At 48.5% G+C, this 137,816-nt stretch overlaps 34 protein-coding genes across 34 annotated transcripts; 16 read left to right on the top strand and 18 right to left on the bottom strand.

Moving 5' to 3' along the window:
* Positions 1–9,030: 9,030 nt before the first annotated feature.
* FSST1_009227 (uncharacterized protein) lies at positions 9,031–9,273 on the bottom strand (the record flags this gene model as incomplete). Its single annotated transcript, XM_083226183.1, has 1 exon — positions 9,031–9,273. The coding sequence occupies one exon, from the start codon at positions 9,271–9,273 to the stop codon at positions 9,031–9,033; it is 243 nt and encodes an 80-aa protein (XP_083085188.1).
* Positions 9,274–13,704: 4,431 nt separating this feature from the next.
* On the bottom strand, positions 13,705–15,497 carry FSST1_009226 (malate synthase; the record flags this gene model as incomplete). The annotated part of the gene is made up of 3 exons (XM_083226182.1): positions 13,705–13,762; positions 13,823–15,032; positions 15,137–15,497. The coding sequence occupies 3 exons, from the start codon at positions 15,495–15,497 to the stop codon at positions 13,705–13,707; spliced, it is 1,629 nt and encodes a 542-aa protein (XP_083085187.1).
* Positions 15,498–17,954: 2,457 nt separating this feature from the next.
* FSST1_009225 (serine/threonine-protein kinase) lies at positions 17,955–21,830 on the bottom strand (the record flags this gene model as incomplete). Its single annotated transcript, XM_083226181.1, has 5 exons — positions 17,955–18,175; positions 18,227–18,547; positions 18,602–20,370; positions 20,422–21,144; positions 21,193–21,830. The coding sequence occupies 5 exons, from the start codon at positions 21,828–21,830 to the stop codon at positions 17,955–17,957; spliced, it is 3,672 nt and encodes a 1,223-aa protein (XP_083085186.1).
* Positions 21,831–23,992: 2,162 nt separating this feature from the next.
* On the top strand, positions 23,993–27,556 carry FSST1_009224 (DNA repair ATPase SMC5; the record flags this gene model as incomplete). Its single annotated transcript, XM_083226180.1, has 5 exons — positions 23,993–25,258; positions 25,308–26,198; positions 26,261–26,333; positions 26,387–27,122; positions 27,184–27,556. 5 exons carry the CDS (start codon positions 23,993–23,995, stop codon positions 27,554–27,556), a joined length of 3,339 nt encoding a protein of 1,112 aa, XP_083085185.1.
* An 848-nt stretch (positions 27,557–28,404) lies between these two features.
* Positions 28,405–32,969, bottom strand: FSST1_009223 (uncharacterized protein; the record flags this gene model as incomplete). Its single annotated transcript, XM_083226179.1, has 4 exons — positions 28,405–31,894; positions 31,944–32,211; positions 32,258–32,633; positions 32,688–32,969. The coding sequence occupies 4 exons, from the start codon at positions 32,967–32,969 to the stop codon at positions 28,405–28,407; spliced, it is 4,416 nt and encodes a 1,471-aa protein (XP_083085184.1).
* A 3,557-nt stretch (positions 32,970–36,526) lies between these two features.
* FSST1_009222 (ubiquitin-binding TORC1 subunit KOG1) lies at positions 36,527–41,097 on the top strand (the record flags this gene model as incomplete). The annotated part of the gene is made up of 3 exons (XM_083226178.1): positions 36,527–36,901; positions 37,222–40,820; positions 40,881–41,097. The coding sequence occupies 3 exons, from the start codon at positions 36,527–36,529 to the stop codon at positions 41,095–41,097; spliced, it is 4,191 nt and encodes a 1,396-aa protein (XP_083085183.1).
* Positions 41,098–44,877: 3,780 nt separating this feature from the next.
* FSST1_009221 (bZIP transcription factor) lies at positions 44,878–46,146 on the top strand (the record flags this gene model as incomplete). Its single annotated transcript, XM_083226177.1, has 3 exons — positions 44,878–45,003; positions 45,210–45,499; positions 45,642–46,146. The coding sequence occupies 3 exons, from the start codon at positions 44,878–44,880 to the stop codon at positions 46,144–46,146; spliced, it is 921 nt and encodes a 306-aa protein (XP_083085182.1).
* Positions 46,147–46,942: 796 nt separating this feature from the next.
* FSST1_009220 (CDP-alcohol phosphatidyltransferase-domain-containing protein) lies at positions 46,943–48,291 on the bottom strand (the record flags this gene model as incomplete). Its single annotated transcript, XM_083226176.1, has 3 exons — positions 46,943–47,733; positions 47,783–47,925; positions 47,984–48,291. 3 exons carry the CDS (start codon positions 48,289–48,291, stop codon positions 46,943–46,945), a joined length of 1,242 nt encoding a protein of 413 aa, XP_083085181.1.
* Positions 48,292–49,473: 1,182 nt separating this feature from the next.
* Positions 49,474–51,087, bottom strand: FSST1_009219 (uncharacterized protein; the record flags this gene model as incomplete). Its single annotated transcript, XM_083226175.1, has 1 exon — positions 49,474–51,087. One exon carries the CDS (start codon positions 51,085–51,087, stop codon positions 49,474–49,476), a length of 1,614 nt encoding a protein of 537 aa, XP_083085180.1.
* A 2,232-nt stretch (positions 51,088–53,319) lies between these two features.
* On the bottom strand, positions 53,320–55,486 carry FSST1_009218 (SUR7/PalI family-domain-containing protein; the record flags this gene model as incomplete). The annotated part of the gene is made up of 3 exons (XM_083226173.1): positions 53,320–53,836; positions 53,883–55,233; positions 55,297–55,486. 3 exons carry the CDS (start codon positions 55,484–55,486, stop codon positions 53,320–53,322), a joined length of 2,058 nt encoding a protein of 685 aa, XP_083085179.1.
* A 2,894-nt stretch (positions 55,487–58,380) lies between these two features.
* FSST1_009217 (ABC1 family-domain-containing protein) lies at positions 58,381–60,401 on the top strand (the record flags this gene model as incomplete). The annotated part of the gene is made up of 2 exons (XM_083226172.1): positions 58,381–59,135; positions 59,189–60,401. The coding sequence occupies 2 exons, from the start codon at positions 58,381–58,383 to the stop codon at positions 60,399–60,401; spliced, it is 1,968 nt and encodes a 655-aa protein (XP_083085178.1).
* A 3,224-nt stretch (positions 60,402–63,625) lies between these two features.
* On the top strand, positions 63,626–65,251 carry FSST1_009216 (uncharacterized protein; the record flags this gene model as incomplete). The annotated part of the gene is made up of 2 exons (XM_083226171.1): positions 63,626–64,092; positions 64,153–65,251. 2 exons carry the CDS (start codon positions 63,626–63,628, stop codon positions 65,249–65,251), a joined length of 1,566 nt encoding a protein of 521 aa, XP_083085177.1.
* A 947-nt stretch (positions 65,252–66,198) lies between these two features.
* On the bottom strand, positions 66,199–69,253 carry FSST1_009215 (uncharacterized protein; the record flags this gene model as incomplete). The annotated part of the gene is made up of 4 exons (XM_083226170.1): positions 66,199–67,099; positions 67,150–68,872; positions 69,051–69,165; positions 69,230–69,253. 4 exons carry the CDS (start codon positions 69,251–69,253, stop codon positions 66,199–66,201), a joined length of 2,763 nt encoding a protein of 920 aa, XP_083085176.1.
* Positions 69,254–69,279: 26 nt separating this feature from the next.
* Positions 69,280–69,884, bottom strand: FSST1_009214 (uncharacterized protein; the record flags this gene model as incomplete). The annotated part of the gene is made up of 3 exons (XM_083226169.1): positions 69,280–69,369; positions 69,442–69,760; positions 69,823–69,884. 3 exons carry the CDS (start codon positions 69,882–69,884, stop codon positions 69,280–69,282), a joined length of 471 nt encoding a protein of 156 aa, XP_083085175.1.
* A 456-nt stretch (positions 69,885–70,340) lies between these two features.
* FSST1_009213 (fumarase FUM1) lies at positions 70,341–72,148 on the top strand (the record flags this gene model as incomplete). Its single annotated transcript, XM_083226168.1, has 3 exons — positions 70,341–70,716; positions 70,884–71,907; positions 71,959–72,148. The coding sequence occupies 3 exons, from the start codon at positions 70,341–70,343 to the stop codon at positions 72,146–72,148; spliced, it is 1,590 nt and encodes a 529-aa protein (XP_083085174.1).
* A 684-nt stretch (positions 72,149–72,832) lies between these two features.
* On the top strand, positions 72,833–74,527 carry FSST1_009212 (telomere repeat binding factor family protein; the record flags this gene model as incomplete). The annotated part of the gene is made up of 1 exon (XM_083226167.1): positions 72,833–74,527. One exon carries the CDS (start codon positions 72,833–72,835, stop codon positions 74,525–74,527), a length of 1,695 nt encoding a protein of 564 aa, XP_083085173.1.
* A 616-nt stretch (positions 74,528–75,143) lies between these two features.
* FSST1_009211 (40S ribosomal protein eS4) lies at positions 75,144–76,178 on the top strand (the record flags this gene model as incomplete). Its single annotated transcript, XM_083226166.1, has 3 exons — positions 75,144–75,157; positions 75,275–75,697; positions 75,830–76,178. 3 exons carry the CDS (start codon positions 75,144–75,146, stop codon positions 76,176–76,178), a joined length of 786 nt encoding a protein of 261 aa, XP_083085172.1.
* A 1,721-nt stretch (positions 76,179–77,899) lies between these two features.
* On the top strand, positions 77,900–79,891 carry FSST1_009210 (FAD-linked oxidase-like protein; the record flags this gene model as incomplete). The annotated part of the gene is made up of 5 exons (XM_083226165.1): positions 77,900–78,187; positions 78,240–78,639; positions 78,697–78,915; positions 78,977–79,375; positions 79,449–79,891. 5 exons carry the CDS (start codon positions 77,900–77,902, stop codon positions 79,889–79,891), a joined length of 1,749 nt encoding a protein of 582 aa, XP_083085171.1.
* A 722-nt stretch (positions 79,892–80,613) lies between these two features.
* On the top strand, positions 80,614–84,671 carry FSST1_009209 (RNA dependent RNA polymerase-domain-containing protein; the record flags this gene model as incomplete). The annotated part of the gene is made up of 2 exons (XM_083226164.1): positions 80,614–83,626; positions 83,677–84,671. 2 exons carry the CDS (start codon positions 80,614–80,616, stop codon positions 84,669–84,671), a joined length of 4,008 nt encoding a protein of 1,335 aa, XP_083085170.1.
* Positions 84,672–84,782: 111 nt separating this feature from the next.
* Positions 84,783–85,791, bottom strand: FSST1_009208 (uncharacterized protein; the record flags this gene model as incomplete). Its single annotated transcript, XM_083226162.1, has 4 exons — positions 84,783–84,866; positions 84,918–85,135; positions 85,269–85,345; positions 85,427–85,791. The coding sequence occupies 4 exons, from the start codon at positions 85,789–85,791 to the stop codon at positions 84,783–84,785; spliced, it is 744 nt and encodes a 247-aa protein (XP_083085169.1).
* Positions 85,792–86,116: 325 nt separating this feature from the next.
* FSST1_009207 (uncharacterized protein) lies at positions 86,117–86,752 on the top strand (the record flags this gene model as incomplete). The annotated part of the gene is made up of 1 exon (XM_083226161.1): positions 86,117–86,752. The coding sequence occupies one exon, from the start codon at positions 86,117–86,119 to the stop codon at positions 86,750–86,752; it is 636 nt and encodes a 211-aa protein (XP_083085168.1).
* Positions 86,753–87,209: 457 nt separating this feature from the next.
* FSST1_009206 (uncharacterized protein) lies at positions 87,210–94,511 on the bottom strand (the record flags this gene model as incomplete). Its single annotated transcript, XM_083226160.1, has 3 exons — positions 87,210–87,671; positions 87,726–94,004; positions 94,056–94,511. The coding sequence occupies 3 exons, from the start codon at positions 94,509–94,511 to the stop codon at positions 87,210–87,212; spliced, it is 7,197 nt and encodes a 2,398-aa protein (XP_083085167.1).
* A 703-nt stretch (positions 94,512–95,214) lies between these two features.
* Positions 95,215–98,802, top strand: FSST1_009205 (zinc finger CCCH domain-containing protein; the record flags this gene model as incomplete). The annotated part of the gene is made up of 5 exons (XM_083226159.1): positions 95,215–95,866; positions 95,918–97,546; positions 97,612–98,186; positions 98,237–98,495; positions 98,591–98,802. The coding sequence occupies 5 exons, from the start codon at positions 95,215–95,217 to the stop codon at positions 98,800–98,802; spliced, it is 3,327 nt and encodes a 1,108-aa protein (XP_083085166.1).
* Positions 98,803–100,070: 1,268 nt separating this feature from the next.
* Positions 100,071–101,105, top strand: FSST1_009204 (superoxide dismutase SOD1; the record flags this gene model as incomplete). The annotated part of the gene is made up of 5 exons (XM_083226158.1): positions 100,071–100,083; positions 100,434–100,613; positions 100,724–100,875; positions 100,934–101,030; positions 101,083–101,105. The coding sequence occupies 5 exons, from the start codon at positions 100,071–100,073 to the stop codon at positions 101,103–101,105; spliced, it is 465 nt and encodes a 154-aa protein (XP_083085165.1).
* A 997-nt stretch (positions 101,106–102,102) lies between these two features.
* On the top strand, positions 102,103–104,760 carry FSST1_009203 (uncharacterized protein; the record flags this gene model as incomplete). The annotated part of the gene is made up of 1 exon (XM_083226157.1): positions 102,103–104,760. One exon carries the CDS (start codon positions 102,103–102,105, stop codon positions 104,758–104,760), a length of 2,658 nt encoding a protein of 885 aa, XP_083085164.1.
* A 1,742-nt stretch (positions 104,761–106,502) lies between these two features.
* FSST1_009202 (sedoheptulose-7-phosphate:D-glyceraldehyde-3-phosphate transaldolase TAL1) lies at positions 106,503–108,019 on the top strand (the record flags this gene model as incomplete). The annotated part of the gene is made up of 5 exons (XM_083226156.1): positions 106,503–106,541; positions 106,767–106,785; positions 107,013–107,296; positions 107,352–107,735; positions 107,786–108,019. 5 exons carry the CDS (start codon positions 106,503–106,505, stop codon positions 108,017–108,019), a joined length of 960 nt encoding a protein of 319 aa, XP_083085163.1.
* Positions 108,020–108,523: 504 nt separating this feature from the next.
* Positions 108,524–109,780, bottom strand: FSST1_009201 (Metallo-dependent phosphatase-like protein; the record flags this gene model as incomplete). Its single annotated transcript, XM_083226155.1, has 1 exon — positions 108,524–109,780. The coding sequence occupies one exon, from the start codon at positions 109,778–109,780 to the stop codon at positions 108,524–108,526; it is 1,257 nt and encodes a 418-aa protein (XP_083085162.1).
* A 1,133-nt stretch (positions 109,781–110,913) lies between these two features.
* FSST1_009200 (cytochrome c oxidase assembly protein PET191-domain-containing protein) lies at positions 110,914–111,388 on the bottom strand (the record flags this gene model as incomplete). Its single annotated transcript, XM_083226154.1, has 2 exons — positions 110,914–111,287; positions 111,364–111,388. 2 exons carry the CDS (start codon positions 111,386–111,388, stop codon positions 110,914–110,916), a joined length of 399 nt encoding a protein of 132 aa, XP_083085161.1.
* A 440-nt stretch (positions 111,389–111,828) lies between these two features.
* FSST1_009199 (uncharacterized protein) lies at positions 111,829–113,364 on the bottom strand (the record flags this gene model as incomplete). The annotated part of the gene is made up of 3 exons (XM_083226153.1): positions 111,829–111,930; positions 112,045–113,067; positions 113,137–113,364. The coding sequence occupies 3 exons, from the start codon at positions 113,362–113,364 to the stop codon at positions 111,829–111,831; spliced, it is 1,353 nt and encodes a 450-aa protein (XP_083085160.1).
* Positions 113,365–114,260: 896 nt separating this feature from the next.
* FSST1_009198 (Pal1 cell morphology protein-domain-containing protein) lies at positions 114,261–116,355 on the bottom strand (the record flags this gene model as incomplete). The annotated part of the gene is made up of 4 exons (XM_083226151.1): positions 114,261–115,045; positions 115,100–115,595; positions 115,717–115,976; positions 116,328–116,355. The coding sequence occupies 4 exons, from the start codon at positions 116,353–116,355 to the stop codon at positions 114,261–114,263; spliced, it is 1,569 nt and encodes a 522-aa protein (XP_083085159.1).
* A 4,486-nt stretch (positions 116,356–120,841) lies between these two features.
* On the bottom strand, positions 120,842–124,258 carry FSST1_009197 (rab-GTPase-TBC domain-containing protein; the record flags this gene model as incomplete). The annotated part of the gene is made up of 2 exons (XM_083226150.1): positions 120,842–123,778; positions 123,833–124,258. The coding sequence occupies 2 exons, from the start codon at positions 124,256–124,258 to the stop codon at positions 120,842–120,844; spliced, it is 3,363 nt and encodes a 1,120-aa protein (XP_083085158.1).
* Positions 124,259–127,929: 3,671 nt separating this feature from the next.
* Positions 127,930–129,202, top strand: FSST1_009196 (kinase-like domain-containing protein; the record flags this gene model as incomplete). Its single annotated transcript, XM_083226149.1, has 3 exons — positions 127,930–128,113; positions 128,170–128,821; positions 128,875–129,202. 3 exons carry the CDS (start codon positions 127,930–127,932, stop codon positions 129,200–129,202), a joined length of 1,164 nt encoding a protein of 387 aa, XP_083085157.1.
* Positions 129,203–129,956: 754 nt separating this feature from the next.
* On the bottom strand, positions 129,957–131,938 carry FSST1_009195 (Endonuclease/exonuclease/phosphatase; the record flags this gene model as incomplete). Its single annotated transcript, XM_083226148.1, has 2 exons — positions 129,957–131,262; positions 131,406–131,938. 2 exons carry the CDS (start codon positions 131,936–131,938, stop codon positions 129,957–129,959), a joined length of 1,839 nt encoding a protein of 612 aa, XP_083085156.1.
* A 2,182-nt stretch (positions 131,939–134,120) lies between these two features.
* Positions 134,121–135,419, bottom strand: FSST1_009194 (kinase-like domain-containing protein; the record flags this gene model as incomplete). Its single annotated transcript, XM_083226147.1, has 2 exons — positions 134,121–135,224; positions 135,408–135,419. 2 exons carry the CDS (start codon positions 135,417–135,419, stop codon positions 134,121–134,123), a joined length of 1,116 nt encoding a protein of 371 aa, XP_083085155.1.
* Between the last annotated feature and the right edge of the window lie 2,397 nt (positions 135,420–137,816).

The following is a 137,816-nucleotide window of genomic DNA, read 5'->3' as shown; positions in this document are numbered from 1 at the left end:
AGCTCAAGCCCGGCTATGTTGTCGTGTGAGGGGGCGCTTCTCTGGAACTTTCAAAAAGATATCGTGGTCATGTACTATACAACTGCTAGGGGAGGGTTGTAACTCCTCGTTGATATCCAATAGTGTGTAGATGATACAGCAGTTTTGTGCAAGTGGAAGGGTAATCTAATGGATGGCGCCGACAAACGGTAAGACGGAAACAGGAGTATAACAGCGACGTCGATATGTGATAGAATGACTTGAAGCTGGGTTGGGTAGTTGAAAGGAAGAGAAGGGGAAAAGGGAAGAGCTGAAAAACGGAGGAGGATCGAGGTAGATGAATGAAGAGCTTCAGAGTAAGGCAGTCACGATATGTACATATGTAGGTAGAGTTTGGATCGGGATAATGGGGTCGACTGGGGTGGTCTTTCTTGGGGTGTCGTCAATGGGAAAGAGGTACTTACATACAGACCAGACTATCAATAAGGTTTCTTTGCACAGAGTGGCGTGTGCCTCCAACCCCGATACACGAAGCATTTTCTCGGCTCTACTACTTGCACCCCCAGTACGGGCAGGACCAGACGAAGAGAACGAGATGAAAATGAATGAGCGCAGAGACCAGTAACTACTGGTCGAGGTAAGGCCAACTCTGGGAAGCAAACCCAGCTAAAACGGAGTGAGACTAAAGCACTATCAGAGCTTTAGAGTACGTACTCTCCCCAACAGAGCTAGAGTAGGCCCCTCCCAACTGCTCTGAACAGCTTCTCGCCTTGGCATCCTTCTGCGTTAGCATCCTTGCTAGTTCCTCTCTTTAGACGGGATCTCTCAGGACAGGACACCAAGCACTAAAAACGACTAGCGTGGGAGGGCTGAAAGAGAATCATGGGCCCAGTTGGTTCCAAGACAGACTCCAAAGTCTCTGACGAAGCGGGAGGACTTGCCTACCTAGTGTAAAAAGTACGTCCATGGTACTCTGTACAAGGAGCCATACCGAACAAGAGTGCCATTTTTTACCGTACTAAAGTCTAAAATCCAAAAAGAAGGAGGCGGGATTGCTGAGATAACCAATGACAAGAACAGCAGTTAGATAACATCACGATTCTCGTACATTAATAGTTTCTATTAGCACAACATTAGTCCTAACCACAATCATCTCTAGACGAGAATGCCCACCACTTTACGTATTGGCAGCTGGAAGACTCACTGACAATGCAGGAGAGGAGACCTACCAACACTTGATCTAGGCAAGTCTAGTGCAGTATGAAAGGCCTAGGCATGTACAGGTGCAGGCCCTGGCACTGTACCACCACCACCAGTAGGCCGGAGCTGGAGCCGGAAAGAAGAACAGGGGTGGCACCTAGATTGACATGGGGAGAGGGGTGTGATGTGTCTGCATTCTGCAGGTGTGGATCAGGATGAGTTGGAGTGCGAGACATTCAATTGAAGACACAAACCACGTCTTTCAGAAGCAATTGTGCTTGGTAGTAAGGTTATACTCTGCTCAGCTGTGGAGAAAAGAGGCAACGGAGCTGCTGTACAAAATACTTGCCGAAGTACTTGCAAGTACTGTATCCGCTGAGGTAAGAGAAGAGGTAAGCTGAAAAGACAGATGTTCTCACCTGCTGCAATCGAAAACTGGGCGAGTACTGCCGAAAACTCTGCAAATATAGTTTATTCAGCTGCCCGGCAACAACCTCGATAGAAGCGCCATTCGCTGAAATTTCAGGTATGTGAGTTGGAGTTTTGCGATTACCTGACGGTCGCCTCGCTCATCAGCATCACAGATAACCATGGATCAGCTCCCAGCCTTCTCTTCGGTTGGATCTAGCTGGCTGGCTGTCTGGCCTTGTTGATCTTCGTCTACTGTGCTCTGGCACACGGGATCTCCATCCCCGTCCCTACTTTTCACTGCGTGGCTTGGGCCAGATCGGGAACCAGGGGTGGGAAAGCGGCTGACGCCCGCCCTGGGCGAATGGCACGCAAATCGCTCTCACAGAATACCTTTGTACACTCAGAACGATCAATTCTAGTTAGGTATTCAATCACTACTTCTTTCTTGATTCCCTTCTCACTACTTACATTGGTAGCTCTGGTTCTAGCTGGCGTTTACCCTCGGGTTATTCCGTTAGATGACGGGCCTACCTCATCATGCTGAAAACAGGTGTCGTCTCCCAAGTCCGGGGATGGCTAGACTGACGAACCGCTGGGCTTGCATGGCAGTCCGTGCCTCCACAAGTCAAACAATTTATTATGGTTTTTTTTTTTTTTGGGGTGCAAAGAAATGCAGTCCTGACTGCGGGCTGGCGGCTACTTTTGTTGGCTGTTCGGGAGAGGTTGTCTTTGACCCTAGTACCCCGGCTGTGGCAGTGGCGGAAACCGACCAGCTGGACTCTGTTTCTTTTGTAACCCCTGAAGGCGTCGAGCACAAGGGGGACGGCGTCCGGAAGGCGTCCCTGATGGTACTAAGATGGAGTGCAGATGATGCTTGTCAGAAATGGTGGTGGTGGTGTTGATGGGTGATGTACAATACCACCTATGGACAGTAGAAGTACATGGTAGAGGGTTGTGGCCAATGTCTTTGACTGTCACCTTTAATAATCGTGGTAGAGAAGAAAGAAAAAAGCGGTTAATAAAACAGTAAATTAAAAGAAAGTGTGCCTAATATTAATTGTGTGAGTGGGTGCATATATATAACGTGGCAGGTGAACACCTTCTTCCTTCTTACGCTTGCTCGCTCGCTTATTCACTGACTTCCATCAGAAGAGACAGTCAGACAGTTCAGGCGCCTTTTGTAGATGGGCCCCGCCAGCGACCAGGTATACACGGGCCCTAGGCTACCTTAGAGCTAATAAAATAAAGGTTGTCAAGGACTTAGTTAAGACTTTCGAAAATGCATGGAGGGAAAAAAAAGAAGGGGGAGAAAAAAGGCTTTAGTCTAAAGTTGGACCCTGAATTTGAAATCCTCGGTCACGACGAAGTTGAAAAAAGCCCGTCGTTGACAAAACGGGACTATTGCTAACAAACCCAATATGCCGGGTCTATGTTGGACTTGCCCAATCCGCCGAACAAGAAAAGCCTACCTACAACTTCACGGGGGGAACACCCAGCATGGGAATGGTCAGTCCCGATAGAGGTTCGGCTGCCATGGTCTAGAACACCGTTCCTCATATGATGGCTCGATGTTTTCAAGTCTATGGTAGGTAGTTCTTTGACCGACACACTCTTATTTCGCCTGCATCTTGTCTGAAATAATACGGTGATGTAAAAAAGAGAAATAAGAAATATGCGAGAAGAGCAAACAAGGCAAAAAAAGAGAAGCACGACGGGTGTCTAGCGGAAGCCTCGGTGCCGAACTTAGCACTGCGTCGAAGACAAAGGGGATGGATATGCAGTCTGTCTCTTTCCAGACATTGTCCGCTTAGTGCTCTGCGAATCCAATATAAATGCAATCTTGCCAGCGATATGTTCTTACTTTCAACTATCAGCAGGGGGCAGGCACCAACGAAGGAGCCTCAAAAGCCACATCCAGCTTCTCCCCTGCCAAGATTTGTGGTGTTCTGCTATCCCGACGTGTCAAGACCCGGCTTAACGGCATGGCTGATCTGAAATACATTCGTCGTCATGAGATTTGTTTCAGGAACAGAAGAGAACTTGAGGAAAGGAACCAATGGTCTCACCTGCAATTCCTCCGCAAGTGCATGCGCGCTGCCGGTATTAAACTGTACTGCGCTCGTGTCGTATGGTAAATTGTTTTCTCGTCAGCTTTAATTGAACATGACCGTCCTGCAGGGTACAAACACATACATGTTTGTCTATCGATTGAATATTAATGTCAACAACAGCTATAATGTGAAGCATCATCGCCAAGCGTGTTGATTCCGTGTCGGCGTGTCCACTTGGGATGTCAGGGTCCCCTGTTACACTCCCGTGTCCATGGTTCGAGTTGCAGTGCAGTGCAGATCAAAAAAACAAAAAGCAAAAAAAAAAACATTGGGAATGCTTTGTCTTACCTGAGATCAGCGATTCCTTGCTCGTTGCAGAGCGTTATGGAGTTTGGATATTAGGCCTGCGAAGTGCAATGCAAGGCACAATTGCCATTGCTCCATTATTTGCAACAATCTTGACGATTACCTACTAATGTTTACCTGTCGTAAGTACCTAAGTTGAGAGAGACAGGAACTGGGTTACCCAATAACAATTATTACACAACATGCCGCAGAGGTATTTGATTGCTCCGATACCCCTGTCAGTTACGTTACTGCACTGTGACCCATTGATTTACAGACAACGCCCTCTACCTACCTGTCTGTGCCTTCTTATAGTAACCACCCACCGTCATGGGCCCCTTGAGCATTCCCCAGGTTTAATTGTTTAATCCTGTCCTGTATTAGGAAAATAGAACTTTGTGATTGATTCTCAGTAAGCGGGTTGTCATGACCAAAAGGCTCTACTCATCTGCGTTTCCGCAGCGTCATTTCCCTGTTCTACACTTCTTCCGTCCAGAGACGGCCTAGTTGACAACATTCAGCTGGGAAGAAGCCGTATTCATTTCCATTTCCCTAGAGCCAAAAGTCGTTGAACAGATTATACTAATGAACAAGGCTATCGAAAGAGATTGGGCGTCTCTCCACCGGATCGCTGTTCCATGTTCCCCCCCCTTGTCTACAGTCACATCGCAACCCCTGTTCTGGTCTCAGATGCACGCCCCTTCTCTTCTGGCACTCGTACCTACAAGAGGGGCTAATGCTAGTTGAGCGACCGGGGAGAATGCTTAGTTTTTGAGACCATCGTGGATCCCGGGCGCGACGCCAACGCCAACGCAAACGCAAACACCTCGTCCTGTCCCACCCTTGTCACTTGTCCCTCGCTCCTTTCGCGCTTCCGCCGCCATCAACGGATAGGTTCAGCCATGCCAACCAAGCTCCTGGGAACGCATTGAGAAAAAGAGGCGCTCAACTCCCGCCGGCAAACGACGCAAGTCATCACTGGTAAACTTTACCAGCAGCAGCCCTTTCCCCGACTTTGTTCCCTTTTGGGCATTGGGCTTTGCGGCGCTGCCGCTGTTTTGTTATTGATCTGTTCGCTCCATCAGGCCTATCGGGTAAGGCGGCCAAGCCATATTCACGGTCCTGGGTAAGTAAGTATCAAGTGAACCAACTGGTTGGAATGAATGTGAGTTGGAATGCCAAGCCTGTCCTCGACATGAATGCTTTAGGCTCACAATGCTCGCAAACGCCCCATCAAGTCTTGCTAGATTAGACGCAGTGCACTGTAGTACGTATTCTAGTCTATATGCAGCATGTGGGAATAGACTATTATGATTGACAATGATACCAAGGGGTAAAAAATATACGAATGCCATTTTCACACGCTTTGTACTGTGTCTCAACCTTGATTAGCTGAGTGTCATCCCCGGCTGGGTTAAAAAGAGGAAGAAAGGAACGGAGAGTATAACTCACGTTCAGAGTTGCCAATGCACTTACCATACACAGATGGGTCCGTCCAGTCAATTGCCAGTCCGTGGGTAAATATCGTTTTATATCTATCATCTTGAGAGTCGAGCTACGTCGAGACCCTTACAAATCGACGATCATATCCTGATACGTACAAGACCTTGTGTAACAATACTAGGTACATCAATTTTCCATCCTCACAATAAGTGGAAAGGTCGCCCGCCCTTCGCCAACTAGATGTCTTTCAATCAATATATTGCCAAGCAAAAAACAACAAAAGAATGAAAAGTGGTTGGCATTGACGCAACTCTACTGCTTCAAACGGTTCTCCATGTCTTGGATCAACGTTCTGCTTAGCGCTAGAGCCGTCATGGTAGTTGGCAGGAAATAAGGATGTCTATCAAATAGCAAGCTAGATTCTACAAGGACTAGCTACAGCATCCCCTCGCATAGTCCACCCATCTGGATACATGGTGATGCAACGGTACAGAATTCTTATGTCGAATTGTGGTCTCAGATGTAAGTCTCAATATTGGACCCAGTAGGCCGCCTGAGACAAGGATATTAGGTCTACAACTGTGCACAAGCAAAACGCTGCCCTAAAACTACTTTGCATGTAACTAGACAACACGTACCTTACGGATACCTTACGCGAATACAGTATGTCTCACATTACCATGCATATTGTTGGTGGAGGCAGCTCTAGCTTGCTGCTGTTTAGCTTATCACAACGGTTTTGTAGAAGACGTGATTTTGATCAGTTTGTCTATACTCCGTAAAGAAGTTACATAATAAGCCCTAGAGGTTTCTCGTTAATAAAAAACTTCGAGAGGAACGATGTACTATTCGTAGCAACCACCTCTCTGCTGCGAGGAAATGACTGTGTCTCATGTTTCCAATGCAATTAAACCCCCTAACTCTGCCGTGAGCTAACCCATGTTAATCCCTGATTTGATGATGCGGCCAGTCATCTTGAGCAATTGAGTTTAGCGATACACCACAATCATCCCTTTGAACATACGTATGTAGTTCAGTATGTATTGATACACCGCTTTGTTGTTACTGGTACGTATGCTTGCTCTATTGCTTGCCATTCTTTGTTCGGTTTTCTCCCGTTGCATTCATTGACTTCACAATCATGCATGGCCTTGCTTTGGGCTGCCAAGCAAAATATAAAACCATGACCAAATGCGTACGTCGACAACAGCAAACCACCGGTGCCGAAGTACTTGCATGCAGAGAGTACTTTGGTCGTAGAACACGGCCCAGACTCAGTTCAGATCCATACTTTGGGCCGCCCGCAAGCCTAGGTAACTTTGGTAAGTTGATTGTGGACGCTGAGACCAGGATGGCGAACAAACCTATCATGTGCCATGAGTTCCGACAGGATTATGAATCTACTTGCCAGGAAGGCTGTTTCAATATCTGGGAGATATTATAACTCCCGCAATCCGCCATGCACATGCTTGTCTTTTTTTTTTTTTTTTTTTTTTTTTTTTTTTTTTTTGGCAACCACCGAGTATTAGCTGAATACCTATCCGTACTTCCCAATCTTAATATGCTATACAACTCCATCAGGCTGCCTTCTCATCATTGATGCCCAGGCAATAAATAATACTGGCCATCATTTTCTTGGCTCGAAGATTTTACGGTCGCTTGATGATAGAACAGGAAAATAAGACCAACTCGGCAAGACGAAAGGAGCTCGGCTACGTAACAACTCCATCACATGGTTGTACTCGTCTAACATCCCCAAATTTAGGCAAAGCGGAGATGTCGATGTCTTGACGTTAATCTATTTCCTAACTAGTTGGTGTGAGATGAGGCTCTAGAGGCCTCGGTTTTTGTGTTACTCACGAATAGTAGACAGGCATAAGCTGGGTCGCCCCATCGCGGAATAAGATGCGCCAACCCGATTGAAGGGGGGCAAGTTTCGGGGATGAAATAGCGTTTTGATGCTAGAGTCGTAATGACCAAAATAACGATATGAGCTTCAATTAAGCAATGTTAATCAGCATGTCACTCACTATCTTACGACTTTCAGAGAGCCTCTCTCTAGACTCTATCCATCGGTTGGGTTGCCTGCCACTGATACCTGATACACTCTGCTAGTCCACGTCACAGCACTCACTACAATTAGAGCGTAGCATAGACTCATGTTGAAGGCCGTGTGTTCCTGCTGAGCTGACAACTGAGTACATTTTAGAATACCAAGGCCCTCTAAAACCTAGGTACCTAAGTAGACTACTGAAGTTGTAATTGTCCGTGTCTTCTTACAAGAAAGCTTCTTTACAATGGCGCGACAGTCTATCACTATCACTATTGACTAGTGGGACATCACGCGCACTTGAGAGTCATCTGCGAATTTACACTTCGGGGTGTGCGGGGTAAAAGTGATGAGATCTGGTACGAAAATGAACTGATCTTCGAGAGACCGTTACTCACTTGCGGTGGATCAAGATGATGGACAACTCAAATCGACGGGAACTACAAGCAAGTGGCACTATAGTTATTGGGGATGATGCTAGGCAGTTTGTGCAGATACATTCCATCTATATAGGTTAACGAGTTAAGCGATAGCACCGTTCGTTTCAGTTGAGGGAGAGAAAAACCAGGTCGTTGTCATGGAAGTCGTAGCTTGTATAGGGTGCACCTTGGTAAATTGTTGTCTGTGAATTGAAAGCCTTTAGGCTCTTGACACGAAAGGAGGGGATTCTCGATACACTCTTACTACACCTTGCCTCTGTAGATGCCAAGGCAATGAGGAAGGACCCAGCAAAAGACTAATCTGTTTACCTCCATGCAATACCCCGGTACTGACAAGGACACACAGATCTTCCTTTCACAGGTGCTTGTCCCTGTCGAGAGGCTGCGGAATCCTGCCGCCACAGTCAAAGCAAAGAGCTTTTCACAAGAGCCCCTTTCTGGGGTGTGCGGGGATGGCACCATCTACACTTGACCCATGGGCTGTGACATAGTTAGCTCGTCTGGACCATCGCAGAATCGAAAAAAAGAGAATCGGGTTTGTCGATTCAAACTCTACCTGACCACGGACCTGTCGTCGAGTGTGTCGATTATCCAAACATGGGCCTAAGTCTATCAACTTGCTAATACATTCACATATGAAGCCGGAGAGGACAACCGTCCAGCAAACGGTTGCGGACGCAGTATTCGAACACGAAGGGGGAGAGCGGAAGATGCCATGCACCAAAAATCTACAGTACTTTCCAGTCTCCAAACAAGCATTCGAGTAGTCGGTATGACAAGGTTGGTCAAATCAATGTTTCTGGTGACCGACCAACTACACATGCAGCCAATAACATAACAGTCAGCACAACCCCACCCTCAACAGAACAGCATCACACCATTGTCGAATTAACATTCTACATCTATTCAGATAAAACCATGAATCTACACAAATGATAGCCATCACGACTATTGATTTGGTCATACAGAACGAGCGAGTGAGCCCACGATCTTCTACTGTGGCAATATGTCCCCTCAATGCGAAACCTCGTGCCATGTGCTGGAAAACAAGATCCTCAAAAGCCAGGGGCACAGGCAGACTAGCCTAGCCGCAAGCCATCCGTGTGCCAAATTAATCGGTGGGCCGCAGGTCGATGGCGTCTACCGCTGGTGGAGCCCTACCCTTGCGCCTCTCGCCAGGCGTGCCAGGCGTGCCAGGCAACTTGATGATAAGGCTAGCATAAACGTCACGCCAATGCAAGCTGTCTAGCCTGAGCACTGACGCAACGGGAATCGTGCCATAAGGCGGAGCAACCAGAGATCGAGACCATCCATCCCCATCGCACTGGTCTATCAGACTGAATTCCTCGCCCATCCCGGTAGTACGGAACGTGATGGATCCCATTCCTCAATGTGCAAAGGGTTTCTTTACATACACCACACCCAAGGCTACTAGAATTTTAATTGTAGAAAGAGATTGAAAATCGCCGACTTGATACATATCACAATTATGGCGTCTTATGCTTGCTCGGTCAAAAGCTCAGCAACTCGGCCCACACTTCTTCTAGGGAACATACAAAGATACTTACCGTGCCGAGACAACCCATACTGGCCATGGTCATCACGGCAAGCGAACTTTGCACGACAGGAGTGGATACGAAGATGATTCTGAAGACAATCTGATATGTGACGGTATCAGCATTCACGGTTGTGCAAGGCGAAATCGTTTGGAAATTGTTAGGCTGTGTCGGGACAGCTGAACCATCTATACTCTATATACAGAGTACACGTAGTGTGACCGTTGCACGGCCAGGGGTTTGGGCATGCCACAGCGATAACCTGTTGAGATATTGATCCGATCCACGTCCTTGGAACCTCTCGGATGGCATGCGTTGGTCTCTGCCACATTATATTGTCAACACAATGGTGTAAGTAGTTGTTCTTACAGAATGGGTCATTTGTCAATAACAAGTATTCTTGCAGCAGAAAGTATTAACGTAGAGCTTAAGAATATAACACTAGTTACTAGAAGTCGCTTCCCTCGGGGCAATCTCCGTCCACGAACGGGGGATAAGCTGTCACAAGTTATGCTCGTTTCCAGGGACTCAGTTTTTTTCTGACGATCATACATAATATTACGTCGAATTCTAAACCGCTCCAGGATCTGTATCTTAAATCCTGGCTATCATTGCAAGTGCCAGCGTCTCTTCCAACACCAAAGCGCCGCAAACGGTACAGATCTGCAAAAAGAATCCCTGCGTCGATCGTTCCTGGTGGCGTTCCATCATCAAGCTTCTCTTAGGCTAGGTAACCTAACTGCCTTTGGTCGTTTTGTGAAGACGTTAGACTAGCTTTCATGATACTAAGAACTTGATAGACTTCTCGCTATGCACCAAGTTTACAGGCAAACAGAGTAGTCCAAATAGTGCACCCAAATGTTTTGCAAGACATCCAGTGTGATAAGGAGACCCAAGCTGAACACCCATGGATACTCTACGTACACCCCGCCTCCAGGGGCGGCCGCTCATGATTGGTCATCCTGGTTGGACTCCATGCAAAGACATTGGATATTTGCGTACTTGCTTTTTTCAAGGCCATGTCAACGGAGTATGACCGGTGAGGACAGAAAAGATTGACCGTGGACTAGAGCCGCGCCTTGCGACAACGTATACGAGAATCAGGTAATGTAATGGTGTGCGCGCTCAGCGACATTTTCCTACTCAACAATTCGACATTGCGGCTCAATCACCAATACTTATGATGAATGGCTCTGGTTTCTCTTGACGTATCAGCAACAGACTGGTTTAACTTGCACCGCCCACTACAATAAGAAATCAGATCTGAGACGATCGACTACTTAGTTTCGAGAGCATCTACATCAAGCTCCAATGGGTGCTGAGTTGGTAAGTATCTGTGATATAAAGGCACAAGTGCATGCTGTTGTGCGACATGCAGCAGAGAAACGAATGTCAAGCTACCTTTTGGCCACATCTCAACTCACCACAGCCTGAAAGTTCACAACCTCAACCCACATGGTTGGGCAATTAGCCATGAATCAACACCGGGAGAGATATACAATACATGGAGAATGAAAAGACGACATCGCCCGTAGGGCAGACTTGGCGATTTGAAACCCAACTTCAATAATGTCCCGACTCTATGTCAGACTTGACATGTGCTGGAGCACATAGCGTGGACTCTTCAGCCGTTCTCGGGCATAGTTGCTCAGAGAATATTCACTACTTCCGACCCCAGCCTCGTTATGGTGCAACCAGCGAGGTGGAAGTTTATCTAGCACATGTGTTTGGACCCCATATCTGAGACGACAGCGGAATTAATCTCACTGGAATCGTGGGACGAAATCACTGTTTCCCAGGCCGCTGGTAGAAGGCCGCGAGAGACACTAGACTACGCTGTGCCCTGTGGAACGAAAATCAGCTTTAGTTTTCGGCCCACAACGAAAAGAAAGAAAAAGAAAAGGGTTTGATCACTTTATGGAACCATGGGGCAACTCAACTCGCTTGGCCCTGCAGGCGAAATGTAGATCTTGATGTGTCGGCACCTATAGGGCATGATCATCAATAAGCATATGCCCCCTGGGATATTAATATTGCTCATGGATATATCCTTGTTATGATCCGCACTAGGTTGATCATTTGGGGGTTGAGCAATTTGAATGAAAGATTTGTTGACAATTTGAAGGACAACCCGTGTTCAACCCCAATTCTATTATTGGCATGCTAGTTCACTCAAATGGCGGGACAATACTTTGGTAAGCAATATTTAATTCTGTAACCGAAGTTATATTCCGGCTGCCTCCTTAGGCACCATTGACTGACATGGCCGGTTACACTTTATACTGCTTCTAAGCGTAATCGCTCCTTGTTTTGTTTGCAATATGTTCGCGGTACATTATAAGCCATGGTGAGGATATCTACACGCTGCCCGTGTTAAGAACCTTGTACTACAGAGTCACTCTTCCACCATTGTACGATACAACAGTCCACTGTAACTCGACGATTCTGACAGGCCACGATTCACAGTTTTATCGGTCTCGTCTCGGCGTCTCAGCCCGAATGGATTGGTGTCGTTCTTATTTGACCGTCTGGCTCATGTAGATAGTTGTTTTGGGAGAACCCTGCAATCTCGGTGGCAGTGGCCTCTCTCTCACCATAATGGGTCTGATCGCTATCATCTGAGGCTCGCTTTCTCTGTGGCTCCCTCTCATGGGCAACAATTTCCATATCTTATTAACTACGTAGGCATCTGGTCTGATAATATTACACTTGATAGAGATTGGTGTGCATCTGATCTCAGCTAGTCACTTCGTTGCTGAGTTTCCTGGTTAAAACATTGAGAATTTCCCTGTTTCCAGCTTCCAATCAAGTACAACTCACTCCCGCTGATTTCTAAGAAATATGGAATTAGAAAACTTTACCTTGACTTTCTCTCATGTGCTTCTGTTACGTCCTCATGTCCTTGACTTACTTTTCGATCTTCTCTCCCTGTTCATTCATTGGCAGACATTTAATCCATACAAAGGGTTTGGAAACCGAGCCGCACGCCTACTGGAGACTGTCCACTCCAAAATTATCCGATTTATCCTAGCTCTTATGCCTATTTGGAGTTATAATCGATTTTCTCAACTCGGAACATGTTCCATGTGCATTTTTACTCCGATGTAGGGTAGCTTCTCAAGCACCATATCAGCCAGGCTTACCTCGTATCGTCTACGTCAGTCGGAAGAAAATGTAGATGCATTGAGAGTTGCTTACTTACAACATGATTTTGGTTTCGAATTAGATTGTTCGTCTACACAACGTAGCCGAAGAAGCGGACGTGCCGAGTGTCAACCTGTCTCGGAGTCTCTCACGGCCAAGTTGCAACACAAGCCTCAGGCGAAAACTAACCTCTCATTTCACATGGAAACAGACACCTGGCGTAGAATTATGCGTTCAAGGTAACTGAATGTACATCTCTTTGCCGCCACCATTAAGTTCCTGGCTGAGAGCCTGACTTTGGCTTACCGTTCTGTTCTGATATAGGCTCATGCTGCGCCTCTATGATACCGGATATTACGATTACTGAGACGGAATTTGAATAGACCAAATTAGATGGAACCGAGAAGAAATGGTTGTTGAGTTTCCTGAGGATCGATGCACTGCTCATGAGACGGAGTCACCGAGAGGTCATAAACGAGCACATGACCAAACAAATAAACGTATACTGACCAACTTCCGCCGATGGGCCAATCAGATCAGTAGAATATGGCATGAGAGTAAAAGGGTTCAGAATAGGCTCAGCAAAAAGCTTCTCTCCAGTCTTGATATTGTCTCATGTCTCAAGATAGGACTGACTAGGTATGACTAGAAATTACCGGAAGGTAAATGAACTCTATTAAAGAGTTCCCACTCCTTGATGTCCCCTTCCTCAAGTTGACCCATACTTGTAATTTATGACGAATATTACAAATTATTAATAGAATCGTTACGGACCATTGGATCGTGTTGTTTGGTCAGCCTCCCTGTCCTATTACACGATGACGTCCATTGCCTTCCTTATCAGACTTTATCTGAGATCAGTTACGACGGTCAAAAGGACCGGTTGCAATGTGCAGTGATGAGATAGTTATGTTCAATGGGTGGACTCCAATTTGTGGATACTAAATACAATGATAAAACAACATATGATATCATTAAAATCATGGCCGGGAAAGAAACCCTTCGTTATACAATGCACAAAATTATGAAACGCTTGACTTGACTCCTCATATCCTTTTTGTTATCTTTGCCAGTTCTGGTTCCGCTCATAGCTTCGAAGCAGGGCTAGGAGGTCCAGCTTGAGTAATCTCGTTGTATAGAAGCCTGATTTCAACAGTTAGCGATATGATCTCACGAAATACCATGGGTATGGTTTGCACTTACGATGTAAGGAAGTCAGCATAGTCCTCGCCAGTAACCTGACCGGAGAAGTATTGAGCAGCGAGGTGGTACTTGTTTCCCTTGGGGGCAGAGGCAGCAAGCTGATCGGCAGTCTCTTTGAGGAGCTTCAAAGCATAGGACTTGTCAACACGCTTGCCGTCAGCGGTGCTGACGCCATGCTTAACCCACTGCCACAGCTGACTGCGAGAGACTTCGGCTGTGGCAGCATCCTCCATAAGGTAGTTGATGGGAACACATCCCACTCCTCGGATCCAGGCCTCCATGTAGCCGAGACCAATGTTGAGGTTCTTCTTGATACCCTCTTCTGTGATGGTGCCAGGGACGTTCATGTTGAGCAAGTCGTTCTGGCCGATGGTGACATCGTCTCTGCGCACGAAAAGCTGGTTAGGAGTAGGCATGTGCTTGTCGAAGATCTCGGTAGCGATACTGGCCAGAGCGGGGTGGGCAACCCAGGTGCCGTCATGACCCGCTCGGACTTCGCGAAGCTTGTCGGCGCGGACGCCCTCCATGGCCTTGTCATTTGCTGCGTCGTCGTTCTTGATAGGAATCTGAGCAGCCATGCCGCCCATAGCGTGAACACCTCGCTTGTGGCAGGTTTGGATAAGGAGCTTCACGTATGACTCCATGAAGGGCACAGTCATGGTGACAGCGGAACGATCAGGAAGGACGAAGTTAGGGTTATTGCGGAACTTCTTGATAACGCTGAAGATGTAGTCCCATCGACCACAGTTAAGGCCGGAGCTGTGGTCACGGAGCTCGTAGATAATCTCATCCATCTCAAAAGCAGCAAGGATGGTTTCAATAAGGACAGTGCCGCGGATTGTACCTCGGGGCATGCCGATATAGTCCTGGGCAAGGTTGAAGGCATCGTTCCAGAGACGTGCCTCAAGGTGGCTCTCCATCTTAGGGAGGTAGAAATAAGGACCGAAGCCCTGGCGTTGTGTCTCGAAAGCATTGTGGAAGAAATATAGACCGAAGTCGAAGAGAGAACCAGAAATAGGCTCGCCATCAACTGTAACATGCTTCTCTTCAAGGTGCCAGCCACGAGGACGGACAATCAGAGTGGGCAGCTTACGATCCGTACGAAGCTTGTACTCTTTGGGTCCTTGACTGAAGTCGACTTGGCGACGGTTGGCGTCGTAGAGGTTGACTTGTCCATTGATCATATTGTCCCAAGTAGGGGCGCTTGAATCTGATGGTAAAGTTAGTGAACTGATAACCAATCTATATGACATTTTTCTCTTGAATATTGAATCCATGAGAAAACACCAGTCGCGTCTTGGATTGAAAACTAACCCTCAAAATCAGCCATGTAAGTGTAGACGTTGGCATTCAATGCGTTGACGACCATCTTCCGGTCAGTGGGGCCGGTGATCTCAACACGGCGGTCCACCAAGCCGGGGGCCGGAGCGGCACCCTTCCATGTGGGGTTCTCGCGAATGTGCTTGGTCTCAGGAAGGAAATCGGGTAGAACGCCTCGATCAAGCTCAGCCTGGCGAGCCTTGCGACGCTCAAGTAGGTTCTTGCGTCGCTCATTGAAGGAGCGGTGCAGAAGAGCGAGGAAACCCAAAGCCTCGGGGGTAAGAATCTTGCGGTGGATCTCGTCGACCTTGCCAGAAACGGAAACGCCCTGGAGGACGGCATCGAGAGAAGCCATTGTGATTATGTTTGGTAGGCGGTTGCTGGTGAGATGGATTGATGTATAGTAGGTTTCCGGGGAGTGATGAGGGGTGGAGGTTGATGTATTTTATGTACTGTCGAAGACTTTTTCACGTGTCGTGAGATGAGTGACGATGGTTCTGACAATGAGATGGCTAATGCAGGCACGTGTAAGAAGTGTGGTAGTTGCCGTGGAGTTGCAGCTAATGTTGCTGGATTTTGGACTCACTGTAGAAATGAGCAGCGAGAGATGAGAAATCAAGTACAAAGTATAGAACGAACTTGGGAATCGCAACACGGATGTTATATAGGTAGTCTCGAGGCGTTTAAACTGAAGCAACTGTGCTCCGCATATCGAATTCCTAAACACGGAACGTGCCTCGGACTACAGCCGAGAGGTGTCTCCACGTCACTAGCACCACCGGACCTGGGGAAGATAAAGTCATCCCCATGAAATCATTCTACATAACGCCGAGATCATTTCACCTCGTACTGTATATTGAAATCAAAGACATCAAGTGCCTGTCCGTTTAAATTATTCATTAAATGAAACCGTGCATCGTAATCCCTTCGTCGCATAGTCACGAAATAGTTGCTAATAGCAAGTGATTGACCTCTGCAGCGCTTCTTACAACAACGACCTGCCATTCTAGCAGACGGACATACAATTCCCATACCGAGTGAGGTCTCAACTCGGTGACTAAACCGAACGGCCATCGTCCGCCCCGCTCGGTAGCCATCGGCCTGGCTCGGGTGGAAGGAGTGAAGCTCATGGGCTCGATGCAGTCACCTAAGTACTAGGTAGAGAAGATCTGACACTAAAAGAGATTCAAGGTGAACGAACAGCATGTGGGGAAGGAGAGAAGGTGGCCAACTACCGTGATGACCCCGATGGGGGGGTACTTTGATAGCTGGAAAAGGTACTTATAGATAGACAAGTTCCCGCCAAATTTGGCGTTAGCTGTGGGTGACTCAATGTATTCCTTTAGCTGAGCTCAAGTACCCACGATTGGGGTAGTTTCCCTCTAAACAATGACTGCATCCCCTGGCAATTCATGGCTTAGGCTCTTGACTCGGTTTTCGACCGAGTACATAGTCGCAATTCGCTTTCTATCATTCTGGAAACCTCACAAGCATGAACGCTACGCTCTTTGGACCTCGGTTGCATTCCGAAATAGCTTGACAGAAACTCTCGGCCTTGTCCCCCGAACCGCTGCGACTATCGAGCCGAGGATAAAACGCTGCCTCCTTCTGCATATTACGCATTCTGGCCAAGTAGAATTTACCATCAATAAGTTATACGCTAGACGCAAAATCCTGGTAGAAGACCATCAAGCTACCTGTGCTTTCTCACCTACCTACTCTCGACCGTGGACCCGGATATACCGATCGAGTAACCGAAGCAGATTGTACCTGCCTACAGAACACTGAGCACCGCTATAAGCCAACTTCGGAGCCATCATCCGAACACCCCAGCTTTTTTACTACCATTTCGGACTGACATCCGACCGCCGAGGAATAAGGCACATGTAAAGAAAGGTATCAATTCTCGCAAGCAATGATTACTCGATGATATTAGGTAACGATGAAATATTTCCCCATGCGATTGTGTATTGATTACTCGAATGGACACCGTAGGGAACCAATTGCCATGTCTCTTCATGGAAGCATATTGCCAAACATCACATTACGTGATGTCAAGTCATAAGGGCAATGTTGTAATCCGTAGAAGATTATTTCAGGATAGGAGATAACAAAGCGTATAAATAGATAATAACATAGGGACCAGCATGACTTTCAAGCGATCGTCCATAATGCGCCTGCCCGGTGATAGATCTCATGCTATGAGTTTCAAGATGACTTCGAATCTTATGAATGAACAGCACAACAGCGTGAGGGATAGATGCATTGGCTAATTTGGATAGAGAGCTTTTCAAATCTGAATAGTTGTTAATCTATCAGTTTACTCACACCCGCATGGTTGCGGGTATACCGACAGACATTCAACATTCCTGAATTACACTAACACTGAGATTGTACGACAAGAGCAAAAAATCAAAATGAAAGCTTGTTCATCTTGTATGATTGTCAAGTAAGAATAACTACTCGATTGTAAAACGGGTGTGAGCGAGTCAATGGGGAAGAAGCCATCAACAAAGACAACAGCTAGCCCCCAATCGTCCAAATCCTTCGCAGACACCAGTATTCGCCAGTCCATGTGGATATTAGGGATGACTCTCTAAGCCGTTCCCTCAACGCAGGATAGAATAAGAAAGCAGTAATTCACACATCCAACTCCTAACAACAAACAAATTGTACATGGCTCTGTAATGGATATGACGATCCAACCAACATAACGATAGCCAGACATCAATGTTCGACTCCCGAACTAACTTGTTCTTCCCTAGCACAGCTTGAGAAAAAGAAACAGGAAAGAAATTGCAGAGCTTCTGCGTCAAGAATTGAGCGTCTTGGTCATCATCTTCTGCTTGTTCTTGTCAGAAATGACCAAAGCCCGCGTCTCGAACATCATTCTCATGGTGTCAACTACCCGATAGAAGCTGCTAGCAGCCCCTCGCTCCTGTGTGAATCGGATAATGCTGAGCGGCTGCTTCTTGCCATGTTCAATCACCGTGATAATTTCAGCTGCGAAGGATACTTCTTTCAGGTTCAAAACTAAAAGACCAGGTTAGTACGTAGTGATATGTGCTAAAAAGAATGACGTACAGTTCTTATCTGCGACCCGTGCAAAGATGATGTTCCTTTGCTTGTCTACTTGGATGTCCCGAATGCCATACTTACGCCATTCCCGTAGAAGGATAGTAACCTCTTGTCGTGCGCGTCGTCTCGAAATAGTCATGCAGATGTGGTCTATCGCTGGCTTGACTCTGAACAAACGCGCGAGCCAGTTCTGCTTGACCTCGATGTTTCGTACTGGCCCGGAGTTTGACTCATGCCACCTGGATTGTGGTACCTTTGTTGAAGTGTTTGTCTTACTAACGACACTCAACTCGACAGAAGGACGCTCCTCCTTTTCATCAGGCTCTTCTGTTGAAGTTAGATTTAGTTGCATTTTGGCCTTTAATACGGAAAGTCACTCACTTGCGATTGACATAATGGAGTCCCTTTGTTTGTTGCTCTTCCAGAAATTAAAGTTGAATGCCTTCTTCTTAGTGGGAGCATCTGTTGCAGTAGAGTCGCTTCGCTTGCCGTCGCTAGAGGTTAAGTATGAGTTGCAATCTTGCCAGTCGACAGATTCTCGACCGTGGTTAGATTCGACCTTGGAAGCACGTTTGAACCAGGACGTCTTCTTTTTCTTCACTGCCGTAGAATTACCATGTGAAGAATGATCCAGCAATGTTGTGTTTGCAGACGTGCCCCCATCCCGGCTGCGTTGAGACGCCGAATCCGGCCCGGGACGTTGAGTTAGGGGAGCGGCATTCCCTTGTTGAGGTTCAGTCACCTTCTTTCGCACGTTGAGAGGTTTAGGCATCTTGACAGGACTCTCGTCTCCTGGTGAATGTACCACCCGAATGCTGTTCTCGACTTGGCTAAGGTATTCAATGCCAAGAATTCTATCCACCCCTCTCTTTGTTGGCGTGTGAGGAGGGGCTGACACGATACGGGCCTTGTCGTTAGATGTGACTCCTGTTTCGTTGATAGATGGAAGAGCTAGATTCATCTTCGATTTCTGATGATAAGCCGGGGCTGAGACGACTCGGCGCTCTGCGTGTCTCATGAAAACGACTGGCTGAGCAACTTTGACTTGTTCGGCGCGCAGCTCCTCCAAGTGTGAGTCGCCAGTTGTTGGTCGTGAACCGATAGGCGTCGGTGCTAGCGGATGTTCATCGTGGCCTTGTGGAGAGGTGGGAAGAGGTGGAAGAGGCCGATTGCTGAAAGATTTGGCTGATAAGTCAAGAATGTCTGGAGCCGATTCTTCCGGAGCGTCGATAGTAAAAGATATGGGCGTTGACTCGTACTGGGTTCTATCCGGTTCGGTAAGTGAGCCAGCAATAGAATCTTCCTCTATCAAGGAGCTTTTAAAAGCTTCATCGCAATCCTTAGCAATGTTGCTGCTGAAATGCCGCAGTTCTTCCTTGAAGATCTCCGATGCATATCGTGATCCCAATGCTATTCTCATTGCTTGACTGGAAGCGCGTTTTGTGTTGACTTGAGGCTCATGCCTGTCTTTGCATTTTGGAAGGACAGTGCTCGGGAGTTCTGGAATATCTGGGGTAAATGATCGAGCCATCTCGAGCTGGTAGGTAGATCCTTGTTCTGTGACATAAGGTGGCACAGAGCCACTCCTATTGCCGTTGGTTGAAGTGGACCTCTTCCGAACGTGCGTGAAGTCGACTCCTCGTTTGTGGCGCGTGCTGCGTGCATGTGGTGTACCTTGTCGGCTACTATGCATGGACGATAGTGAACCTCTCGAGGATAGGAGGCGCCCTGTGGTAGAGGTACGAGTTGATGTTCCACGTCCACGGCGCGCACTTGATCCGCTTCGAAGCCGTTTTGGTTGTCCGGTGTAAGAGCCATTGTCTGTATAGGCGTGACGATCAATATCCAATCTTGAGTGACTGGTCTTGGAATTGCGAGATCGCAACATACCGTCTTCTTGGAGAGGCTCGCGGCTTGCGGCTCTGTCTGGCTCAGTAGCATTCGAGATCACAGTGAACCGTGAAATAGAACGTCCATGGCCATTACTACTCGGCTGCGTAAATTCACAAGTTGACACACGTTTCTTCCATGTGCCTGGTTTCATGTGGTGATAGTCACTCGTTGAGTGAGCAATTTCGGGCTTGAAGTCTTCTAATTGTTGCTCGCGGTAGCGATACAACAGCCAATAGAAAGCCTTTTGATCGTTGGGCCTGGTCGAATTTAGCGCTAGAGTGGGCAGAAAGAAGGCATGGTGGACTTACTCATCGCATGTGAGCTTCAGCTTCAAATCGTTCTCGCTGAACATATGCCACATAGACCGCAGCTGGCGAACCAGCTGAGAATCCACGTCTTTAGCGAGCACAGGGGTGTATTGAAACCCCTTGCGTATATCAGGAGGTTGACTATTGAGATCGTCGAGATTGTCGAGATAAGCGTACTTTTTGACCAGAGGATGGCGCCATATCTCTTTGAGGGTAATGCGCCGGTCAGGGTTAACCTGCAGCATTCGCCTGATCAAATCCTCGGCCTCTGGGCTAAGGAAACTTGGTATTTCGTATTGACCTTTCTTCGTCCTAGCCATCATAACGCGTAGGTCCGGATCATCAAATGGAAGAGTGGCAGTGAGCATGGCAAAAAGGATGACACCCATACTCCAAATGTCGGCTTTGTCGCCCCGATATTGCCGATTCTTGAGAAGTTCAGGTGCTGCGTAATGAGGACTACCACAAGCTGTAGCAAGCTGGTGAGTGTCGGTTTGGTGGAGAGCAGCCATGCCGAAATCCGCAATTTTGATTTTGAGGTCTGCACTGATCAATATGTTCTCAGGCTTTAGGTCCCGATGGCAGATGTTGAATGAATGGCAGTAGGAGATGGCGCTGATGATTTGTCGAAAAAAGTAGACGGAGACTTCCTCACTAAGGCGACCCTTCAAATTGATAAAGGTGAACAGATCGCCTTGATCAATATATTCGAGTATCAAGTAACTAGATTGTCAGTACCAGCAGGGAAGAAAAAGGATCGGCAGTGCCTACACTTCTGAGCGATTCTCCCAAATATCATATATCTTCATGATGTTCGGGTGCTCAATGAGCTTGAGAATAGCCACCTCTCGTTCGATGGCCATAGGGACACGTATCTCGCCGTCAATCTGATCCGGGAGATTATTATCCCATTTGCTGAGAGCGGCTAAACTGCTATCCTTTACAAGATATGCCATTCGTCTGTTGACAATCTTGACGGCGGCTAGCTGGTTAGTTAGATTGTGGCGACATAGTCGTACACGTGCAGATGAGCCTTTGCCGAGCGTCTTGCCTAACTGCCAGGGGCCGATGTGCGTCTTATAGTTCTTCTTGCTGTGACTGCTGCCCGAAGAATCATAAGATGCAGCCGAGTGTCGACGATCGTCATCCATCTCAGTAGGTGGTTTCAGGGTAGGTTGTCCCTGTGATTTTGGGCCAGTCGACTGTGGTTGCACAGGAGGAGGTCGGCCAGAAAAGTATGCAGCGGGATGCCCATAGCTCGCGCGTGGGGGGTTGTTGACAGTTGATGTGGGAGGGCAGTCGTAGCGTGGTTTGTACCGATGGGTTTCCTGAGTGGGATATTTCGAGTTGATTCGGTTCGAAGCTTCAGATAACGGTGAGCGGACATTCGAAATCATAATATCCGCCATTGTGATCGCTGCGGCTGTGGTAAATCAGCACATAGTATTCGCAGCCCGCAGTCGTAAGCCTTTTCCAAATGATGAGGATGTCAAAACGATGTTTGCGCGTAGAGGTATCGATTATTATGATAACTGCTATTAAAGTCACAAACACGGGTGAGATAGGTGAACAGATAGGTAGGTAGGTAAAGTATTGGTGTCTAGCAAACAAACCACACAATGTCTGCGACAGTCAGAAAGATGGCAGAGCAGCGAAAGAAGGAATGATGAGAAACGAAGGCGCTGAGTGAAAGAAAGTGGAACAAGAATTCGGAATCCAGGCCACCGCACCGCAGATGAAGAAGAAACAAAACAAGAGGCAAAGTCAGCTTGGGGCGATGGGAGAGAAGTTGCCCAACGTGGAATGCAATGTTGGCAGCGAGGAGAGATGCTTAGCAAGGCTGGTAGTGCCGGTGATGCTAAGGGAGAAAGGCTGGAATACAATACTTGTATTTGGTTGGCATTCGGCTGGCATCTGCCACCTGCATACACCTGCCACTATCAAACAGCACACGCTCAGGTATGATATGGTGGGCCATCTTGGTAAAATAAAGCTGGCCAAAGCTGAAATGGAGGGGTTTCTCTTCCACCAAGGCATCTTGATGCATTCCAGTTCTTTATGCTGTTCGAGACTATGGTCCAATAATAAGACTGTGCGAATGCTGCCGCGAAGCAGGGAGAAGGCAAAAAGCTTAACGAATAGCTCTTCAAAACGCTATATGAATAGCTATTCTATTATGACGCGAGCGCTTTGGAAACTGATGCGCGACACCCGACGATGCAAAGATGTTGATAACTATACCACATCATGAAGGAGGTTTTTCGATGTCGGGAAACGTGCGCTAACACCAATACCCCTCGAGAAAGAAACCAAGCAGGGGTCAAAGGAGGCCGGAATTCCTTCTTAGCAAACCCCTTTTTTACTCCAGACTTCTGGAAGCCGTCCCAACTCACAAGAGTAGAGTCACCCATGGGTAGATAGGTTGAGAAGCACGCTCAACGGATATTTGCGCCTAGATCCTCGTCGATTGTTTCCTTATCTAGTCAAGAGAACAGAAAAAAGGCCTCCATCTTTCTCCAGCAATCATCAGATATGCGGCCATGGAGAGCAATTCGAGATGGAGTGATGAAGTCACCTGGCAGGAACTGGAATTCTAAGGGGTGATGTTGTCTGACTCCCTTTCAAAGGGGGTGCTCGGCGTCCAGAATGACTAAGCTAGATGGGGCTGGTGTAACAAAGATGGAGGTATGTATTTCATTGTTAAGACTTTCGATCATTTCATGAAGAAACGAGATGCTCTAAAACAGTGAACTTTCGGTAATAAAACAATATCATAGGGCCACAAGGCCATGCTTTCAGACAAGATTTTAATACAACTCTATATCAGAATAAAAGCTCTGCAGAACTCACGACAATGGCGGACACTTTCTTCTTCCTTACCCGACAAACCCACCAATGTATAACTTAATGAATTGGAACTACTTTGACGCTAGTATACAGTTGATCGAGTAAAGACTATTTGAAGAATTAATGTTATGTATTAACATAAGTAATGATAACAACCCTCGGCATAATCTACTTATGTACTGTATGATAAAGGTTGATACTGTACAAAGACGCTTCTTCCCTTGCCGTAGCGGAGTATACAACTGCTTTGGGTAGGTAGACGGGTATGGTTCTAAATGGCAGCATGTGTCTGTTGACTGCCTGGGTACCTTATTTGCCTACTAAGTCTACTAAGGTAAGTAGGGTACTACATCTTATATATGGATGGGAGCATGTGGGAAGACAAAGAGTTGCTACATGTTTGATGCCGCAGTATTGAGGCCCCATTCTACAGGTACTATCTAGGTTAGTACCTACCTAGGTAGGTACCTATGGGGGAGTGCTAGTACCTACCTACCTACCCCACCACTTTAGATCTAAACCAGTGCCACAATTGCCAGGCGCGCATGGACGCGGTTTGAGCGCGTTCAATTTCCATCAAACAATCATTTATGTATCCTTGCTACGGCGTCCTTAGATAGCCTTTCAGGTGCGTCGGTGTCTTGTTTGACTTGAAGCGACATAAAATTACACACAATCCCCTGAATCTGCCCTATTTGCAAGGTGCTATTTACCTGTTACTGCCATGGCACCAGAATCGTCTCGTCGTCGCAGGCGATCAGATACCGAGAATTCCGACAACGACAACGAATACCGACACGAAACCGGCTCCCCTAAGCGACAAAGACTGAACGATGATGCGAATCGCGGTTCAGCCGACACAGAGCCCCGACAGGCAAATGGCATATCGAGTGAACACAACATGAACAATGCCTTCCAGCCAGGCGCTATCGTTAGAGTCACCGTGGAAAACTTCGTCACCTACGAAAAGGCAGAATTCCTTCCGGGACCACATCTGAACATGGTTGTCGGCCCAAATGGTACTGGAAAAAGCTCTTTGGTTTGCGCCATCTGCCTCGGATTGGGTTACAGCCCGAAGCACCTCGGACGTGCTGGCTCTGTCAAAGAATTTGTCAAGCACGGCAAAGACATTGCCACAATAGAAATCGAACTACAGAAGCGAGCAAAAGACTCCCAAAACTGGGTTGTCAAGGTACAGATTCGACGAGAGCAGAACACTCAAAAGTGGTGGTTGAATGGCAAAGAGACCAGCCACAAGCGGATTCATGCGCTGATGCAGAAGCTCAAGATACAAGTGGACAATTTGTGCCAGTTCCTTCCTCAAGACAGAGTTGTTGAGTTCGCTGCATGCACACCTGTGGATCTCCTGCGCGAGACCCTGCGCGCAGCCGCCCCCGAAGAAATGCTGTCCTGGCAAAGGCAACTCCAAGAACTTGACAAAGACAAGAAAGAGCTGGAACAATCCACTCACGGCGACGTAGAGACTTTGAGGAATTTGGAAAACCGACAGCAAGGCCTCCAAACAGACGTAGACAGATTGCGAGAGCGCGAGGAGATTGTGGAACAGATTAAAAACCTCAAGTCAGCTCTGGTCTTTGCCAAATACACAGAAGCCCGCACGAAGTTTAAAGACGCCAAAGAAAGGAAAAAGTTAGCGGAAAGGTCTTTAAGACGTCTTGAACACGATGCTGGTCCATCGCTGGAAGCAGTAAATACGAAACAACTCTATGCTCAACGCATTGATGAAGCAATCTCAGGAAGGAAGGCTGCTTTGAAAAATGCAGAGGATGCTACCAAGAGACTAGTGCGTGATGCGAACACCGCCTCTGAGAATCTCAAAGAGTTTGAAAACAGCATCGAAGCGGAGCGCAAGGGATTTGATGCTAAAAGAAAGGAGCTGTCCCAGTCAAAGTCGAGGATTACGTCCCTACAAGCTGATCTGAGGAACCGTCCTGAGAAGTTTAATCCTTCGGATTTCAACCAAAGAATCGTGAGGGCTCCTACTCCATGGCAGATGTGACATACTAACGCTTGTGTAGCGAGGAGAAGAACACAGACAGAGGGAATTAGAGGCAGAGCAACGTGAACTGTCCGGACAACGTGAGGACATCAAAAACAAAGGCAGATCGTTCAACAACGAGATTCGACAAGTCGAAGAGAACATCAAGTCGTTAGAAACTCAGCAAGGCCAACAGCTTAACTTCATGCGAAAACATTTTCCAGATCTGGCAACGGCCTGGGATTGGATACAGGAAAACAAGCAGGTGTTCGAAAAGGAGGTTTTCGGCCCGCCTATGATCAGTTGCTCCATCAAGGACGAACGATATTCAGATCAAGTACAGTCTCTCTTGCAAGCAGATGATTTCACATGCTTCACGGCACAAACCAAGAACGATTACAAAAAACTGTCGGATGAGTTATATCGCGTCAAAAGCCTGTCTGTCGTTATTCGCTCATGTGCACAACCACTCAGCGCTTTCCAGCGGCCAGTCAGCATGGAGGAGGCAACCGATTTGGGACTTGATGGGTTCGCTGTCGACTTTGTCGAGGGTCCAGAGCCTGTTTTAGCGATGCTGTGTGCTGAGAAGAGGCTCCATCAGTCAGGTGTTTCCCTACGGGATCATAACGATGCTCAATATGACCGCCTAGTTAAAGGCGGTAAAGTCAGTTCCTGGGCAGCTGGAAACCAATCTTTTATTGTCAGAAGACGTAAGGAGTACGGACCTCAGGCGATGACGGCTGTTACCAAGAGTATCCCTCCGGGAAGATTCTGGACCTCACAGCCTGTCGACGGACAAGAAAAGCAAGAAATGAACAAGCGGCTACTAGAATTGAACGGTGAGAGAGATATCTTTAAGGAGCAGTACCGCGAGTTGCAAGCCAGGATCCAGGCCATTGAGGACCAAAAGAATAACATTCACGACGCCATTGTGAGTCGCATATTTTTCTTTTCTGTTTATCAGTGGGAGTGCGAAATGCTGACCAAATTTAGACACAACTGAAGGCCGAAAAGAACACTTTGCAAAAGGAATATCAAAAGTGGCAATCCCTGCCCGAGAAGATTGGTAAGTAACACGATGGAAACCACCGACCTCTAGGTGTGCTGATATGGGTTTAGAATCCGAGGAACGTTCCAGAGCGGCTCACGAACAATCCTTGCGGGATGCACGCAAACGAATGGTCGAGATTCGATACGAGTGGGACGAAGCCGTTCTTCGCAGAGCTCAATTAGTCCTCCGCCATAAGGAGGCAATCGATAATATTCGAAAAGCGCACCAGGCTCTTCTTGAAGCCGAAATTCGTGGGATTGAAGCCCATTCCGACGTTGTTGGTCTCAAGGCTCGAAACTCTCATATCATGGAACGCCTCGATACTGAGAAAGAGACGTTGAAACAAGCCACTGAAGATGCCAGTCGAGCCCGAGACGAAGGCAACCGTCTTTCTGAGACAGTGCAACGAATGATTGACAGCGAACCCGAAAAGCGTGATCTGTTCTCGGAGCTCTGCGAAGGAAGGACTCCTGAGGCTATCCAAGATGATATTGGAGCCGAGGAGGCTAAGCTAGAGTGCATGCACATGCCGAATCCCAACGTGTTACGCGAATTTGAGAAACGTGCTGAAGAAATTGCTCGGTTGACACGTCAAATGGCTGGGTCAACCGAGAAACTCAATGGCATTACCCAAGAAATCGAAGAACTGAGATCAAAATGGGAGCCTCGACTTGACGAACTGGTAGCCCAGGTTAACGACGCCTTTGCATACAACTTTGAGCAAATCAGTTGTGCTGGCGAGGTTCGTGTCCACAAACCAGATGACTTTGACGCCTGGGCTTTAGACATCATGGTTCGTTTCCGGTATGTATTTCTTCTATTCCTGCCCATTATCACTCGTGATCGCTTTAGCTAACAATCCCAGTGAAAACGAGACGCTACAGCAATTGACTGCACATCGCCAGTCTGGTGGCGAGCGAGCTGTTTCTACCATCTTCTTCCTCATGGCCCTCCAATCTCTGGCACAATCACCATTCCGTGTTGTGGACGAAATCAATCAGGGCATGGACCCTCGCAACGAACGAATGGTGCACGAGCGAATGGTTGAGATTGCATGTCGCGAACATTCAAGCCAGTACTTCCTTATCACCCCAAAGCTCTTGACTGGCCTCAGATACGATCCAAAGATGCGTGTGCTTTGTATTGCGAGTGGGGAGCACATGCCCCGAGAAGGCCGTAAACTTGATTTCAAGCGATGCTTGAGGGTCCAAAAGGGACTCATGACCGCCTCCGCGTAGTTCGGAACCACCCCTTTTTCTTTTCTTTTGAAGTATTTCACGTGTAGTTTTAGCAGCAAGAGAAGTCATCTTGCAGGATGTGATAAGAGGCCAGGCGAAAAGGAATTGATACCATGATATTATGCGAGGAAACATCTTGTCAATATTAATTAATGCATTCGCATGATCGGAGTACTTGATTCGCCGCAGTAAAGCAGTCTTGGAATCTTGGCGATAGGCATGTACACTTTCAAGCAGCCTCATTCCATAGTTGAGGGATGAACGGAATACTTACTCTATGCATGTACTCGCACGACTAATCGTTCACAACAAGGTGAGAAGCATTAAAAATCAACAGCTTTTCAATTTTGAACCAGACAGTACATCATTTATTCATTTATCTTTCTCCCATACATGACCACACTCTCAAGTCAAGACTACATATATGTTGTAGTTACAAAACCTATGCCCCCTATGTCTTCCAAGACCCCTTTGTGACAATATAATTGAAAAATAGAAAGGTTCCTTGTTTTACACAACCTTTTTTGAGAACCAGGCAAAAAGAACAAGTATAACGAGTATAACGACCTCTCCCTCCAAAGCGAAAAGCGAGCGGAAGGGAATTAAAAGAGATAGCCCTTCTTCAAAAGAATTAGTTTTCAGAAAATTCGAACACGTCGAAAAGTGGGAAGAAAGAAAAAAGACCACACGCGAAAATGACAGAGCTGTCACTGAAGACAACTGAAACTCCATTCCACCTTTGCGAAGATCGGGATGTACAGACATTGACCATCGACCATAAATCAAAACGAAGAGGGTGGGTATATTTGTGTCATGAAAGCGTATCGGTATCCAGGAATTACTTGCGATTAGGTGTGTCGAGGCTTGTCCCCGTCATTGTGGTTTTCCTCCGTGTCAAGTCTCTTGCGCCAATCCGCCAGACTCTCGCTGAGGCCGACGCCAACAGCGGTATCGCTTTCCTTCTTGGCGCCTGAGGATCCATCGAAGTCAAAGTTGGTGCTCAATCGATAGTTCTTGTTGGTTGCCTCCCACTGGCTCCGAAGGGTTTCAAGCTCGTTGGCAAGGCTGTCCAGGGCTGCGCTGTTTCTAGCTTCCAGACCCCCGTTTCCGTTGCCGTTTCCATTTCCATTTCCATTTCCATTCCCGTTTCCGTTTCCGTTTGTGCTTCCATACACACTCTCGCCTTCGGAGCTCTCCTGTCTCGAATGCCCTAAGCCTAGGCCATTGGCACCGACAGCCACTTCAGAGTTCACACTGGGCACTTGCCGGCTACGCCGACGGTAATTATCAACAGAATGCTCAACCTGGTCCAGCAGGAGGGCCACCTTTTGCTCAGCGTCGTTTGCACGCTGCTCAAGGAGAGCATTCTCAGATTGCAGCTGCTCTAGATCCTTTCGATGGCTGTTCAGCCTTTGTGTGGCCGCTTCGTGATGCTGATTGGTCTCCTGTAGCTCTGTTTGAAGGCCATCAAGTCTTTGCTCCATTTGGGCTGCGGACTCTTCAAGCTCTATCTCGAGGCTTTGGATTCGCGCTTGGAGTTCTGCTTTCTCGCCCTCCCAGTTGGCGGAAGTCGAGGATGTTCCGGCTTGAGCGTTGTCCTCGAGATCTTCTATCTCTGTCTTCAAGCGGGCATTTTCCGTCTTGTACCGAGACAATTGGTCTTTGAGTTGCTTAAGCATCTTCTCGGTGCCCTTGACATAATGCACGGCGGACTGATAGTCACTCTCCAGCTGCGACAGTTTCTCGCGCCAAGCCGCCTCAGACTCTTGGACTTGAATGGCAAACGCTTGCTTTGTTTCTTCATGGGCGGCAGATGAACTGGCGAGCTGAGATTCAAGGTCACGAACTCGATTCAAGTCAGGCGAGTTGGCCGGTGAGTTGATCCGCGGGTTTGTAATACCACGAGTGCGAATAGAAGCGGTAGGGCTTATGCCTCGTTCGCTCAAAATGTCCTTGAGCGCATTGTGCTGCACGGTCATGGCATTAGTCTCGAGTTGCTGAGCAGCTAGTTGGTTCTTGAGATCGGTATTGGCTGCCTGTAAGCTTTGCGTATCACGCAAAGCAGATTGTAATTGTCTTCTGATTGTGACACCTTCGCGACTTGACTGTTCCTGGTATTGTTCGAGCCCGGCAATACGCTCTTCTGCGCCACGTAGCTTGTCGGCTGCCGCCTCAACTTCCTGCTGGTATTTCTTGACCAGTTCGTTTGAGGTAGCGAGCTGGGTCTGCAGAGCCGCAACTCGTTCGCTATCCGCTTTGCTCGGGCCAGAAACATCTCGAGCCGAGATCTTATCAAGACCTGCGAGAACTGCCTGCCGGGTTGTTCGAACTTCTGCTGCGTGCTTCTCCGAAAGTTGCTCAGCATCGCGAAGACGTTGGGTGGTAGCTACAAGCTCGGCAGTGCGAGCTTCGTGCTCAAACTTAAGCTTGTTGAGCTGCGTCTCGATCTTCTCGCGCTGATTCCGTTCTTCTGCGAGCTTGTTCTCTAGAAGGGCTGTAGAATCCTCAGAGGCTACGATAGCAGCCCGGAGAGAGTCGAAAGTGTCGCTATGGTCTTTCGAGTTCCCAATAGCTTCATGGTATTTCTGCTCCATGTCGTTCTTCTCGATACGGAGCAGTTCGACAGTAGCGGCAATCTCAGCGCGAGCTACTGAATGTTCTCGCGCTTCATGTTGGGCAAGATGCAGTTCGGCCTTGAGTCTCTCAACCTCTGTCGACGTTTGCTGTTTGTAGCTTTCAAGTTCTGCCATGCGTTTCTGGGCTGCATTCGAGGTGTCATCTGCCAATAGGCGAGCCTTCCTCTCCGAGTCGAGTTCGCTCCTAGCGGAGTCGAGTCGTGATTGAAGGTCTTTTTGAACATGCAGCGCAGAAGCAAGCTTCCTACTCAGCTCACTCGACCTAAGCTCAGAGTCATCCTTGGGACCATCGAGCTGCGGCGTACTTGCCGAGCTCCCACCCAGGTGCGCCGCGAGTTTGGCCTTGGAATAGATGGCTTCTTGGATGGCGGCATCGCGTTGCTTCTCTGCCTCGGCAATCTGCTTGGCAGCGATAACGGCTTGCTTGTCAACTGCGGTCTGGACATTGGCAAGCTCGGATCTCATTGCTAACAAAGCCTCTATGAGTGGTCGATCCTCATCGTCGAAAGTCTCAGTGGCCTTGTTGTCAAGCAAAGGACTATACGAAGTGTTGGGGACGTAGCCAGCCTTCCGTGCCAGCTCCAATTCAGAAGCATACCAAGCATTTCGGTTTCGGGCAGAGTCCAGCTCCTTCAGAAGAACGACTGTTTGCGAGTTCCTTCCCGATGACCGTCTATTGATGTTATTGCTGGGTTGCCTTGTAGGGACTGGTGGTGAAGCTGGCCGAGGCGCGATTGTTGGTTTGATCGAAGCATCTGACGTACCATCGGTCGGGCCTTGAGGTCGACCTTGCGGGACTTGTTTAACCTTGGACGCATCTCCACTCACTTGATCCTGCCGTGAAGCAACACGTGGTGGTTGTTGGACGGGTGTTCGTTGGCCGTTGGATGCAGGGCTATCAACCTCGCTGATTACTTCTCGTGTGATCGGTGAGCCAGAGTGCATCGTTCTTGGCGAACCGGAAGCGCCACCACGTTCTGCCGATTGCCCCCGAACTCGCGCCACTGCAGAAACGTCCACGGTAGGCCTAGCAGGCATCGGGCCTTGGGGAGGGGGGCCCGACGGAGGCATCGCTGAGGCTCTCGGAAGCTTTGCGTTTGCGACAGCGGGCTGCGAACCTTCAACCTCCACGCTGTTAGGTGGCGATCGATGACCGTTGGGTGGAGCAGATGGCGCTCCCACAATCATCTTTCTCGAATCCGATGGGCCGTTTGATCCGTCTCGTGCAGGGTACGGGCGATTACCCTCACTAGCACTCGGTCTACGTGAGCCTTGCACTCGCGCAGGCTGCGAAGTCTGTGGCGCATCGTTCGGGTATCGAATCTTTGAGGTGTCCAGAACATAGAGGAGTCCTAGGTCGCTGACGGAAGCGGTTGCTGAACTTGGCTCTCCACCAAGAACTACGATCGATTTACCAACCGTCGTCATACTGTGGCCGGAGCGCGAGGAAGGAGAAGGCCCCATGTTTTGAAACGTGTACCATCGTCTCGATGAAATCTTGAAAGCCGCAAGGTCGCCAAGATCTGTCCCTTCCTCAGTCCTTCCTCCAAAGACGTACATGACATCGTCTACGAGAGCGGCGGCATGTCCTTCTCGCGGGGCTGGGATATAGCCAATGCAGTCGAATTGAGACCATTTGTTGATCGCCGGATCGTAGCACCAAACGTCGTTGAACCACTTGAAACCATTCGTACCACCGAAGCTAAGATTCTGTCAGTAGCCGTTCAGCACTACTTGCAGTCAATACTCACAGATACATCTTGTCATTAAAGGTTATCATTGTATGATTAGTACGAGCTGCCGGCATCTTAGGGCTTGTCTCGCCATGGACTAGGATTTCCCAACGATTGTTTGGCATCTGGAGTTGGTTGAGATCAAATGCCGAAAGGTCGTTCATAAACAGCCCCTCAACCTGACCTCCAAAAACATAGATTTTAGAACCGAGTATATTGAGGGAATGTCCATAACGGCCCGAAGGTCGTGGTCCGGACGGCAGGGCACGCGACCATTGTCTCGTTGCTGATCTGATTAGCGATTAAAAATGTATAGGTGCAATGAAGCTTACAAGTATTAAGAAGATAGAGCGTCTCGTCAAGAACATCAGACTCGTCGATCTTGGTATCTCCACCATACACAATGAAAGCATTGCCAACAAGCAAACTCGAGTGGCCGACTCTTGGGCCGGGGCCTTCAGCAGTTGTCGCCAAGGGATAGCAGGCCATGTTACCTCCTGCCTCAATCATCCATAGGTCACCTTTGACAGTAGAGCCGTTAATTAAACCGCCCATCAAGTACACATCTCCCTCCTTCGATGACACGGAATTAACAGCGGCCCCGTATCGTGGGAATGGTGGAGGATGGGTGGAAGTATATGTTAATCGACGTTGTGACCAGGGGTATAACGATGCATTAGGCCCATTCATGGGAGGCCCATTTCGTAACTGGGTAGTGTGTTAGCATTCAAAACTGTAGAGGAAATTGCATAGAAAACTTACAGATGGGTCGCTGGGTTGTTGAGTTGACTGATCAGCACTTCCACCACGGCGCCCATGGCCATGGTTTTGTACAGGCCCAGGTCCCTGATCAGGGCTTCCGGCCGTGGCTTCATTTTCTATTGAGTTCACGCTTCCAGTAGGGGTTGCACGATGCTGTAAAGAGCCTTTTTCAGCAGCGCGGGCGGTGATGCTTTGAATCGACCCTTGGGAGCCAGAACCTGCGTCGCGGCTGGCAGATTGCGACTTGTCTGGGTGTTTCTTCGATTTGAACAGGAAAGCCATTATTTATCGCGAAGAGGCCGCGGTGCGGCAAGAAGTTGGTTCGAGAGCAGTATTTGTCGTCTTGCAACTAGGCAGGATGCAATGGAAGTCGCGGAAAATCGGACGTTATCGTGGTGTAGCGGTCGCGTGTTAAAGATCACCAGGAGACAAAGCGGATATTCCGACTGCGGAGGCGATCCAGCTATAAACGTAGAAGCAGGTACGGATATCGATATTCGAATTTCGAAATGGCTGGGCCAGCATTGGTGAACGTGCTGACAGAACACGAATTGTACTCTAGAGATTTAGAGATGTGGTCAACCTCCCGAATTACGGGGAGTCCAAGGTAGGGGAGGGGGGTTGGCCTCGGAGTGGACGATGCGCTGTCGCACGCTGTTAAGCAACAAGAATTTCTTTTGTATCGTTCTGCGTCCACGCAGTTGCTGGTTGTTTCAAATGGTCGTAAACATCAGGCGGCTTGAAAGGAGGATGAAAGAGTGACAATGCGGCGGATAGAAAGCCCCCGTTGGGTTGGCGCAGCAAAATATGTGAGATGGAAAAGCAGGTGGTGATGGTCAGGTACGAAATAAGCGACCAAAGCCTGCGACAGCTGCAACGGAACGGAAACGGGCAGCGCAGCAATAGATGGGGCTTAGTCCTTGCCTCTTCTGATGTGGATGTGGATATAGATTGGAGGACAGCTACATTGCTAGGTTGCTTATTACAGTAGCCTCAGTGGCCTTTCTACACATCGGTAGGTGTTAGGTTGGTTGGTACTCACCGGGCTGTTGTCTTGTGCTGTAAGGGCAGACAGACAGGTACTAGGTAGGTAAAGACCTAACATTCTTTTCTAATCCCTGGAACCGACAGCCAATCAGATCTTGAGCTTCGATGTGCCCCTGGGCGGCCCTCGCCCGGCCCATCATCCTGGACCATATTAGGGGTTCCATTCTGACCAACTTAGAGTGCCAATGCAACAGACTAGCCAACACTTTGCATGGACTTGTGTCTAAAAGTCGAGAGAAGCAGAAGCAGATGTTGATATTTGCCTAGATCTTTTGAGAACAAACTATATGTGGCACATGCAGTTGACAACAGGCATCGAGGCAAGATTATTACGTGATGTTCAGCTTTCACATACTTACCTAGTCTAGGTATTTATACATGCGTGGATATGAGGTGGTAGTGTCTTTAAAGTATGAATTATGGCTAACATCTCTCACAATTCAACACATATCGCAAAAACAAGAAGCACGGCAGTTATCAATCGCTGTCACAATCAGGATGCATTTTATTAGGCTGCTTGGTACGCCTTTCCGCGATTTGATGTCACATTCCGACTATTGTACTCGTTTCCGCAGGGCGTCTTTGTTCTAATGCATACAGAGAGGTAGTCTACTGTTTGTACTATTTTCTACAGAGTACGTATGGATCTTCCCTACCTCGAGAAGTGGAGATATCCCGATACCCAGCGGCTGGGGACAACATAATAATGACAAGGTCCATCCAATTGCCCACCGACTGGTGTGCCCCTTTTGTGCATGTGTTCTGTACCTGACAGGAAGCCACTTTACGAATTGGTCATAGTTTCAAATCCGCAGAAGAGCGCTTAAACTGTCACTCGTTCTATTGCCAATTAATGCTCAAGAAAGAGATGATCAAGCATTTGAAGGCACCCTGTACAGAGCCTTGGAACTTGTACGCAATCATTTGGTTTCATACTTATAAGTAATAATCTAACACATATATGTTAGTATGTATACCTTGGTAGGTACCTACCTACCTATATATCAATCATATATGTACGTACTCGCCAGACTACGCATGAGCGTGGGTTTAACTGCATATGATAAACAATACTAGATAATTGCAAGTCGATCTGCACCGACCTGATTTTATTGTCATGGGTGAGCGTTACTCCTATCATTTGAGGCCACTGCGTCACTATCACTTACATTATACTTACCTCCTAGGCACTTGCTGCTCCATGTTACTACTCTAAGACTACAGACACGAATAGCATTATTAAAATTTAAGAAGCTATCTACCCAGATAGTGAATGCTATGTAATCAACTGATAGTTGATTTGATATGGCCTCGAGAACAAATTATCGTTTACTAGATAGTACAGTATGTACATTAAGAAATGGAAAGCAGATCGAACCAGCATCCATATTTGTGTCGTTTCATGTTTCTCGGACGCTAACGTGGTCAAACTCAACGGTCTTAGTACCCATGCCAAGCTTCCCGGTGATTACTGCTCTTTTCAACCCCACTCAATTGCTTTTGTTTATTAACAAGGTGATGGAAGAAAGGGGCGAAACACTATCATCAGTACCACAGCGAATTGTGAGGGTGAAATCGATGCTGTGATCCAACTTTGAGGTCATCAGGTATATAAATAGGATTTTATATCGATTTCACATATTAAAGAGCGTATTATCCTGCTGTGTCATCACTCACCTGAACCGGTAGTCGGCTGTTGGGTCATTGGTACTGCCTTATAGTGGAAAACTCAAGCCCAAAAGAGACATATCGCTGCGGAATTGCAAAGAATCAAATTAATAGGCAATGGTGATGATGACAATGCACCCGAAAGAAATGTGCAGGTAGTATCTATTGGGCACCTAGTAAGTTATCTATAGGCAGGCATCTATTATCATTGAGTACGGAGTACCTATTTAGGGATAACGTGTAAAGAACTCCGATTTCAAACAAAACCTCCCGAGGTAGCCACGTGTATTGTCTCACGCATTGCACTCCTAATGGCCTTCTTAGTATCTAACACCTAGATTACCTTGGTACATTGTAGTTTGCCCAAGGGTACTAAGTAATTTGTACTTTTGATTGGCAACTCAGCGCTTCGTTGCTGGCATCAATGCTTCAGAGCCCATCTGATGGTGGTTGGCCAAATAACCCGGAGTTTTCCATCTACTCGAGTTTGAACTGGGACAACGGACTGGACAACTGTAGAGAACGGTACCTAACATGGAAACTGGTCAATACGGGACTTGGATTTACTACCAATGCAGTATCAATCGTTGCAATCAGATGGCAATTGAAAGTAACCAGTTGCTATGAGTGAAAAGTTCTAACGTCTTTTCTAAGATGCAAATTCTTATTCAGCATGTAAGCATGTAAGCAAAACATGCAGCCGGTCGCTGTTAGGAATTCCTAACTTTGGCGTTATCCTGGTCAGCCACATGGACTGTAGACCGAAACTCTAAGCCTCATATTTTACTACTTTCGTTCACCTTCAAAAAAATACCTACCTTCTGCACCCGACTAAATTTATCGACGAATTCAAGGAAGTATTCAGTCGCGGTCTCAATAAACCGAGCACTGATTCGCAATGCCGGCTTGAGCTACACATCAGAGCATGACAGCTGTATCGCTACAATAGACGTCACTTCCTCCACATCTCTTTAGCCAGCTACCCGCACCCGCCTTACTGCAAGCTCATCCGCCAACGCTAGACCCAAACTCCCGCCAACTCGTGCTCGTCACGACAACACGCGCTTCTTGGCCACAACAACACTGCTTCGTAGGCAACGATAATCCGCAATTATTAGGTCGCCATGGCGCTGCGATCCGATATCAACGGCACCTCTGCGCCCACAGCTGAGCCAAATGGAGTCGCCTCGGCCACGAGACCCAGGCCGAACGGCCGCTCAACCTCGAACGACGCTACTAGGAGCGACGAAGACGGCCAACGACCCTTGAGCGCACCAGGCCGCCGCAATGGAAGCATAGCCCTGGAGACGAGAGATGATATCGAGCACCATCAGCAGACGCGGCCTGCGAAGCCGTTGCTACTCAGATCGAAGAGTGACTACGCGCCACGGCCGATGGATGAGCCTGAGCCTATAGAAGAAAACATACCTGATTGGGGTGCTAGACACGGTTTTGAGGACCATTATCAATCCGAGGATATTATATCTCAACTGGCTAATGTGAGTTGAACTTCTCATTAATTCTTCCCTGTACGCTAGTCGGTCAGTTCCGGCGCACCCCAAGTTCTGTATCATGCTCGATTGACGCAGGACAAAACATCCCGGTTACAATGTATGCTGTGGCACGTGGGGAAAAAACACCATACCCATCTGCGGACTTCTTTACCCGGTCCATTTGGCCGCTTGGTTGTTCCTCCTGGGCTGTTGTGAATATCCTCACAAACACACACATACATACATGTACAGAACTCATGACAAGAACACTCCGTCTTCGCGATGTCTTCCAGTTTTCAACCCATTAATCTAACGATACTTTGCAGAATTGGTACATGTACTATACCGATAAACGACATGAAACGACAGGCAAACCGAAACCACCCCAGTACGAGCTGCAAGATTGGCGGCAAAGGGACAGGTTAAAAACAGTATCCGCAGCTCTTGCGGTGTGCTTGAACATAGGGGTTGAACCTCCCGACCAACTTAAGACCAATCCAGGAGCGAAACTTGAGGCATGGACGGACCCGACCGTCCCCCCAATTCAGAAAGCCCTCGAAAACATCGGCAAGGCCCTACAGGCACAATATGAAACTCTCGCGATAAGAGCGCGATATAAACAGTACCTGGATCCTTCTGTTGAAGAGACGAAAAAGTTCTGCATCTCGCTACGTCGAAATGCCAAAGAGGAGCGTGTTCTTCTTCATTATAACGGACATGGTGTTCCAAAACCTACCGCATCGGGCGAGATATGGGTTTTTAATAAAAATTACACCCAGTATATCCCCGTATCTTTATACGATCTGCAACATTGGCTGCAAGCTCCCACTATCTTTGTTTGGGATTGTTCCGAAGCTGGCAATATCCTGAACAATTACCACAGATTTGTCGAGAAGCACGAAGAGGAAGAGGAAGAAGCTGCAGAGCGTGATCCCAACTACACAAAGACAAACTTCCGGCCATATATTCACTTGGCTGCATGTGCTGTGAAGGAGAATCTGCCAACAAACCCTCTGCTGCCTGCCGATCTCTTTACTGCTTGTCTCACTACTCCTATTGAGATGGCTCTTTGGTTCTTTGTTCTACAAAATCCTCTCAAAACAAAGGTCAGTCCAGAGCGAGCGAAAAAGTTACCTGGCCGGCTTCAAGAACGGCGAACACCACTTGGTGAGCTTAATTGGATCTTCACCGCCATCACAGATAGCATCGCGTGGACAACGTTGCCGCGTGATCTATTTCGCAAGTTCTTCCGACAAGATCTCATGGTGGCGGCTCTATTCCGCAATTTCCTGCTAGCCCAGCGGGTCATGACTGTCTATGGATGTCACCCTCAGTCTTATCCTAAGCTGCCAGACACTCATCAGCATCCATTGTGGGAGACTTGGGACCTGGCTGTAGACATGGCGCTATCTCAGCTCCCTGCATTGGAGAAGAAGGAAAGTGAAGGCTATGATTATGAGTACCAGAATTCGAGCTTCTTCACAGAACAACTTACCGCTTTCGATGTTTACCTTACGAGAGGCGATGCAATGGCTCAAAAGTCGCCCGACCAGTTGCCTGTCGTGCTACAGGTCCTGCTCAGCCAACAGCATCGCGTCAGGGCTCTTATCTTGCTTGGACGCTTTCTTGACTTGGGTCCATGGTCTGTCCAGCTCGCTCTAAGTATAGGCATATTCCCATATGTTCTTAAACTTTTGCAGTCTGCTGCAGCTGAGCTGAAACCCGTCATGGTCTTTATATGGGCACGTCTCATTGCAGTGGACCTTTCTTGCCAGCAGGATCTCATCAAAGACAGCGGCTACAGTTATTTTGCACAAATCCTCAAACCTTCTGAGGGGCTGCCCGTTGTAGACAGCGATGAACACAAAGCTATGTGCGCTTTCATTCTGGCAATGCTCTGCAAAGACTACAAGAATGGCCAGATGGTTTGTAATCAGACAGACATCATGACTTACTGTTTGACACATCTTCAAAATGAAGAGAACCCTCTCCTCCGACAATGGGCTTGTCTTTGCATAAGCCAGCTGTGGCAAGACCTCCCAGAGGCGAAATGGCGAGGTATCAGGGAGAACGCGTACGTCAAGCTGGCTTATCTCGTGAGAGATCCTTGTTGTGAGGTGCGAGCCGCCATGGTTCATGCCATGACCACATTCCTTGGCATTCCCGATCTAACAGAGGAAGTGGCTCGAATTGAGGAGTCGATCGCATGGACCATACTTGATATGGGAAATGACGGAAGTCCGATGGTTCGTAAAGAGTTTGTCGTTTTCCTGTCACATTTCGCTGTTCGCTTTGAAAGTAAGTTTCTAGTTGCAGCTTACGAACAGCTAGTTGAGGAGAAGGAGTATCTCATCTTCCCTCCCCAAGATGACGGCCAGGAGCACAAAATGGGCTTGCATTACGCAAGGCCGGAAAACCGCAACAAGGATGGAACCATCAAACCAATGGCCCACGGTCTTTCTCACAACACCGTATACATGGCCTTATGGAAGTTGGCTCTGGTTCTTAGTGTGGATCCTCACCCTGAGGTACAGCGAGAAGCTACTATTGTGGTAGACTATGTTCACCACGCGCTTCTCAGCTCAAAGGTCGGTGCTCAGACGCAACTCGTCATGGCCGAAATTCAAAAGCGCGCGACAAGACTGGCAAATAGGCACATGACCAATACAAGCCAGCGGAACAATGCCATTGGTTCTTCCAACTCACAGCCATTGCCTTCACCTGGGATCTTGCGCCGAACTGCCAGTTTGCTCTTCCCGTCATTAGTCACCAATGAAGACAAATCGAGACCAACAACACCAACCCTGCCTCGATCACCCTCAATGAAACTGGTTTCGAACCAAGTGCCTGTGCCTCCCGAACAAAATGATCGCACCTCAGCGCAGGCATTATACAATGTTGCGCATGAGCCATATTCAGGCGCATTCAAAGAGCGAGATTTAACAAAACTCCCCACACTCCCACTCAAGAGCAGATTCCTAGAATGGTCCATTGAATACTTCCGTGAACCACAGATGAAACCAAGCGAAGCAGACGAGCCGGGAAGCACCGAGTACAACGAGCGGCTCTGGCGAAGAGCTCGAAACGAAACAATCTTCCGAGAAACTCAGCCATTAAAGCAACAAGCGGGAAGCCACAAGTGGAACAACCAGCTTGGAATTGTCAATAACGGGGCTCAGCCTGCAAAGATGACATTTCACCAATTTGAGGATCATCTTGCTGTCGCAGATGAGGGCAACACGGTTTACGTGTGGGATTGGAAGAAACAAGGTCGATTGAGCCGATTCAGCAATGGAAATCCAGAAGGTTCTAAGATCAGCGACATGAAATTTATTAACGAGGATGACCAAGCGATGTTGCTTACAGGATCTTCCGATGGTGTGATTAGAGTATATCGCAACTACGAATCGGACAGAGCCATTGAGCTTGCCTCTTCTTGGCGTGCCTTGACACACATGGTACCCAGCAACGTCAACTCAGGAATGGTGTTCGATTGGCAGCAGGTCACAGGCCGGGTCCTTGTTGCCGGTGATGTCCGAGTTATTCGAGTATGGTATGCGGCTTACGAGACCTGTGTCATGGACATCCCAGCGCGTTCGGGATCCTGCGTGACTTCTCTAACTTCGGATCAAATGACAGGCAACATGTTTGTGGCCGGCTTTGGAGACGGCGCTGTTCGCGTTTTCGATACAAGGAACAGACCTCAGGAGTCAATGGTACGCAAGTGGAAGGACGAATCAGATCGGCAATGGATTAAGAGTGTCCATATGCAGCGCGGTGGTCAGCGAGAACTTGTGAGCGCAAGCAGAAATGGCAAAGTCAAAATCTGGGATATCCGAATGGACAAGCCCCTGCATTCGTTCCAAACAACACGGGACACGCTCCGGACCGCCAGCACACATGAACACCTGCCGGTCTTTGCAGTGTAAGTATCAACTTCGGTGGAACCTGCGACTGGAAAGACAATGGGCTAACTTCTTATCAGGGGCACATCAGCTCATACCGTGAAGGTATTCAATCTCGACGGCCATGAGCTCTCAAGTGTTGAGCCTTACTCGAGCTTCTTGCAACAGAATCGTAGCTCGGCTATCTCAGCAACCGCATTCCACCCTCATCGTCCAATCCTGGGATGCGCTGCTCGAGGAGATCACCACATCAATTTTTTCACCTGCGAGAAATCCGAATCTATGTCCTCAAGTTAGCGTCCTTGGGGTAGCAGGTTTCACGTATAGTTAATAAGTCATGCGTCCAAGAATTTGAGACGGGATGAACTCCGATACCAGCATCAGGATGAGGGAAGGGCAATGAATGTTCTCTGTACAGTTGCATGTTGCATCATCAGGATTTCTTTTGATACCTATCGGCGTTATGGGGGAAGACAAGCGAGGCGATTCAAAGTTGCGAGTGAGATTGCGTTCTTCGACTGACGTGTTTCTCAGGGCAACATTTTATGCGACTCTTTAAGTTAGTTTCGTTAGACAAGTGAATGTGGCATTGATGGGATGTATAGTACACTAATACAAATTGCTATTAAGCATTCGTGAGCATGCATCTTGTGACATGACTGCGCTCCTCGAGAATTATCAGTGGCAGTCTGTGTTCCCTTTTACAATATCCTCTGCTAGGCATTTGTCGATATACAATTAATGCTTGTTCCATGCTCGTTGGAGTAACACAATTCCTACAATAGTGAGAACACTAAGCTTTCAGCATAATGGTCAGTATTGCTGCACTCAAGAATGCAAATATCAACATGAAGGGCCGATGCGTGAAAGAAAACGTGGATATCTTTTCTGGGTCCAGCAACTCGAAGGCGGTGGTGGTATTATTGGTTGGGTCGTGTGGTTGCAATGGTTGCGCGATGCTCTCTGAACCTTTGGGCATGCATCTAGCCTATGAGCCTATATTCCACGCATCCACGACGTTGTTGTCTCAAAAAGTTGATAGGACGAATAAACTGAAAGGCTTCTTGTGGATGCTGCAGCCACAGTTGGTAGGCCGAGACGGGGCTCTGGAATGGGTGAGTGTTGAAGAACTGGGGAGGGGGGTTGAGTTCGAACTCAGCAGTTATCTGCCTGTCTTACTTACATTCGTAGTTACGCGCTCTTGTTTACAGGCAAGGCAGGTCGGGTTCACGGCCAAAACATCCTATCATTTCCTCAATTCTGTTTAACGAATGGCTATAGTACCCAGGTGCAAATAGATGTGTACCTACGCCCCGAACAGGTAGTAGTATGTGTGTTTCTCTGCTAAAGCGGGTGCGTGAGATCTAATCGCTTCCCCACGTTCTACCATACCTTGTACATCCATGGTACATCGTCACCGAACCAAGCCACACCACGATGCGCCCGTTTAACGGTTATCTCAGGCATTGTGAGCCCATGTATCGTGGGAAGTGTGAACCCGAACTCCGGAACGAAAACACCGTTATCCTTACCTGGTTTGGTGGGCCTGGGAGCTTGCTGCATATACTATGCACCAAGGGTCTTGGGATACTACTTGTGAGGCGGGTTCAGCGGGGGAATGCGCGAAGCTAGGTTTGGCTATTATTGGTTACACAGAACGCCAATGTGTTGACGATGATACGTGCGGGGACCTAATGGAAGTAGGACTCCAGGCTTTTTCATGGTCTCCGATTACTTACTTACGTACTTGACATATCATCTGCGTGTACTTCACCCAGTCAAGTCTGGGACAAAGTTGCCCAAGGTCTTACTTACATGCCTAGGCAGACACTCAACTCGTGCTCATGCTCATCGAGGTTGAGGCGGGTGTCAGCAACCAACCATTCGGCAGTCTTACCTTATCGCCGGGTAGCCTCCAGTTTCTTTAGTATATAGCCATGCAGTAATCAAAATTTACACGCGTTATTTCCCATGTAGACCCGAGGGGTATGATGGGGACGCAAAAGCCGAGAGAACTCAGAACGTCGGCCGAGCCATGTCATGTCTGAGCTAGCGATTACCGCACAAGTAGAAACCAAAGATACGGGCGAGGGCTTCCTGTTGCAGGACTAATCATTGAGGATCCTTCTGAGGGTCTGGTGGTGAAGGAGCGGGCAAAGCGGGCGGGCGGCCGACTAAGCAGAAGTCGGATGCAGATGGAGCTACGGCTGAAGTTGTTGTCTGCTATGCGACATGTGCTAGGTATGCGATGCTCGGTGAGCAAGCAAGACCTGGCTAAACTTAGATAACTAGTAGTTGGACATCAAAGTGGGTTACGTGTTCTAAAAAGGGCCGAAAATTATACATTAACTACTGATCGGCCCTGTAAGGCTGTGAATGAGGGTCGTTCCATATGTCGCGAGGTGTGTTTTTGGTGTTGTTCAGTAGGTAGGTAAACTCAAGTTAACAAGAACAGAACACAATTGGATATACTGCCTGATTAGGCATAGTAAAATGATTTGCCGCTCAGTCTGGCCACCTAGCTGAATGACTACCTAATTACATGGTGGAATACAGCACACAGACGAGATATTCCAATTTGGGTGATCCCGACAAAGGCATAAAGTGCAGATCCACAGTGACCCCCATTCTATCCCATGCGATGGAAGACCCTACTATGCTTACCTACACGAGAACGCCCCACAAGCGACCCAAGACAGAAGGAGGAAAATTAAGAGCAAGCATTGAGTTGTCGTTTTGGTCGGGGGCTAGGAAATGGATACTCTCAGTGTCAAGTATCCATTACCAGGCGGCACCTTTGAATCCGCTAAAAGCCATTTAGTCTATGGAGTCAGCAGATGCTTAGTTAAAAGGTCGTTAGAATACCTACTATGTAGTATATCTCCAGATCTTAACGTTGTGTATCTGGAACATGACGTACGTTGGAACTGACTGACTGACATGAGGGCCAACGCCACTATACAGAATCGCTCAATGCTATGCCCCAAATAGCATTGATCAAGAGCAGTTTTCCTGGGTTTCCGCAACCCTCCATACCCATCTGCATCGACGTTACCGTTCGAGGTAACTAAGGCAGGCCTGCATGCAGAAAAGACAGCCGCAATTTCCGAGTTATCTTCGAACGTCTGCACAGCCATCAGGATCCTTGTGAGATGACTGAATCAACTACGTTGACTTGGTGGGTAAAGCAAAGACGCAGCGAGAAGAAGACATATGAGAAAAACTAAAGAACGAATTAAATGCACAGTAACGTCGGCCGCCTGCTGCAGCTTCCCCGTCAAAACTCCTCCTGGATGACTCTTTAGCTTCGAACGCGACATGGAACCCTTTCCGTCAGTCTGAACAAGCTCTCTGAGGCCTTTTTTTATCGTCATCCAAAATGTCTCTTGACAACATGTTCGTTCCCAAGAGCGGGACTGGCTACCTAGGTATGTTGATATCCTCACTTATACCCTGGCCCTGCTCCAACTTGGCAACGACTAATAGAATATGCACGTCAAAAGGCAAGTGCCGTGCCCAGCAATAATTTGCACCTCCATCTTACTGTATCGCGTCTAGCTTGACCAAGATCGAGAACCCACATCTATCTCTTAAAAGGACCCAGACCCAACCTTTCCCGTGCCCCCGTTCGTGAAACGGATTCTACGTTATACTTTATCGAGACCCTTCCTTCCTTAGCCCGGCTGTTGCGTCGCTCCTGTTGCTGCTCCGTGCTCACCTTAGCTTGACTTCCTACACCTACCACTTGCTCTCATTTCCCTCCTGACCCTGTCTCTTCCTCCTCATTCAACACCCTATCTACTCTATACCTGCCTTCCTGCCTGGACAAAAGCCTTTCCTAGGAATACAACATTACCTAGGTAGTTGTTGTTGTTCTCCTCCTCTACTCTATCTATCTACTGCTTAAAAAATAAGCCCGACCAACTCTTTCATTCCCTGAGCGGCATTGGGTTGCCAATTGCCCACCATCACTCATCGCATTCATCTCAGGCTTTTTTGTCCGCCTATCTAGTCCACCTATTTTGTTCCGCCACAGTCACTATTTCTTTCCCAACCGCCGTCTCTGAAACGATCACAATGGATTTTACCGGGCAATACAACTTCGCCAACCCTCAGCCCTACCACCAGTTCATGCCGATTCCTCCTCTGACGCCGTCACACTCTCATTCCGCCGGCTCCGATGATTTCAATGCATCCCCGCCTGTCAGTAAATGTTCTTCTTCGCGATCTCTCCCCCCCCCACTCCCCCAGTGCAGCCCTGCCTTAGCGTTCTCTTACCTGAGCATTACTCTATCAACCTTCAGCCTTAGATGTCCAACGTCTTCGGCTTCTTCTCCCTCGTACCTGCAGCTCATTTATTCCATGCCACTAGCGCATCTAAGCTGACGTCTTGTTTGACTTGTGCACAGGAAAACTACGACGGCCTTCCCACCACCCAAAATGATCAGTTCCAATCTTTCGATTATACAACAGCCCAAGGCTTTAACGCCAATCCTCACCAGCCTGCGTCCGGTTTCCCTGGACCTCCCACACCTCCAGGCCAGAACGTCTTCGCTTCCCAAATGCAAGCCCACCGACAGCAAGGAGGCTCGATGAGAAACGGCTCTCCTGATGAACAATCAATCGCTCGAGGGGGCAGCGAAGAGGATGAGAATCTGACTCCTGCTCAATCGCGAAGAAAGGCACAAAACCGCGCTGCGTAAGTTTGCCCGGCGTTCTTACTTTCATGCAATTATACCACTTCGGATTTTTGTCAACCGCTTTCCAGGGTTTCGATACATAATAACTGCCGCGGACGAGTTGTTTCCATTTTCTCATCCAGCTAACGCATGGTTTTACAGACAACGCGCCTTTCGCGAGAGAAAGGAGAGACATGTCAAAGATTTAGAGGCGAAGCTTGCTGGCCTCGAGGCTGCACAACAACAATCGTCTATCGAAAACGAGCGCTTAAAGCGCGATCTTCAAAAAATATCCACCGAGAATGAGATATTGCGTGCCACATCGCACACGGGCCATGGTTCCATCTCTCCCGAGCCTGCAACTGGACCACTGCGCTTCAAGCCTACAGATTTTTACTCCAATGTCTTGCAAAACCACACAAACAAATCACCCTCTCACCGCATCGTCACCTCAGATGATGGTGAACGGCTTCTCGCTGCCGGCGCCACGTGGGATTTTATCATTTCTCATGAACTGTTCAAGAAAGGTCTGGTCGATATAGCTGATGTGAGCGAGCGTCTCAAGAACTGTGCCAGATGCGATGGCCAAGGCCCTGTTTTCTCAGAACGCTCAATCACTAGTGCCATTGAGCAAAGTGTTGCCAGCGGCACTGATGACCTCCTCTGAACGACGAATGAGGCGCAAAAGGGGCCATTCGGCAGAAATGGTATATACGTGGCTTCATCATGATTAACGTATATCACATAAAGGAAATCAGTGGATAATCTATGATACCCCCGCCCGTCGGGGCTTTATGGCGTGGCGTTTTGTATTCGGGATTAAGGATTCACCGAGGGGAATTCTGGGGTTTCGCGTCAAAAGTATGCAACTTGCATGTATGTAAACGCGACCTGGCTACGAGGAGTTATTAAGGGGGTTACCAAAGACGCGTTTCCCATTGTCAAGTCCCTCTTGGCAGGTCCTTTTGAAGGGATCAATCAGACATTCAAACGTTCGTGCTTGGTCACGATTATGACAGCAAATATTGGATTACAAATAATGACAAAGTTTACAACAGAAGAGCCTCCGTGATACAAAACTATACTACAACCTCGAAGACACTGGCACATCTCGAGTGCAAATAATACAAACCAAGATACGCTGCAGAACTCCAGAAGAAAACCAAAACCCTTCGTCGTAAAATCATACATGTCTCCTCGTTAAACCTACCCGAAACCATGTCTCTCAAACGTCGGTCTATGTACCCATCCCTATTACTTTCTTTCTCCCCCTTTAAATACGTAGCCCTTTCTGTTCTCTCCTCTCTGCTTTGGTGGATAGCGTTTCCATTATTTCCTTTCAAGAAGTCATTCGTGCCTCAGTGCTCAGACGAGATGCACGACTGAAAGGTCGACGAGGCAATACAAGGACTTGATTTTCAGAATCCCGCTGTCACGCCAGGTCTCGGTATGTAAAGAATTATCTAGTCCTTCTTAGTACCGTTGGCCTGAGGTCCTTCGTTCTCGACATAAGGGTACTTGATGGTCAGGCACCAGATATCAAGATAATCGCAGATGGTGACAATGACATCAACAACGAAGCTGCCATACACACCAGCAGCCGTTCCGAGCATCATGAACATGAAGGCAACCTGGTAAACACTGTCACCAAGAGCACTAGGCCAGCCGACCCCAAGATGTTGTTGGAAGATGGGCCCCAAAGAGTCGATGACACCGAAAGCGAGGGGTAAACCCAGCACGTTCCAGTAGGGAAATCGCAAATGGACAAGGTGTGCTGTGATCATTTGTCCAACACTGTAAGCATTGACGAGGCCAGCAAAGAGAGCAAATGGGACGAGATGGCACTGGCGAATCGTGGGCTGGAGGTACAGATAGGCAACGATCATAGACCAAATGCTGAAGAATGGCACGAGGCCGAGGAGAGCACCGCGGGAACGGTCTCCACGAGCACGACGAGCACGGATGACGTTGAGGGAAGACTCAACGGTGTTGAAAACCAGCATAATGCTGCCCTGAACAAGGTACCACTCAGTGAAGGTGAGGTTGTAGATGAAAGAAGGGACGCCGACGGTGGAAGGCACACCAATGGTTTGGAACATGCTCTGTTGCCAGAAATGCGCACCGCCGACATATCCTGTAAAGATGAAAACCAATACGATTGCGAGAACGCCCTCGACAGGACCGTTGACAATGCCGAGAGTCAGAGTCTTGGTGTGGTAGGTCTCCCAGGTCTGAACGTAGAAGGTCAAGAGAGCTGAGAAGTCAATATCATGATCTTGATAGAATTGTGAGTGTAAACTTACATGCGAATAGCACAGCCACGGTCTGCCAGCTTTGTCCCATGTTCTGAGAAGCGGCAAAGAGGAGGACCTCCAGTGATGTGTTACAAGCGTCCACGCCATGGTCAAAGAGCTCGCCAAGAGGTCCGGATTGCCGGGTTCGTCGCCTGCATCACTTGAATCAGCACAATTGTCTCACAACAAGTGTCCTCCGATTTTACTCACGCTTGTGTTCCGTCTACAGCGTCAAACGTTTGATATAGGAATAATCCCAGGGCCCAGGAGTAGTATACCCATGGAGGACAATCCTGGTCCAGTGAGGGCGTGTACCACAACATGGCCAGAAAGTTTGCAACGACAAAGGAAAACCCTGTTAAGGTAATGGCGTTAGGGGCCATGCTCATGGGGAAGCACTTTATAACGAAATTGGTGTAGAAAGGCTTGAGAACATATTTGGAGAGCAGCGAATGGTCAACTCCAGAGTACTTGTACTGCTTGAGCGCCGGGAGCTCCTTTTGCCGTACGTAGACCATCGTTGAAGCTTTAGTTGTTCAGCTGCGGCTTCTTTTCCCTGGTGTTTGTGTATTTTTACTTGTGTATTTCGGTTGATTGCAGAGATCGTCTGGTATCGTGGCCTTTTTTTCTCCTTCAAGTGGGTAAAGTCTGGGGGTTATGTCCGCTTCCGCTCTGCGCTTTCGCTTGGCCGATGATGCAAATCGGCTTCTTCCCGGAGCAGGCAAGGTTTCGCGGTTTTCTCAGGTTGGCTAAATGTGTACAGCAGACAGATGTGGTTGTTTAAAGCTCTCTTTCAAGAAGTCAGAAGCTGAGATGGAGAAATTCGAAAGTTGGCAAAAGCAAGCCAAAATGGTGAGAAAAAGATGCCAGCAGGTTCGAAAAGTGGACCGATCAGAGACCAACGACTCTGGAGGCAGGAGGGGAAGAGGGACCAGATATCGAAGAAGTAAAAGAAGATTTTCCAGGTATCCAATCTTTTCCGTTACTCACTGATATGTGTGACGTACCTGGTATTTTCATAAGTAGGTATGTACTGTTTCTGCGGTTAACCACCTGGACAAAAACACGTACGCGTGAATTCAAACTTTTGAGGATCTTCCTGTTTCACTGTTTGATGGGAAATTGGTCAAGATAAGATCCCCAAGCGAAGACTGGGGCCCCTGATCCAACGTCATGGGGTCCACCCACACTTCCATGTCTTTTCGTCATCTACACTACCCCGTAGGCGTGGCTGATCAATTTGACATGTGCTATCACATTTAACCCTCGTGACGGCTTCTTTAACATCTCCAACAACCATTTACATACCTACCTATACTATAGAGAGTAAGTGATCCAAATAAACGCGCAAGTTCTGGTACTACACATATCCTGCTATTAGTAGCCGTGCAAGGGGAATCAGCATGTGATAATTTCTCTTCATTCAAATGTCTACCTAAGGTAGTAGAACGAGTTCTTATACTGCTATTGTGCGAGCCGGCGGATGTACATGTATGTGGCACTTCGTGTCCTTAGGGCATAGAACATATCGCAAATGTCGAACCCAAAAGACATCCAACCTTCCTGTCTTGCATTGACCAACACAAGGTTATCGTCTGCCTACGTCTTCCCAGAAACCATACCATGTTGACATGTATAATGCATCATATAAGGGGTAGGTCATACTCCCGCCTTCCATATCATTCTTAACCAACAATTCACTACTTGGTAGCCTGAACTGATGAGGCATGGCCGGTTTTGTTCTTCTGCCACTCCTCTCCGACGAACTGCTGTACGTTCGCATGTGCCATGTTGAACAATGGATGAGCATGTTCCGCAACTGTCATGCGGTTGGCATGATTGATACTCATCGGATAGTGATAATCACCTTTTTTGGAAGGGCGTCCATCTCCGATTGCACCAAAAGCCCCCTTGCTTGTGGGTGGTTGGACTTGTATGGCAATCTCATCAGATGAAGCCAAGAGGAAGTCAGCTCCTGCGTACCAAGCACGGTTGACCTCTTCGCTGCGTGTCTCGATGTCCCTTGCTGTCCGGATTCGAGGTCCTTGAGCATAAGATTGCTGTGTGTGCTTTCGTGATGACGCCCAGCAGTCAGAGGCCACAGTCGACCCCCAGGCCCATGAGGGTGTCACGTTTGAGGGCTGTGGTGGTTCCTGTACCAGATAGCTAAGAAATTCGCTCGTGCGAGCGCTTTCGTTACCGATGTCTGAGTCCTCAGTATAGTCTGGGGCAGTTGTGGATGTAGGTAGAGGACTATTGGATACCAATGGAAGCATCGTCTTGAGAGAAGGTGAGTTCTGCTCCAGGCTCATAGCACCAATACCTGCTTGTCGTAGAGTTTGTCGATTGATGGTGAGAACATCACCATCTTCCTCTTGGATAGAGTCTTGAGTCGGTGTACTCGTGTGCAATGCCTTGAAGGTAGATTCAAAGGTAGATGGGCGGTACTGTCGTTGGCCGGGCGGTCCAGCAGTCAGAGGTAGTGGCGCTCCCGACGAAAGAACACGAGTAGCTGAACCAAGATTGTCGGCAACGAGGGTAGAATTGCTACCAACTGCGCGATCAAACCCATCCAATGTAACAGGATGGATGCTAGACGACCTATCGCCGCAGCGAGCCTCTCTTCGAGGTCGATGTAATATGCCAGGCGAATCAACGTTATACTTGAGTGTCTTTGGAAGACTAGGGGAGCCGCTAAGTGGGTAGCATGGCTCTTCACTGCGAGTCGCCGACTTCAAGCCCAGAGCTGGCTTGATTCCTCGCAGAAGAGCCCTTTGAGCTTTCTTCTGGTTCGGATTTGGGTACGAAGCCAGATTATGAAGAGACTTCACGGTCATGTTCAGTAGCAGGTCCATGCCAAGTTCGCGGTCATCATCGCTCTCGTCGCTTGCGTCAGCATCAGTGAACGTGTCTTGTTCAGTCTCTGAGAAGAGGGAGGCAAGTGGCGACGGTGTTGCCGATGATCCGAGACGAGGAACTTGGGCAGACATATTAACACATCCGTGGTCGGTATCGGTCAAGGGGGTGGAAGGTCCGTCGTATTGTGTTTGAGGGTTGTACTGCTGAAGAGATGAAGAGCGAGTAGTCTTGATAGGCAGTGTTGCGAGGACGGATTTGGGTAGGAGAGAAAGGCCCGCCGCAGGAAGACTGGCGGGCCACTTGAGGGAGCGACCTCGTCTAGCAGGTGGTTGCAGTGGTTGAGAAGTACTAGGGTTGTACGGGGTGCCAGCCGTAGTGTAAGTGACCTTGGAAGCCGAAGACGGGGCGGTTGCAGTGGAAGAGGCAATGCTGACGGGGGAAGATAAGTCTTCCATGATGGACTCAGATTGATACATCCTGTCTGCCAGAGATGGTAAGGACGATTGATCCCTGAAATCTAAGGAAGGTGCTGGTTAGATTGGACTGCTAAATCGGCCAAAGTCGCCTGGGCATTAGACTTGTTGAATAAGCCTGGGAAGAACAAGGGCAGATATTGCTGCAGCAAAAGCGGAGAACTTGGTAGTGGGTGCAGGTGATGAATATATTCGCAGCGCAATATAATGTAATGGAACGAGGGACTGCGATCTTAGGTCTTCACCATTGCTTGGAAACGATGATCGTAAGGGGCAATGATAGAAGAGATCTGGGTGATAGATAGAAAGCAAAAGTGAAGGGGGAAACGGACTGGTAAGATTGGTGAAGAAGGAAGTGCGAGGAAAGGTGTAAGAGGGGGTGCAGGTGAATTGGATGGAGGAAGGTACCGTGCCTTCCTCCTGTTCTGCAAACCACGCTGCGCAACACGGAAGGGGAGCGGGAAGGAGCACCCTGCCAACTTAAACTTGAATATGGTAAACCACCTAACTGGCGACTCACTGTATCCAAAAGTTCATGTAATCCAAATGTTAAAGATGTAAATAAATGTAGCTTTATATTAAGCGTTTACCTTGATCCCTAGATCAAACGCTCAGGCGAAGGAGGGATCGGAACTCTCGGTTTGAAGAAAGGAGATAATTTCTCTCTTGGTTGGAGCCTGCAGGAGAGGAGTACTTACAACTCCCTGCGATACTTACATGCATGAAAATGCGCTGTCCTTGCCCTGAGTTTTGTTATTCTTGACTTTGACGGTGCTCATCAGTGCCAGCAGGCGACATCGAGGTGCGTGCTCCCGACAACATTAAACCTACCTACCTAGGTACTTATATGACTAAACCCTCGGGCAGCTTGAACAGGATGGTCTAAATTAGGTAGTAGGCTTCAGTTATGTCACAGTCGCGGTTAAGCAGTATTCTATTGTTCCTTGCCTACCTAACCAACCCACATATGATGGTAACTTTTCTATGATTCACATCGCCTCAAATTAGGTAGGCTGCATATTCAACGCATAGACGGCTTACCATATTATGTCTTTCAGCTCGGTCAAGCAGTTTTGTTACTGAGCATGCGCCTTAGCGGTGCCATTACTGCCAGCCGCCCGACGTTCACATTCTGTTTAGAATAGCCCAGGCCAATATAAATAAGGCTTAGCAATCGATAGATCACACGTTCTCTAACCCGTCCCTTGGATTTTGCCGTGTTTCTTAAATAGTTTTGTTGTGGCTTACATTTCCTTAAACAATATAATGGAGGACGCAAGTATTTGGAGGTTGCCTACGTCTATATATCCGTTTTTGTAACCTAGACTTAAATTTATGCTATTTGCCCCCTTAGAGAGTTTAACTTTTATGTTTGTTTATAGAGACTTTGAAGCGCAGAATCATCTATGGCCTCGAAAGTGAAAAGGCTATGAACAAGGTGATTTACCAGAAGCAAATGTCAATCCATGAGCTGTTTGGTAGTTGCAGTGCAAATCACTCGGTACCTTTCACACGCCATACGTTTATGTACAAACAGCCCCAGCTGTGTTCAGGAGACTGACAAGAAAAATATTGCATATCACAAGCAAGTATGAAAGTTCAGTTGACTAATAATTGTTCTGCTCCACACAAGCCGATATCTACAGAGGCATATACCATCCCAACTACCTACCAAGCCCCTCGCGGCATTCGTTAATCATATCACCTCAAGATATCCTCTTCGTCTGCAGAGAAAGTCGTGTTCATATCCGCATGTCCTGTCAGTCAGGTAGAATACCTTCTCCCTCTTACTGCCCCCTCCTCTCGAGAAGAAATGAAACTCCTATTTCGCCGCAAGACGTGAACTGTAAGGCAAAATGCCCATGTAGGCATCACAGCGCCCCGCGCTACATCAAAAACCAGACCAAAACAGTAACAGCAGAAGACAAGAACAGTAACATAGGGGACAACGTTTTAAATAACCACCGGAGTCAGGGTTTAGAACTAGAATACCCGTTTCGGGCAACAGAATAAAGAGGAGGCCACAAGGTAATAACCAGAAGATATAACCAACCAACAAGACACTATATTAGTCTAGAGGGCGGGGTGTCTCTTGGGCAAATAGCCCTATGAAAAATAAAAGGCTGGAACGGATAATAAATACCGGGCTCAATCCCGGTCGAATAACGAAATGTTTTGGTCAAAGCCAGCACGGAGGCCTACTCGACAGATTCACTAGAAGCCGCCTGGTGGGTAGGCACTTCCTGGCACCATACCAGGACCGCGCCCACTCCGCGAACTGGGCAACTGAAAGTCCGGGGTGTCTAGAAGCATGTCTTGACGCTGTTGCTGTTGTTGATGTACGGGCCGCCGATGAGAAGGTCCTTGTTGATACGGCATTGGTGGTGGAGGACCGGGGTTCCAACGGGGGTTGATGCCACGCTGGGAGATAGAAGTAAAAGTTGAGTGCTCGGACTCGGCAGGGCTTCGAGCACCCGCATTATTAGCATGGACGTCCTCGTAGATGGGCTCAATCGGGGGTGGCTGAAGGTTGTTGTTTGGGAGGGGCGCCTCGGAAGCAAAACGGGGATCTACATCTTCATAGTAATTGCTGTTTCCGATGGCCGCAGGCTGTTGCGTAACAGGAGGCGTATTTCTTCCGGGAGGGTGGCTCGCAGCTAGGGGAGGCGGAGCTTTGGGTGAGTTCCGGCCATCGCCTTGATTCCAAGCAGCACGGGGCGGAGCATATTGCCTATAGAGTCAGTATTTATCAATAGGTTGGTGAGTGGTTATCATACTCATCGGTACTGTATTTGCTACCCTCGCTCATGATAGTATCATTTCGCTGGGGAATCTGACCCTGCTGAAGACCGACCATACCTGCCACATCTACGTCACTGTCCCTAAGCTGTCCATAGTTTCCACCCTGATGGCCTTGAACCGCTGGGGACGCATCCATTTCTACTGGTCGACCGCCTACAGTGGCAGGTTCAGTCCCTGGCAAAGGCGGCGGCGATTCCGCTCGTGGTAGTTCAGACTCCGGGCGGTAGGCGATATAAGTGTTCAAGCTGGGCATCGATGGGTTCGTCGAGTTATACCCATTGGATGGCTCCGATGGCTGGAAATCCGAAGCATAGTTTTGACCAGGAGATGATGGTCTTCGGTCGTAAGGTCCGTTGTTATGTCCTGATGGGTTTGGGCCTCCCCTCATTCCGCCTGGGCCAAAGGCGCCTCGGCCTGGTTGACCAGATCCTCCCCGTCCGCCTCTGGGTCCGTAACCACCTCTTCCAGGTGGGCCGTAGCCTCCGCGACCTCGCATCGGGGCGCCGAAATTATCATAGCCTCCACGACCATATCCTCCTCTTCCACCACGGTATCCTCCATTTCCTCTTCCGCGATTACTCATACTTGGCGAAGGTCCTCTTCGAGTGGCATACGGATCGGTACCATTGTCTATCGGGTTCCCAAACTGATCCCGAGAACCTTGCCTCTGTGGGTTTCTATTAAAAGCAACCGCTTCACCAACGTTGACTGGCTCATGGGGGACACCTGGAGATCGATTCGATGTTGTCCGGCGGGTGAGCGGGACTTCTTCGCTGGTTTGATCACTTCGGTTCTTTTGATCAAACGTCGCGAAGGCTGGAATGTTATCATGAACGCTATTTCCAGCGGGTTGGGTTGGCAGCGTCGGCTGTCTAGTGATCCCGTCTTCAGCGGTTGTCTTATCCTGGGTGGTTCTGTTATAATAGTTTTGGCCACTCATCTCGGCGTTATCGGCAATGCGTCTCTGTCTGTCTTTCCTGCTGACCAGAGTGCGACGCATTGCACAGGTTACCAATCCGCTCATGGCTACGAGAATAGTAGCAGCCAAAACCAGATATGAGCCCCATGCCAGATGTGGCACAAACAGTAGCACGTCGATCAAAAATGCCAACAAGCAGACCAGGAAGTCGATGAACAAAAAGATAAACAAAATGAGGAGATATCTTGTAGAGTGCGATGGCCCATGTAAATGAGACACAGCTGCCATGATGGTCATGACAAGGGTGATGAGTGCCGCAACTGGATGTACAATGAGAATAGCTGAGAGTGTATTTCGAACGCCGGATGGCAGGTCGAATGCTTGAGAATCATCCCCAGCTAATTTAGCTGCGAGAAACGTCAGTAAATGCTAAGAGGATGATTGCGTTTCCATCGTCACTATGAACTAACCAGTGTCATATCCAACTCCGATACCACTACATCCCTTGCCATTTTGGCAGTAGCCAAACACGCCATATGTGACACCACCAAAGTCACTCAGTGGAATGGCCTCGATTATTGGGGTCGATATAACAGCTAATAGAAGCAGGGCGAACGCTGCGAATAGCAGCAGAGTCAGTGGTGTGCCGGGTCGCAACATGATGACGGTGCGCTTAGCGCTTGGTAGAAAACTGATGACGATACGACAGAGCAAGCAGCCGACGTCGTGAAGACGCGGGGACAGAAACGCTCAGGGGGCTTAAATTTCAGCCCTTGCACAGGATTCCGCTTCGCTAAAAGTGTTGATGTATATCATAGGTGAAAAAGAAGGCGGCAAGCTCTCTGTGAAGTACGATGTCAAAGTACTAGAAGCATCTGACAAGTAGTAAAACTGATCCAATTCGTATAGTTTCCTCAAGATAATCGTATGTCCGACTATCTACGGTTTCCTCGTCTGCTGAAGGACCTAGGCGCGAATTTTGACGTTTGAATCGGTGAATGGGTGAAGATGCGACACAGTCGCAAGCGCCGGGTTCAGTCGCCGAATCGATAGGCTTGGTGATATGAACGATGGTGACCAAGTAATTCGAATGTGAACCCGCTAGGAATTCCGATGGTAGACGCGATCTCCAACGTCTTTCGACACGCTACAGCAGTTAAGAATCAAGTTGGAACGAGTGTATGTGGTCGGGAATCGAATAATGAGGAGGGGAGAGCACCTGGGTCTTGGGTTGTAATCAGACAAGGTCCCATCTCCACTAAGGTGCTTGTTGCTTTGCTCTTCTATTCAAACCTGGCTCCATGTGGCTTAGCAGGGCGCTGGGGGGAACTACGTGCGCTAGTCTTAGGACGGTTAGTGCTCCATGGTACCCTGGTCTGAAGTGGTGCGCTGGTCCAGGCACAGGGGCCTTCTTTCTCGCAGCTCGCCAGCAATCTGACCTAGAACCGTCGCAGAAATATGGATATTTCCATGCATTGATTGAATTTGATCTGATCTGCCCGTCCCATTCGAATTGACCTCCTTATCCCACGCGAATTCTGCTCAATTGGCAAGAACATCGCATTCAAGGTTTGCGCCAATAATCTATGCAGGCCGTCCATGATGCCTTGGGTAGGTTGCCAATAAAACAATCTTAGCCACAAGTTTAATTTCTCAGTCGTGTCATGCTTATCCCTCCAACCATTCATCCATCCATCCCACACCTTATTAACTTAACTTACCTATCATACCTAGGTAGCATCCAATGTGGTTGACACCATGTGGGCCTTTACCGTTGTACCAAGCCCACCAATCCCACGCGTTGCGGCCGTCATTTTCGCAAGCAGTCATACGAATCACTTATCGTGTCTTTACAGCTTCGGCTCCGTCTCATCGTCTTTCCGGTTTTAGCTCGGCTCGACTCGACTCAACTCCAATGCAATTAATTACCAAGACTGAGTAAACTTAATACAAACTCAAGACACCACTAGTTAAACACGGCTCGACTAGCTACCTAGGTAGGTATCTGATTTTGCGTCTTCTCCATTTCCACAATCCTCAAATCTAACAGATTTTCATTCCATCTTGCCTCAGCGCTCACTAAATCTGAGACGACTTGGTCAAATTACGGCGCAAGCTTCCCAGGCTTGCCAGATTTGGTTCTAACCCAAGTCAAAGAGCAAACGTGAAGGAACTGTCCGTATTCTGTGCCTCTTTCGTATATACAACAGTTGCTTATGCGCGTCTGAAGTCAATTGAGTACCAAGAAAGTTTGCCTAGTAACCTGGCAAACAAGTCTCGTCAATGGCAGCCAACCCTTACATATACATACATACAGTAACTTCTTACCCATTAATGTCCCACAATCTCTCGCTTGGCTGGAGAAGAGGGAAATCTACGGCGGGCCGATGTTCCTGAACCTGGGCCTGTCAGCCAAGCCATCGGCTGGAAAGACTGAGCTGCACCTGTTGTATCGTTATTTTGGTTCAAGTTGCTTTTGAAACTGTGAGAGCACACAAATCCGTTTCAGTGGGACTAACTTTAGCATGGCGATCCTCAATAAGCTCGTCCCGATGATGAAACAAACTGCATGAAGCTCCACGTTTCGACTCCTGCTGTCAAGTGTCGGGTTTGTCTATTCATCGATACGGGTGCTTCATATTCTTGTGGCTGTTAAAGTACGCGTATACTGTTGTCTATTTGGTGTGGCGCCTAAGGACATGGACGAGTCATTATGAGATTGTGTATGTGGAGTTTCTGCGTCAAATGACACAACGCTATATCTTGGTACAAACTTACACCTCTTTATAAGTTCTCGCAGAAAGACGAAGAGTGTGGCATTGGTCAACTACAAGCACCCTAAGACTTATCTAGGAGGCCATTTTCCCTGCTACCCACCGACTTAGTACCCATGTCCTATACCTGTGTTTTTGTAGTTCTACTACCCTAGAGAAAAACAACATATCACATCACGGTTGATACTCTGGCAGGACTAATTATTCTTTGAAGTTACCTAGCTGGAACAAAGTTTCTTTATTTGTGTGTATGATCTTTCATTGTAAATTTTGATACCCTTCAGCCATCTGCCAATGATGTCTGAACAGCTCTTGTGAGCGATTGCCTGCTAATTTATTTGCATGATTGCTGGCAATATAAAATATATCAAATGACGTCAGTGATGGATATCAGAACAACTGAAATTGATACACCAAGCATGATGCTGCTGGATGAGAAGATTAATAACATCGTAAGGTTAGAAGAATACTCGCCCCGCTGTGAAGATTTTGGCAACAGGATTGAGTCGGGAAATCGGTGAGATTCTGTCCCGACTTGCGGAATATAATCACATTGCCCACTGATTCTCCGAGCCGCTCCGGCGATAAGCTAAATAGTCCGCAATTTTTATGTCGGACGTCATCCATGACACTGAAGATAGAATAGAAACATTGTAGCGTTTTGTTCTGTATTCTTTCTTGTCCTTCTCACACCAACTGTTCGCTATTGAATTTCACACAACGAGTGCTTTATTGCACTGCCCATGCTGCGCACCCGATAGCTGATCATCTGTCTTCAGCATGCTGCGCAATGCCATGCTTCGTCCATCGGCGCGCGCTGCCATGCGCTGCCGGCCTAGAGACTCGATAGCACCGTCATATCGAAGACTGCAGTCCGGCGGTCCTTTCCAGGCAATGCGGCCCCCGTCACCAGAAGAGCTCGGTGCGCCCAGGCGGGCCAAAGAGTATAAACGTGGAAGACGATGGGCCAGAAAGTTTCTGATCATATCAGCCGTTGGAGGTGTTATATATCTTGGTGACCGTCAAATATACGCTTCAGGGTTTACTCGCTCCCTTCGTACATTCGGAACCGGACTGCTTGTGGCCTTTGATTACAAGCTTAACTTTCGACCGCAGCCTATTACAGGCGGAACAGTACAGGATTTGCATAACCGTAATGCCGAACGTTTATTCCACGTCCTGCGCTCCAACGGCGGCCTTTACCTCAAGATTGGACAGGCCATCGCAATGCAGAGCGCCGTGCTCCCGCCCGAGTTCCAAAAGATGTTCAGTCGCATGTTTGACGATGCGCCACAAGACGACTGGGCCGATATTGAAGCAGTGATACGGCAGGATTTTGGAAAGAGTGTCGAAGAAGTATTCGGCGTTAGCTTTATAGGCAAGGAGGGTATGGGTCTGATGGAACGCAAGGCTCGGGCGAGTGCAAGTGTTGCCCAGGTTCACTGGGCCAGACTTCCAGATGGCCGAGAAGTGGCCATCAAGATCCAGAAGCGAGAGATTGCTAAGCAAATATCATGGGATCTCTGGGCTTTCAAGTGAGTTCGACACATACTGAGCTAGTATACATGCGCTTATTAACACAAGACAGAACCGTTGCATGGATCTACTCAAAATGGTTCGACCTTCCATTGTATAAAATGGTGCCCTTCATCACTGAGCGGCTTGAGTTGGAGACTGATTTCGTCAACGAGGCAAAAAATTCGGAGAAAATGAGGGAGCTTGTCAACGGAGAGAAGTCTCTGAGAGGACGAGTCTACATTCCTACAGTATACCCCGAGTTTACGACAAAGCGAGTTCTCGTGACTGAATGGATTGAAGGTATAAGGCTTTGGGACAAGAAATCCATGACGTCTAGATGGCTTGGGGGGCATGGGAACGGCTCACCCGGCGCTGGAAGCCCACTGCCTAATATCGATCTCGAATCTGCTCGACGCGAGCTTCGCACGCGGCCCTACCAGGAAAATCTCAAACCAGAACGTCAAGAATGGCGAGGTCGACGAGGCCGAGGTGGACTGGGTTTGTCCCCGCGAGAGGTCATGACTACGATGGTAGACCTATTCTCAGCACAGATCTTCAAATGGGGAGTTGTTCACTGTGATCCTCACCCAGGCAATATTTTCATTAGGCGTTTGCCCAATGGCCGAGCAGAGCTTGTGCTTATTGACCATGGGCTATACGTCTACATGTCACAAAAGTTCAGAAACGAATATGCTACTTTCTGGAAGGCGCTTATGACTTTTGACAACAAGACGATTTCGCGGGTGACTGATGCATGGGGTATCAAGGCGGCAGACCTCTTTGCGAGCGCGACATTGTTGCGGCCATACGAGGGCGGAGATGGTCGTACCCGTAATGGTATCATGAAAGGACTCGAAGGCAAGACACCTGCCGAACGCCATTACGCGATGCAGCAGCGGATGAAGCAAGGCATTCGGGAAATGCTGGCAGATGAAGAGAAGTGGCCGCAAGAGCTCATTTTCATTGGTCGAAACATGAGAATTGTGCAAGGTAACAACCAATACCTTGGTTCACCTGTCAACCGCGTCAAGATGATGGGCGAATGGGCAAGCCGCAGTCTTTTTGAAGACCCTCAGTTGCCGCTGAGCCAGCGCCTGCAGAATCGCTGGCGACATGTCATATTTAAGACGGTTATGACAGCATCCGACATAGCCTTCTATCTGTTCAAGTTGCGCCAATGGCTAGGCCTCGGCGGAGGAATGGAGGATGAGATGGAGAAGAGAATGAAGGATGTTGCATCGGACTTCGGCATTGAACTTCAGCACGATGTATTTGATGGCTGAGCTTTCTCGATGTGGGTTCGGTGATGAATCGCACTATCTCGTGTACACTATTGTGACAAAAGAAACTTCCCACGTAAGACTGTAATTTAGATAGATAGATGATGAGGTTCTAGTTGCGTTTGCCAATCATGGCACCTAGAGGAACTAGATATAATCTCTTTTTACCTTCGACTTGAAACATCTCTGCGGGGTGAAAAGGGATACATGGAGTTACATATCAGGGGCAAGAGTTTTAACATACACTTTTCAACGTTACCTCTTAATATTGTTTCACTTCATATGTGTAGCTTCTGACATTAAGTACTTTTCGTATAGCGCCGCGTCAAGTTGCAAGATACAGAGTACAGTACGGCTTTTACCCGTCTCCGTTACGACCTTGCAAGGAAGTTGCATGGAGCAATTTCCAATCCGTCCCGAACCTTGCGTCCAATGGGTCTAATATTGAACATAGCGCGACGGGTGCTATTGTACTAACCCACTATGATCATACTTGAAGCTTTGACATTCAACCAACCTCACCTAACTTGACCTTAGTCAAAACAGCAAAGGCGTAGCAAACTCTTAAACATCACCCTCATTAGAATGTTCCTCTATCACTCACCCGGCAATACTTATCTTCTGCACCGACACGATGCAATTGGGGAATCTGTAGCGTTAAGGTAATCCGCAGACTGTGTCAAGGTTTCTTCAGTAAAACTATAATTTGTACTATAGCCCATGAGTTTGTGCAACACTGAGACTTGTATGTTTGCAGTAGCCATCCTACGATCATGTGACTAAAATCAGCTTTGATCCAACGGAGCTCGCTTGGTTGATATCTTAGTCCAAATGTATCGGGAATCTACCTGAAAACAAGCTAGCGTCATTGTTATTGTGTTTCCTCGGCTATATGCATCAGGAGCCTGCAATCAAAAGGGTTGCGTCTTAATCCTTTACATACAACTTAGCAAGGCCCTTTGTCTCCGCAATTGGGTATTATTGTTTGATACATGCGTTTAATTTTATTGTTTAAACCTGTAAGGTCCACGCAGGCTCGGCGAACATGAAAATTGTTTCTCGACTCAACTTTTCCTTTTAGAATTTGAGTTAGGAAATGAAGTAAGTGGAGCGACAGTTTTCCATACCTACCTACCTAGTATGCAAGAGCACTGACAGCGTCATGTACCTGCATCAGTGGGTGGGTCGATTCGCTTGATGCAGCCCTGAAGGGCTACCTAGGTTAATAAGCTACCTACTAGGTATAGTTAGTAGGTTAGTAGGTACCAAAGAAGAGATACATACCAGATGCTCGTCCCATAACTATAAAACGAATGAAGTTGAATAAAGGTCCGATAGCTTGGTATGAGGAGGGTCCTCCTATGTGACGCTGTGGAAGATGAGGTATGAATCCCTTAGTTTGTACTCTGCAAGTGGCAATTAATGCCTTGCTCATGCGATTTAACGTACCGGCCTCCGTCTATTTAAACACAAACTCAGGGACCTTTAATCGTGGAGCTGCTTGCCTGTGGTTGGGTATCTGTACTAACACGGTTTTAACCATGACGGGCCATCTCCATCCCCCCCACTCGCTAAAGGCCCACAGTTGAATGAGGGTGTCGGGTGTCTGCCTTTGCCCGTTACTCTATCAAGAGGGAAATAAAGTAAGAATTTAGTGTTAAGCACGCGTTGGAATCTTGCATAGTAACTGGCAGTAGATAGCAACGAGTTCACATTAGTGGTACTATGAGATAGGTGCCTGCCTGCTAAGGCTAGTAGCTAGGTAGGTACGTTTCTATAGGTACTAGAGGTGGGCTTTTCATCCGTCGTTCTCGCTTCCCACTCGCCCCTGATTCCCCTGACACCCCACCCACTCAGATTGTCTTGGACCCTGCCCGGACATTACCTTAGCGCTGCAGAAAAGAACCTAGCCTTAGTGCGAGCGAATCATTTTAATGAATCCGCATCCGGACGGAACTGTCTCAGGGAGAGTCAAAGTCTTAGGTCGTGCAAGGCCCAATCTCAAGGCCGTCGTTGTGATACATGATCCGATGGAAAGATTGACAAAAAAGCAAATAAGATGCTAGCGGGTAAGCATATTGGTACCATCTCTTATTCCCACAGGCTGATGAAAAAAAAACAATTACATGTTTTGCGATTTGATAGAATATAAACATGTTTCGCAGATATCACCTCCACCTGTATTTTGTATTAATCCTGAACTTGTTCGACCGGCCATAAGTGTCATATCCCAGAGTTACTGTACTCGTGCAGTAATTAACTAGGTATTTGCTATAGCTAGGTGTACCTAGGTAGGTTACCTCCTGGCACTTAGGTAGTTGTTGTCCTTTTTGGTACGTGCTCCGTTATTGTCTCGAGGTTGTACATAGTGGTTTGAGCTTATTCAATGCCTGTGAACCCTTGCTCTTAATAATTGCAACTCCCATCAGTACCGCCTTTGGCCTTTCACCACTTTACTCGCAACCAATCAACTAGGTACCCTTTCCCACTCGAAACGGCCTTAATTCCCTTGCAAAGTGTCTCCCATTTCAGTCATCCACCTCAGACGCGCATCAATCCTGTTCCTTCGATCTCAAGCAAATAAAACAAAGCAGGGCTATACCAGGCAATCCAGGCACGACTCATTCCGCCTTTTGCAAATTAGATGGGAGCTACTGTCCTCTAGATGGACCCTTCGACTCACGCCCTCTAACTTTCCACTGATCTCAGACATCCACTACCGACACTGGCGGCTCTCCACAAGAGGTGTGTGCACGCGGCCACGCGCTTTGGGTATCAATTCATCCTCTTCTGTCTGTCTGTAGCCGTACTGTCCCTGTGTTTTTTTAATCTTCTCTGGCTTACAAAGACTCACTCAGATAGGCAAGGTTTTGTTTCATTGTCACCAAATTACCTGTTTCCTCTTGGCCAGCTGGCCATTCTGACTGCCCCCCCCCCCCCCCCAAAAAAAAACCGCTTTAACATTCGAACTGACAAGCCAAAACACTTGACTGACTATCGTAAGCCCACTCCCATCGGCTCGATCGCTCCCGCTCATCCACCCCCAAGTTTCTTCCATTTGTTCTCGACTTCATTTGCAGTCGCCCATTTGGTTACTGCCCCATCCTTCCGTCTTAGTCCCTCGCCGCTTCCACGTGCTCCGCACCTCCTTTGCGCTGCCCGCGCATACCCTTCTGGGCGTCTCCTGATCGCGACTTTCTTCCTTTTTGTGATTTTCTCCCCAGAAGATGAACAACGAGGAACCTCGCCGTACCAGTTTCGGCATGTTACTTCGACGCAGCAAGAGTGGCGATTTAGGCAAAGCCGGTCGTAAGGCTCAGGCCCTTAAAGATGCCGAGCTTGAACGCCAGCGCCATGCCTCTACTCGCATTGCTCCCAAATTGCCCGAGTTCGCCAACCATACCGAACAGCTTTCCAATTCTTTTGGCCCCGAACTGCGCCCCGAATCCCCAGCCAACGTCCCTCGATCAGCAGACTACTCTTCCATTCGGCCATCAGGTGAATATTCGCGAGGTTATGGCAATGCTGTGCATGCCGCCCCTCCTGTCCCGCCTTTGCCCAATGGTGGGTTTGACCCATATGCCAGGACTGAGAGCATGACGAACCGTGGCCGTTACAGCTACGCCAGTAGCGCTATCAGTACGGTCAATAGCCCTCGTCGTGTTCGAAGAAGAAAGGACCCAACGCCTATGAAGTGAGTTTCTACGTCTACCTCGGCAGCTCATAATACCGGATTCACTAACACATCAATCAGCATTCTCGTCATTGGTACTCGAAACTCGGGCAAAACCTCGTTCCTTGAATTCCTCAAGACAGCATTTGCGCTTCCGCCCAAGAAACGGGCTAAAAAGGGCGACGATGAAGTACCCCAGAATCATAGCATTCCTTCTGGAAGGTTTATTCCCCACTATCTCGAGACCGAGATTGATGGAGAGCGCATCGGCCTCACTATATGGGACTCGGAGGGCTTGGAGAATAATGTTGTCGACCTCCAGCTTAGGGAGATGTCAGCCTTTCTCGAGAGCAAGTTTGAGGAGACCTTTGCTGAGGAGATGAAGGTTGTCCGTTCACCTGGTGTACAAGATACACACATTCATGCAACTTTTCTTGTTCTCGACCCCTCTCGTCTGGATCGCAACATCGCATCAGCAAGGAATCCAGCCATCAACGGTCAACAGAACGGCCACCCCTTTTCTCGCGTATACGGCAGCCTAGACGAAAGTCTTGAATTGAATGCATTGCGCACTCTACAGGGCAAGACAACGGTTATTCCTGTTATTGCTAAGGCGGATACAATCACCACCAAACACATGAATGTTCTCAAGCGAAGTGTTTGGGACAGTATCAAGAAAGCTGGCCTGGATCCCTTGGAGGCGCTCGGTCTTGATGATGAGGATGGGAGTAGTTTTTCTTCCGAGAAGATCGTCGAGGAAGATGAGGAAGATAATCTTGAAAACAACCGGGATGGCGCACAAACACCAGAAAGTCCAGATTTCCCCCTGCAAGGTCAACGGGAAAGTCCGACAGCTTCCCCAAGCTCTAAAAGACTATCCACCAGCTCTATGCGACGACACAAAGTACAGGAGGAGGTTAAAGAGAAGGAAGACGAGATTCCCTTCTTGCCGCTTTCTATCATCAGCCCCGATCTATATGAGCCCGGTGTCATCGGTCGACAGTTCCCTTGGGGTTTTGCTGATCCTTACAATGATGAACATTGCGATTTTCAACGACTCAAAGAGGCCGTCTTTAGTGAATGGCGTGCTGAGCTTCGCGAAGCCAGTCGGGAGCAGTGGTATGAGGGATGGAGAACAAATCGCCTCAAGCAGAAGGACGGTCCCCATCGTCATAGATAAATGCCGGCGAATAACAGCGTTGCCACTCACGCCGCCTTTCTATGTCTTCTACAAGCCGGAGCTCCAGCCAAAACATGTTTTTGCTTGATGCAGCATGTACACAACACTCGAACATCTTTCATTACTTTGACATTACGCCTGTCATGCAAATTGCCGGAAACTTACAGCATCCCTTGATACCTTATATTCTTTTCTGAACTTGTGGTGAGCGGCATTGCCCTGTGTATAAGGCATGACGCTCACCGTTCTTATGGCTGATACCCCTTTTTGGTGAGACTCAAACCTCTCAACTACATGGCTTTTGACTATTGGACCAGTGGACGAGCCAGCTCGAAAGTTCCATCAATTGCCTATGACGTTTTCCTTGTCTTTTTCCTTTTTCCTTTTTCTCTATGTTACGAAGGAGGAATTTTTAAGCGGTGGCATTTTCGTTAGCGATCTGAAATGAGGGCTTCTCTTTGAATCCTCATCCTGCGGCTACTCTGCTAAATCCCTTCTGCTCATTCTTGAACTTACGCCACAACTCAAAAAGTGCTCGTTGCTTTCATTCACACTCTGAGGAGAAAACTCAAGAGAGAACAGCTCTATCTGCTGTGGCCTGGAACATAAAGCTCCCTCAAAACGACAGAGTTTGGCAAGAATTGTGGGAATGTACAAAGAGTATATGTTTGCGGCGACTGTACAACGACGTTGCTTTTCTTTAGTCAATTTTCGCTAGAAATACACTGCAACATTTTGCCCTAATCATGGAAGTGCTACTTAAGTCGACCAGTACCTCGCTACGTTGCGCTCGTTCGCATTTTAGGTTAGAGCCAGACATATGCTCTCATTATGTGTTGATAAAGCTATACGTTCCGTCGATATCGATATATAAATTTTGAAGTTAACAATGAACCTCCGTCGTTATACCTAGCTTCAGCCCAAGCCTCTCTTGCACTCCAAAGAGATCAAAATAGCGTGGATTCCAAAAGCTCAGTATTAATAGGGTTACCATTGGTTTCAACATCCTCCTCCCGACGATGAGGGTTCTTTCCAACTGCCTTTACCCTGGCAATCTCTTTGCTGCCCAGAGCGACTTCATTGAAGTTTGGAGGCAGAACCGCATCCGTGATAAGCACCTCAGTTTTAAGATTACGTGCTCTGTCACGGTAAGCCTGTTGGTTTCGTGGATGCTCAAAATAATTTTTGCACTCTGATTCAATCATCGACCAGCGAGCACCATGCTCTTGGATCAAATCAAGCAGCAACTGAGTGTCATGATCGCTCCAAGGAACACGCTGTCTTGTCCCCTGTCGGTCGGGATCTGCCAAGCGCGCTTCTCTGTTTCTTTGAGATGCCGCCTTTTTGAGGGCATCGTAATTGACTACGGAGGAGGATGGCGGCCGCGAAGCCGCTTGAGGAGTCGAATCCCGAAAGGATTCCTGTTCAAAAGCAGGAGGCACAGATCTTGCAGATGAAGGAACGGGGACACGTCTCGTTAGAGATCTAGAGATGGTTTCTGGTCGGGGTGGTGGGGGCATTTGTCGTTTTAACTCTTCGCGTCTCACTGGATTAATGCAACGGTCATCGGTTTCAAAAGGATCATCCTCATCATCGCCTTCGGTTGTGAACGATCGTGGTCGTTTGTAGCCTCGATGCTGGCCTTTATCGCTGCCAGAAACGAGTCGGAAAGAACTTGCAGGAGGAAATGGGCTACGCAGGAGGTCGGCGTTCGCATGCTGATGATAGTCGCGAGGAACCTGTGGTTTGGGCCCGGTAGGTTGCTGATTTGAAGGCGGGAGGGTATCACCCCCTTGGGTGTCACGCTCTAGAGCGAGAAGTGATCGTTTATTAACGAAGAGACTGGGCCTAGAGAACCGGTTAGTTGCTGGCTCTGTTCTGAGGGGATGGATACTTACTCTGCTTCTTGAGTTTCTGCGCGGACGATCGACTGAGAATCAGAGCCGAAAGGGTCGCCTTGACTCTCGAAGGCAGCCTGTTGATCAAGATATGGTGACTGAGTGCCGACCCTAACACTCTCTTCGTCAGCCAAGATATTGTACATAGCGTCGAAGCAGCTCCGGAGATTGTTGAGCAGCTCCTGAAGAGGGTACTTCTCCGATAGATGCGCGATTGTCTTGTGTTTTCCGCTTTGTTTAAAGACCTCGGCTATTTCCATTATGCGTTCTGAACAGAGCTCCCCAGTATCGACGTGGCCATTGTCGCCAACTCCTCGAAAGTATTGTCCTGACAAAAGCGCCGGGTAGTCAGACCATTCTTCAATGCTGTCGAAATTCTCTAATTTGTAAGGGTCACAGAATACCTCAACGAGTAGTTTGTCAATATCGCCTTGACCATCGGTACGTGATAGAGTTTCGACGAGAAGCCAGGTCCGCATATCCAATATCACTTCAGGTTCTTGGAACATTCTAGGGTCCAGAATAAAGTAGTTAGGGAAGACCTCGTTGAAAGTTTTGAAAAACGTGAAGATTTCCGGCGCTTGGCCATCCTCAACATGTCGAATTCTGTCGTAGGCTATAACGGTATTGACTCGGGCAATCTGAACGAACAGAGATTTTTGCTGTTGCGTAGAGCCTAGTTCCAGGAAGCTCGCGAAATCAACGAAGTCGCCCTTGTAGGGTTGTCCAAGTTTTATAAAGATGTTTTGCATGCTATCGAAAGCGTGTCTCTTCATGCGTAGGCATCCTTGGAACACATCATTGTCCGATGGTTCTTGATTTGAGTACTTGTATAGACTATCGGCAGCTCTGGCTAGATCCGGGACCATGGTTTCGAGCATCTTGAGATTCTTCAATTTCTCAGAATCGAGCTCTGGGCTGGTCCCGGGGGAATCACTCGCAAGGCCTGCGCCACCAAGCCCAGCGTCGTTCGATTCAGGCTGAGGAACCGATGGCATGTAACTGTCCCCTTGGTTCGCAGAACCGGCACCGGGGTAGGCGGGTTCATATGGGTTTTGTCCATAAATTGCAGGGGTTTGTTCTATCGAGCTTCGTCCAGGTGTATACTGAGAAGTAGGAGAGTAGGGGTTCAGGCCGGAAGCAATCTCCCTCGGCTGGCTGCCAGGGCCGTCAGGTTGAGGGTACTCGTCATCATCCTCTATAAATTCAGTTTCGTCGTCAGGTCTCGCTGGATTGGTTGAGATACTGGACTCTCGTCCTTGAGCCCGAGGAGGAGCGTTGCGGCGAGCTGGTGGATGTCTCTGTAATACTCTAGCATGCTCGATTGACGTTACTGGCTTGTCCTGGGAAATACGCGTCTCTTTTGTTGGTGTTGCGGTTGTCGCTACGCGGCCTCGAGTGTTGCGCATAACTCTCTGAGGCTGAGATGCAGCCGTTGTGTCGCCAATATGAAGCGGCTTACGGGTGTTCAGGTGAAGGCATGTGAGATACAGAAGCAGAGTCTGAAAGCGCGCCGCGTTGGTTTTAATTTTGAAGTTTGAAGACTGACCAATAAGCGCTGACTCCACTCTTAACCCGAACGCTGACCTTAAGGGTGAACGACAGGCACTGATCGTATGTATGTATGTAACCCTAACCCTATGATAGAGATCTTTAGGCTTGGTGTTTGCCCTTTGGTGCAGGGACCACCACCCCGGTAGAGTGGAAGCTACCCCAGATTCAGCTAATTGAAAGTTAGCCTGCATGGCACCTACCTACCTACTCTAGGTACCTGGTAGGCACCGTTTTCATTCAGTACCTACCTATGGTATACGAATAGGAAATCCTCGACCAAGTCATGACTGGACATTTTATACTTAGGTAGGCAGTGTCCAAAAAAACAACCTCTGCCTCTACCTCACCAATGCTTTCCACTGCGAGCTTATCTCCGGCGTTGACACCCTCAATAAAGGCGCCGTCGCCTTCGAAGATCTCAGCATCTACTAACGTCCCCGTATTACCAATGTCACAAATTTTCTAGACACTCAATTTATAGGCACCTTAGTAGATCGGTAAGACGCTGGTACCTAGGTATACATACTATCCTAACACTACTAAGGTACATTGTTTATGCGAGATTACCCATCGCTATTAAATAGTCTTTTTCAGAGCAAAAGGCTTGACGTGATCCTTGCCAAATAGCCCAGTGAGGTAGGCCGTTCTTGTGAAGAAGAGAAACAACTAGAAGCATGTTAGCGCTGCGATGAGAAGAGTTTGCCATGTTTACAATAAACATCTCGGCCGTTGGCTTACCGTCATTGCGATGTTCCCCCAAGTCATAGCGTTCCATTTCGTGGGACTCATTGACAGATCCCACCCTAAGCCATAGGAGCTAAAACCGACATGACCGATGTCTCCAAGCCACAGTGCAATAAGATATGCTCGGACGACACTGATCTCATTGGTCGTTGATAGGATCGCAATACCAAGAAATCCTAGTAATAAGTAAAGATTTCCCAACTGCCAGGTCACCATGATACCGTTTCCAGAAGAGCTGATCACATTGCTTTGAGGAACTTGTTCGTTCATGAACCAGGCTGGATCAATGACGGCACCAGCAAAGCCAGCGATTCTGTTCAAATGTGAGCAAACCGCATGTTGGCCAATACAAGGCCTCGAAGCCGCAAATCTTACAATGAAATAGGCTCGATGATTGTAAACACTATACGTGGGAAGGTGGGAAGAGAAGATGCCATGATTGGGTAGTAATTGGTATTGGATAGTCAAGCAAATGAAGTTGGAGAACGCGTGAGTACGGATCTGATAAGTGAAGTTCCCGCTTCCCCAGAAAGGACCACCGGCAGTGTGCTACCAACCAATAAGAAGAGCCATACGAAATGATTGAAATCCGGCATCGCTCGGGATGGACCGGAGCATAACCAGTATCGTTGTCCGGTCAAGGATGTCCGGCGAATAAAACCGGGCAATATTGGAGCTTTTTCCCGTTTTAACTGTGCTTCCGGGGCCTAAGCTAAAGCTGAGCTGTTAAAATCTAGCAGCCGAAGACGAGGAGACAGTGAATTGGTCTTCTCTCCGACTATTCAAATCTGTCTGCAATTGTGCGACATCCCCGGCATCCTGACACCGAAGAATCCTCCTACGACCTCTCCTAGTCGAATCAAGACGACCCAATTGGCCGCCAACTGCCCATCATGCTTCGATCTGTCACGGGACGCGCTGCCGCCTCGGGCCTTATGAAGTCAGCTCTGCCTCGGGTCTCCCAAGTAGCAGCGCCCACATGCTCTCTTGCCCCGCAGCTGCGACTCCAAAGCAAGTCCTCTGTTGCTGGTCTTCGACTCTCCAGAGCTATTCACAGCACCTCAGTTAGAATGTCCCAGACACGAACAGAAAGTGATGCCTTTGGCGAGATCCAGGTCCTCGCCGACCGATACTGGGGAGCTCAGACGGAGCGATCTCTTGAGAACTTCCGTATCAACCAGCCCCAGGACCGCATGCCCCCGCCTATCGTCAAGGCCTTTGGTATCCTGAAGGGTGCTGCTGCCACTGTTAACATGAAATATGGCCTTGGTGAGTTGCAATACGAGTCAATCGTCTCTTGTCTGGGAGGAGGTCAGAAGTGGCTGTGCAGGTGCAACTCGAGCTATATCTCCGCGCTTAAGGCGTGACTGCAGCATCCTCCACGTAGATAGGATTTTGTCTTAAATTGACATCTCACTAACAATTACTTTTTTTAGACCCCAAGATCGGCGCTGCTATCCAACAGGCTGCCAAGGAGGTCGCCGATGGCAAGCTCCTCGACCACTTCCCTCTCGTCGTCTGGCAGACTGGCTCCGGTACTCAGTCAAATATGAACGCCAACGAGGTCATCTCCAACCGTGCCATTGAAATTCTTGGTGGTACCATGGGCAGCAAGAAGCCTGTCCACCCCAATGACCACGTCAACCGCAGCGCTTCCTCCAACGACACTTTCCCTACCGTCATGCATATCGCCGCTGTCCTCGACATCGAGAACGAGCTCCTGCCTGCTCTCCGCAGCCTGCGCGATGCTATCCAGAAGAAGGTTGACGAGTTCGAGGCCAAGAAGATAATCAAGATTGGCCGCACTCACCTTCAGGACGCCACTCCTCTTACTCTCGCTCAGGAGTTCTCCGGCTACGTTGCCCAGCTCGACTTTGGCATCAAGCGTGTTGAGAGCTCTCTGCCCGACCTGCGACTCCTCGCTCAGGGTGGTACCGCTGTCGGTACTGGCATCAACACTTTCCAAGGCTTCGCTGAGGCCATCGCCGAGGAGGTTACAAAGATGACCGGCACTGAGTTCAAGACTGCCCCCAACAAGTTCGAGGCCCTCGCCGCCCACGACGCTATTGTTCAGGCTCACGGCTCACTCAACACCCTGGCTGCTTCTCTTACCAAGATCGCACAAGACATTCGATACCTTGGCAGTGGCCCCCGTTGCGGTCTTGGTGAGCTGAGCCTGCCCGAGAACGAGCCTGGTAGCAGTATCATGCCTGGCAAGGTTAACCCCACTCAGTGTGAGGCCTTGACCATGGTTTGCGCCCAGGTTATGGGTAACCACGTTGCCACCACTATCGGAGGCATGAACGGCCAGTTTGAGCTCAACGTTTACAAGCCTCTAGTCATTCGCAACCTACTCCACAGCTCCCGTCTTCTGACTGACGGCATGCGCTCTTTCGAGAAGAACCTGGTTGCCGGTCTCAATGCTAACGAGGAGAAGATTGCCAGCATCATGAAGGAGTCGTAAGTTTTCCGTTTGCTCGACAACAAAGTACATACTGATCGATTTTGTAGGCTTATGCTTGTCACCTGCTTGAACCCCAAGATCGGATATGACATGGCCAGCAAGGTTGCCAAGAACGCTCACAAGAAGGGCCTTACCCTCAAGGAGAGTGCCCTCGAGTTAAACGCGCTAACTGAGGAGGAATTCGATACTCTTGTTAAGCCTGAGCTGATGGTCGGTCCCAGCCCCTACAAGGGTTAGATGGTCGCCTGACCTTATATATGATCGTGGCCCATGTATTAAAAAGAAACAAAAGCGCTGCTAGTTCCCATTGTACCTATGAAACGATGTTGATACTGGTGTTCGAAAATCCAAGGGGCACTATTCAAAAGATAAAAAATAAAAATATCATAATTCACGCGCGATGACGACAGGCATTGATTTGAATTGAAAATGGTCTATCATGTGTTGAGCGACGGTTTATTTTAGCATGTGAAAGAGACCAACCGATACTTATTACCACTTATTTTTTGTTGAAGACCGGATAAACGCCCGGTAATCACCGGCAAGGCCCCGGACTGGTAGGTTAGTAGTTTACTTGTACCTACTAACCTACCTACCTAGGTACCTATGACATGGATGCTTCAGTATGTGGCGATTTCACGTGTTATTGCAACTGTAACTGGAACCGCAACAGAAAGACGGACAGCCCAAGTGAGACCACACCAAGGCATTCGCGACCCCGACTCTCGTGAAGCAGTGGCCATTCACAGGCACCAAATCAATATGACGCTTTGAGCTGTTATCTCTTGTCGACATCAATTCAAACCCCTCTCTTTCACCCTTCACTCTCCTCGCCTCCCCGCCATCGCATCCCAACGTGCGTTCTCCACTGGTGTCGACGTATTTATATTCAATGCGCCAACCGATCTCTGGGAGCCCACGATGGCCACAATCGAGCCGCGCTTGATACATTTGCTCAACGAGCCGACGAGGTCGCAAATCAACCACACCGATCTTCCTCCGCTTCATTCTCTTTCCTTCACTACCACAACAGATCGATCTTTACCCCCACTCGAGCCACTTGATACAAATCATCGCGGTGATAGACCAGGGCCCGACACGCAATCTGTTGTTAGCGCCGGTGGCTCAATACAAATCTCCAGTGATGATGGTGCTTTTGATCATCGCAAAGAGGGACCTGGCCAAGATGGAAGACTCTCGACAGCTTCTGGGGTATTTCCGTTCCGTACAATCACAGGCGATTCGGAAGTTGCAGAATTTACCAATTCAATAAGTCGGATCCTAGATGACGACCCTGAGGTGATAGATGATGCTTCAAACAAGAAACGACATCGCAGTATCCATGTCAAGGATGATTTTGTACAGCTTCCGCAACCTCTCAAAAAACAGAAAGCTACGCAACAAGCACCAGTCATGCCACCGATCATCAATGGACTTCATGAGCCTCCGCCACATGCTGCTTTGTTCCCACCCATTTCATCCGAGTCATTCAATACTAGCGACGGTCCTCAGATGAAGGTATTGCCAGAGATACTATCGGAGTTTGCGCAACCGTCCCAGGAAATCGACACAGACTTCATCATCAGTAAAGCACGAAAGCGAAATGCTAAGCCAAGAAGAAAATGGTCCGAGGAAGAAACAAGCCATCTCTTGTTGGGTGTCAACCGGCACGGAGTAGGGAAATGGACAAGTATCCTCGAGGACACCGATTTCACGTTTAATGGCCGGACGGCCGGAGATCTGAAGGATAGGTTTAGGACTTGTTGCCCTGACGAGCTTCGTAAATCCAACAGATCGATCGAAACTGAATTGCCACCATGGTCTGGTCGAGACATGCCGCCCAAGGGTAAAACGGACGTTCACTTGGAAAAGATATTGATAGAAGGGGATGCTGCATTCGCAAAAGACGCCACTTTGACTCCACAGCAGGACGCCGACAAATCGCCCAACAAGAAGAAGAAGAGTCGTGCGCATCGCAAGAAGATGGAAGATCTTGTAGAGCTTGGTATCCACGAGCCCTTCAAGAAATCCCGCCGCCGCGAAAGACGACCCTTTACTGAGCAAGACGACACGGAAATCCTCGAGGGTTTGGACATTCATGGTCCTGCCTGGACCAAGATCCAACGGGACCCACGGTTCCATCTCTCAAGTCGACAACCAACAGATTTAAGAGATCGAGTGCGTAACAAATATGCAGATGTTTATCAGCGCATAGAGAAAGGCACTTTCCAGACCAAAGAAACGGGTCGAGGGAATGTCCCCATGGAGCCTTCGGTGAGCATGTCCATCAAGAGCTCTTTTGAGGTAGCCAAGGGTACAACACTGGAGCCACAAACAAACTCATCGGCGTCACGCGAGGACCTTCCCCGATGGCCGGTTCACCAAAGGTCTGATGTAAACGAAAGCGTAGGGGCCGCGCAGATATTTGAGTTTGCCGAGGCTGCAGTGCCCTTCATGGGCGGTGAAATGGACATCTCGCGCCTGCTACTTGACGATGCGAAGCTCTTGCCAGCAACTTCACGCTTTGGGATCGACGGTGTCCCTGGTTCTTCCCCATACGTCAATGCTCCACAAAAAAGGCACGTCAAGGAGGAGACGCAACGGTCAAGAAAATAGTGTCAAGTCTTGTCTTGGGTTGAGTAAGTACAGGTTCTACTCAACGAACGGTGTTTCGTTGTGTTTAATGGCTATGGGTGTCCAAATAGGATGGGAGTTGGGAAATTTGTTTTGCAATGACATGATTGGGCGTATATAGATTGGGGGACATGACTCTGGACGAGAACAACAAGCACGCGCTACATCGTTCACTTACATGAGCTTGAGGATGACAAGGTGCTTGAATGAATGGGCATCCAGGTTACATAACTGGCAAAGAATGATATGAAGAAAAGAAAATTGTATGGCAAGAACTTTTTATAATGTCAAACTGATATGACGAAACCTACTAAATTAAAGACCATATTTCTTGAAGATCTCTGTGTTGAGAGCAACTTGAAGAAATAACAAGGACCAAACACTTCTTTGGAACTCCTGGTTCTCGTTGGAGCAATTACTCCATCACCAGTTTCTCGATTCAAATCACGTGATATAATATCCCCACTTTTAATTTAGGGCATCGAAACCCCTAGCGAAAATTATGTGTGGTCAATCCTATCCTCCAAATTTGTTCCTTGTGAAGTAGGTCCCTCGTCCATCCTCCTCATCACCGCCGACAAACCAGCCAACCGACACAATGGCCCGCGGAATGTGAGTAGAAAATATGGGAAGAACGATCATTGCAGCGATTGCACAATCGAAAAAATGATTTGGGCTTCTCTCCTGCCGTCCCGCTGTTGGAAACCCGGCATCTGACAATATCGATAGCAAGAAGCACCAGAAGCGCCTCAGCGCCCCCTCGCACTGGCTGCTTGACAAGCTGTCCGGCACCTACGCTCCTAAGCCTTCTGCCGGTCCTCACAAGCTCCGCGACTGCATGCCCCTGATCGTGTTCATCCGTAACCGACTCAAGTATGCTCTCAACTACCGTGAGACCAAGGCCATCCTGATGCAGCGACTGGTCAAGGTCGACGGCAAGGTCCGCACCGATTCCACCTACCCCTCCGGCTTCATGGACGTCATCACCATCGAGAAGACTGGCGAGAACTTCCGTCTTGTCTACGACACCAAGGGTCGATTCACCGTCCACCGAATCCAGAACGAGGAGGCCGAGTACAAGCTGGGCAAGGTCAAGCGTGTCCAGCTTGGTCGCGGTGGAATCCCATTCTTGGTCACGCACGATGCACGAACGTGAGTTCTGTCAGACATCATTCAGCCGTTGGATCAAGCTTTGGTCGATTCAAGTCACCCGACAAGACAGGAGCTTTATTTAACGGTTGTATGTATCCTCCCCAAACCCCGTTGCTAACGAAGAATCTTTAGCATCCGATACCCCGATCCTCTGATCAAGGTCAACGACACAGTCAAGATCGACCTTGCCACTGGCAAGATCACCGACTTCATCAAGTTCGACACTGGCGCCGTTGTCATGGTTACTGGTGGTCGTAACATGGGTCGTGTTGGTGTCATCACCCACCGTGAGCGTCACGATGGTGGTTTCAACATCGTCCACGTCAAGGATGCCATTGACAACAGCTTCGCCACCCGTGAGAGCAACGTTTTCGTCATTGGCCAGGACAAGCCCTGGATCTCTCTGCCCAAGGGCAAGGGTGTCAAGCTCACCATCGCTGAGGAGCGTGACCGCCGACGCGCTTACGCCATCTCTCACTAAATTGTGAATTTGCGATAGGAATGATAAAAAATGGCATGTGGTCTGGAGTCTCGGATTTGACGTTTGCTTTGCGGCTTTAACTACACTGGAGATAGCCAGCCCCAATGAGGCTATGATAAAAGATAAATTTAAGCCCAACACGAAGTGTCGATTCCGTATAGATGCCACTCTTGTTCTGTGATGAACGTGAATGTCGATGCGTCCTTTATTTTTGGGGTCTTGTGGTTGAACCTTGTAATCAGCTGTAGAAATTCCTTCTCTATTCTTGGTACAGGGTAGTTGTCAGCTGAGAGTGACCTGGCACAATGCTATCGTCAATTCGTTAAAGTAGTTCAAACCGAACAAAGATATCTCTTTGGCCAAGTACTGCCAACTGTTGTATAAAGTTCAACCCGAGACGACAGAGTTAGTACAGTACTTATCATAGGTAGCTATGCAGGGGTAGTCAGTTGACCTTGTGATGTGCAAGGTCGAACACACATAGCTGGCCGAGGTGTAGTCTTGTTAGTATTGGAAAAAAAAAAAAAAAAAGATGGGCATACGCGGATTCCTATTCAGTTCTTTTTCTTACTCCATGTCTAGTAGGAAGACGGGTGATTATTACGCTGAGAAATAAAAGAATCACCCACGACGTTCATTCATCTTGAAAAGCAGTGATTCCCCAATTGATTCATTGACTCTGAACCCCCAATGCATAAATGATCAAGTGGACTCCTGTTCTTCTCCCTTCTGTGCTTCTCTCCACACCCTCCTACTCTGAAATTGAATCAAGTAGAGAGAATCCTAGTCCGGCCAGCAAGCCGAGCATTCTGGAGAGCGGGGGAATGCCATGTCGTCCAGCACCGAGTCGGAATTATGTACGGGGTTGGAAATGCATGACTAATGAGAACCATACCCACCACAGCGCCTGTCAGATCCTCATCGGCTATGCCATGCTGATGGCCGCGTCTCTAGGAGCTATGATTCGATAATGTAAGTCTCATGCGCACTATTCCTGTGATGTGCACCTGAGCATAGTCTAATGCGTGGGGAGCACTGCATAGTATATGCCAACCAAGTTATCGAATGAGGCTCAGTGATCCAATGTTCTTGGAGTACGACGACAAGACCACACAACATTCACGAACGATGATGAATCGTGTGCACTGTCGCCTTTTGTAGCACTTGACCCGCTACCTGACCAAACTAGCCAGGTTCATCAGCTATGGAGAGTCATCTCTTTGCTTCACTGGTACAGCATCGCGGCCATCGGGATTGCATCAGTGAGGCTAACGATTACCACGTAGCAGAAGAGGACCCTTTGAGCTAACGTTCACTTACTTGTTGCCCCACGATGTTGACTGACACTGGCTCGGGAACTTATAAATGGAAGGCGGGCCCATCTAAGTCTTCTCCGGTTCCGGATTTCTTTTAGAGTGGCTTTCTCTCATCTCGTTGTTTTGGACAAAAGATTCTGGTCATTCTTTTTTTCTATCCATCTCACCTTTCCCCTCTCCCTTTCGGCATTTCGGTTCAGATCCGCTTAGATACGGCAGATATTACTCTCATGCCAAAGACTGCTCGCAAGAGTCGATGATACATACACAAACTAGAGCTCATTGAGACAAAAGGTTAGAGTTGGGTACTGGATCAATACTGGTTCCACATAACTACCTACCTACCTTCAATTGCGGGCCTGGACCGTTTGCAACACACGAGACTATCTGCTATTTGAACATTCAATGTTCGTCAGCAGAACTACTACCAGAGCTCTTTTGAGCCGTCGAACGCAGAGATTAGATGTGCGACGAGGTTTCAGAGTCTCTTCTCATGTTCATGCCCCGGACATAAATAAGGTTGCTCAGAGTGGATACAGTAAAGAGTCGGGATGGTCCCAACCAAAGGTCATTGCAGTTGCACTTGGAGCAGGAGCTCTTGGATGGGGGCTTGCCAATTTGAACAGCGATGGTGACTCTATCTGGAACCGGTCATCTGTAACCCATTACGCCAGCGTATCTGAGATGGAGAAGGTAAATTGCCCTTAGAAAAATCATTATGGCCACAGACTGATTGTCAGAGCAGGCTATTCGACGAATCGAGGAAGAGATCGGAGTAGAAGGACTTATCTCGACAGACCCAGAGGATTTGCATTCTCATGGATACTCTGAGTGGTCTACAGTCAACCCTGACACCCTGCCTGTAGCTGTGGCATACCCTAGGACAACGGAACAAGTGTCTGTAATAGCCCGGATTTGCCATGAACATCGCGTTCCCATTATTCCTTACTCTGGAGGCTCAAGCTTGGAAGGAAACTTCTCTGCGCCCTATGGAGGAGTCAGCGTGGATTTTGCATACATGGATAAGATCATCCAGTTCAACAAGGATGACATGGATATTGTCGTGCAGCCCAGTATTGGCTGGCAGGACCTTAATGCCAAACTCTTGCAGATGGATAGTGGACTATTCTTTCCAGTGGACCCTGGTATGTTGCTAGTTTTTCGAAATCTCAGAGTGTTTGATAACTGACAAAGGAGCCAAGGTCCGTCGGCGAAGATAGGAGGCATGATTGGAACGAACTGCTCTGGCACCAACGCTGTTAGATATGGCACGATGAAGGATTGGGTCATTAACTTGACCGTTGTCCTCTCCGATGGGCGTATTATTAAGACAAGGAGAAGACCTCGCAAGTCGTCTGCTGGCTACAACCTGAATGGTCTATTTGTTGGCTCCGAAGGCACCCTCGGAATCGTTACAGAAGGTATGATACAAAAGAAAACTCACACACGGGAACGAAGTTTGGCCATAACTAACAATCATAGCCACGCTGAAGCTAGCAGCCATCCCAGAGCAGTATTCGGTTGCTGTTGTCACATTTCCGACCATTAGGGATGCTGCTAGTGCTGCAGCCGGTGTTATGCAGGCCTCAGTTCCTGTAGCGGCCATGGAAATCATGGACGAAGTCCAGATGAAAGTCATTAACCTTGGTGGTGCTACCAAGCCCCGAGTGTGGAAAGAATCACCTACCCTTTTCTTCAAATTCTCCGGAACCAAAGAGGGAGTGGAAGATAACATTAGCCGAGTAAAGAAGATTGCTGCGGCTAACAAGGGCGGCAATTTCGAGTTTGCTCGGGACACTGCTGAGCAACAGCTGCTCTGGTCTGCCAGAAAAGAATCACTCTGGTCTATGCTTTCTCTACGCAAAGATGGTGACGATGTTTGTGAGTTTGTTGTTATCGCGTGCTAGTAAAGACTGGCCATTTCGTGACCACTGCTAATCAACGAATGTTTTAGGGAGTACCGATGTAGCTGTCCCATTTAGCCGACTGGCTGACATTATAGAGGTCAGCAAGAAAGAGATGGACGAGCTTGGCCTCTTCGCTAGCATTCTCGGCCACGTTGGCGATGGGAACTTTCATGAGAGCATCATGTACAACAAGAATGTACCTGGCGAGCGCCAAAAGGTTGAGGCCTGTGTCAAAAACATGGTGAAGCGCGCGCTCGATATGGATGGTACCTGCACTGGAGAGCATGCCATCGGATGGGGCAAAAAGGAGAGTCTGCTTTGGGAGGTTGGACCAGAGACCCTGGCTGTCATGTCATCGGTGAAGAAGGCATTCGATCCCAAGTGGATTTTGAACCCCGGGAAAATCGTTGATGTGCCTTGGGAGAACAATGTTTATCCTGGGGCAAACACAGCCGTGACACCAAACCGTGTCGTGAAAGATTTGGTGTAGGAAATCTGCTCCAACCAGCTTTCTTAGTGGAGACTTTGCTGATGTTGATATTTTTGGTTGAACGTAACGCAGCAAAATAGCACACACAGTTATCGGTGGCATTTGACAGTCTGGACTACTACATACGTTTTGTGGTATTTCAAATAAGCAACTATTTGATCATAGCTTCTCCCACGTACTTTGTGATTGCTGCGCATGCACTCTTAGGTAGGTACCTATCTAGGTAGCCAAACAACAAACATGGTCGGGAAGCTGCAGCCGGTGGTTGTTTGCTCTTCTATCACCCTGCGCAGATGGTATTACATATCAGTTTAGCCGTCAATATGTACCTCCAGATTGTTGGGCAAAGTACGAGGCTAGAGGAGGGCAGAAAACTCGAGACCAGAGTTTAAGACACAAAAAGCAAACAGCCCAAGAGGGGGATCAATATGGCGTGAAGTGACTAAATGTTTATCTCTTGAGGCATGTACGGATACTTACATCTACCGACCGTATCTAGGTAGGTAGGTCGTTAGGTTAATAGGTACCTACCTCCTAGGCAAGCAGCCGAAGAGCAGTGCGTTGCCACTTGCCGTATCCTGCACAAGTCCAGCACACGCCCTTTCGTGAATCACTGCCACTGCAGATTAAATACTTTTCACCTACTTAACCTCAACCTTTCACCTCTATCAATCCTAACCTTTTATTCATCCTCCGAATGCACACACTCATCGAAGCTGGAAATGAATACGAAGCACCCCCTACCCGAGTCCCCAAAAGGGTCTCGAGGTAATCCGAAACAAAAGAGCGACCCGACGAATGGAAATCAAGAGAACCCGAAAAACAACACAAGCAATACAATTTCCAACAAGTCAAATGAGATAGCTTCTCAGCTTCGTCCTTCCTGGCTTTCATGGCCTGAACTGACCGTTTATCTTGAGAGATTACCCTCATCAACTACGATGTCAAATCTCTGGGACTGGTTTAATGGTCAAGGGGAAATTGTATACATGGATATCAACGACCCGCCAAAGAACTCTGATCACACAAGCGGCAGAATCAGGTTCGCGCCACCTCCAAACAAAGGCTTCTGGGAAGCTGCTGTTCATCTCGTACCTCACCCCGACCCGAGACGAAAGTCGGACCTTGTCGAGATTTCTGTTCGCCTAGACAAACGTGTGCCAGAAGGCTTCACCAGGAGCCCGGTGTGTAAAGATCGCCGCCATCCCACTGTGACAACGTTGTATCCAATGGCCCTTGAGTTTGGAACCATGTTGGAAGAAAACTCGATGAAGATCTTGAAATCGATGAGCGGTCCAGTCGGCGAAGGAAAATTAAAGCTCACGATCAATTTGAACCGCCGCGAAATGACAGTGTTCTTTCCCATGAAGATCGTGACCCGGGGCGGACGAGGTGTTAGGCAACACAAAGTTGTTATTGACTTTTCTGCCATGAAGAGTATCTACCAAGCGACAACCGAAGGTGAAAACTGTGCCATCGTACTTCCCCTGGAGATACCTCCTCGATACTATTGGAGGTCACCCAACATACGCTCTCTTCTGTCCGACGAAGTCAAGACTTGGTACGCTGGTGACAGCTGGAATCGAGCCACAGACGTCGTCGAAGGGGCTAGCCTACCTATGCGATACCCTATCGCTTTGAATAACGACTTCGAGGGTTCTGATTTTATCGACATTGGTCGCTGGACCACTCTTAGACTTGTACTTGATGGAAAAACCGAAGAGGCCAATGACCTCAATCGCCAACTTGTCAACGCGTTACACGATTTCAACATTACCACAATAGTTCGAAACGACTTTCAAGCCGCTCATGGAACACATGCAGAAATGTGGAAGTACTTGGATCATGATGCATCTGTCAAGGACCATAACGCGAGTCGCGCTCTGAGCCTGTTCTACGAGGATTCATTTGTCTACCTCCCTTTCGAGGTCCGGTATCAACTTGAAGTTTGCATCTCTCAGAGACAGCTTAATGAACACAAGATTACCAAGGAGTTTCTCGACAAGCTGGCTAGTATGCCATCGCATATAGCCAAAGAGTACCTCGAGTTTGCAGCCGCGCGAGTACCGAAGGATGGCCACCCAATGACGACAGACCCTATGTCTATCTTTGATTCCCAGCGCGATAGCGGAGATAACTACAAATCAATTTCACGAATTCCTCAATACTGTGGCCTTGTCCGGAGGGCTATCATCACCCCAACTACGGTCCGGTACTCCACTCCCAATGTTGAGGTGTCGAACCGAGTTATGCGTCGATACAGAAACATCCAGGATCGTTTTCTCAGGATACAGTTCACCGAAGAGATGGAGAAGAAGGGGATCGCAGTGAACAAGGATCAAAACGACGAGATCTACAAGAAGGTTCTACGTACAATGTATAAGGGCATTCGTATCGGCGACCGCTTGTATGAATTCCTTGCATTCGGTAATTCACAGCTCAGAGCGAACGGTGCGTACTTCTTCTGCCGTACAGAATACGTATCCTGTGACGATATACGCCAGTGGATGGGCCAGTTCAGTCACATAAAGGTCGTGGCAAAATATGCTGCCCGACTTGGACAGTGTTTTTCCACTACTCGCGATGTTCGTGGTATTTCCTCTCCAAATACTCTTCAGATACCCGACATCGACAAAAATGGCTACTGCTTCACTGATGGTGTTGGTAAGATATCCATGTTTCTTGCCAAACTGGTGGGCGAGGACATGGCTTTAGATGTTTGTGCCGACCCTTCCGCCTTTCAATTTCGCATGGGGGGTTGCAAAGGCGTACTTGCTATTTGGCCTGAAGACGCCAAAGGCACGGAGGTACATATCCGTGAGTCACAGAAGAAGTTTGAGTCCAACTCTAAAGGTCTCGAGATTATCCGCTGGGCTAGGTATTCGACAGCGACATTGAATCAACAAACTATCCCGATTCTAGAATGCCTTGGCGTGCCTATTGAGTCATTTACAACTTTGCTTGATCAGCAGCTAAGACAGTATGAACTGGCCATGAAGGATAATGATGTCGCAATTGAGATGTTGGAGAGATTTCGTGATGATCAGCAGAGTCACTCCTGCCTTGCCGACCTTCTTAGAGCGGACTTCAAGACTGAAACCCTCCAAGAGCCATTCGTCGTCAATGTCGTCAACCTTTGGCGGTCATGGTCCATTAAGGCCTTGAAAGATAAAGCCCGCATCCATATGCAGAACAGCGCCTTTGTACTCGGCTGTGTTGATGAGACAGGCACCCTTCGAGGACATTCTCTTGATACAGAGGGATCCAAAGAAAAAGACGTCGGCCGGCTACCGCAAATCTTCCTCCAGATCAGCGACACAAAGAAATACAACACGACTTACATCATTCAAGGAGTATGTATCGTGGGACGCAATCCATCACTCCATCCGGGAGACATTCGCGTTGTCGAAGCAGTAGATTGCAAGGCACTACATCACCTCAAGGATGTCGTTGTGTTCCCATCGACCGGGGATCGACCTGTGCCGAACATGCTGTCTGGTGGTGATCTTGATGGAGACGACTTTTTTGTTATATGGGAGAAAAGCTTGATACCCCGTGAGTGGAATTACCCACCGATGAACTACTCTCCCCCCAAACCCACGGAGCTAGAACGTGATGTCAATGTCGACGATCTCAGGAATTTCTTTGTCAAATACCTAAAGAACGACAAACTCCCACTCATTGCAATATCCCATCGAGCATTTGCAGATAAACTAGGCCCAAAATCACCAGAGTGTAAGTCATTTCAGAGACCTGCCAGAGTGTTCCGCTAACATCGCAAACAGGTCTCGAGCTTGCGGAGTTGCACTCCAAGGCAGTGGACTACCCTAAAACTGGCGAGCCGGCGACTTTACGACGCGATCAAGATCCTCGCACATGGCCTCATTTCATGGGGAAGAATAGTTCATATCGCTCCAGGAAAGCCCTCGGGGTTATTTACGACAAGGTTGTTCACAAGACAGTCGATTTCAATCCTGTTTGGGATAGCCCGTTCGACAAGCGAATCACCAAAAGGTTTGAACTTGACAACGAGACTCTCAAAGCAGCAAGGAAGATCAAGGCCGAGTACGATGCAGCTGTGCGCCGAATTTTGAGCCAGAATGCTCTAAAGACCGAGTTCGAGCTCTTTACTAGCTTTCCCTTGACCAAGCCTCCGGTTGGTTCGGACTTCAAGTTTGCAGAGGATCTCAGCTGCGAGTTTCGCAGCCTTAAAGAACATTACCAAGACATGTGCATTGAGGCCGCGGGTGGAAAAGATGCCGAGAATCTTGAGCCATTTGTCGCAGCCATGTACACCATCACTGAGGAGCAAATCAAAACTGCACTATTTGAACATGACCGAGGACCAATCAACGATGCAGGAACCATTGTGCAGCCTCGAAAGCTTGAACCAAAGTCCATGCCGCTTATCAGCTTTCCCTGGATTTTCCATGGGGTGATGTGTCGCATTGCAACTGATGGCGTTGTCGATCCTAGGACCAACTTAGGCACACACAAAGCGACTCAACAGTCCTTCACTCGCGATAATATGGTACCTGGGAACATTAGCCCGGCGGCGGGTAAGGCCCAATCAATCGATGTCGGATCGGTCTCAGAGGAGGTCGCTCCCGCGAAAGGGGGAGAGGACACAACTGATGGAGAAAAAGAACCGTCGGGAAGTGACCGCGTTCTTGAGAAGGACGTGAGTGACGGAGCCTCAGATTCGATCAACTCGCAGCAGGATGAGGAATTGGAAGAAGACGATGTCATCGATCGCTTGAACGACTTGATTGATGGATAGGCTAATTGGGATGAAACTGGAGGCATCTTGATGAGATACCTAGTCAGGTTGTAGATTAGAGAGCCAAAAAGGCTTCCGAGGTCGCAAAGTCCAGCAATTATATTCATCGCTTTACACAAAGATCAGTCCTGATGACCCATTTCTCGCCTGCAGTGACTTCTCGCCCTTCATGCTAAATGAGAATGTGATGGTTAGCTGATGATCAAAGTTTTAAGAGCCGTGTCCTGTGTGGGGGAGAGATATTACAAGAAGACAGTCATCGCCATGCTTATGTAGAAGAAGCATGCCGGTGTCAAGAGGGACTGCGATCTCTTCTCTTTGCGACCTGCGATCCCTTGGGTAGAACACTGTCTCACCCCCAATACACCCCTCGGCAGTAGATGTAAGGTAGAGTAGAAGGGTCCATGTGGTTTTCACTGGCATTGGGGGATCTAGTGGTAGAGTAAGATTATTGGAGTCGTCATCTGGCAAAATCAGTTGTTAGCTACCATGTGTTATATGAGTCAATGGATCGATGTGTTTTTTTAGTACGAACGGGGGGAGGTTCAAAGGTCTACTGGGCGGGCAATCGGAGATCTTGAGAGATTTTGAACATACAATGGCAGTCAAAGAATTGCCCTTTGGAATAGCGATATATACGAATATTAGGGGATAACCCGACTGGCTCACCACCCCTACGAAAAGTCATTAATATGAAGTTACTTGGTAAATCGTAGCCCAAACAGATCAGAAGCAATCTGTTGGTGAGAACGTACCACTTTTCTTCAACATCTCCCTGTAAGACCTCTTTCAATCCAGTTTGCTCCCATAACCGAGTAGCAAAGTCTTGACTATCAACCTGGAAACGATCGTTAACCCTTACTGCATCGCCCCGCTTGGGCCGACCAGGTGTTGTTTGAAGAGGCAAGGTCTTGAGGAAAGCAACGTAGTCGCGACAAAGAGATCGTGGAAAGAACGAGGGTATAAGAACCACTTTTGATGTTAAAGGATGGGGCTCAGGTGCAAGGTCGACTACAGGTAGAGGAGGCTTGAAAGCCGGCCATGATGGAGGAGCCTGTGGTGGCGATGCTGAGGCTTCCACTTTGCCAGACTTGGAAGCCTTATTCTTTGGCTTTGGCATGATGATCTGAGAGTTGGATACAGTTTGTGAATATTTGTTTAATAATCGGAAGCAATTTTGTTCGTCAAGCTGGGTAATCTGATGTACTAAGTAGAACATGCATAAAGCAGTGGACAGTGATGTGAGATGGTATGCGTTTATGAAAACACTATGCATTGAGCGGGGTCTGATTTGTAGAAGCTACTAACCTTAGTAGGTAAGCAGATATTGTCCTCACTACTCCTACCCTACTCAGTATTGAAAACTGAGATCACCACTACACACAACCGGCCATCTTGATTGCTGAAGCCAAAATAATCATAATACGGAAATAATCACAACAGAAATGCCTATCCTCGCTTCATTAGTGAGCTCATGGCTTGGCGTACCGGTGGCTTCTGATAACAAAACCACCCCTCAGACCCAAGAAGGAACAGCGCTATCTCGCCAGACCTCACCAAAAACTGGCTCTATCATCGCTGAAACACCAACTCCACAGTCAGCAAGAGCACCACCATCATCGACAATATCCGCACACCCGCAGTCAACATGGGAACGCTCATTTAGACAAATGGGCTTATTACTGACTGGAGCAGGGTTTCTTGCTGCATCTGTAGCCGTATCACGACGCTCAGTGTTACGGATGCGTAAGGACTCATTCCCCAAATTCTACTATTCCAACCGGAATCCCGTCACGGTCGACATGGGGGAGCGATCTTTTCTAGCCGCCCAGGCTCTTGGACTTGCCACGTTAAATGTCATGAGCTTTGGTGTCATGCTGGTCGGAGGAATTTCCTGGTCTTTTGATCTCGCGTCTGTCGAGGAACTAAGGGAGCGGACTCAGGCGGCTGTCCGCAGGCCTGGATCGGTGAATCCCGAGGATGAGAAGGCGATGGAGGAACTTATGGAGGACCTAATGGGTAAGCTCGGGATGGAAAACCCTCAGAAACCTTCAGATACTCCAAAGGAAAACGAGAAGTAAGGCTCCTACGCCGTCTATCCGAAGAAGGGCGTCTGCACTGGTACCCCGAGGCTTCGAGATGTAAGATACACTGTAACAATATTGAGAAAGAGAGGGAACAACTTCATCTGCGAAGCGAATTCTACTGACCATCTGACTGGTTACCAAAAGTCATGTCAACTGAGTGCATTCTTGCATTATGTATTTGTTTAGTGGAGGCTGTCAATAGGTCAAAATCTGCCCTTCTTTGCAAACATGCCTTTGATAGCGAAATCTCATTATCAGCCCTACGTCAAGTGAATATGTCATAATGCGCTGGCAAAAACATCCATAATACCATACCGTCCACCTTTATACCTATCGTCCCTTGCAAACCATTACTATGTCCATAACCGACAACAATGCTCCAACGCCTCATCGCCATGCACTCCATCCCGTGTATCCTAATCCTTAAAACTTCTCATACACATCGCGTTCTTTATAGAAATCCCTTTGTAAAACTGGGAACCCTGCTAAGGCTGCTCTTCCTTCCAGGGATGTCGATCATGGACGCATCGTCGCCCTCACTGACCCGCCAGGGGCCCATGCGACCACGGACACTACCCATAACGCTGCCCGACCCCTTGTCGGCGCGGAGGTTCTTTAGGCCTGCCACTTCACGTTCCAACCGGATAGCCCTCTCCTTCTCCTCCCTTAACTCACGCTCAGCGCGTCGAGCCGATAGCTGGTTGTTGGATTCGGATGACTGTAGCTCCTCAATTGTCTTCAGAAGCTTTTCGACCTTGTCGCGCATCCTTGAGACATCATCCGAGAGCTGCATGTTTTGTTTGTCTTTGCGATCAATCTGACCTTGCATATCCTTCACGATTCGATCCACATTCCGAACGGAACGCTGTGACTTACTACGCTCAGTCTCCTGGTCTTCGAGTTGGGATTCGAGCTGCCTAATGTTAGCCTCGATGCATGTGATAATGGTTGCGAACTGGCGACTCACCTCTTGGATACGCTTGTGCAGGAACTTGACATCTTGGCTGGCACTTGAGTACCCCTTTGTCTCAAGATCAACAAGCTTGAGCTGGGCTTCATTGAGAACCTTCTCGAGCGATGCCTTCTGTTGCTGCAATTTGATGCTGTTTTCACGTTCAACCATGACGTCCTTTTGAACCTCAGCCACAAGAGATTCTGCGCGACGCATCTTCTCCACAGCCGCTGCCGCAATGTCTTCTTGCTGAGCGAGGTTCGATTTGAGATCTAGAATCTCCTTGTCCATGTTGGCGGCGTTGCGCAAAGATGGGCTCTCCCCCTTGACAAGATCCTCCAGACCAGATTTGGCCTCCTCGAGACGTGCCTCAACATTGCGCTTCTCTCGGATAAGGTGGTCACGTTCTGCGGTGATCTCGTCAACTGAAGAGCGAAGACTGCGAACTTGCGACAACAGAGTCACAACCTTGCCCTGGGCTTCGTTGTGTGCATTCACCGCCTCGTCTCGAGAAGAAGCAACATCTGCCAAGGTTGACTCTAAACGAGCCTTCTCCTTAGACCAAGTTGAGCTATTGAGAACTTCATCATCCCACTTAGACCTCAGCTCGTCAAGCTCCTCCCGAAGTCGGGCAATCTCGGCTTGCTTGAAGAGTTTCTCCTCACGAGCGAGATCTAGCTCGTTGGTTAGAGTGGCGAACTCGGCCTGGTACTTCTTACGAGTCTGCTCCATGCTTGATTCCTTGTCCTCAATGTCTATAGCCCGTTGGTTTCGGTAGTCCTCAAGCTCGTGCTGAAGTCGCTTCTTAGCTTGAGTAGCAGCAGCTAAGTCAGTTGATATATCTTCCACCTTCTCTTCAAGGTGCTGGTTTTGACGCTGGAGATCCTCGATAGTGGTATCCATCTTCTCGCGCTCGGCCATGATTTCCACATATGTGTCCTCAGCCTCCCTTGCTTGAGACCTGGCAAACTGTTCGGCGCGACTAGCTTTGAGAACGGCGATCTCTGCCTGTTCAAGTTTGCTGAAATACTCGTCTGCTCGGCTCTTGTACATTTCCAAACTGGACGCAACGTCAGCAAACTTGGAAGTTTCCGCGTCGAGTCGAATCTGAAGGTCTGCGAATTCCTGAAGAAGCTGGTTCCGGCTCTGCGCCTCTTGTTCTCTCGCCAGAGTCATCTCTTCCAAGTCAGACTTGACATCACGGAGCTCGACTTCTGCCTTAGCACGATCATGTCGCAGTCTCTCGAAATGTCCCTTGATATCTGTCAACTCCGCCACTGCATCCTTATGGCTATGAACCAAGGCTCGTCGAGAATCCTCTTGGCTGTTGAGCACTTCCAAGATCTCTTCATGAGTCCGAGTTTGGACATCCCGCAAAGACAACTGACCGGATCGAATTGTGCGCTCCAGAGCAGACACCTTTTTGTTTGAGTCGTCGAGCATCTCATGAAGACGGGTGTTGACTATCTCAAGCTTTTGAATGCGGCGCAAAGAGGGACTTTCATCGTGACTCTCCGGCACAGGTGTACCACGGTCAATTTGACTCTGGAGATGACGGTTTTGCATTTCCTTAAGTTGAAGTTGGTTCTGAAGTTCCTCAACCTCCGCCTTCAGATCCATGCGATTGTTGAAGTTGAGAGTGTCAATGGTCCGATCAGAACGTGTCGAGTCTTGAAGATGGTCGAGTTCCTGGAAACGACGTGTGGGGGTCGAAGTGTTGGAGTGGTTGCGAGCGTGAAGCTTGGTTGTCCTTCTTTGAGTTGGTGATCCTTGGAAGGGTGCCTCATTGAGTTGGATCTCCTCGAGCTTAGGCCTAGTCGGAGATTCGTTGCGAGAGGCCCTCATCTCAGTAAGTTGGTTCTCGGCGTTTGTTCGAGCTGCTGTTTGCACACGAAGGTTCTGCTGGAGTTCTTCGACCTTTCTAACGAGATCAAAGTTCTGAATAAGCACTTTCTCATCAGTTCCATCAGACTGGGGAGGGATGTGGACCTCTGGGTCAACAGTCTTGAGGACTTCAAGCATCTGAGCGCGAAGCTCGTTGATCTCCTTGTCCCGTGAATCAACGGACGACTGAAGGGTACGAACTGTAGTCTGAGCTTGAGTTCGGAGTTGTCGCTCTGACTCGATGGTTCGATTGGCTTCGGCCAGCTGTGCAGTGAAGGTAGACGTTGCCTTTTCGGCATTTCTGCTTGATTTGACTTCCCGGGCAACCTCATGGCTTAGATCTTCCAGGTTGAGCTGGAGTTTCTCGGCCCTCTTCTCCAGTGACGCAATGGCAAGCTGAGAATCACCTAGTTGTTTGTTCAACTTCGTGTTTTGCTCTTCAAGTCGTGCTTTTTCGCGCTGGAGGGACTGGATCTGACTTCGAGAGGCCTCGCTTGCACGCGAACTAGAGCGCGCAATTTCTAAGCCTTTCTGCTGCAACTTGTTCAACAGAGCTCGGTTGTCGTTTTCCGATGCTGTTAGACGGCTCTTGACAGTCGTCAATTCTCGCTCGAGTCGTTCTTTGGCCTGGTCGTTCTTCAAACCAAATTCGCCTGATTCGAGAATCAACTTGTTGAGGTCCTCAACCTGGTGGTTGAGCTTAGCACACTCCCCTTCGAACCAATGAAGTCGTTCTTGGGCTGCATCAAGGTCCTTGCGAAGGCTATTCTCGCGGTCTTGAGCTGCCTTGGAAGCTTGTCGTTCGCCAGCAACTTCAGCTTCCATTCTTGCTTCCTCAGCCTGGGTTTTGGCTACCCGAAGGCGCCGGATTTCTTGTCTTGCCTCATCCCGTTCCTTTTCTGCAGTCGTCCGAGCCTCCAATGTTCTTCGCAAAGTATCTTGCTGAGCGTACATCTCTTTCTCGATGATAATCTTGGATTCATTGACGCGGTCAAACTCATCCTTCAACTCTTGATAACGATGCTCGCCAAGTAGTTGCACATCATCTCGAGATTGGCGCTCACGGCTCAACTCCATCTGAGTTTTGTAAAGCTCGTCTTTCAGATCTTTAGTTTGTGATTCAAGAACTTGACGGTTCTGGTCAGCTTGAGCATCCTCTGATAGACGTGCTTCCAGGAGGTTTTTGGCATCCTCAGCCTCACGTTCGAGCTGGGCCTGTCGCGACTTCATTGCCACCAACTCCGCTTGCGCTTCATGGTATTTCTCAGCATTCTTCTCTTTCTCGGCGGTTAATGATTTTCTTTGATCTTCCAGAGACTGACGTTCGCTCTCAAAGTTTTTATTATCCGTTCGCAGAAGGGAGAGCTCACTCTCTTTTTGACGCACAAGATCCTCATATTCAGTAGCGGTCTTCGAGAGTTCGTGAAGCTGTTGCTGGATGTCATTGTTTTCTTGAGATAGCTGGGTCTCGCGAAGTTTCATTGCTTGAAGATCTCTCTGGGCGGTGTGGAGCTTCAATTCCAGGTCCTGGTCAAGCTTAAGGAGTTTGGTTTCTAGGTCTTGAGCCTTTCTTTCCTTTACAGCTAATTGGCTCTGGAGCATCTTTATCTCGTCTTGGAGCACAATTTCTTGCTCACTGCGCTCTGCTTGCTTCTGCGTCATTTCGGTGATTGACTTCTCAAGCTCGATGATCTTAGTGCTCAGGCCGTTCTTCTCCTCCTCGAGCTTGGCAATCAGGGTAGCAGCTTGTTCAAGTTGAGATCGGAATGTTTCGACGTCTCGCTCGGCGCGGTTCTTGGCATTCAGCAGATCGTCCAACTCGTCTTCTAGCCTCTCTTGGTCTTCAATTGCGCCTGCAAGCTTCTCCTCAAGCTCTGCTTCTCGAAGCTGAAGCCGCTTAAAGATTTCTTCCTTGTCTAAAGCGAGGGCGCGCTCGCTCTCCAATGTCTGCTGAATTCGAACCATTTCCGCATGGCAGTTACGTCGCTCCTCCTCCAATTTTAGACGGTTCTCGGATTCAACTTGCATCTTGTCGTTGAGTTCTTTGATCATCGCGTCTCTTCGTTTGACTTCTGTAGCTGTACGAGTTGTGCCAAGGAGAGGCTTCATTTTAACAATCAGTTGCCACCAAGGGTTTTCAGCCAAGTCCAAATAAACATTGAAGTTCCTCTGAATGATTCGTGTGGCCTCTGTGCGGAATAGTCTCTTGTAGGCCGCTCGTCTTTGAACAAATCCTCGAGCCACTGACTGGAATCTGGACATGATCTGAGTAATGAGGGCATCACGTTGCTCCTCAAGCTCAGCGAGAACTCCAGCTCGGAAGAAGACCTTGGTCAAACCGACACGGTACAAAGAGCGATCAAGTCCAAGCTTTTCGAGCATGAGACTCGCAGCCGCTTGACCTTCAAGATAACCCTTTGGCATGTTCTGGCAAAGGACCTCATATCGCTGTCTAAATTCCGCAAAAGGAAGTCTGTTGGGGAAGCCTGTCCGAGCAATTCTGATGCCCTCCAAAACACCGTTACACCGTAACTGATCGAGGACAAGAAGATTGTTGAATTCCTTTGGCTTCTTCTTGTGATTAGGGAGAATACATCGAACGAAGTGAGGGTGTGTCAAGTGGAGTTGTGACATGAGACTGTGAAGATGCTCCTTGTGTTTTTGAGCGACTGTCCGGAATAGGCCTTTCTTGACTCTACTTCTTCCAGTGGCGCGGTCCTCTTCGGATTCAGCGCAATCAGAGAAGAGGGAAGCAACGTGTTCGTTCGTAGAAGCAGCGAGGAGGCGTGTGATATTATCGTTAAGGGGGTCCTTGTTTTTCTCCAGCCATCCTTCCGTGGAATACTCGACTTCGGCAGCGTAGTGGGTAAGAATGAAACCCTGTCCAAGACGCGAGGGCCGGTATTTTGTTGACTTCTTGTCCCACAAGGAGTTGAGCTTCTCTGTGAATGATTTATCTGTAGCCTTTGGCATAACACAGTCCTCATCCAGACAGGAAAAAACACCGATAGGATTCGATAACTCAATCAAGTCGATCGTGGGCTGTAGGTCGCGTCCAAAATCGATAAACTTCCATTCGATTTGCTCGCGGGCATACTCTTCCTGTTCAAGAACGAACATGTGGTGGTTGAAAAACTGTTGGAGCTTTTCGTTGGTATAGTTGATGCATAGCTGCTCGAAGCTGTTTTGTTCGAAAATCTCGAAACCAGCGATATCGAGTACTCCGATAAAGTGCGAATCGTCCAGGCCCATTCCTGTGCGATCAAGCTGTTTGTTGATGCGGGTGACAAGATCACCAAACCCACGTTCATATATACCCTTTGAGAGAGCATCTAAGCTAAGACGAACCTGTTCTGGTGTTTGAACCTTTTCAACCCATTCACGGCCTGCTTTGACCTTGGGATGGAGTAGACCTCTCATAAACGGCTCCAAAGGTACGCCAAGAAGTTTGCATACTTTGGCTGCCTGTGCTTTCGCATCTGGAGCCAGTCGTGCCTGATCAGCAGTTCGACTCTCCTTCACAACATCAATGTTTCCTAGATGTAACACGGCAGCCACTGTTCGTAGAATCGATTTTTGCTCGTCGTCAGAGAAGCCCATCACATTGAATGCTTCCATCAGGGATGCCCATTCTTTAGGGTCCGATACGCCCACGATGCTGTCGTGTCCATCCCGGGTGTACACAAAATCTTTAACAGTAAGATCATTGAGCAAGAACTCCCTCTTCAAAGAAGAGCTAGCTCCGGTCAAAAGTTGATAGAAGATGTGGTAGTTTCGTTCGTGTTGGTTGATGTGCACAACTCTGGACTTCTCAAGTAGGTACCAATCAATGTAAGCACCGCAAATGGCTCCGTTTCGAGTGAATTCGATGCGGATGAATTTGCCGAATCGTGAGGAATTATTATTGCGGACGGTCTGAGCATTTCCGAAGGCTTCCAAAATCGGATTCGCTCGTAGAATTTGTTCAGAAAGACTAGAATGCTGAGCCTTGTTCTTTATTGTCGAATCTGCTTGAGCTACAGCTGCAAGATATTGAATGACCTTTTTCGTATTCTCAGTTTTTCCTGCACCGGATTCTCCGGTAACCAGGATGCTCTGATTCTTTCCTTCCTCAACCAGGTTCCGGAAAGCTTCGTCTGCCATGGCAAAGATGTGAGGTTTTGTATCTTCTCTGCTGCGCCCTCGATACATATTGATGTAGTCATTGTTGTAAATGGGGATTGTCGCATATGGGTTGACGGTGACGAGGAAAAGTCCTGAGTATGTGTATATTAGGTCGGTTTGGTATCGCATATGAAGGTTGTGGACAACAGATGCTTCGTTCAAGTGCGTCAACTCGGCCATATCGTTTGCCTTGTCAAACTTGGCTGGGTTTACTTTATCCACACTCTCGGCGTCGACTTCTCGTTGCTAAATCATGATTAGACTTGACAGGTATGCCGGTTTCTGGGTCATACTCACTGTGCCATCATCGCATTGAACAAGTAACCGGTTTCCATCCATCTCTTCAACGATCCATCCACGAACGAAGGCCGTCTGGGGATCCTTAAGCCAGACATAGCGCTTCCCAGAGAAGTCATTTTCGCCCTCGATGCCATTAACTTCGTCCTGGCTTCGTATCATCTCCTCTTCCTTGATGAAGGATGGAGCAAATGTCGTCGATGTTGGCGTACCACTCTTCGAGTCGCTACGCAGCCTCGTTTGTGCACCCGAGAACTCTCGACTTATGGCCGAGACCGAACCATTTGATTGTGTTCGGTTATGTACAAATGATGAAACAATGCCGGGAGTTGATGATGGGGAAGTAAAAATGGCGGACTTGGGTCGGGGATTGGTGCCTGTGCCTGGAGAGGCAGAGGCAGTTCTAGTGAAAGGATTACTGCGCCGTTGCGCTGTGCCATTGGCGTTGAAAGACATCGCGAACGACCTGCATGAACAATTCGTGGTTTCAAACCTCGTAGATGGTTCACTCAAATCCACGTCGTACGCTCGCGTAAGTAAACAAATCAGGATAATACAAACAGAATATAGAAGAAGAACCTTCAATCTTCCGCCATGTATATGTTGCAACTGCAACGGAAAAATGCGATATATTGGGATTCACCCTTTCACGAACAATGTCATGGAGCAATGTAATGCAGGTCTTGGGATATCGTGCCGGTTCCGGACTGACATCAACATCAGGGATCAGGCCGGGCCGTTGCTGGGGAACTGCGGTAAGCATAAACAAGACGTTTGCACGTGATATTGTCATTATTTCGACGCTAAGCCTTATACGATTAGACGCGATTTCCTTTCAAGAAAGATTGAATTAATCTTTGATCCTTCAAAATACCTGGTACCTACCAGTCGCGTTTCGAGTATCAAATTGGATTTCATTGACACAAGCCATCAACCAGCACGTAAAGAAGTAGATTTTGCACGACTTAGACAATTCGCGTCCTTTTTACTCGTCCGACGACTTTCGGGGCCAAAGGCTTTACACTTTGCGACAGAGCAATCGAGCACCTGCTTTCCCTCTCGCATCACCAGATTACCACGTGCCCTAACAATTGTCAAGAACGGCCAACGCCTCTGTTGCTTCTTGCCATACTCCATCAACACATGCTGTGAAGCCGATATGAGTCAATATGCTTATGGTCATGGGGCTCCCCACACTGGTTATCAAACTTCACAACCACACCTTTACTCCTCAGATCAACCATATGGTCAACCGCCGTTCCATCCGAATGGGGTTGTAGAAAACCAGTCTATTTACAGTCAGGGGACTACTGAGGCATATGGATACAATCAGACGACTATACCTGGTTTAGGCATGGGCTTTACTCATAGCGCCGCAACTTGGCAGCACACAGCCGCCCAGAGCTTGCCTGAAACCCACGCCAATCCAAGTGCTTCAGTTGTGCATTGGCAAACCAGTCAAATCGACGGGAACGCTAGACCGGGGAGTTCTACATCAGCCAGTCAGCAGCCCAACTCGGCAGGGGACAATAAGACGATGGAAGAAGGCGAGCTAAGCGAAGGCGAACTTGAAGACATATACGAACCCACCGAAACGGAAGCAAACAGATCTGACCAGCGTGGTGTTCAACCGCCGGGTTCGATCGACCAAAGCGACAGGCCACAACTGCCTATGGAGAATTTGGAAGTTGACCATGACCGAACATGGAACTCGAAACAATCTGGGCGGGAGCGTTCAGGTTCTTACTCGCCTTATCTTTCGCCTCGTGAGGTACAATCGAGCGGCCTTGAGAATGGCGCATCCAATGCCCGTATGTGATGCTTTTCATACAAACTCTGGCACAGATGTTAACTATCGCTAGAAACCCCACAGAGCGGCTTTTACGACCTCAACAAGAGTATGGTTATGAACAGCAACGGCAATGAATCCCCAAGCCAGAACGAAACCAAAGATGGGGCCACAATCATTTCCGAATATAAGAAGCATGCGCAAGATGCGATCCTTTGTCTCTGGCCACTCAACGTCCGTTACCAAAATTATATCGAAGAAGGCGTCGATCGGACCCTCCTCGATCAGCTTTTCACAGAACTGGGCCTCGAACTAGACCCTGCTGTTCCACGCGCGGAACAGTCAAGATTGCCGGTGCTGTCACAAGTAAACACGCCACAGAGTGATTTAATCGGCACAGTTCCCTCCTCAGGACAAACAACTCCTCTTGCCGTCACCGTAGCGCCAAAAGTTGCTGATTCGGCGAAAGACAAAGCAGAAGAACGAAAGGATCGAATTGCACGTCTGCTGGCTGCGAAAGGCTCCAAAGCGACAGTAGTAGATGCAATCTCGAACAAGGCTAGCACATCGGCATCAGTTTCTAACAATATCATAAGTACCACAAAATTCGACAAAGCGAAGGCTCAATCAGAGAAGTCGAAGCTGATACAACAAAGGATGGAAGCATTGATCAAAGCGCGGGAAGCAAATGCAAAGACTCCTCAATCTTTTACGCCCCCAGTATCTTCAGTATCCCAACCTGTGCCTGACACAAGTAGGTCGAACAGCCAGGCGCCTGTTGATTCGATGAACGTCAACGATCACATCGATGCTGCCACAGAGACAACGGACCCGTCTTCAGGGCCCCCGATTCCTGGTTTGTTTTTGTCACCCAGCGTAACTTCTCCCGTCCCCAATCAACGCAAACGACCTGTTGCGGCTGATTTGAACGAAAACTCTATCCCCAGCATTCAGAAACGTCCTTTCGGCCAAACTCGAGAGTCTCGCCCATTCCTGATTGATGTCAGTGATGATGAAGATGACGCCGAGATGGAGATTGACTCCCCTGAGCTGCGCCCTTTATCAGTACAGCGACCTGTGACACCCGGCTCAAGAGCGTTGTCATTTCGCGACAACATGTCCTTGCCTGACAGTTCATCCCGCAGTGCTGGTAGCATGATCGACTTAGCAAGTATGAACAGGAAGATCGAGGATATGAAACGAAAAATTGCCGAGGCCGAGGCTCGTAAGAAAAAGGCAAAGCAATCAGGTAGCGGCTCGCCTTTGCCCCAATCTGAAACACAATCAAAGGAAGGCATTGCAGATGTCGCTTCCCCCCTTACGCCTCCAGTGCGTGGTGCGTCAACTATAGCTGAAGTGGTCCGGAACAGCCCGGCATCTATCGCACCACAGCCTGGTATCTCACCTGGTGCCGTTATCAAACCGGCAAAAGTCAGAGAGCAGCGTCTACAGGCCAGGCCTTCGTTGCGTGCTCGTGTTGCTAGCGAGCGCCTGCCCATCGTAACAGCACAAAGAAAGGAGTGCCAAGAACAACTTGAATATTATCAATCCGAAGTTGCTAGAGTCAAAAAGGAAATTGAGAACAAACTGGTTGAAGAAGAGCGACTTCAGAGAGATGCTAAACAAACCGAGCCAACACTATCGCCAATTTCAACGGGGCAGGATGAGCCTGAACCCGGGCTTCATGACGAAAGATCTCCAGGTATGAAAACGTCATGTTCAGAGACGCCATCTTTCGCGCGTAAGTTCACGCTAATTTTTCTTCAGCTGATCCGTCACCGCAAGTACCAGTCACACATGATGCGCCGCTCCTTGCAGAACCCGACGAAAGGAATGAACCCGGGGACGAGGTTGAACGAGATGTGCCGATGGATGAATCTCCCTACATTGAATCAGCTGTCAGTCATGGATCGAGTACGCCTCAACAAGACGAATCGCAAATGCATGAGGAACCGCTCATTGATCATGAAGTAATTGAAGGACACTCGCCACTACCAATACAATCACCATTGATAGATGATATGGTTGGCGCACATGTCGAAACTACGACTGACACCGAGGAACTGGAAGAAGACGTAGCTATGGACGAGGCGGATACTTCTAGCGAAGAAGAGAGTGTGGTTGAAGACGAATCTGACGACTATGAGCCGACTGATGCTGGCGTCAGTCTGCCAGACTCTCACTCACCTTTTCAGCGTCAACCATCACCTCAGCGAATCTCGGATGACAGTACAGTATTGGAGACGAGTGATACTGATTTACAGGGCTTGGCAACAGCCACACCGATCACTAAGCCCATATCAACGGGTGCTGGTGACACCGAATCTGAATCTAATCGAGAAGTAGACACACTGCACCTTCCAGGCGGGCTGTGGAGCTGATTACTATACAGATGGAAACCCAAAAGGCTTCGGAAGTCAGTAATACTGCTAGAACGACATTGGTACCATACGAAACGCCCCTCCAATACTTCAAAGCATATCGCTTTCATCCCCAGTATAGCGACTCTGTTGCAGGGGGTCTTCGCTCCCTCACCTATAGCAATAACATCGACGTAACAAGGGAAGTATGCCCTGACCAGCTTGCCCACGGAGTTTGTCCTAGGGGTAGCGAATGCCAATTCCAGCATTTCGAGGACATGCAACTTCCGGGTACGTGCCATCAAGATCTTTGATCAACTCATCAGACAAATACGAGCCGAGGCACATGCCAATGGAGGGGATGCTAACATGCCGACCGGCAATAGATGACCAAATTCTTGTTCAACTTGGGGCCTCCGGCAATCCCGAGACCGAGCATCAGGACCAGTATGTTGCTGGACTTCGCGAATTACTCAAAGATTTTCGCAACCGCAAGGTGAAAGACTTTCGGGAGATCAGCCAAGGTCTCATCGAGTATCGCGCCAGATTCCTCCGCGATAAGACGAAAATCCTTCCCCTGAGCGGCGTCACCCTATAAAAACGTCACTCTTAGAAAGTCTCTACTCTTCCACGTAACATCAACAATGCCCGTCCGCCTGTGAACCTCACGTCGATCTACATTGCACTTTTAGTGGATCAAAACCGGTTAAAACACAAATTCACAATTGAGCCGGCATATTCATGGCTATCTCGTATGTGATTTGATATTGACCACTGAGGCTAACGTCTGTATCTGAAATGCGAGTCTGCAGAGAGACACATCACTGCCTTATTCTTTGCAGCGCCTTAATATTAGTGCTTTAAGGTTCATGAGAAAAAGCCAGGGAGGGGTGAAACAAAGAAAGAGGTTATCGAACGACAAAAAGTCGACGAGTTTGAATCAAGAGGAGGCACCTGGGATGACCAAAGAAATGAAAGGAGTAGCCAACCATTGGCTCGCCTACAGAGCGACCAGATAGGTCATGCGTAATATGGCAAAAGCGGTAGTAAAGTATTATTGCTTCGAACAAAGTTCTTAATGAAATTCATAACATTATTATTCACTTGTATGGACTGTGAAGCATTTGCGGTTGTTGTGGTTGACCCAAATTTGTCATCGTTGTGCTATTGATGTGCAACTTGGTGATCTTTGAAGTTTTACCTGACAGGACCTCGGAACGCCCTGTGGTTCCGCTTCAGGCTGTTATAGGTTTGAAAACTGAAGAATTATGTTTATTCATGGGATAGTCTTTTGGGAATTGTTTTCAAATCACCACACTTGGCCATGTTTGAACAGTCAACTCGACAATACTACGTCTTCAATCACAGTTTATAAGCAAGTCCGAACTAGCACCGATTCGCAAAGGGGAAGAACTGCAATGATGTAATATCATTCGTCAACACTTTGAACTAACTGTCTTGAGAATGACGACGTTCTGACGGAGCGGGGCATCTGAGAACTACCCCACCTCAGGATAGCGAAGCTCCATGAGACGCTGAAGTGTCCAACAGCTTGTGAGAGCCCAGTAGGATTGGCTGGAAGCCTAGAAACTGTGGAAAGGTTGTGGGCGGGTTGTGAAGTACCTAACTATGGAGGCAATTGATGTCCAGTGAGAGCCAAGGGTCCGCTGACAACGAGGAAGAGTAGGTAATCCAGGAGCTGGTGGAAAGCTCTTTGTCCCGTCAGAAGCTCGGGTATCGCGCTGTTTCGGACCCCGATTTCTCTTCAAAACTCCTCTCTCCTCCCCTCTCCACTTGCATCATTCAATCTTCAACTGCTTCATTCCTCCACCTGAATTCCCGAAATAAAAACCAAAAACCGTCAAAATGGTCAAGGCTGGTAAGATCTCACGTCCTACGTTTGTTCCTGGTTCTACAGAGGGTGGCTCTCTTTATAGAGGCTAATTAGCCACGCCTACGACGTACTGAGAGGGGTTTCGAGCTGGTTTGAGCGAGTTTCTCAGCTCTCGTCCAACGAGACAGCGTCTATCATCCGCAATGTACCTTGATGGGCTTTATACATACCCTTACAGGATGTGGTGGGCGTCGAGTCCCTTGATGGGTTTTGCGCATCCACGACTACCGTCACGCCCATCATCGTCGAGCTTCCTCCTAGCTTCCGAACTACCTGCTCCCAGAGGGCTGGAGTGTCTTGTGCTTTGAACACCAAGCTAACACATTGCCCTACAGTGAGCGTTCTCCGCGGTGACTCCAAGGTCTCCGGTACCGTCATCTTCGAGCAGGAGTCTGAGTCTGCCCCCACTACCATCACCTGGGACATCACCGGTAACGACCCCAACGCCAAGCGAGGATTCCACATCCACACCTTCGGTGACAACACCAACGGCTGCACTTCCGCTGGGCCTCACTGTGAGTCCGTTCCTGCATGGTACTCCGATTTCTGCATTAGATTATCGAGATCGGATAATCGCCAGCTAGGTTTCCGAATTAGTTCAATGATCTAACAAGCTCGACCATAGTCAACCCTCACAACAAGACCCACGGTGCTCCTTCTGACGAGACCCGTCACGTTGGTGATCTCGGAAACGTCGAGACTGACGCCCAGGGCAATGCCAAGGGCTCCGTCACTGACTCTCTTATCAAGCTGATTGGCCCCCACAGCGTCATTGGCGTGAGTATACTTTATAGTTATGCTCTGGCTGATAGAGCTCGGACTGACAAGAGTATAGCGAACCGTTGTTGTCCACGCTGGTACTGACGACCTTGGCAAGGGTGACAGCGAGGAGTCTCTCAAGACTGGTAACGCTGGTCCCCGACCTGCTTGTGGTATGTGCATATTACCTGTTTTCTGATGGATTGTGACTAATCCTTTTATCAGGTGTTATTGGTATCTCCAACTAAGCAGTGCCGAACTGAATTGAATGATGAAAAATGCCATTACTCAGTTGCTTTTGTTTAGCAAATTTCAGCTATGAGCAATGATGTGTCTCATGATATTCGATAACAACAATCAATCCAATTCAAGTGATTCCATAATTTTGATCCTCTTTGATTAATTGACTAACTGACTGACTGGCGCCTCTCATCAGCTAGAATAAGGTAAAGCAGCAGGCCATCATCAGTATTAATGTGGATGTACCCACGTCATGTTGCCACGCGAAGTATGAGGGGTTCCGAAGATCAGTCCATTATATGAATATAAAGTGTCACGCTCTAGGTTATACTCAGCCACGTCGTATGGATGCAAATAAAAGCAACGTGTGCAAGCTCAATTTAAGGGAATATTGTCAATTGGTCACTTGTCACCCTTGGATAAGCTTCAAAAGAACACCTGGAGCTCTTGGCCGAAAATAGTTCGAACTCGAAGAAGCTCTTAAAGCTCTAAAGTACCTAAGCTGATGTTAATTGGACTGCTGTAGGGTGCCTGATACCCCGCGGTCAACCTCAACAACCCCTGAGCTTCGTCCCCACATCGACCCTCTAGCGGCGAAACTTGCCATTGGGGCCACCTTGCCATAAGAAAGGCACCTCACACGATCTCGACTACAACTCCACATACTTGGATGAAGCTCTCCCTTTCTTCCTTTATTTTCTCCTATCTTGCTGTCCTTGTTTGGGTTCAATCCTAATTTCTCAACAAGGCTCGAATCAGAAATACAATTTTCTTCCCCATTTCAGGTATGTTATACCACAACCCGAGAGTTTCTACTCTGTTCTTTCTCCTCATATAGCGGTATCGTGTGCATAGAGGAGCTTGGAGCTTAGCTCCTTCTTCTGTTCAGACTCTATTAGGAATCGTACCTGCTTTCCAAACGGCAGTGCTTCGCCTCTAAACATTGGACTAACAATAAGGTTATACAAACAGGTCTCTCCGTCTCGTCTCACTGTCTTCGTCATAATGTCCAAATCTTTTATCGGAAATGTCAAGAGTGTGCTCAGTGGTGACACTCTGATATTGACCAGCCCCAACAATCCGAATGCCGAGCGAACCCTGTCCCTTGCCTATGTCACAGCTCCCCATTTGAAACGCGAGGGCGACGAGCCTTTTGCCTTCCAGTCTCGCGAGTACCTCCGAAACCTTGTAGTTGGAAAACCCGTCCAGGCAACTGTTCTCTACACGATTCCTACATCTGGCCGTGAGTTTGGAACTGCTCAGCTCAAGGATGGCACCAACCTTCCCGATGATCTTGTCAAGGCCGGGTGGTTGAAGGTCCGCGAGGACGCTGGTCGCAAAGAAGAGTCCGATGAGGTCCTCGATCGCCTCGAGACTCTCCGCCAGCTCGAGAATAAGGCAAAATCCGAGGACAAGGGTCTCCATGTTGGAGTCGGTGGTATCATCGAGGTTCAGAATGACCTTGGTGGCCCCGAATTCATGAAAGAATGGAAGGGCAAGACTGTTGATGGCGTGGTGGAGCGAGTTCTCAGTGGTGATCGTCTCCTGGTACGACTTTTGCTCTCGGAAAAGAAGCACATTCAGCCTATGACCCTGATTGCTGGTATCCGAACGCCTTCCACCGAGCGAACACTTCCTTCTACCGGTGCTACCCAGCCCGCTGAGGAGTACGGAAACGAAGCTAAAGCTTTCGTCGAGTCAAGATTGCTCCAACGTCAGGTCAAGGTCGAGATCGTTGGTGCTAGCCCACAGGGCCAACTTGTCGCCGCCGTTATCCACCCCCGCGGAAATATCGCCGAGTTTCTATTACAGGAAGGTCTCGCACGATGCAACGACTTCCACTCTACCCTTTTGGGCGAGAAGATGGCTGCTCTCCGTACCGCTGAAAAGCAAGCTCAATCCAAGAAGCTCCGAATCCACAAGCATCACGTTGCCAAAACTGAAGGCGGAAACCAGGACGCGACCGTTTCCAAGATTATCGGAGCCGACACTATTCTCATCAGAAATAAGGCTGGAACGACGGAAAAGCGCATCAACCTTAGCAGCGTACGAGGACCCCGAACTACAGAGCCTTCCGAGAGCCCTTTCCGTGAAGAGGCCAAGGAGTTCCTTCGCGGGAAGCTCATTGGAAAGCAAGTACGTATCAGTATTGATGGCAACAAGCCTGCGACAGAAGGATTTGAGGCCCGAGAAGTTGCTACCGTCACCGAGAAGAACACCAACATCAACCTCCTCCTAGTCGAGAATGGATGGGCTTCAGTTATCCGACATCGCAAAGATGACACTGACCGAGCCCCGAACTACGACGATCTTCTTGCTGCCCAAGAAAAAGCGAAGGATGAGAAGAAGGGCATGTGGTCTGGCAAGCCTCAGAAGGCCAAACAGTACACCGACCTTTCAGAGAACACACAAAAGGCCAAGATTATGTTAGCTACGCTACAACGGCAAAAGAAGGTTCCTGCTATTGTTGACTTCTGCAAGGCCGGTTCAAGATTCACAATCTTGATTCCCCGCGAGAATGTTAAGCTGACTATGGTCTTGGGCGGGATCCGTGCTCCTCGAGCTCCCCGAGCCGACGGTGAGGGTGGTGAGCCTTTCGGTAAAGAAGCTCTTGATCTCGCCAACCGTCGTTGTAACCAGCGCGATTGCGAGGTCAATATCCATGATATGGATAAGGTTGGTGGCTTCATTGGTGAGCTCTACATCAACCGTGAGAACTTCACCAAGGTCCTGGTCGAAGAGGGACTCGCTTCCGTTCATGCTTATTCTGCTGAAAAGTCCGGCAACGCTACCGAGCTATTTGCTGCTGAGAAGAAGGCTAAGGAGGCCCGAAAGAACTTGTGGCAAGACTGGGACCCATCTCAAGACGAGGAGTATGAAGAAGAGGATGCTGCCGAGGCTGCACCCGAGGCCGACGTGTCTCTTGACAAGAAACCTACCGACTATCGCGATGTCATCATCACCAATGTTGATACCAATGGAAAGATCAAGGTCCAGGAAATTGGCAAGGGAACAGCCGCTCTGGAAAGCTTGATGAGCGAATTCCGAAAGTTCCACCTGGATTCCAAGAACAACAACCCTTTAAAAGATGCGCCCAAGACAGGAGAGTACGTATCAGCCAAGTTCTCTGCTGATGGTCAGTGGTACCGAGCTCGGGTGAGGGCCAACGACCGTACTGCCAAGAAATCCGAGGTTGTCTACATCGACTATGGTAACAGCGAGAAGGTTTCCTGGACCAGCCTGCGAGCTCTGGACCAGCCCAAGTTTGGTGCGCAGAAACTGAAGGCCCAAGCCATTGACGCTTCCCTGTCATTTGTCCAGCTCCCCACTGGTGCTGATTACTTCGAGGATGCCATCGGTTACATCTACGACATTACCGAAAACAAGCGACTCGTTGCCAGCTTTGACTTTGTCGACAGCAAGGAGAACGTGAGCTATGTCACGCTATACGATACTGGATCTTCGGGTGAACTGCCCGGCCCCAACGACTCAGTCAACAAGGAGGTTGTTGCCGGTGGGTACGGCATGGTGCCCAAGAAACTCAAGGCTTGGGAGCGCAGCAAGGTCTTCGAGCCTACTCTGAAACATCTCAAGGAGGTCGAGGCCCAGGCCAAGCAAGATCGCCGTGGCATGTGGGAGTACGGAGATATTACTGAGGACTAGATTACCTCTGATTCGAAGTTGATTACGTAGCAACGGCCTTGGTTACGAAAATTTTGTAAGCATATACTATACAGATGAGGTTTCAAACAGGGAAAATCCAAAGCACAATAGTGTCCAGACGCAGTCTTGTGCTGACATTTACTATGCTGTGTATAACAGAAGAAGCTGTTATAGGCTATCTCGTTTCTTCATGAAATGATCGAAAGTCTCAAAATATTCAAATAACAGCAGAAGAGAAAAGCGTCAATAGGAGACAAATTCTTAGTAAAACACCGAGCGTCCTTATGCATTTGATTAACATCAGCATAAGCAGCTACTCATATTGTGCATGTTTAACGCCAGGGACGAAGTAGCTTAGTTCGAAATTGAGTAAGCACGTTGAGAAATACTGGCCAATGTCGTAACTCAAGGTGCTGTTGGTTGTTTTTGTTGAAAGTATAAACACCCCATTCGCGCGGCATTACAAACGACATGCGGTCAGATTTATGGGCCTCCGAAAAGAGAAAACGTCCATCTTGAACGTGATGCTTTCACGAAGCGCCAACAAATATGTCTCGGTATACCGACCTTTGGTAGCTTAGGCGAGAGTTCCGGTAGTATCGGAATTCTCCCCGCTGACGGTGTTGCTGATATTTTGCTCAGGGGCCGAAAGTACTTGCACTACATGCCACGTGCTATACAGGATGGAATACCATTGCTCTATGATAGAGAGTCAATTGGAGCCGCTGTGAGTGTTTCTGAAGGCGCAATATCGGCGAGATACGTTACAACATGGGCAGATATCCCTGCGGATAATTCCAATGCCGTTACTGCCACGATATAACGCAAGCTAGCAGGCAAAAAGAGGCGGCTAAATATAAATCACCTAATCACCCCCAAACCATTGATCTTGCTGTATACTATGTAGGCTACTGGATGCGCTGGATTATCTGTACCTTGCTCTAGTTATCCACGGCATTCTATGTCCAGGTGCTAACAACATCATTGAGGGTCTCGGTGGACACGGCGAGGCCTGGCCGGACCATTGAAGCGACTCAGCTTCTGTGAGGTGGGGGTTGACTGTCCGCCTCGTCCGCTTGGACTGAGGTGAGAGTGAAGTAAAGTGGTGGGGGCGGTAGCGATTACCAAGACAATAAAATGGATATGTAGATTTACCAATGTCGTCGAGGTAAGATGTTGAAGTGACGAGTGTGTTAGGAGAGAATGACTGGTGGTGAAAAAAGCTTAGGTCATGTCATATGACAGACGGTTGACTAAAACATAACAACACGCAATATGGGAGATGTAAAACTCAGGTATCGAGTACATATTGCTAAAACCCTGGGTAGTAGTCTACCTACTAACTAACCTGCCCTACTAAGGTAGGTACAGAAAGATACCTCATCCCAGCGTTGCTGGCTGGAGCGGCTGTAACTGAGGTTTGAGCTAGGTTGAGGTGAAGCAGATGAAGTAAGGTACCCAAGTCCAGGCCGTGACTTCCCTGGTAAGAAGCGGGGCGCTAGGTAGGAATGGATGGAATGGATGGGAGGAGGCCAGGAGGGGCAAAGAGGAACAGCGAAGAAGGCGCTGGTTGTCCTGTGTACGTCAGGTCCCTTCCCGACTTTCGGTGGAATCCCCAATCTTTTTCTAGTTTGCTGCTGCTCCCTCATCCTTTTTCTTTTCTTTTCCTTCTCTTCATTCATCTTATCCTTACATCTCTCAACCAAACTTTCCACGATACTTACGACTTAATACCACTCATCATGTCTTCATCTCTCGAGCAGCTCAAGGCCACCGGCACTGTACGTCACCCCACCACAACCCCTCCATGCCATTATGATCGCGACCAAGAGTAAAGAACGAGTATCATCTTTAAGCTCGGTATGGAATGACAACTTGAGTCAATTGAGTCCATTGCTCGCTCGACCTTGGTCACATCATGCTTGGTTGTTTTCTGCGGCTCGTTCCCATGAACATCTTGTTTATGATGATTTGATAGCTAACCATTTGCTTTTACGCCGCAATAGACTGTTGTGTCCGATTCTGGTAATTACCGCATTCTCCAGCATTACAAATTTCTGTACTAACTTTTTCTTCTTAGGTGACTTTGTCTGTTAGTATTCAACCCGTTGCTCAATGCCCGAGTCTACCGCATTCATTGTTTCGACGCAAAGCTACACCTTTTACCCACTCGATAAATCCCGTCATGATCATCATGACATGACATGACATGACATGATAGAATTCAAAATGCTAACTACTCTTCTCAACAGCCATTGGTAAATACAAGCCTCAGGATGCTACCACCAACCCTTCTCTCATCCTCGCTGCTTCTAAGAAGGAGGAGTACGCTAAGCTGATCAACGTCGCCATCGACTACGCTAAGCAGAAGGGTGGCTCTATCGACCAGCAGGTTGATGATGCCCTCGACCGTCTCCTCGTTGAGTTCGGCAAGGAGATTCTCAAGATCATCCCCGGCAAGGTCTCCACAGAGGTCGACGCTCGTTACTCTTTCGACACCGAAGCCTCCGTCAACAAGGCTCTCCACCTTATTGAGGTAAGTTATCGTAGTAGTGTAACGTACTGGCAACAACACTAACACAACTTAATAGCTCTACGGTGAGCAGGGTATTTCCAAGGACCGCATCCTGATCAAGATCGCTGCCACTTGGGAGGGTATCAAGGCTGCTGAGATCCTCCAGCGTGACCACGGCATCAACACTAACCTCACCCTGATGTTCTCTCTCGTCCAGGCCATTGGTGCCGCCGAGGCTGGCGCTTACCTCATTTCACCCTTCGTCGGCCGTATCCTTGACTGGTTCAAGGCCTCCACCAAGAAGGAGTACAGCAAGGAGGAGGATCCTGGTGTTCAGTCTGTCAAGCAGATCTTCAACTACTACAAGAAGTACGGTTACAACACCATTGTCATGGGCGCCTCGTTCCGAAACACTGGCGAGATCACTGAGCTCGCTGGCTGTGACTACCTGACCATCTCTGTATGTTAACTAAAAGTATGGACTGAAACACATGCTAACATATTTAACAGCCCAACCTGCTCGAGGACCTCCTCAACTCCTCCGAGTCTGTCCCCAAGAAGCTCGATGCTTCTCAGGCCTCTTCTCTGGACATCGAGAAGAAGTCTTACATCAAGGACGAGGCTCTCTTCCGCTTCGACTTCAACGAGGACCAGATGGCTGTTGAGAAGCTCCGAGAGGGTATCAGCAAGTTCGCTGCTGATGCTGTAACTCTCAAGAGTATCCTCAAGGAGAAGCTTGCCTAAATTGCTGCGCACTTGAAGGGGTAAGAAAATGATTTAAAAGTTACAAAACTACCGTCGAGGAAGAAGCAGCATTAAGTTGATTGCGAACAATGAGCTTGGATCTGCACGCGATCTTTATTGGAGGTTGCCGATTATACCACATACCTACTCTAGTCTAAGACCACCTAGCCTCACATAAGTTAAGGCAATGTGGTGAACAACGATCTGATAGGGACATCAGATGTCCATGGAAACAGATAGTGGCTACATAACGAATTGAGACGACACGTTACGCCCAACGATCATGGTATTGCAACGCAACGTGAATGACTAGGTGTTGTAGAGTACATGAATAAATTCCAGTTTTAAAGTCGTGACAAGAAAGCAGCTAAATCCCTATAACTAACCCACTAACGCCCCCCAAGTCCAATACGCAATTCACCGCCATGGTATCATCCCAATAATCATGGTTAATCATAGATATGATATCGCTACTAACAAATAATTATTTTGAGGTGTCGGGCATCACCACCAACCCTTTTTGCACGTAACTTGGTGAGTAGAGTGTTTCCAACCCCCTTCCTCATTGGCCTGAACAACCAATGCTGTCAAAGCATTACCCTTGACGCAGCCCGAATCCAAACCAAACGTATAAGAATCCTCCTGGTAGCCCATCTTGGCGTCATGTCCATATATAACAGAACGACGCTCATGCCCGGGTAGCTTTTTTTGCTCCTTGTTCCATAGCTTGGTCCACCGCTCGCCTTCATGCCCATCAATAGGGAGCCAGATATCGCGATCGGGGTTGGTACGTTCCAAGTCCACATTTTCGTCAGTCGACGATGCGGTGCTTGTAGTGCCGGCCTCTGCAGGTTTAACCTGGACGGCATGGGCCTGCGAGTCGGCGCCCTGTACTCCGGGGATAGACCTTCGCTGAAGGGAGGCTGCTACCTCCTGTGCCTTCTCCAACTCTTTCTGCCGTTGTTTCTCTGCTTGCTTGCGCTTCTTTTCAATTTCCTTCTTGCGAAACTCCTCGCGGGGAAAGCGCAAGGTGCGCATGTTCATGACAGCCCAGGCATCTTGTTGCGGCAGAGGCACGCCTGGGACGAGGCCAGCATGTACGAAATAGAGGGCCATAGGCTCGGCTGACAAGATGACGGGCAATCTCTTGAGCCATGTCATTTGTGGTTCAGTCAGACTGCGCGCTGTTTTCAGGTCCTCCCCTTCCCCTCTGTGTTTAGCGGCACTTTCGGAATCGAGGTAGGCAGCAACACCTTGTTGACTACTGAGGCCGCGCCATGCGAGAATTACGCGATCTTCATGGTTCCCGCGCACAGCGCTGGCTTTGATCTCCATCAGACGAGCAATGACTTCAGAAGACTTAGGGCCCTTGTTGATCATGTCGCCGACCGCAATAACGTGATCGGTTTCTGGGTCGAATTTGATCTTCTTGAGCAGTTTCTCGAAAGGGTCTAGCATGCCGTGTAGGTCGCCCACCACGACCAGTCGCCGTCCGTTCTTTGGTGTTGGTATGTATTCGCTGGGCAGGTTCCTGACAAGGTCGATGCCATCGTAGCTCGGTCGGTTGTACATGCCGTAGGACATGGGATTATCGGCTTTCAACAAGTCGACTTGTGGAACTGGGTCTGGTTCTTCGACTATTTTTGGTCCAACGGACAATGCTGCAAGTTGCGAGACGCAGTAGAAGACGCTGGATACGAAAAAGAAGGTCGATAGGAGGACGAGTAACCGCCGCTGTGGTGCGGTAATCATCATGACCATGATTCGTGGCGGGGCGAATCGGAAGGCAAATGTACTGTAAAGGTGAAGCGAATTGACGTTGGGGATGGGGGTACAGCTATGACGACAATGGTGGACAGGGCGACATTACCCAATCCGGCGAGGTGACAATACCGGACTTGACTTGACGTGTAGGGTTGAAGATAGACTTGGCCCAGGCAAAACAAGGCGAGAGTATCTATAGGTAGTTTCGCGCGAAACAATCGACGCAGCGATCTAGATTCAAGCGAACTTCTCAGGCGGCTATGGTGAGACTTTCCAAGTACCAAAAGAGATAGCACTCAATGCGGATAGGATAAGATAGCCCGATAAGACAAGTTGATGTTATGAGGAATACAAAGGAAGAAGAATAGGTAGATTGATTCTGAATCTACTAAAGAACTTGAGACAGGTGCCACTATTGTTCCTTCCCAACCATGGCATTTCTAAATCAGCATGCCAAGCCTTCTATGGCTGTAGGATGAGGATTCGTAGACGTTCCATCGATCGATGGCGCCAAGTACGGATGTGTACGAGGGAGGACAATTCTCCGGGCAGACCAAGAACAGGACCGGGAATAAACTGGATTGTTGTTGTTCCGGCATTGTCTAGATAGTGTCTGTTTGGAGCCTCAGATTCCATGTTCAAGTAATATGGGTAGACAGGCTTTAGGTTTTGAAGAATGAAACGAGATGAAGAGTTTGAAGGCGTCCCGAACTTTTATTTTCTTGCGCCACGTTACACCAACCTTCGTTTGAAAAGTCGTGTGGTATTCAGGCATGATTCACAGCTACCAAAACGGTTGCCTTGCCTGGTAGAAAACACGTTACTGGATACATGTAGCTTGATGACTGTGAACACCTACTAAGGTAGGTTGGCACCTAGTTGTACGCTACAAGATACAGATATTGTACAAATACGAGGATGGAGTAGAGACCACCTATGTTCATCGTCGCTGTACATATGCACCATCCCAGAGACTGACCTGATGATCCAACACAGCTGAGCAAAGTCTTCTCCGATTTGTTGTTCTTCGTATTATGGTCTTAATTCCGACATGATCTTCGTAAATCGTTGATTGCTTTAGTGATTCGACGGAAGCGAACCGCCTGGTTTGAGATCATAATTCCGTTCTCTCATTTCTTCTGCTGTGCCATTGCTGCCTGCTCGGCCTTCCACTTCTCATTCTCGACTTCTCTCCAATCTTGGGGGATGGGCTCGTTTCCGTCCGTCTTCTTGACACCGCCTGCAAAGGCCGGCCGCCCAGCGTAGAGCTGGTATCCCTGGCCCTCCTCAGCCTGCTCCATCGTACGGTAAGCCACGGGCATATTGCCGCGGAATCGCTTGCGCATATCGACCATGCCACGCTTGCATTCGCCGAAGCCCTTCTTCAGCTGGCGGCACTTTAGGGGGAGAGTGTCGACGAGGGGTTCGCGGAGGCAGTCGCCGGCGCTATTGCGCTGAACCATGACACACTCGGATTCTTGGAGACACTGCGCGAGTGCCTCACCTGGACAATAGCAATTGAGCGTTAGAACTAACGGACTGGACTAGATTTGAAAGGGTCAGTCAAGTGAGTAGCTTACGCAGTTCTTTACATGAGCTGGGCATTTTGGCTGTAAAGGTGTCGGCTGTGTCAATGGCACCACAGCTCGGGTCATGTAACTTGACTATCAAGTCGAAAAGCTCATGAGACTTCAAAGGGTAGTTTTGCGGTCGATATGTGATTGGTTACTTTCGTCTTCGGGTATAGCACGGCTTTATTGAAAACCGTCCAACTGTACATCACCCTCAGGGTATCAGAAAAATTGACCGCTGGAAGCATAAGAGACGAAAATAATGAGACACCTTATGCTTCTTAGGGTATCGTTCTTAGACTACTTATTTTTATACCCTAAGACTTAGGAGGCCATTTTTTCTGCTACCCAGTAGATCACTATAGCCAAATGTTCAAGTTGGGGGTTTTAAAACTATAATTATTTAGAATGCTATCAAAATTTGAGGAACACCCCATCATATAATTATTTAGAAGAAGCCATACGCAGAAAGCATTAAATTTTACTGTGTGCCGATCTCCCGTTCTTCCTTGACCTGGCAGCGTGGTCAAGGTCATCCCATCCCATCCCATACGTGCTATCCTGTTGAGACATTGACTGTAGATAATATTGTACCTAGTTAAAGTCAATTACATTGACACTCTTAACCTCTCTGATGCCATGCAATTTTAGTTAAACTCTCCGGCCCCCCAATCCTGCTGCAAGCCTTACCTCACTTGTATTCGGAACTTTGACCCCTTCCTCTGCATTATCAAAAGCACGCTCAATCCTCCCCTTCACAACATCGATAACAGTCCATCTCTGTTCCCTCCCCACCCTAGGTCCCATCCTACCTTCCCAAACTCCCATCTCATCCAACAACACCTCCACAGCCCATACCATCTTAGCTTCTTCCCCGGAGCGCGGTTGGACTACCCGCTCTGCCACTGTTCTCTTCTTGGGGATCCTAGTACATAAAATGTGCAAATCCAGTAGCTGAGTGAAAGAAAGACCGAAGTTAGGTTTGGTTCGTCGACTACTGTAGCCTGTAGCTGAGGGTGGGTTGAAGATGGATCGTAGAGTTGGGTCGATGAAGGCTTGTTTCGCAGGAGAGGTTGCAGTGGTGGTAGACGCTGGGCTCGAGAAGCTTGATGATGTGGAGTTGAGCAGAAGAATCAATGGGTTAGATGGGAGATTGCGTGAGAGGTCGCGTAGGTGTGAACCCAAAAGCTGAAGAGCAGTACGGGCGGCTGACCTCTCTCGGTGAGCAAAGAGGCTTGTGAGAAGCGAGGAGAAATGCGTCATCACAATAACCTCTGGATGTTGTGCTGCTTTGCTGGGCAGCTTTTCCTCTTGCAGTGGGGGTTGTGAAGCTTGCTGTATGGGCGAGAACGCCTCATCGTCTTCGTCCTGACTGTCCTGGATCTCTTCAACCTGTGCCTCTGTTGCGACTTGCTTCTGCGTCTCCTTTTTTTGGTGTAGTAAAACGGCTTCTTCTTCAACTGGCGCGCTTCGATCCAGATCTGCCAAGACCTCCCATAGACCATCCAAATCAAATACTCGAGACAGCATCACTTTGTCCAGACATTCCCTCAATCTTGCCTTGATATCTTCGGTGCCTGCTCGTTTCTGAAGCTCTACCTTGACTGCATCCCTCAAACCAGTTAGCATTACGCTCGTTGGCTTGGGCGTGATGAGCAGTCCATTCGTGACCGTCCCTTCACATAAAGAATGCGCCAGTGTTTGGAGGCCGAGCTTGTAGACAAGAAAAATCAGCAAAATGGCCTTTTCAAAAGCATTTCCTTAGCTCTGCGTTTTTCTCACCTGAACACCCAATTCTTCGTCCTCGGCGCTAACGCCCACAATACTTGCGCGATCAAAACCACCCAGTAAAACATCCTCATCTACAACTACACAGCCTGTCTTACAGGAACCCAGGAGTGCGACAGCATCACGTCTATGAGCTTCCTTTTCAGCCAGAACCGAGGCTGGAATTGGCTCTAGTGGAAAGTGGGAGTTCGCTTGCGAGGGAGGAGGCTGTGACGAGTTCATCGAAAAATTAAATTTCGACAGTGTTTATGGAAGGGGTGAGCTGGCGAGAGTTTATAGATATTGGATTGGAAGCCAGTCCAAAGGAAATACATGTACTACAGGAACCATGCACCAAAACTATCCCTTCCCAATTAATAATTAACCGCTACATCTAAGGCAGCCCCATTCTTGAACTTCCATGTGAAAATCATTTATCAGTGCCAACGCGAATTTTTACCTGCACATAGCTTGAGCTACTCTACTGTACACAATGATCAATAACGTGGTATTTGTTTGTAATGATGGGTCCGCAATTTAGACCTTAAGTCCCGATATAAAACATACAAAAAAGGGTTTCGTGACAGCCTTCCAGATTTCTGCAGCCCCATTTCTTTCTTGGTATCATGACATTACCATCAGCGGCCTTTGAGGTCTCGGGGGTTCTGCTTCAAGACCTGCCTTGATTTGAATCTCCAAAGACTGAGCAAGCAACCCTGCCCGTGGGGTTTGTTTTCCTATAAACCATGCTGTCGTCCCACCCTGAGCAAAATAAAACAATAGGAGAAGAAAAAGAAGGGGGGCGAAACATTTGTTTGGTCTGCATCTGCGTAGACCAGACAGATCTATCTCATGGCATTCTCATGTCGCTTCCTCGGACTAATCCACCCTCGCTCGAGACTCTTCTGGACCTCTGTTACACATCGGAATGGCTCAGCGTGTTGTGAATGAGCCGAAGGATGTATTTTAGGCCTCTCCATGTCCCTTGGCGCAGCATTCTCTTGGTCCCGCATGGGTAGGTTGTTCCACCCACTCTCACTCATGTCTTCCTCCTTATTCTCTAAAAGACTGCCCTGTCTGAACTGCCATCGTACGGAAGTTCGGCTTGCGTCAAGGAGTCGCCCGGCACCTGTCTTCCACTAAACAGCCGTTCCGGGTACACCAGGACCGTTACTAGGAATCTCTGGCCGGGTCTTGCGGCCCTTCAGACTTTTCATCCGTCCCATGAGCCCTGTCGGCTTGGCTGGGGCTTCGTCCAGTGTGGTGGTGGCATCAGTGGTTACTCGTCTCTCCAGGACTGCACCGGCAGAGGGACGCCTCGCTCCCGGAGGGCTGTTGGCTGACATAGATCCATCGCGTTGTCTAACATTGATGCTTTCCTCTCCTTTACCAAACTCGGCAAAGAAGGGGTTGTTGTCAGAGCCAGTACTTGCGGCTGTCGGGTATGCATCGGGTGTAATCCTGGAATATTCACGACCTGAGTGGTTGTAGTCTCGAGGACCCTTGTTGATGTGACGGATGCGCTGTGCCAGCGATTTCTTTCGCTGCAGGCCGCCCTCGGCCGTTTCTTGGGCTTGCTCGGCCTGGTGGCGCTGGATAGCACTTCGTGCGGCAGGTGTACCCTCTAAGAATGTGGAGGTGCCTAGACCAACCGACTCGTCACCGTGAACGATCTTGTCACGGCCCGAAGCATCAAAAATGGCCGGCTCTTTCTTGGGTTTGGTAGGGGCGGCGAAATCTCTGAAAGCTTCCTCTGTGGCATTGCCCATGAGAACTGAATGGTCAGCCCGGGCATTGAGAGGTCCCGCGCCGCCAAGTGAGTTGTTAAGGGAGTCCTTGGGGAAGGCCTGCATTGGCGCACGCCTTGCGTTTTGGCGATTTCGATGGGGGTTCAGCGCGTCAAAGGGGCCGTCATGATGGAAAACTTAACCATGTTAGCAGACACCAAATGGATTGGGAGACACGAAAAGAGACATACCTCCAGTCCCATAAATACTTGTGGCGTCGAGTTGATCAATGATGTCCATCCTACGACTGGGGCGGCTGGACTTCTCCTTGTCACCCCGCTCACGACGTTCACGATCACGATCGCGGTCACGGTCACTCCTATCGCTCCGTTCCTTACCCTCTCCGCGGCGCTGCTGTTCGTACCTACGTCGTCTGGCCGCTTCAATCATTCGCTTCTCCTCCTCTGTGATAGGGCGCGCATCAAAATCGACCAGAGAGGATTCAGAGTTCCGCCGGGTGCGTCTTGGTGCGTCCTTTCTTTGCGGTGAGCTTTGTTGGGGTCGAGGTCCAGGACCTTGCATCCTGCGAGCACGAAGGGCTTCTTCTTGAGAACGCGTTGGGCGATGTTTGCCATCCTGAGGTGGTGGTGCATTTCCGTCACGTCGTGGGGGCGGGCCGTTCGCCGGTCGACGAGGGGCTTGCTGTTTTGCTTGATTCTGGTTTGAATCGTCTAGTGTCATAGAATTCTGCTTATACATATACGTTAGCTTGGGGAACAAATCATTTGTGGCTAAAGAAATGGATATGCGATATGGTTCTGCGAAGTACATGTCGATAGTGAAAGTAAAAGAATTGTTCAATACGTACAAAGATCTCCTCGGCTGACAGAGACTTGGAATCTGAGTGAGACGACATGGCGCCGGGTGACCTCAAAGGCTGGGATAGCAAATCGACAGGTGGTGAGTCGAGAAATGGATTTCGTGACAATGGTCGTGGGGGAGGGTCGTCGAAGGGCGACGAGGGTTTGCTAGAATAAAGAAGGTCGGCGCTGGCTGGAGATGGTGCGCGATTGCGAAAGGGGTTATTAGAGGATAAGTTAAGTGTGAGTCCGGGAGATTGGCCGCCTGCTTCCACGAAAACTATCAGCTTGCATTACAGACAGACAAACGGGCGCGTGCGTGTAATGACGACGACAGATGAACCAAGATGAAACAAACAATCTCCTCAGCATGACACAGAATGAAGCCAGCCAAGTGGATCAGAAAACAAGTTCGCTTATGTATTGTTCCGCCAAGTTGCTTTGCAATGCATCCAATCTTGCTTCCTGGATCCAATATTCTTTGTTTGCAGGTTCAAGCGCCAACGTTTGGCAGATGTCGGGTGCAAATCCAAGCGAAACTGGAAGGGGAGGGGAGAGTTTGTGCATGGAGTGTTTGTCGCAGATCACATCAAAGCGAAATCAAGGGGCGGGCGCTTACCGGACTGGAAAGATTGTGCAGTAGACATGATTGCAAAGGGGTCAAGCTTGGGCTATGTGTTTCTGATTTGAAGATCCAGGAGAGGATGCGGAGCCCAATCGACCAAAGTTAGAAGAAAATGGTAGATTGTCCCGTCACCGTTGCAACGCAGAGTTGGGCACTGCGTCACGAATGTCGTATACAAGCGGGAGATAAGACGTTAGCTGGCAAAAAGCAAGATTGGTAGCAACGTGCCAAGTGTTGGATTGTGAAGATCTGGACGTGGTAAAGCACGTAGCTCAGAATGGGTTAAATTCCTTTGACCTAGAAGCTCAGACCTAGCGTCATGCCGGTTCGACAGGAACACTGTACGCCACCCGAAAGTGAGTTGAATCCCCGTTCGACTGTGTTCAGGTACGGGGCGGGTCAGAGGCCCAGGGCTCGGAAAGGGGCTGGCTTCGTGTGATCGCCCAGACGGTGGAAGGTATTAGCCAAAATTCAGATGGCCCGTGGAGTCGAAGACAGTCGGATGGTTTGAGCCCGGGAAACCAAGTGGTACAGTGCCACCACGTGCGAATAAATGCTCGGCTTTTTGCAGAATGCTTTTTGTAGAGGCTAAGAACCCGTGAAGTCGACAGCAAAAGATACCGATGAAGGGGCGCTCGATTTGCGGGTGCCTGAGTAGTTCGACCAGTTAGGGTCGTATGGTGCGAATGGCCAATGAGCAAAGCGGGGCAGGTCAATGCTTGCGGCTGTTGACTTGGGCTCAAAAGGCGGGACTGGCAGGGGCAGCGAATTGACCACTAGATAGTGTGTAGGACGATGTCGCCTAACAGGGGTAAGGTATAGCAAAGTGATGGTTTCAGGGTCCAGGTAGGCTCGATCGTTGTGAAGCCAGGTTAAGTTTTTAACGGTTGAAAACGAAAGTCAATGATGTTTCCAGTTGGTACTCGGCGTTAAGGTAAAGCAGTGGTGTATCCTGAGCGGTGGTTGATAATAAGCTTGACGAGACAGCAAAAGCAATTGACAAACTGCTTCGGTGGGCGTAAACCGAAATGGGATGGAGCTTGAAAGCGAGGTCGTGGTTCCAGATGATTCAAACTTGAGTGATGACGGAATAAGATGGTCAAGACCAAACTGAGGATAAAATGGAATAGAATAGAGTCGGGACGATGGATACTGCGTGAGCGATATGTTGCCGTAAGTCGGTGTTGTTGAGTTGCCAGAATGCGTAGCGTGACGTTCGTCCTTATATGTCCAACAACGATGCTGTGGTGAAAGAATGAAGAATAGTCAATCCCAGGCAATCAGATGCTGAGAGACAGTAGAAGGTAAAGGTCACAAGAAAGGAGCGTCCGAGAGCAACTTTAGCGACGGCCAGAAAAGGTGAATGTTGCAGAGTTGAAGATGAAAGAAGATGGGAAAACAATCAATGGAGAGGAAGAAAGATGGAGGCACGGGAGCCGTCGGCAAAGTTAGGAACTATTGTCTGCTACCTGGGTAGGCAAGAGTACTAAGGTAGGTACATACAAATAGACTACCACCTTCTGTAAAAGCCAGGACAAATGGGGAAATGGGGCTCCTGTTTGTTAAGTTTTGGTGAAGCCAGTCGGTGAACGTGGAAGGAGTCAGTCAGTAAGGTAGGTTATTCAAGTCAGGTCAGGTCAGGTTCCCCTACCTAAAGTTGGGGTAACCATGGAAGGTGTCGGTAGAGACGGGCCCGGGGGTATGAGAAAAGCAATATTTAGAGTGGTCAGCATAGTCTACAATTGGCTCAGCTGAGTCAAAGTCAGCTTGACCCAAACCAAACTGGGTATCTTGTGTGCATATGTACGTTGATAAAATGCCTGCTGGGGGATGGAATCTAAAGGGAAGCTTGGGCTTACGGCTACGGTTTTGACAATTGCTTATTACAAACATGGAAGTGATTGGGTACCTCCTTTACATTTGGCATCCAAGTTTGAGACCTCACAGCCTTATTTTAACTACCCGTTCAGTCTCTCATACCGTGCCTCGGCAGGTACTTTGCGAGTGATTGGATTTAATCACAGTACGATATCAAAATGGCTAAGAACATACAAAACACTGAGCCGCGCTGCGAGGATTAAACAGAGGCTATCAGCCGATGTGCTTGATACTCAAGCTTCCAGACATCGACCCTGAAAAAATGGAAGTCCCCAGTCTTTCCTTCTATAGTACATACAGTATACCCTGTCAGCTGGGGTAGGGAGGAAAGTGGCGGTACATAGTAGCTGACGGTTGTATTGTCAAATTGTGCGGCAATGCCAACACTACCGCCGTGGCGTAATGGCAATTCCTCAATAAGAACGCCTAGATTCTCGGCGGCTGTTTCATTCTCTGAGTCAATTGCTAGCTGCATTTATCTCACGGTAATGTTGAATGGATCTAATGAGAGAAAGAGCGAGATTGCGAAAAGACGGCAGCGCAGACACCATTCGTGGGTACACGAAGAATACGATGTTATCCCCGGCATTTCCCAATAGAACCGAGTACAAGTACATGGACCTGGGTTCTGCGTCCCTCCACAAGCTACCCCTGCCCCTTGACCAGAGCCTGTCGCACGCTATACCCAGTGCAGTCGCTGATGGAGTCTCTCCTCCACACTAGCATCAAAGATGATCCACGTACCCCTGACGCCAGCCATCAGAGCCCGAAGCCTAACTCCACAGCTATCAAGAGTTCCAGGCTGGTTACATATCGACCATGGCTCAAATTTACTTTTTAATCTGCCTCCTTTTTTGCCTTCTTTGTCGATTTGATCCCAGCCTTCAGGGGTGACTGTTGGGCCTGTCAGAAGCTTACGACGCAGCCGTTGAGATCTCATATCAGATTGATTTTCTGACGCGAGGCCAAGACATTTCTATTAGATCCTCCGTCACATAATAAACAAAAATATTTTCTTACTGTGTGAAACAAGCCATGTCTACACAAATATGCGGATGGCCTCGTGTTCCCATGACCAATTCATTAACACCAATGGCAGGCAGACTGACTCGACTGAACAGTCGTATTCTAATTACAATACCCAGGCTTGGCTGGCGTCTTGACCAGGAATCGAGACCGCGTGCTATATCGGGCCACTCATCTACTATACAGTTAGCTTATTAGCACTATATCTGAGACTCACCCGTAAAGTAGCATCGAGATAGGCTCCTGTTGCATTATATTGTCTTGACTATGCACACATTCTCCCCAACACAAACACGGACACGATGTGAGCCTCGGCGTGTACGAGAGACTGACTGCTGTAACTCGAGACGCAGTTCTGTCGTCCCTTTCTCTGTAGGACAACACCTCTTGTTAGCCTCGCATCGTCTATAGCCGATCATAATCAGACGGAAACCCTCAAACACCCAATTTGCCCAGCGCGTATCTGAGCACAAGTCAGGACAGATGCCGTCATGATTTTCATGATGATCATAACTTTCAAAATTAACGATCTGCTAGGCCAGGTTCTTCAGTTTTACAGCCAAACCCGATGCAGTATCGTGACAATGCTAGTCAGGGCCTATAAAGACCCTGATTCTCAACCCCCACACTCTTTGGTTTTGTTACCCGCAACAAACAACACGATGGCTTCGTTCGTCTAAGTGGAAGAGTGGTCCGTCGCTTCCAACCTTGTTAAATTGCGTTAATCTCCCACTGGCAATCTTTGCCATTTGTTCACCAAACTCCAATCTCTCCTTTGACGGCATCAGTCCCATCAATCCCATCGATCCATTTACCTACAGCCTTTTAAGCACGGTGTCGGCTTATTGGCTTGTTCTGTCCTGTTTCATTTACCAGGGTAGTTGCAGTGGTGTAGCCAAGTCTTTGCCCAGAAGAACCTCGGCAGTCCCAATGTCTCCTAAGGAAGCGACAAGACATCTCTATTAGTATGGCACAAATCATGTTGGATGCGGCTCACTTGATCCCCGTGGTGCCCAATATTGACCCGTCTTGCTGGCCCTGGTGGCAGTTACAACTGCGCCTCATAACTTGTGACCCGGCAATGGGACGGATAGGTAGGGGTCATGTACGTCTCTGCATTGTGCTTGAGCACTGTCTTTCACAGATATTAGAACTTTATGTTTACTAGAGCCATCAGAAACACTAGCTTTCAATATTGGTAGGTCTAAAGAGAAAACCACCACTGGGGATTGGAAACTTGTGCTTTCTTATCCATCTATTTGGTAAGCCACCAGAACAAGAAGTTAAGGGACATACCTCAGTAGAACCATACATCCTCGTAATAGACAGTAGTCGCAGACATGGCAATCCCGACACCGGACAGCGTATATTCTTTATCAAGCTATAGATTTCTTTTTTAGCAGAACCTCCTCCCTCTCTAACCTTACGGGCCGCTATACACGTTACGCCAATTCGCCATCTCCATAGTCTGTCACACTCCATTGCCTTCCTAATTGCCTCAAATCCTAAACACTAGGCCGGAATGATGAACGATATCAACCATCAACACCCCATTTCCTTATTTATAAAGTCTTCTCTTACTTGGCGTCCTATAAACCATGCTTCTAGCCTTCAAACTCCACGACTGCTGAGCCTCCAGTCGATCCCGATGAAGCTGCCGTACCGGCACGAGGTCGACCATCACTGGGGTTCACGTCAAGCAAACTCGGTTCTTGCGACTTCGCTGATGCGCCAGCCTCTGCATCCGCTCCGTCTAGTAGATCTCTATCCGAGCTCCTGACGGATCGCCGTTCCATATCGGTGCTGGCGGATGGTCCCTTCCTTACGCCTACTTCAACTCCAAGGTCATCGTCATCTTCGTCGTCCTCCTCAGGCCGCTGCCCGGGTAGAGCATTCTTTTCGAGTTCCTTCTGGGCCTCATCCATACGCCTTCTGACCTCAGTCGCGACACGCATTCCGTCCGTGACAATGTTATCAAGCACGCCACGAAGGCCACGTCCTGCTCCTGGAGGACCAACTGGTGGCGCAACTGGAGGTCTAGCTCCGAAACCAAGACTGGAGAACGTTGTGAGAGACGATGCTGAGGATGTCGTAGGTAATCCTTCGATAACATGAAAAGATGCGGGAAAAGACGACTCAAAGAATTGCTCCAGCAGTTCGTCAGCGAGGACCACCATACGGAAGGTTGGCAAAGTAAGATGTAGAGGATGTGCAGGGTCCAGCGCTGCATTTGCGGCCTCAGATTTGGCCTTGGAGACTCTACGTCGCGAGGCTGCTTCAGGGTCGGTGGAGGTATCCAGGGAACTCTCTGTGGAAAGTGCTGGCTTCTTCGCCTTCGTTGGTGATCCAGTAGGGGATTCAAGGCCCAGGAGATCCTCGTCGTCGCTGTCATCGTCGTCATCGTCGTCGCCTATTGCAAACGCGTCGTCTTTCGAGGTTTCGTCATCAGGCGTGATGGGAGACTGGTCTTTGAGTCCAGCTGCTGGGTCGGCGTACTCAAAACATCGTCTTATAAAGGCGCTTACGCTTCCCAGAAACCGCTCATTAGTCGAGATACCTGGTACTAAGCTTGCTTGCGATTCATGACCGCTTGCTGCGTCGCTCTCTAGTGTGCTGTTGGCACCAGAACTCAGAGTACCCTCGAGTCCTCGACGTGAAAGGAACAATAAAGCTTCAGATATACGTAGGATACCTTCACGGTCAACTTTTCCGTCGTTGTCGTCGTCGTACAACTCGAAGAAATACGTGATTGTGCCCATTATATCATGCTTCCCTTTGATTTTCGCTATGCCGGTAACAACATTCTGCAAGGTTAGTGCAGAGCTGTCGTCGACATCCCACTTCTTAAAAAGTCGACGTAGGAATTCGTGCTCAGCAGGTTCGGGCCCCGTGCCCCAGGGGGACAACATGTCAGACGCACGCCTGGCGCTGTGGTACTTATTTTGCCGTTCTTCGTAATTGCCATACTTGGTTGCTCCTGGTGAATCTGAAATGGCCCATTTTGCCATGCTGGCAAGAAACTCGCGAAACGCATCGTAATCCATAAGGCTTGTGCTTGGCCCCAGGCCTACACGTCCCCTCTCGACTTCGTCATGATGTGTTGTGAATATCTCAGATGCTCGCATTCTACTTGCCTTGGCCCGGCGCATTTTTTCCTGTTGAATCATGAGGTCTCTTTGTTGACGTTCATATAGAATACTGTAAAAGCGATCATATAGTGCCCCAAGCTCATCGGTACTCATCAGTTTGCTTTCAGGGCCCAAGTTGCGAATGGCAGTCCTCTTGGCAAAGTTCTCAATGTTACTAAGAACCGCATCTTTGTTCTTCAATCGCAATTCTGTGATACTGCTGTGGGTGATTCCCGCAAACTCCTTGAAAGCCACCACCATAAGTTCTTGGAATCGCGTCACTGCACGTAGCTTTGGGTTCTCGGATTTTGGATGAGCTGACTCATCTAGGCGGGAAAAGTAGGCCTTCAAAACGGAAATGAAGGCTCCATCATCCGTCGCGTCCAGAAGTTCCTCGCCGTTGATTCGTAGAATTGCCAGTCCTACTTGGAACAAGACTTTTGGCCCTTCGACAAAGAAGACGTCCAGTACTCGGAAGGCGAAAACCAAGGGCATAGAGTTAATGTATAATGACAGGAACCAAGGAAGCGAGACAACCGACAGTTGCACGTCACTCTTGACAAGATGATCCCATAGAATAGGCATCGTTCTCTCAACTAAGGACTCGAACACCTTCTGATCAAGGAGTGTACCGTACATAGTCGTAGAATAGTATCCAGGGACTAGCCTATCGCAGAGTGTCGAGAGAAGGAAGAAAGCCTGCGATTCAGACATGTAAATCAACAATGCTGCCACGACAATGTTCATGGCTTGACAATATCCGACATCGGCGTTGACCCAACTATAAGCAGTCAAAACTCGACGAAGTCGGTTGATTCCATCTTCGCTTTGAAATCCGGGATACTCTGGAAGACTACGGTTGAGATCCTTTTCAATTTCGTCGATAGCGAGGGACTCCTGGCCCTCGAATTTAGTTAGGGTATCAGTGTAAAGTGCTGGGTTCTCCAGGCGTAAGTAAATTGAACCAGATGTTAGCTCCCAGATTTCGCCCCGAAGCCGGTTGGGCAGACCAACGCGGATAAGCTTATGGAAAGTTGGTTGGCGGATCAATGTAAAGTTCCTGCCATTGTCACGCAGATACTCGGCCCAAAGACGCATCTTTGCCCTATCGCGCAACTTTTTGGGGTCTCCAGGATACCGGAAGAGCATTCCTAAGCCAGCATCTGGTGGGAGATCGTTCTTCTTATCTTCGGTTCTTAGAAGATGTTCAGAGTAACACTCGGCAGCAACTCGACGCAACTTGGCTACGTTGCCAACGCCTGCTCTGAGACCCTTCTTGAGGCCGTCACAGAAACGTTCGCAGGACTGTCTGGTTCCAGCAAGGTGGATTGTTATGCGTTGTTCTCGGGGGTCTCTCTTGTCTTTAGAGGTATCGGCAAGAAGGCCATTCCACGTAGTCAGAGCGAGTGCGAACTATAACCAGGCAACGTCAGAATTTGTACCATGCAAGAGTTGTATACCACATACCTGGAAGTTCTGGCTATTCAAGCGCTCTACCCTTCGTATAGCACATAAAGGAAATGTGAATCCATTGCCACTGGGTCCTCCTCCGTGTGTCTGGCCGGTAAAAGCGGTCGAGGTTGAAAGGCTAGCAGATTGCACAAAACTAGTGGGTGTTGTTGAGAAGCACATGTAATGCTCTGACAGGTGTAGCTTGCCAGCATAATGCCATCCTCGATCGTGATCCTTATCACCGTGAGTAGCGTTGGAGGGCGGGATAGTAAGCTCGGCGTTGATCTCGTAGAGGGGCGCCTGAGAGGCGGGCAAGCGAAATTGGCTCTGAAATAGCGATGACTTTGAGGGATTCCGATCTGAGCTGGATAGATTGAGCCCCTGGGTAGGATCGATAAGCTGCTGGGCTTTTTGAACGATGTTGGTGAAGTTCGAAAACATGATTTCGGTCAGCGGCGCATGACGAGGGGGTTCCGGTCCAGGAGGGAGGTCGCGGCTGAGCTTGAAGGAAATGCAAGAGACGAAGCGAAAGACGCGAAGAGAGCGCAAGAGTCTGGGTATGTGCAACCAGGCTCGAATAAGTACAAGGCAGGCAGAAGTACGGAATAGACGATAGAATTGAGTATAGAAAGGCTGAATGGAAGATGGAGACGAGTTATAGGACGGTGGAGATAGAGTGGAGTTGAAGTTCATTGAACGAAGCTGCGTCAGGTCCAGATACGGGAGACCGGCCATCAACTACTGGCCAGGTAGCCAGGGCGCGATGGGCGGGCAGGGTCGCGGGGGGGACCTCAGGGCATTCCTTTCTCTAAGAGCCGCTGGAGCTATGGACGGGCGGGGCTGGCTGAACTCCAGCCGTCATGGGATAACGGTGCAAGAGACCAGGTACTATGGAAATCTACCGTGATAATTTAGGGGGCAGAGAAAAACAATATATTTGTTTAGTGGTAAGCGGGTTTTTACAGTTGAGGAACCAACCTTCCTCATTTATTCTTTCTTTCTCTGCAATTCAGTCCTTTTCCTTAGATAGAATATCTACCAATGAAACGGCGTGGCTGAAGTGGCTGAAGATTGTAGCTCGAGCTGTCAAACCGCTTATCCTACTACCCTAGGTATAAAGCTGGGAACTAAGACTCATTTCTATCCAACTCATCATATTGGGAGTTAGTGCAGACCTGTCGGCCTATAGAATATGTGTCGTGATTATGATCTGGGTTAGCTCAGTACATCAAATGTCAGGGTATGTTTAGAGCTACAAGATCAGCCTGAACTGAGCATAATTCGAGTGCCGAAACTCCTCTGATGTATATCGAGATGAATGATAAACCTATGGGTCAGTTCTTGAGAAGTGGCCTGAGATTTCTCACTTGGTGAGAAAAAGGACGGGCGAGCGGTAGCTTGAGTCAGAAGAAATACCTGTCTCCTTGGATCTCACACGACGGTATTGTGGAAGAGTGCATCCATTGTCATTGCTGGAGTGACGGCAGAGTAGGGGTCTAGAGAAACCCATACTAAGTGGAGATGGAGAAGGCAACAAAAGTCCAAGACGATAGAGACGACAGAAGATTAAAGCTATCAGGGTGAGACGATATCGCTATTCGAAACCTGCGAGTAATTTAACAAGAAGTACAAATCATCATTGTTATCAATTCGACGAAGACATGGTCGAAAATTCTTGCGGTGTATATGTCTGTTGTATATGGGCCTGGGCATTGTTATTTTTCGCCGTCTTTATGTGTATTGACACTTCCATTGATACCTTAGAACAAAATACGAACGCTTAGACAGCACCGAAATCAGGAGAAGAATAGCGCTGCTCTAGGTATGTTCCTGGGATAAAAAGCGATGTTGATACCTCTCAGAAAAGAAGTGACTTGAAGTTGAATTGAACAAATAGCCGATGGAGCGATCTGAAGGGGTGACAGACCTGCTACGCGCATTTAGGAAAGGCATCAACTCGGCAGATGATTAAGAAAGGTTTTGTAGGTTCACGTGTTGTATTGTGTTTTATAAGTTTATAACCTTGCTAAGATGCAACGACTCTGATCTCAGGATGTTAGGAAAACTGACCACTAGAAGCATAAGAGACGAAATTAGTAGGTCAGTTTATACTCCTTAGACTAGACTTTTTAGACTACTTATTTTTATACTCTAAGGCTTAGGAGGCCATTTTTTTTTTGCTACCCACTAGTCTGAGCAAACAAATCCTTGATAAGTGGTAAAGTGGATCCTATTTGGATGAAGCCATCACCAAGCTTGAAAGTTTAAATCCACCCGGGTTCGAGGCCCGTTGTAAAAACGGTCTCTTCAACTTAGACGCCTGCTAACACTTTAATGGCCGATATAGAAGGTAAAGAAAGCCACCAGTCGTTGTATAATAGCCAGTAAAAAATATAGTGCCATTGTTAGGAAATTCCACTGTTTACGACCCATATACCAATACAACCGACTCGAGTCATTGTTGGGTGGCAGTCCTGGTTCTTTTGGCAGCACGGATAATTCTTGGCGAGACTGCCGATACATCCAGCCTACTCCGTTATTTCCCGCGGCTGAGATCTCACACGCTCGAGCTAGATTGGGTCTGCAGTGCCGCAGCCGTACACGGGAGAAGCAGAAGGTTCTGTCATCGCTCGACCGTTGCATGGAATGGTAGGATCGAAAGCGTGGGGTTGGCAGGTCTGTCTCTAGGTTTTACACCTAACTCAAGTGACATTCGACCGACATGCCAGGGATCTAGATAACTAGGTACTAAGGTACCTAGTTCTAGAAACCGGCAGGTTGGGAGTGAAAGCCGGTACAAGTACATAATACATGACGCAAATTAGTATCTTATTCCAAAGAGTACCTCGTAGGTAGATATGTATGACTGTTGGCCTGAAATGTATTTGACTACTACCTAACCTAGGTACCTGCCTAACAATGGTTGAGGCTAATTGATATGCCAATGAATGTGGAGATAGCCGTTCTTCTCTTCTTCCACATAACATAACACTTGGACTTGCCTGTATTGGAACAAAAAACCATTACAACCATCAAGTTGTTGATCACTAGAAGAGTCTTTCAAGTTCCATATCCCGCACACATAAGGTTTGCGTCATACAGGAACCTTGCTAAGTTGGACCCCACTCTGCAATCCGCGGTAACAGTGTTACTGCAGAGTTGGATATTCCACTGAGGCCATAATTTAATGGATTCACAAGTGGTATTTGGTGTTTTGTTCTGTAAATATTGCTTAGATACCTAGTTTAACAGGGTACAAGTGATTGATGAGAAAGCACAGCAATTCTTCAAAGCCAGTATCATGTAGGTAGTTAACTTTCTGTCTTGCCGTTCCGCTTTCTCATTCCATTCGCCATGCCATGTTGTTGGTCCTTCTTCGGCCGCCGGCCGACATCCATATGACATGCTCTCTCTCTCTCACACACACTCCCACTCGCACTCCCAGTCACTCACCGTTCCAAAAAGACGCCCTCGTCTTATCCTGAATAGGCACTCATGCTACATCGATCATTACTAGACCAGCCTAGCTTCAGAACTAGGCAAGGCACATACATAGCATAACGTCAAAGGCCCTTCTTCATTTTCTAGCCTCTTAACTATTGAGGTAACTCATGTTACTATTTATCCCACCATATCGTCACCTTCGTGCATCGCCCACCTTCCGCTGCTTTTTCGTTCCCTTTCCTTCCACCCGTCTCATGCTCCCTTCTTTTGGACCTTTTTCTTACTCGCAAACAATATTCCCTCAACGCCTGATTGTTCTTAATCTCTGTTGCCTCTAACTTGTCTTTGCCGAGACAACTGAGCTGGATCTTGGGCCTCACGTCAACCCCCGTTATTAATTGTCTCCGCATCAGAAGAACCGAGCCAGACCTGCTCCAGAACGGCCCAATTGACCGCGTGATAAGAGCGCAACGAACGACAAGACGGTATCTCTGCATCTCACTCGCATTTTCGGATCATCTTCTCCTATCTTACCAACGACCAACCGAATTCCCTGTCTCGGGCTGTGATGGGCTTGCGACCAAGTCCCCAGTCAATAATCAACTCATATTGACTTCGCTTCGCCCCTCGTCGATATCGCCCTTTGTAACGAAACGATTCCAAAAGTTATGGCCGCTACCGTTGCGCCTTCACATGCCGCTGGCCTGCCGTCGTCATCGGGCATCCCTGCGCCGTCGCATTCCCACTCTCAAGATGTCTCGGGCGCATCGACATCTTCCGCCTCAAGTCCGCTACCACAAACCCGCAAGTTTAATCTCCGAGACTTCAGACGGGTTAGAACACTAGGGACAGGTAATTTCACCTTCTGTCTCATGATAAGTCTTGTTCAACTCTGACCTTATCTAAAGGAACCTTTGCTCGAGTCTGCCTCGTCCGCCCCGCCGCAACCGCGCATATCCCCCTCGATCACCAACTCAACCCCGAAGTTTATGCTCTCAAGATACTCCGGAAGCCAGAAGTCATCCGTCTCAAGCAGGTTGATCATGTCCGACACGAACGCGCTATCCTCGCCGATGTAGCAGGTCACCCCTTCATCACAACTCTGATTGCCTCATTTTCCGACCAGGATTCACTCTACATGTTACTCGACTACGTCCCAGGCGGAGAGCTTTTCACATACCTTAGGAAGTTACGGCGTTTCGAGGAACCCGTCGCTCGGTTTTACGCTGCAGAAATTGTTCTGGTCCTGGAGTACTTGCATGAACAACAAGGTGGTATCGCCTACCGAGACCTCAAGCCTGAGAACTTGCTTCTGGACCAGGACGGGCACATCAAACTAGTTGATTTTGGCTTCGCAAAGCGACTTGGCTACCGCGAAGACAACCGACCAGTCGAAACATACACCTTGTGTGGAACACCTGAGTATCTCGCTCCGGAAGTGATTCAGAACAAAGGACACACCGGCGCAGTTGACTGGTGGGCATTGGGCATTTTGATATACGAGTTTTTGACGGGATATCCTCCATTTTGGCACCAAAATCCTATCGAAATCTACAAACAGTCAGTTCCGTTACTTCAAGACGCACCCCATTTGACTAATTATCTATATACAGAATTCTTGAGAAGCCTGTCGTCTTTCCACAAGACCCCCCGTTGTCAGAAGAAGCCAAAGACATAATACGCTCTCTCTGTACCGTCGATCGTTCGCGGCGTCTCGGCAACATCAGCGGCGGTGCAGCTCGTGTCAAGTCTCATCCCTTCTTTCAAGACACAGACTGGGATGAAATCTTAGATCGCCGACAGAAGGGCCCTATCCAGCCCCCAATACGATACCCAGGTGATGCGCAATGCTTTGATGTGTATCCTGAGGATGATGGGACGCGCGAGCCATACGGCCGTGAGATGGCGGAGAAATATGACCCATACTTCGCTGATTTCTGATCGTGAAACCACGATGCGATCCAGCCACCCCTAATGGATGCGGGTCGTCCATGCCTGTGCGCCCAAAAACATGAACGCAACAATATATCAGTTCTCCCTGGCATTTAGGGACAACACACAGACGCCTTTACAAGCGGGCGATGCTCTACAAGAACGGAACATGCAATCACGAACCATGAATAAATAGCGGAATCAGCTTGGTTTTCTACTGGCTTTTCATACTTAGCCTTCATTTGCAACAGCCTTATGATGAATTAAATGGGGAACGGCGTTTGATTACGGGTTTGGGACCATGAGCTATTGGACCGCTCACTGCCGTCTCATGTTATTCGAACTGTTTTGACTTTCGTACATAAAAATAGTCACATCAAATTGACAGACAATTGAGAGCGTATCGCCTTGCACTACGATTGGTTCGTGAGCGGCAGACATGGTGATTATAACATGGCTCGTATATAATTTGACGCTTTCTTTGAATCACGACTTACATCCATGACAATCAGCTGGCACCGTGAGTATAAGTGTGTAATTAGTAAGTAGGTATCTGTTTATGGTCCATGGCAGCCTCGTCTACCTCCCTGAACTGTTCAAGAGATGATTGAGAAGAAACGAAGTGAACGACAGAAACACACGTAGTCGGCATGTCCAGCACTAGAAAAATATGCGGATCTCAGTTGAACTACCAAACTTGGGCGGTAATCACGACCGTTCACCAAAACATCTTTAACTCTATGTTTATAAGAAACTGGACCAACTAGAACAAGCGATATAACCAATACACGCCAGCACCAAAGGTAATAATGGTGGCTAAGATACAAGCACCCTCCTTTGTACTCCATAAATACATGCTCCAACCAGCCATGACCTCCTTGCGACGCGCGGCTGCGCGGCGCTCCCAGGCCTCTGGGTCGATCTCCACTGGGAGTCGGGCTCGAGGATCTTTGCTCATATCATGATCCACACTTGATGGCGGAGCCATCTCACTAGGTGCAATGAGAGGCACGTCGGCGCGGAGGAAGACAGGACGATGATCGCTCATGCGTAAAACAGGCAGACAATCATAAGCGCGAACATTAATCTTAGGGTTCTTATCGTCTCCTTTCTTCAACCACGAAGGCACATCAAGGAACAAGACCCGATCTGTCCAGCCCGGATAACGATGGACTGCAAACTTCCACGGCACATCAAGTTCGGGCTCTTGAGTGCCAGGCTTTTGAGGTAACACATCGTACTTGTACGTTGGTGGGAACCGCACCTCATGCTCCGATAGACCGTGCAACGTGCGGCCAGCGTTACGTTCCCGTGTCAACTGATCAAGGCGGAAGAAGTCTGGGTAGTAATTTTCGGACTCTGGGTCAAGGCTGGGGAAAGCAGCTGACGGGGGCGGAGATGTAGTTGAGATGCGATAATTCAAGTCGCCAGCTACAAATAGATGGGACGTAGGCTTAAAGACAGAGATATTGTGCAGCTGTTGCTGGAGGCGCGAATGTTGTTCGTCGTACTCATCATCAAGGAGGCGGACACGTTCCGGCTGATCTTCAGCAGGCGGCGTTGAAGCAGGTGATGGAGTGACAGAGGTCTTGTAGCTATTCACAACCAATTCTGGATTCCCAAAGGCCATTCCACGCATTATGGCTGCCCAATTGGCATTACGTCTCGGTAAATTCCACTCCATGGCTGCCAGATGCGTGGCGACAAAAGTCAGCTCAGATGAGCCACCATCGCCTTCGTAAAGCATGCGCAACCCAACAGCACCCTTGTTTCCCATCTCGGCTGCGCCGAAGCCGACTTCTGCCTCTTGGATATTCTTTAGGCGTGATGCGTCGCGCGCAAAGAGAAGGATGGCGGTGTAACCGACATTGTTACCTCGTACAAGAGTGTATGGCTTCGAGGGACGGGTAGTGGGCGTGATGGTGATAGTGTCGCTTTCCTGGCTCAAAATGTTATCGAGAACATGCTGGGCGGCGATGTTGATGGCTTGCTCGTATCGTGATATATACTGTTTCAAAAAGTAACCACCAATAAAGGAGTATGCCAAAGGTGCTACCTCCTGCAAAGAGCTGCAAAGAGAACATGAATCAGTACCGTGCTCCTTAGTTTGTGCATATTTCCCTCGGCCGTATCTTGCATGTCATGAAGGTTCATGGTAGCAATGGTATCGAAGTTGTTGCTTCGTAGGTAACCAAGAAGATTGGCGGCTTACAGAACAACGACCTGTGGTAAATCGGTGGCATTTTGGCGGAAAGCGGTTTGTAGGTGAGCGCTGAAGACGGGGACGTCGAGCAGGTTTTTCGCACAGTTAAATGTCAGGTACAACAGATCAACAGAAGGGACGGACAGAGGCGTCATTGCGGTCGAAGTGGGAGAGTTGGGGAGTCTGGATTGTGACGTTGAAGCTACTGAGGTAGATTTGGGTGTGGATGCTGCAGCTAAAGTCGATGCCGTCATGACAACAGCCAGATTGAAGTCTGAACTACCGTCAGAACGAGAAGAGACAGTGAGAACAAAGTGAAAGAGAGGCACTCCCCAGGCAGATGACAAGAATAAAAAAGGGTCCAGCCAGTCCCGCTTAGAGACCAAAATGGGAATCTTAAAGGCGCACGAGGCTGGCGCAACCCAACCCCACGCAATGCTGTGTGAGTGAGTGCAGGTGCGTTGGTGGGATGGATCGAGGGGATGGATCTGGATCTGGAACCCAAACAAATTATGGGGTTGATGTGTGGTTTCGCCGATCATCACCAGTTTTTTAATCTACCTACAATCTTAAGTACTAGGTACCTACCAAGGTAATAACTTAGTACTAACTACCTAAGGTACCTAGGACTCGGGATTGAGAAAACTTGATACTACTAACCTACTTGTCTGAGAAATAAGATAACTTAGTTACTTTGTGCTACTTTAAGCCTCTCTCAAAGTTTTTATCATGCCTCCTCAGATAGGCTTTATTTTGAGGGTGTCGACATTCAATCCAGGCATGGTCACTTGAGATACATCATCGTGTCTTTCAGTCAGAGATGACATCGGTGAACCCGTGCTCAAACCTGATCAGTGAAACTATAAGAAGATCTCAGTTGTAGCTATGCTTGTGGACACTTCATGCAAGGCACGGAAACGTAGTTGGATATAGTGGCTAGGATATAGTTGATTCCTCCTGATATGGACAGTTTACTCAGCCCTTTTAGCAGCCATACAACCGAGAAATACCATCACATGAGAGCTTCGAAAACAAATTAAAGTTCCTAAAACTCACCTAGGTACCGAGTCAGCATTATACCAGCATCCTATATAGAGGCAACACCAGATAACAACTTATGTTTTTATAAACGGCAACAACATGGGCAAAACACATTAACCCCGCTATGAAACTACGCCAATTGGACTCGTGTGATCCCGAGACCGCTGCATGTGACCTACCCTTCCACGGTACCGTGATCGTTCTCTCTGCGCCCGCACGAGGCTGTGCTCTTACAGAGCTGACGACAGACGTAGCCCAAGAATCTCCTCCTATGATCCACACATTGAGTACCTATCTAGAGGCAGGCTTGGGCTGGGATATTCACAATATCCCAGATGACTGGCTATACGCTATGACGTCATTAACAGACATGGGAAGTTAGTTGGCCGATTCAAGTCTCATGATATAGACCAACACATATTCACAAGACGGAACCATGGTTACCAAATAAAAACGCAGACGCAATTTGTAAACTATCTATGTGGTGCAAAACGAGTGAATGGATGAATGATGAGTTTGAGCAAACGTAGAATACCTCTGCCCACGGTGGAATGTTTTGACTCGCCAGCCATGAGTAATAGCACCGGCCAAGCCATGCCGTGTGGTGCTGTTCTCTGGTCAAGTGACACCTGACCAGAGAGATGTACCAACTGCAAGGTTATTGAGTTTCCACTTGTCTGATTCCATTCATCAAGGCTGAGAGAGTGCGAGACCAGGGCTGACCTTGACTCGGACCGGTAAACCTCACTATTCTCTCTGCCATCAGACGGTACCTTCTGACCCTATTTCCATCATCGCCCGAGTGTCGATGACAACTCCTTGATCAACTCAACACCTCCAAGACGTCCCCTGTCGCCTCCCCAGAAGCCGCCCCCGAAGGAAGCAAACTTCAAAGTCCAAAGCAACCGTCTGAGCATTGTAATAGAAAGTAAAAGAAAAATAATACATGAAAGAAATGCCTGCTAGACGGGATCAAAGCTGTACCGCATCGACGGAATAGAGTCGTATCGTACTACGAACCCAAATTCAGCCCAGGGACGAGTATTGTATAATCGGCAATAATATCCGGCATCCGAGGTGCGAGGCTACTATCGAATAATGCAGCCAAGAACCCACAGGTCTAGTACACCTAGCCAGGAGGAGTACCGGACATGCCGTTCAGGTAAGTCTCCTGAAGGCGCTGAGGTTATTCATAGAAAACCGGGATGGTTTATCCATAGTATAACACCCTCGCCATCAAGAGTTACCCGAGCAATGTCGTGAACCCCCAGAACATACGTCGAAGAACGAGATAGAGCAAATGTGTAGGAAATAGGCGTGATCGAACCGCGCCCCAACAGTCGACAGCGATCAATGGGCAGAATGATGGCCAGCAGAATCATCCAGCTTTTCAATAAACTTGCATCCGGATGTCGATGTTGGGTTTGTATCGTCAGTATCGGTCGCCACTAGTAAGAATCCCAAAAAAGAGAGGGGTGATCGGTTTCGAAATCATTTTGGCCGATAGCTGCCCGAGGCATGTCCCGCTCCCTTGGAAGCTGAGCGAAGCCTGTTTATCGTCCACTGAGTCAGCCATAGTTGTCAGCAAATCTTCCTTCGGCCAGCGGTACAAAAACACACTACACGCAAGGAAGGAAAATATTCCTTACAAAAAGAACAAGAAAAATGGGCTTTACTTATAACTCACATCCTGTCGCTTCCACCAATAGCACGGTTGGTGTCGGGAGTGTCAACGCCAGCGCCAGAGCCCCGCTCGAGCATCTTGCGGCGAGTGCTGGGAATAGCGTTGGGCTTAGCAGCAGACTGGCCGGCAGTAGCGGCATTGGTGCGGCTGGCACGAGCCTTCTCGTCGTCCTCGGGGTTGGCTTGGCCAGCAGCCTGGGCGATAGCCTGAGCGTTCTTCTGGTACTTGTACACGGTCCAGTCGAAGACGTAGTCGTACTGGAAACCCTCACGAACGAAGAGGTCTCGGAAGATCTTGCGGAGATAGCTGTAGTCGGGCTTGTCATCGAAGCGAAGAGATCGAGTGTAGTTCAGGTAGATGGCAAACTCGTTAGGGAAACCACGGCAAAGGACCTCGGTGGGGGTAGTCATCTTCTTCTCCATGATGCGGTCGTACTTCTGCTTCTTGGTAGCAGCCTTCAGACCTTGCCAGGGAAGGGAGCCACGACAGAAGTAGAGCATGACGTAGCCAAGTGACTCCATATCATCACGTCGAGACTGCTCAACACCCAAATGAGTGTTGATAGATGCGTAACGGGCAGTTCCAGTAAGGTTTTTGTTCTCTCTGTAAGGGATGTGGAAATGAGTCTTGGGGTCTCGGTACTTCTTGGCCAGACCGAAATCGATAACGTTAACCTGGTTGCCACGCTTGCCAATACCCATAAGGAAGTTGTCAGGCTTGATATCTCGGTGGATGAAGGACTTGGCGTGGATGTACTCGATACGTGAGATGAGTTGGTCGGCCAGGAGAAGGACGGTCTTCAGGGAGAATTTTCGGTTACAGAAGTTGAAAAGGTCCTCCAGACTGGGACCAAGGAGGTCGAGAACCATGGCATTGTAGTCGCACTCGGTACCGAACCAGCGAACAAATGGAATACCGACACCACCAGCCAGAGACTTGTAGACACGAGCCTCATACTCCAACTGAGGATGCTTGGCCTTGACAGACTCGAGCTTGATGGCAATCTCCTCTCCGGAGATTATGTTGGTACCGAGGTAAATATCACCGAAAGAGCCTGAACCGATCTTTCGACCGATACGGTACTTGTTACCGACGCGAAGATCCTATTTTTCGTGATTAGCTAAGTTCAGTTACACATATTATCACAACCCAAAGCCTTGGCAAAACAATAACTAGAGAGATATGACATCGTTCCGAGACGGGATACACCGCCAGAAATATGGCATCTTTCTCTTCAAGATCGTTTGGTGCTGAGACTTGTGTTGAGATGGGAGCTGTGAACGTACCATTGTCGTCATGATGAAAGTTTGTGATTCCGTTCCTCAGGAATGGAAGCTGAAAAGTGTGTAAAAAGTTTGTGATGATCTGCGAGCCAACTCTGGCTACAACGACAGTCAGTGCCCGGTCTTCAGGTAAAAAGTGGACGGATAGAAGGATAAAAGGAAAAAAGAACTGGCGGCGATGCGTCAAGATGAGAGGGGCAAAATTGGGTCGGGGTAGCAGGCTTAAAACGAGGGCGGTGGGCAACGCCACAAGGCAAATCCGACGTAACAGGACGTAAGAACGAGTCGCCCAACAAGCCCCAAAGAGTAATATGAGAAAACCCGCGCAGACATGAGTCGGAAGAGCCGAAGTTAAAACCAAAGTAGGATACAACAAATAACCACGTCGTAAAAAGCCAAAGTGTGCACTCAGGGGAACTGTAACGGTTGAGTTTGTACATACCTGCAAGAAAGTGTGAGGGATTGGGAGCGGTCAAAACGCGTATAGAGTTGAGCTTTGGAGAGCTACAAACGTTGGCTAGAGGGAATCGAGGATCGTCGGAAGAGCTGAAAACTCGGTCAAGGTCCTCGGAAACAACCTGGGCAGTTCTGTTGATGAAATGCGTGAATATTTAGGTCGAAGCTGAGAAAGGAATACGATTTCTCAGCGAGTATGATAGACGTGGACTCTTGAGGCCGTCGTCGAGATGGTAGTGGGTGCAAAACAGTTAGATGTTGGGAGGAGGATGGCGGAAGGGCGTCGTGGGGTGGAAGAAGGGAATGGGAGAAAATGGCAGGCTGAAGGGGGAGAAAAGGGATTTGGAAAGTAGAAGGGGGGCGGGTAGGCAAGAGAGTAAATGGGTGAGAAAAGTGGAGAATGGGGAGAGCGATACCTGACCTAAAGGTGATTGAGAGGCCAGCCCCAGCGTTCGAGAAAGGATACAGCAATAGAAGGAGTTTATCTGAAGGGCAGGTGAAGTGAAGGAGGCCCGGTCCATGAGCCCAGCAAAAAAGAAAGGCCGCCCACAAACCGCGCACCAACAAGATAGACGAGGCCAAGGCCACTGTCTTACCTAGGTGCTCTTCACTGAGATAGCCGCCATTCAGCGGTCCGTTTCCAGGGGGTTGGGCGCCTACTGGATAGGCGGACAGCGCTTCACCTACCTGAAAGATCCCTACGCAACCGCACCTAGCGAGGGCGACCAAAATAAATCTGAATGCGGCCTAAAGTGGGGATGAGGCAACAATTGGCAGGCAAGACAGTGGAGGTGAGACCAATTTGCAAACAGGGCCAAGGGTTGAGAATAGCAGTCAAGTGGTGTGCATAATCAAATATTGATAGTACTCAAGTACAGATACAGCTTCGAAAGGATGTTTCATGATGAATCAAATGCATCAGTCAACTCGCCTGCTCCCCGGTTTGTTGCTTGCATGACCTTGGCCCTGACGCTTTCCACTGTTTATCACAGACACCCCTCATAGGCCTGGACTAAAAGCGAGAAAAAACGTACCCAACAAATATGTACTAACCTCGGTTTCGATTCAGTTGACTATTAACTCCTGTTGCAATCGGCTCTGTTTGGGAATTGTACTGTACCAAACATCCTGGCATCCATCCAATTCATTGATAGTGACCACAGGCCTTGACCTATTGCCGCCCATCGATGTCAAGTCCGCCCTTTCAATGACGACCTAGGCACAATGGTCTGTCGATCACTCCACAGCCCGACATGTTTATAATTTTGCATAGACCACCATAAGCTCTCGTACCGCTTCGATTACTACGGTAGTACGGGCATCCCGAGGTTGAAAGAACATTTCCTGGTTATTAAGGCACGGCAAAGCCCAGACAATCTGAACAGGCCCGCGCATGACGCCCTAGAAGTGGATGTAGGTAAATGAGCTGGGACAAGGATCTCACGTTGATTAATATATATATATACTACGTGCAAGTGAATGGGTGAATAAACATAGAACTGTTCCATGGAACTTGCAACTGCAGGCCATAGTGATGACCGGGGAGTACAATACTGCCCAATCTCCTTGGCCCGCGTATTCAGGTTTGTTTGCTTATTACTCTGTACAACCGGCCTCAATTGTCTCCCTCCAAAGCCTGATACCTAGGTAAAACGACGAATTGAACAGCACCGGCTCAGCCTCCCCGGTGAGGGGTGCAACCGAACAAGCGAGCTATAGCTGTCACTGGGCGGTAAGAGAAGAGAAGAGGAGATAACACCTGACCTTAGCTGCTACCTACATCAGTACCCAGGGAACGGAACCTAGGTCGCTAAGTAAGCGGAATGTCAACTTGATGATTTATTCACAGATTCGTTTCACTTTGCTTCTAAGCCTTGCATATCTTATCATTCGCTATGATAGATGAGGAAACTTCTCGGCGCAAAGCGGTCGAACCAAGAAATTTGAACGAGTTCA

Source organism: Fusarium sambucinum, chromosome II (assembly GCF_050947815.1).
Source record: "Fusarium sambucinum isolate potato_lamoka chromosome II, whole genome shotgun sequence".
NCBI classification, from domain to species: Eukaryota; Fungi; Ascomycota; class Sordariomycetes; order Hypocreales; family Nectriaceae; genus Fusarium; species Fusarium sambucinum.
This window is presented reverse-complemented; position numbering and strand designations above follow the sequence as displayed.